Source organism: Musa acuminata, chromosome BXJ2-4, assembly GCF_036884655.1.
Source record: "Musa acuminata AAA Group cultivar baxijiao chromosome BXJ2-4, Cavendish_Baxijiao_AAA, whole genome shotgun sequence".
Lineage (NCBI taxonomy): Eukaryota > Viridiplantae > Streptophyta > Magnoliopsida > Zingiberales > Musaceae > Musa > Musa acuminata.
In genome coordinates, this window is record NC_088341.1 from 7,564,600 (window position 1) to 7,687,085 (window position 122,486).

A 122,486-nucleotide genomic window follows, 5' to 3' on the forward strand; every position below is an offset into this window, starting at 1 on the left:
ATGCAAGAGCAGCAACTTTGACGTTTGCACACCGCTCACTCGTCGCAGCACAGTGCCTGCATGGGAAGCATAGCATTGCATATTTCATGAATTTCACTATACACCACGGAAAAAGAATTCATGCAGTAAACAATAGCAAAGTAGCCAAATGTTATGGACAAAACATACGCAAAAATTCTTGCTGCATCAGTAAACATTCCCACGGCGTCCTTTATTTCCAAGACTTGACTGCTGCAGCTCTGCAGTGTGCATGCTGCACTAAAAAATTTCAGTGCTGCCTCCATGTGTATCTCAGTGATCTCAGCTGGATCACAATCCTGCAACATCGATTAGATTATCAGAGCTATCTTCGATAATAAGTACCAAGTAAATGTTTCAACCATCCACACTACAAACCTTTAATCTGGCAGCTGCTTTCAGCAGATTGCATGCCTCCTTAGTGCTACTGTCCGATGATGAGTTGTACTTTTCAAACTCTTTTGCAAAACGTTCAGCAACAAAAATATGTGCATTGAAAGGCTTTGCTGCTTTTCCACAAGATTTATGCGCCACTTTTTCGATTGATCTTGGCGTTGGATCGTTTGCAGCCACTTCTTTTATTGATCCTGACGTTGGATTTTTTGCACAAGTCGAGGGAACTTTGAGTGATCCAGGCATTGGATATTTTGCACAACATGAAGGATCCCTGAATGATTCTGGCATTGCTTCTCGTGCACAACTTGGCCGAGGAGCCATTGGTTTCCTTTCAAGAGTACTCGAGGGAGCTTTGAATGATCCCGACGCTGGGTGGTTTCTTGCACCACCGGAGGGAGGAGGCTTTGGATTTCTTTCGAGAGTTGTCGAGGGAAATGGTTTCGGTATGGAGTTCTTTGCACAGCTCGAGGGAGCAGGCATTGCATTTCCTTCAGAACTCGAGGGAGTTGGGTTCTTTGCACAACCGGAGGGAACATCCGAGATAGGTTGCCTCTTGTACACGGGCAAGAAGGACCCGTATTCGCCCAACAACGGCACTGCATGTGAAACGAACAATCATGTTCAGATTCAATAATGCAAACGGAGAAAAAGAAAAAAGTCAACCTTGTGAGTAAAACTCCATTGACTTGTTTGATGAGTCATGTTCGTACGAATCGGATGGGGACAGAACAGCGACGAGAAAGTATTCGCATGATTGGGCGGTTGAAATTACAGAGATCGAACACACAGATCGGTTTTCAAGGATGAAACTAAAGACAAAAAGAAGGTTTTAGGTCTAGAAGGCTTGTTCTTGAACCCTCGTTCTCCGATAACGAGTCTAGAAGGCTTGCATGGAGCTTATTGTTCATATACACACATGAAGTTCTGCACCAAGAGCTCTCCTTTTTTTTCTGGGTTTGAGAACGATCGCGAAATAGATGAAGCCGAAGAGAAGGAGGCGAGCAAGGAAACAAAGCAAGTAAATGTTCTTAATTCGCAAGAACGCGGGCGATAAAGATGACCCGACTCCGAGTTTCGCGTGGTTCAATCGAGCAGATAGATTGTTTGTTAATTAGGGTTCCTATAATCGAGCATGCATGTTTGAGGAGAAACAACATCTAAATTTAAAGCGATGGTTTCGACTCACCAGCATCGTCGTTCCAGAAAGCTTTGTTCAAGAAGAGCACCAATGTGTCCAACTTCTTTCGCTGCCAAGAAGAAGAAACAAAAACAGGACGAGGATGAGAAGACAATAGGAGAAAGCAGCCCTGGTTTCCGTCCGACCCATAAATCTCAAATGCACTCAAGACCGACCGACCGACCGACCGACGCCTTTCGGCGATCAAACCCTCGCATCAAGAAACGAAGGAAAAGATGGAGGTGGGAGACTCACAAATTCAGGCGGGTCTTCTTGATGATCGAACCCATTCTCCATAGCAAGCCAACTCCAATCTTCCGCTGCTGGCTTCGGGATCTCCATCTGAGAGGAGGGCAGACCTTTCGCCATTTCGAACGGGAAGAGAGAAGAGAGCGAGAGAGAGGGAGGGAGAGGAGAGAGAAAGAGGGAGAGAGAGTGTGTGTATGCCTTGAGAATTCACTGAAGCCTATAAATATGTAATCCCATTCGAAATGGGAAACCTTGGTATTGATGTCTTTATCTTACCGCATCTCCATCAGCACTGTCTTTAAAATCCAAGAAACAAAAATATTAAGCAAATATAAAAAAACGTGGTTTTTTTTTTTACCATGTATTGATTTTGGGTCGTTTTCAGGTTCGACGTGACTCGTTGCACCGAACCGGCCGGTCCATATATCGTACATTTACAACAACGACGCTTGATGGGAGTTTCTTGATTTACGCGCCGTTCTCACGCGGCAAAATCCCCTCCCCTGTTCCGCGCGCCAGCCGGCGGCGGTGGTCGCTGGGAGTCTGGCACTACCCGTTGTCGAGGTTTGGAAGGTTTCAAGCCCACCATCAGCTTCCCTTCAAGTTCCTAGCGGAGGAGCTCGTCGGCCTGAGCGCCTGCGTCGTCGGCGACGTGGACACTGCGCCCCTACTCGCTCTTCCCCCGGCTCGGCGCACTTGTTTATAAAGGCGCCGCCTTCGCCGCCGTGGCCTGCGAACATCCTTGGGAGGACGGCGATCTCAGAAGGCTCGATCGCTTTGAGGGCGTGCATGGATCCGGCGGTTGAGATTGCCAACAAACCCCCGCCGTCTGGCCTTATTGCGTCGGTCTTCGAGGCTGACTGGGTTGCAGAAGGTGGTGGTCGAGCGGAAGGGAGAAGAGAAGAAGAGGTCGATCGAGAACAACGGGGTTGCAGCAGTTGCAGAGGTTGGCGACGCAGAGTTGCAGAGTGGTCGAGTAAGTCGCTGCTTGGTGCTTAGGAAGGAAGGGAGATCATAGGAAGCGTTTGAGGTATTTACTGTAGGAATGCTCAAATTAGGTTATCTTGATTTCCTATTATCTCGTTTCTCGTTGGCAATATGCAGCTCTTAGTATCTACGTGTTCTTAACGAGATCATCAAGAGTTGCTTTTTTTTTTTGGTGTACTGTTTTCTCGATCTTCATCCTTTTATATTATTTTTTAAGTGGTCATTAATTCCTCCTTTATTGAGTAGAGAATAGCTCACAGTCCAAATAATTCTATTTCTAAATTTATGTGCGTATATTTCTAAAAGATTTTAATTCCATCTTTTACGGATTTAAAATAAAACTCTTTAACTATTAACATTTTTCTGTTAAATGATAATATGGGCAAAATGGTTCGAGTTTGAACCGTTCGTGAGAACCGCCGACTGGAATTGAAACTCTATCGACCTGTGTGCTTACAATTTTCCTACCTGCTTGGTAATTGGTGGCCATCTGGGGTCCCACATCCTTCGCATGGCAGCAATGGTCCGCGGGTTAACGTAGCGTCGCGTATCTCATCGTCAGAACTTGGTCGAACCGGGTTGGATGTGACGGTCCCCGGTTTAATTAGAACGAGATCGGACGGACCACATTAATTTCACGGAGTGGGGACGGACCCTGTCACTAATTTCGACTTTTAGTGGGTCCCCCGTGGGGCCGATCGAGCCGACAGGCCACGGTGGCGCCGTCGGTGTGCGTGGGTTAGACGCGGCCGCTGTCATTCCCTTCCCCCACTATAAAATGGTAACTGCTGAGGGAGCCCGCGGCTTCCGCTCTCGTCCTTCTCATCGAGAGGCGAGAAGCGTCGCCTGAGAAATCGTTCGGTGGTTCTTCTCTCCTTTCCAATTCGACTGGTCCTCTTCCTTCTCGTGGATTTGATCGTTTCCAATTTGTATTCTCATCGATAATTTTGTGAGTGGTTTTGTCGCTGAACCCAACGATCACTCCTTTTGTTGCTTGATTTCATTTGCGGATTGGTTGTTTCGATTTAGGGTTTCATTGTCGATCCTTCGGATTGATTTAGATATGTATGTTTGTGTGTCTTTTGATCTGTGTGGGTTGTATCTTCATCAGCGGTGAACAAGATGGGGCTCACCTTTACGAGGTTATTTAGCCGGCTTTTCTCGAAGAAGGAGATGAGGATCTTGATGGTCGGGCTTGATGCGGCTGGTAAAACGACGATCTTGTACAAGCTCAAGCTCGGAGAAATAGTCACTACCATCCCCACTATAGGTCAGCACATATTTTCTTCCTTTCCAAATCCGATCTTGTGTTCTCTGTATTAGTTGAAAGCACTTGTTTTTGGGGAATCGTTTTAAGGAAAACGCACTCGTTCTACGATGAAGCATGCATTTCTTCCCTCCCTTAAATCCATATATTGCGAATTGTGGAATGTTATTATTATGCCGGTTGCGTGCTGGTCCCTTTATGTGACAGCAAGCTTAAGGCTTTCTGTTGGCTACTGATAAGCTGAGGTGAAACAAATGTTTTTCAGAATTACGCTGCAGATCAATTTGATATTGTCCTTGCTATGTTCTGAAAGAAATATTGGTATCAATTGTTAAAACTGGTTTGTACTTCTTATATGATCCTTTAAATAATGAATTTTGTCATCTTCTCCATCTTCTTTTTTCCTTTCTAATTTTCTTGCTTTTAGTTCAAGTTCATCTGTTATATGAAAGGCAATAATCGTGCTGCTAAATTAAAAACATCCAGTGAACATAAAAAAATATAGTTTGAGGTATCTATTGAGACAACTTCAAATTTTCCAAGTGTCTTATTATTTTCTTTTTGACTAGTAAGGCTCAATTCGCACTTTAATGGCATCTTATGTATTCCAAACTTTACATGGCCCTTCCACATAAGAGTGGGGATGCAAATTAACATTACTCAAAATTTCCCTCCAATATTTTTAGGATGTATGACATGATTTTAGTAGAAGGATTTTTACATATTTTTGAAGCTATTAGTCTATATCTGTTAGAAATGGTTTAGGTTATTATTTATAGTTTGCATGAACCTTTCATTTGGTGGGTTTGACTTATTTATCTTCTTAAGTTTTCAAGACAACAATTCAGTCGTGCAGGCAGATTCTTACTTTTTGGGGCTTTTTTTTTCCAAATCGCACATTTTTTCTTAATTTTAAATGGTCTTCCTTGTGTTGTTATGTTATATGCTTCTTTAATTCAGGATTTAATGTGGAGACTGTAGAGTACAAGAACATTAGTTTCACCGTTTGGGATGTTGGTGGTCAAGATAAGGTAGGTAGATCTTATTTGTGCTAACGGCATGTGAAGATGTTGAAGGTTGTTTGTCACTTGCCATTGTTGATTTTACCAATTTGATGTTTTATTGCAACAGATCAGACCTCTATGGAGGCACTACTTCCAGAACACTCAGGGCCTTATTTTTGTTGTCGACAGCAATGACAGAGATCGTATTATTGAGGCAAGGGATGAACTGCATAGGATGCTAAATGAGGTGAGTTGATTTGGTTTGTTGATAACCATTATGATTCCTCTAATTCGGCATAGCTGAGCTGAATGACAATCAGGTACAGTCTGATAATTGAACATAATTGTGTTTTCATGCACATTTTTATGCTAGTGTATGTTCAACGCTTAACTTTGACCAAAAATCCTCTATTTTATGTTTTTGTCCATTTGATTATGACCATAGTTAGTCAATAAAAGACCAAAAGGCAGAAGCAACTTAGGGTGATTGTCGGGTAACATTAAGGGTACAAAGGAAAGATGTTAGTTGGAATTGTTGAAGCATCAAGATCCGGAAAAATAATAATTGCATAGTGGCAGGTGAGGATTGGAGAAGAATAGTGATCCTCTTCCATTTTGATGTTCAAATCTGTTGGGTTCAGGCCTTCAGCTGAAGTGTCCAGTTCCGACTGAATGGCTTTTTAGGATTGTTTTGCCAAGTGATGTTTGCTACAAGAAAAGAAAAAAAAAAAAGAGAGAAACTTGCTTTCTCAATGTTTGCTGTTCCTTTGAGGTTTGGTTTCTTTTCATCAATTTCGTTGAAGATTAGGATCAATAGTTGTTTAGTGGAAACTAAAACATCAAATTGATGATGGTTGCTTTTTAAAATGTTTTTTCTAAGTTAATTTTATGCTTAATTTGAATCTATTTACTGAATTTCTTTCGTTTTTATGCAGGACGAGTTACGTGATGCTGTGTTGCTTGTGTTTGCAAATAAACAAGATCTTCCAAATGCAATGAATGCAGCTGAAATTACAGATAAGCTTGGCCTCCATTCCCTGCGTCAACGACACTGGTATATCTCTTTCTCCCTAAGCAAAGATTTGTAGTCAAGACTGAGAAATTCCATGTTTTTCTTATAATAATTTTAAAATGTGTTTCATACCATTTACGGCCAAACATTTCGTGCAGCCATGTCATCTTTCTACTCTATTATCTTATTTTTCAAATCCCTTAAACCTCATTATTTTTATTATTATCTCCAACTGACGTATTACTTCCTCTGCTAATAGCCAATAGTAACCAATCATCTAACCTTTTATTTGGAAACAACTAACCATAACCAAATGCTCCATCTTCTTTTACTGTCTTCTTAAAATTATCGGATTTTTTGAAATTATAGGTGGACAGCAGGGCACCTAGAAAATTTTTCTCTTGTTTTATCGCCAATTGTCCAACCGACATAAATCTGACTTAATTGCCATTGCTGTCTTCTCATCCCTGCAATTGCGACATGAATTTTATTTTATTTGTTCTTCCTTATTGTTTTTGTTCTGTTTTTAATTCAACAGCAAAGCATGTTTATACAATTATACTTCATCTCTTCTTTTATAGGAGAAAGAGATTTTGGCTTGTGTTTAGCTCATTGACCAAGAAATGTGTGATATGTCTACAGGTACATACAGAGCACATGTGCTACATCGGGTGAAGGTTTGTACGAGGGACTGGATTGGCTCTCCAACAATATCGTCAGCAAGGTATGAATCTTTACTTATTTTTCTGTTTTTTCTTTTTTGAGAGTAGCAAGTCAATTTGGACCTGTTCCCATTCGTTTTATGATGGTTCATGCCATGGGAAGCGATAATGCTGCTTGAGCAGCAGTTACAGCCTAATAATGGAAGGCTTTCACTGGGTGAAACGCACCCGCATTAAGTGCTTCTGTATAGCAATTTCAAATTTTGTGGCCATCATGAAGCTTTACATATTTATGATTGTGGATCAGCTAACTATTGTTTACTTTTCCATCCTGAGGCTTGAAACTTTTGACATGGTGGACTAAGCTTATTGGCACGGTGCTTTGTTTCTCCGATCCGCAACCAGCTGCTCATGGATCAATTATCTTGACATTAGTTGTCGTCTCTTCTTGCTGTGGTTATCGGACTCGTGATAGTGGTCCTGGCATAATATGTTCGTGTGATCAATTATCAACTTCTAGTTGTATTATGTGATGTTTTCAAGCATTATATTAATAGCATCTCCAGGTTGTTATTGGTAAATATGATGTAGTCATACCCAAACCTAATATATTTGAGACTGAGTTGTGTGGTTCAATCGGATTATAGCTCTGCCTTGTGATCTTTTGTCTCTGTTCGACTATATCACTGTTCCTCATTGCCTTAACAGCACTACTTTGCTCTGCTTTACTGGGTTTTGTACTGAATCCTCTGCAACTGCATGCCTCACTTGCGATCAACAATATTGCAGGCATTGCAAAGCTGCTTGTCACAAGCATTTAGTTAAGAATTGGAACACCTGCTTCTTATTGCTTCACATATTCGTTACACCAAATGCACAAATAAATATATTGAGAATAACTCGTCCTCATCAAACAATTTTACAGATAAGGTTAAAGATGCTGGACAATCGTATAGAATTCTGCCACAGATTTCACAAATGTTAATAATGATGTAATTTTTTTATACAAGGGATTAGAATTGCTCCAATTGAACTCAGATGGCACACTGCAGTATAATGATGTAGTTCTCAACCAAAAGCTTTTGCTCTTCATCAATTACCTTCAGACAGGCTAACCATTTATTGGCAAAGCTTTTTAATCTATCAAATGTGTCCTGAAATTTATCCATCAATGTTCAAGACCCTCACAGCAACATTGAGGACTAGGTTTTGCAGATTCTAGCAATCTGTTGATCCACTCCACTATAATAGCTTTACAGCACCCAGCTGCAACTTCGTAGCAGGCTTCCAGAATCTAGGCGGACAGTAATCAAGCTGCGACTTCATAGCAGATCTTGCGGGCAGGTTAGTACAACTCAAACTTCAAGAGGCCAACTGTGCGGTTCAATAGTTGTCCAAGCCAAGCTAAATGCTTTTGTTAGGGAGGCTCTCTACCCTTTCCTGCTCAACTGGACCATCACCATATTTCACTGCAGCAATAAACATTTTTCTAATCAATAATGCACATGCTTCTTCAAGATAAAGGTGAAAACAACAAAGAAATGGGAGTAGACAATATTCATTTAGAATGGCTATTACAATCACAAGGAACATTTTATATTATCTTCACGTTCAATTAGGATTCTATAAATATTATCTATAAATAAATAAAGCTATCTGAAAATTTAATTTGTTAAACTAGTCTAACATTGGAATGCTACCTCTGTGTTCTTAGTGACTGATTCAGGGAATCCAACTCCATGTATATGATAAGATTCACATATATTCTAAAAAAGTAAAAAATTAAAAAGAAAAAAATTTCTGTCATTGGAGACTTGAAATCCTCCACGATCAGCAATAAAGATCAATTGACACAAAACTTAAAAAAATCTCACCTCCCCATCCTAAAAAGCCAAATTGACAACATAAAAGAATCTAATATGAATAAAGGGATTGCATTGAAAAATGCTTGGACTTTTTATTTTTGGCAAGCAGTAAGTGGAGAAGGCTGCATTTTTTTTTAATGAGCAAAGGATAAATGGTGAATGCGAGATTCAAGCACTGGATCTTACGATAATATATTAGTCTTTAGTTGTCTAGCCAACCTAGCCAGCACCTTAGAAAATACATCGGATTCGATCCCTGAACATTATTGTCATGTTCTCGTATCCATCTAGTTAAAAAAATTACTTAATATTACTAGAAAACAAGACCACTTAATGTTACTAAAAGTTGTTCCCAGTTTATGGTTATCAGAAATATGTTACTCCCACTGATAAACCTTTTCTTGGGAAAGCCTCACCTCCATGATGTAATCCTTTCTCTTTTAACTTATTTTTTTCTCTGTACTTGTTTTACAGTGTCAATAAAATAAGCTTGCTGTGCTGCAGTTTTACTTTCGAAAAAAATAAGCACATTCAAGAAAGAATGGTCTTACAGTCACTACTTTGCTTGAGCCTTTTTCGCTTGTTAGAATGTCTGATGGTCGAATCAAAATTACTTCTTAGGGGGTGATACTTCAGTGAAGTCAGTGCTTCGTTGTACTCACTCAGCTTTTTCTTCTCCTCATTCTGTTAAATATATCAATAAAAACAGAATAAGGCTAAAGAGTTACAATGCTGTAACTGAAAAATGGTGACATGAAAAATAGAGTCATACATAGGCCTTGTTAAAAATAGCAATCTGTTGCTTACAAACTTTAATTTCCATCTTTAAAGCACCAAGGCGAGATTCAACTGGCACAGTGCATTGCTCAACTATCTGCTTTTGTCTCCCACGAACTACTTGTGGCTGCCATACATTTAGAGCAACAGATGCCGTCCTGAAAAAACCAACTCATCAAAGGTTTCCATAAACATATGCAATATTTGTAAGTTACAAACTTTCCAAATAACAATTCATCTTCAAAAGTTAGTGATGCCTAATCTCCAGCCGTTTAGGTACCTTGAGATTTTAGGATGACTTTCAATTTCATATATCAGTCTTATTTTAAGAAAAAAAGATGATCCAGAAAATCAAATTTACAATAAAATACTTGCAATATCTAAAACAATCCTGATTTTGAGCAGAAACTTCATATGAACCATAAAAATGATGGGAAAAGAAGAGTACAATAACTTAACAATCAGAATTACAAGAAACGTTTGAAAAAGTCATCTATGATCCAAATAGATGACTTTGTTCTATGCTCTTGGACTACACTATTAGCAGCAAACAAGATTGTCAAAGGCACAAAGCACATCACCAAGGTCTTCCGGAGTCTATAGAAAATGCAAGGGCACATCCTGACAAAGCAATTTGAACACTTTTAGGATGATAAAGACTTAAAGATGAGATGCAACTACATCCACTGCCATTTTAACAATCCAAACAATAATTTGACTCACCTAAGGGAGCAATAACACAAATGTGATGAAGGGAAAAAAATAAACAGCAGCAAAGAGTGAAGAACATACAATCCTTTTTTTCATCCCATTCACCACAATTACTCCTATGAGACACTCACAAGATCAAAGATATCACAAATAAAAGCCACTTCTCTTGGTCAATGAAGGATATAAACAAGAGAATTAACGGGCCACTCACACATACTATTTGATTTTCGTGCTCTAGGTGTAAGCGGTCATTCATGAAGAATCATAAAAGGGCATTCATATGCCAAAGCAATGTCCATATTCTTTCTCAGAGTAACTTTTAATATATCTTTTCATAGCATCAATTCCTTTAACATACCACATACACATCACAACTTAAGTTCTAGTAACTATTCCCTACTATCAGCCAATTAATGCATAGATAATTGACTTGTAAGACCAAAATACCATATCCAATGTAGCAAATAACCTATGCTTTACTAAGGAAAATTTCCCAAGCACCACAAACATAGCCAAGCAATGTATTCATGCCCATGTCTGAACCATGGCCCATAACATTCCATGTTTCAGGTGATTATGAACTAAACTTATTGTGAACCACAAGGACCTAATTCACCTTAAAGGCTAAGAATCAAAGAAAGGAAAAGGGAACAAGAAAATAAAAAGACAAGATTCTGTAACCTCTGGTCACATGCAATTTCTGGCTTCATTGTTCTAAAGATGTTAAAATACAGTACATCCACTAAATTTTTACAAGATCTCATGCTACCCTCCACCTCAAGCAAATTGCTATTTTTAGCTAGAAGCAGTGGTTGAAGTAATCAAATTAATTACCATGAAATAACATGAAAAATAAAGCAAAAAAAAAAAAATAGTGATCACTGAACCAGAGATAATGAGCAATTCAAAGAATAGCATGTTGATCGAGAAACCAGTTTGAGCACCTTGCTCTCTCCAAATCAGTTAACTCAGATACAGCGGCCTTCAGCCTCTTGCCCTCGCGTGCCAACGACGATTCCAACTCCTCCAGCCTCTTCCGTGAAGCAGCCACACGACTCTCCGCATAGAGCACCGCGCGCCTCGCGGCGGCGAGCTGCCTCGCCTTGTCCCTCTCGAACCTGCCGCGGATGCAATCCCACGTCAAGGCCCAGACCTAAGTAGCTCGTCCACGAGAAGAGGAAGGGGGGCGCACCTGATCCGGTAGAGGGATTTGACCGAAGTGGCCTTGTCGTGGGGCTCATGTCGGCCAGCGGGAAAGTCGAGGGCGAGAAGAGTGGCCCAGAGGGCGGGGTCCCGGGCGAGGCGGTTGAGGCGGCGGGAGGCGATGGCGAGGGCGCAGAGGTCGCGGTAGGTGAGGCGGCCGAAGGCAGTACCCATCTCCAGGATTAGGGCCCATATCTCGTCCGGAAGCACCGACATGATGCTCCTCCTCCTCCTCCTCTCCCCCTCACCACCTCCAAGAAGAAGAAGAAGAAGAAGACGAAGGAAGAGGCGAAGGATCGAGATGGGGCGGAGGAGGCCGTGTCGAAGTCCCGTTTCGATGGACCCGGCCAGTGGGCCGGGTCGGGACAGATCGCGGTTGGGTTTGATAAACCGGCTTGTTGCGAACGCGATCCTAATGAGCCGGGTGGGGTCCGATCGGAGCCGCGTCTGATGACGGCGTTGTAGCGCACCCGATCCTAACGGACCGGACTGCCCGTGTGGTAAGCAATGTTCTTGGACTCGATTGCACCTCAAGATGCGTGCTCGTTTGTAAAAATCATGATCCACACGAAATTTGATGGTTAGAAAGCTCATCCTCTGAAATATCGAGTTATTGTTTATATTATGTAATAATAAAACAATAAAAAAGGTTAACCTTTTCCCTTTGAGATTAAACAAACAAAAGACTATAAAATCTACTTATTATTATTAGCTAAAATGTGGTTGTAATAATATTAGCAACTACTAATCCACATATAAAAATCCCTCTCTCTTCGTCCGAAATTAATATGTAAACTATGAAATGGTCAATATAAATAATATCGTTTATAGTCTCCTCGGTTTATTACAGTCTCTGATGGCCGTCGGGCATTGACAGAAGATCCAGAGAGAGAGAGAGAGAGAGATCCCGCGGTGCGAAGACAAGCTTCAGAGCTCGACCCCGATGGTTCTTTCTCCCTTGCCTCACTCGGTTCAGTGGATCTAAGATAAATATTTCAGCTCCCTTTGCCTAAGATTTGGTTCTACTGTACTGGACTTGATCTTTTTAGGTTTCTTTGGCTCGAGTTCGATCATCAAAATGTGGCCTTTGTGCTCATTTATGATTGAGAAGTGGTTCTGGGTCGGGCGCGTACGGTGACCTTTTAGTTTGGACCGAGGTTCTCGGAGAGCATTTGGATAATTGTTCATGTTCTCTAGATTATTCTCCCCCAATACTTGGTTCTTTTTGTTTGAATAGTTGTCCGGGTACATTTAGTCGTCGGCCTGTTTCCTTGTTGAGGAATGTCTACATTTGGGAATCAAATCCCGGAACCTTTTTGTTTGACCGGCTGATCTTTATCCTTAGCTTCATGTTCTTTGAGTTCGTCGAGGAATTGCGGTTGTTACCATAAAGAAGGAATTCCATTCGGTATATTTTTGTATTTTTATTAGTCTTGGCCGCTGTTCTTTGTTCCTGAGTTGATAAAGCTGGATGCTTTGCTGATAAATTAGGCATCTTTTCGGAGGTTCGTGCTGAATGGCCAACAGAAACATACAACAATATGGGCATGTGTGCCGGAAACCCTTCCTTTTTAGTCTCTCCTTTGCAATAATCCTGGTCCTGCCCTACCTCTTCTTCTGGGATTATGCTGGAAAACCAGTAGTCAACCATGTATTGCCAAAAGAAAAGATCTTTTCCGTGATTGAGAACCGAGGTATCCCTGCAAGGGACCATGATGCTGAACCTTCGTCGTTCAGGGAGCCGTCTTTCTTGGATCAATTTGGAGCAACAGATGAAGAGCCCGAGCGATGTCATCCAAGCAAAGCGCTTTTGAAGGTTTTCATGTATGATTTGCCTCCTGAGTTCCACTTTGGTCTTTTGGGTTGGGATGGTGATGGCAAGAGTGTGTGGCCTGATATACAGACCAAAATCCCAAAGTATCCTGGTGGATTGAATCTTCAACATAGTCTTGAGTACTGGCTGACTTTGGATCTCTTGTCTTCAAGATTTCCCAACCGGAGTGGCCCATGCAGTGCGGTGAGGGTTGAGGATTCCCGAGAAGCTGATGTTGTGTTTGTGCCTTTCTTTTCATCGTTGAGCTACAATCGGCATTCAAAGGTCAAACCACCTCAAACAGTTAGTATAAACAAGTTGTTGCAGCAGAAGCTGGTGCAGTTTTTAACAGCTCAACAGGAATGGAAAAGATCAGGGGGGAGAGACCATATCATACTGGCACACCATCCAAACAGCATGTTAGATGCTCGGTCGAAATTGTGGCCTTGCATGTTTGTTCTTGCAGATTTTGGCCGGTATGCTCCCCATGTAGCTAATGTGGAGAAAGATGTAATTGCTCCCTACAGGCATCTGATCAAGACATTCGTTAATGACTCATCTGGCTTTGATGAACGCCCTACATTATTGTACTTTCAAGGAGCTATCTACAGGAAAGATGTAAGTGCTTTGCCATAGACATCACTTGATGGTATCTTTTTTTTTTTTTTACCTAGCATATTGAACTTCATCAGAAGTATTTGATTTTGCACATCAAGTGGTGGCATATCTTTTGATTTGCCAAGTGACTTATTCGAGACAGAAATCTTTTATGATCTTTATTCTCTCAAATGGCCTCTTTTGATTGCGATTGAGTATGAGTAGTGGTTTGCCATTCAGCACACCCAAGTTTTTGTGAATTAGCAGACAATTTCTTGAAGAGCCAATTCACTATCCAAAGTCCAGATGATAGGTGAAATAATGTATATTTACATGAATCTACATGCACCAAGGAACAGAGAAGAAGAGAAATAACTTTCAACAGCTAGATCACTTTCCTAAGTTTGTTAGATAGGGGTGCCCCTGGTTTTTTCTTGTAATTGCATGCTTGTTTCCAAAGAAATTCCTTCATTTGATGCACTATTATTATCAAAAGAACACACTGGCTGCATCTTTTTGTGCCTATGGTGAGGTCAAGCATTATGAGCTCAATTGAGCAATTTTAGGTTACCATTAAGGAGGGTTAACCTTTTTGTAGATGGATATCCTTGCAAGGTACCTTATCAAGGCCTAATACAGCCTGTTTCTGCCACCCAACAGCACTCGCTATATGTAATATCCATGGAGCATCCACTTGAAACCTAGGTAGGAAATATTACCTGACAAAATTGGTTTTTTACTTGAACATGTAAGAACATGCTTTTAAATATTATTTGTGGTATATAAGCAATTTACCTGAGGATACTACTCTTAGTCTCATACACAACCACTATAACACATTGTAATGTGTGGTTTTCATTTAAAAACAGGAGGAACAGATCAGTAAAGTCTATCATATTGCTTTAATATTTTTAAGCACCTATTGACTTTTCATGTTATGCATGAAATACATTTTCTACTGCAGTGATCTATATTCTAGTTTTCATTTAAAAACCATATAAAGTGCTTTTTTTTTTATTTCATGTTTAAGGGCACATTAAGTTCCTTGTAACACTCATGGAAAAATTAACTGCATCCTCAAAAATGTATTTTGTCTTATATCAACAAGCAGCAAACCAACTTGGTAGAAATCCACATTTATATCCTTGAAATATGTCATCATGGTTATGGGTAGCACAGTTCAGCGAGCCCAAAATATTGCTGAAGATGTTGGTAGTTGTTTGGTGTTTGGAGATCTAAATATTCTATAAAATTGCCATAGTGGCATGACTAATTCATAGAATTGGAGTAGAGGTCACTCCAGTGAGGAAAATTTTATAGAGAGTATGGAAGAAGAGTTGCAAAACAAATGAAGGATTTCTGTTGGTTGGACATTGTTATTCACAGGGGAACACCTTAATGGTTGATTACTTATATCAGAACAAAAAAAGAAGTTTGTGATATATCTTATAGGTTTTATTTAGGTCAATGTGAACCAAGTGCATGACTGTGAATTTACATGCAGCAGTGGCTTTACTGAGGAATACAATCCAGCTAACTGGACAAGCTTCAAGATTGAAAATTATTGCTATAATTTTCTCGCTTTGCATCGTTATTCGTGATAATGAAGGTATATATACCAATGATGATTAAGATCCATAAATAGGCAGTATAACTAGGAGGAGGATCCAAATTCCAAAGTGTGATAAATTTTCATGTGTTTGTCTGTCACTTATACCTACAGATGTGGTCAACTTCTGCTTGAATTTACTTGAGTTGTTTTTCAATCATTAGGTTTTGCATTGCCCAATAACACAGAATATGAATATTGAAACAATACCTGTTATCATGATAAGTTTCAGCTGATCTAATTTCTGAATGGTGAATTTACCATTCAATAAGCTATTGTATTGTATATTGTGTATTCCTAACAATTATAGTCACAGATTTTCTTGCTTATTTAGAAAAAGAAAATCCTCTCTTTGGAATGAAAATTAATGCATGATTGGCAGTTTAGCATAAGACAAATCCTGTCAGTACATTATTAAAATTTCCAATTCAAGTCCTCTCAGAATATGTAAAGTATATTCCTGAAATCTAGTCTGTGGGTGATAGCTTTCTATAAAAGCATGCTTAAATTCATTTTTCTTATGTTTCCCGTTCTCTGCCAGAGCTGGCTACACTAACTTTTTTCATGGTTGTTCAACAAAGATGATGCTAAATTATTGATTTGTTTGTCATTATGGTTCTCCACTTCTTGTTCTAGTTGCCATTAGAACATTTTAAACATTAAATTTGCAGGCATCTTGAATATACCTTGAGAAATAGAACCCTATTATATGATATTCTAGATATAGTGCTTCATATGAAACTGATTGCTTTTGTCTGCTTTAGTTCACAAAAAAAAGGCTCATTATCCGTTTTCGTGGCTTGGTGTGCAGGGAGGATCGATCCGACAAGAGTTATTTTATCTTCTAAGGGATGAAAAAGATGTACATTTTTCATTTGGAAGTGTCGTTGCTAATGGGATAAACGAGGCCAGTCGAGGGATGCATTCTGCAAAATTCTGTCTAAATATTGCTGGGGACACGCCATCTTCCAACCGACTATTTGATGCCATAGCTAGCCACTGTGTCCCAGTCATCATCAGTGACGATATCGAGCTCCCATATGAAGATGTACTCGACTATTCCAAGTTTTGCATCTTTGTGCGCACATCTGATGCTATCAGAGAGGGTTTTCTAATAAAATTAATCAGAGGAGTAAGTCGAGAGGACTGGACCCGGATGTGGCAAAGGTTGAAGGAGGTCGAAGGCTTCTTCGAATTTCAGTACCCATCTAAGAAAAATGATGCCGTTCAGATGATATGGCAGGCAGTGGCAAGAAAAGTTCCAGCAATTCGGCTCAAAGTACACAGATCAAGGCGATTCTCTCAGTTCAATACACAAAGATAGGATGAGAAGCATGTTGTTTAGGACATGATCACCGAGTAGAGTAATAGTCTTCACATTATTTTTCATCCCACTCAACAGAGATGGCAACATTATATTTTTCAGATCTTGGAACTTTTGTGTAGTGAGAGGATAAACTGTTGTATTCTAAGAACAGATGTCTGAGAACAGTAGGACATTAACAGGTGGGATCATTATAGTCGCTCACTTATTAGGAGAGGAACACTGTTAATATCTCTCAAATTTCATCCTGTTATGATCTTGTTGTAACCGCTACAATATGGCCACATTGGTCGGAAACCAAATAATGTGGATTTTATCATCTCCATGATGTTAAATGGCTGCTATATGTGAAATATATGTGGCACCATGTAGCTGATGACTCTTTCTACTACTTCACATTTAGCAGAATGTTTATTTTTTGTGATATAAATGAATATAGTATACTGCTGAGTTCTCTCCAAAAATCTTTATTCATCAAAGATCAATGAAGCAGAGACTTTTGTGCACCACTTTTTTCCAACTGTTCTACTCAATTAAATCAGTACAATGTATTAATTCCCCCTTTTTTGCATAACATAGGAAAGTTTACTATATTTCATCAACCATATATTGATCACTTTATATTACTAACATATGAAAATCTATTATTAGGTTTAGAATCATTGTAGTAGTTACATTGACTTGGAAATGCATGTGATGCATATAGCAAAACAGCTTTGTGATCATTGCAAGTGATTCATACAATGGAGAACTCATCTTACTAGTTTGAGGAAAAAATGTCTATATAAAATTGGTTTGAGGAAAAAAAATAAAAGCGATGAGGCCTTGGAGACTTTATTACAATTTGTAGCTATGTTGCTGGAATTATCTTATTGTTGCACAATGGAATATATCTTGCTTCACCATGTTGCCAAAATGCAATTTACCTACCAAATGTCTCATCAATGTTTGACCAAAAACAAAACAAACCAACAGTCAGATTGTTAAAAGGGAGCAAGGCAAGGAAACAATTGAACTTTCAGAACATAAATTAGACCTCTTACATTGGAACAAACATCCAAATGTCTTATCATCACATACCAAGATAACATTCTCTTTTGAGGCTAAAGGACAATAAAAAAAATCATTTATAGTACATATTTGTTTCTAAAAGTTTGATCCAACTACAAGAGAAAACACATGCAGCAACACTGTTGAGTCCCAGAATCTTCCTCTGTGCTGAAAAGGAACTTGTGCTTCATGTTGAGTCTAATTTCCATTGGGTGACCTTCTATATCTGTCAATTTTAGCCCATCTGTGCATAAAATGTAGCATTAACATTAGCTATTAATGTAGTTCTCCAAAAGGAAATACACACTTTCACAACATTTCATATTTTATTCAATTAATTGACTAGAGGTTAGAGTAAAATTATCACTCATATATAGATATGTTCTTGTGACCCAAAAGCGCAGGCAATGATATAAAGTACTTCTTGGCGATATGACTAATAGTTCAATAGCTAAGGGAAAATGGTTGCCCTTTATCTTTCAGGAAGCAAAGATCGGTAGCAACAAGAGAAATTATACAAGCCCAGGCCTGTTGCAAGATATGAAAATTGCAAAATGTATACCAATTATCCATGCTTTTGCACCTCTGGGCCAATGATCTCCATTTTCCTTAAAGGAAGGGGAAAAAGCACCTATATCTTTCTCAAAAATCTTTGTAGAACAAAATTTATTGAAATATGCCCAGGAACACAATGATCAACCTCATAATGGTACAAAGCCTTCCACATGAGTGTACAAGGAAACCTCTTCTTGAACTATCTTTTGAAATTCCTCCTAAACCCACAAGCATCACCCTTAAGTCTCTTTAGTAATTTCTCATTGTTTATGGTAGGGGTGTTCAAATCAATTCAAATCGGACAATTAAGGGCCAAACCAAATCGAACCATTTTTTTGGTTCGAGTCAGTTAAAGATAGTTCAAACAGGAACCGATTTGGATCTACCTAGCCGAATTGATTCAAAACCAGTTAATCCAATTCGGTGAACCATTTAACCAATTTATAACTTCAAGTAATTTAAAAAGTATATCTTTCAATTGAACCGAAATCAAAATCTTGGTCTAATTGAGCGATACGATAATATTTATGAAATTGAGCCCACATTATTTGTAAAATTAGGCATTTGAGCCGGTTTAATTAATCGATTTGAACCAATTAATGGCTTAGGGCAGTGAACTCAGCCAGATTGATATATTTTAAATTAAAATCAATTCAGTTCGGTTTGAACCAGTTAACCAAACCAAAGAAGGGTATCACGAACCAAAACCTTTTAAGCCTTCAACACCGAATCATTGGTGAACCGATTCGAACCGAACCAATTTTAAATTGATTCGATTCCGGTTTGATTCGATTTTTCGATTTGATTTGAACACCCTTAGTTCATGGTGCCTATCAGACCAACTGCTTTCTCACTCTTATATTTTTCTCACCATGCTTTTGCTGACTAGTTAGAAGACAAATATCCTAATAATTGCTCCATCAATGTCATGCTATGGCGTTACAATAGAAGTAATACTTCATTTTTTTTTAATTTAAGAAATATAGTTGAAAAGAAAGTGCTGAGCTATTTTTTAAAAAAGCTCAACAGCTTATCACAATATAATCCCCTAAATATTAAGATGCATTCAGCAAAACTCCTATTTAACGAGAAACACTTTTCAGTCCACCTGTTCAATCAAAAGTCAAACAAGTTGCCTGGTCATATACAAGACCCTCCCTGAGTATCTCAGCTATCAGAAACCAAGATAATGAAGAATTCCTTCACTTAAACCATCTCTTTGAATGAGTCTCCAACTTCTCATTATTCAAAATCATGAAAGGTCTGTTTCCACTCAAGCAATCCCATCTTGCTAGTAACCATAAAATACAGTCATTCCAACAACATTCCGCACATCATATATAGACTCTTGGTGTAATATATTTTGTTGAACAGAACCACAGTAATCTTTACAATAAAATGGACCAAGTGCATCAAGAAAAAAATAAAAAATGAAACACAATACAGTAGGAAGTTGAAAAACACACCTGAAAAACACCTTACTCGAGTATATTGCACCTTCTCTTCCAAAACAGCCTGCTTTGATCAACTAGAGCAAAATAATAATATAAACCAAAAAAAAAAAGAGCAATCTTTAACTCATAAGCTCGACCTCTAAAACAACCTCCTATCTCTGGAGACCGAACAATCAAATCTTACTTGGTGCTCGAAACTTACAATATGAAATTCCATTCTGAAATAAAACAATGTTCTTCTGTTGTTACTATAACCAAGTTAAATTATTCAAATTATAATCTTAATAAACAGAAAGGAATCCCAAGAAATTTAATAGCATTACAAATCCAAAATAGCATGCCAAAGAAAACATCTCACAAAATATAAGCACAAATCAAGAGCAACATAAAAGAAAATTTTACCGCAATCAACAGTGTCACTGTCTGGCAGTCAAAAAGTCTACATCAATAAAAAAACACAAAGTAAAATCTTGAAAAATCGGGTTTTGAATCAATCCATGAAACAACAAGAGAGAGGCAGGAAAAGAGGAGCAGAAAACCGGAGGTGACTTGGGTTGGGGGAAACCCACGAGGACGTCATCGCACGACCTTCTTCTTCCTCCCGAGGGAGAAGAGAGGAAAAAATGTGCTCCGACCGCAGGCAGTCGCCATCGCGGTGGCGCCGTCACCTCTCCCCACACGCGAGCGGCACACAGACGAAAGAGGAGAGGACGCAAGACCGCCGCGGACGAGCCCGCATGGGAGGCAACGGCCTCGATGGTCGAGCTCGCCCCGCGGCCGCCGCGGCGGAGGGAGGACAAGACGGCCGCCACCAGCTCGGTTAAGATCGAGTCCTTGCTTGGGGGTTCCCCGAATCACTTTGCAGCGGCTCTGTAAAGGGCAAGTTTGGAGAAGATGGACGGTGGTGATTTGTTTTGACAAAATTACATATATAACCCCTCATAGTTAATGTTCGTATGTTTCGATTAATTTAAACTCTATCATTGACTTATTTCATACTATAATTGATATTAATAATTCTATTAAACTTACTTAATATTCTATTAAGCTTAGATTTCGATGGAGCGGTCGATTACGTGACAAGTGAGCTCGAATCTAATTTGAAGTCAAATTGGAGAATGATCGACTCGATCGATCCCGGCTCGGTTAACCGCGCTCGAATGAGAGAGGAGTGCGTACACACGCCCAGCTCGACCCCAACGCCGTTCGTCGCCCGTTCACGTAATGGATCGGAGACGATCGTTGTCTTCGACGCCCAAAATAGGAACACCAAATTGCCGATCTTTCTCGATTCCCATAGGAGAGAGAACCAGAAAGAATATAGAAGGAAGTGAATCCCCTTCTTGGCCGGCATTCAATTTGTTACCCCACTGGCTGCTTTTTTGGGATTTGATTTGGTTCTTCAGCGGACGGCCGGAAAGGGATCGGGCGATTGCTTGTTTGTTTGTGTTCCGTGAGATTTTTGTATCATGCCCTTGTGTTCGACGTCGCTCCGATTGCGGATTCAGTCGTGGCTTCGCGACTACGATCGTCTTCAGTCCGTCGCCGTCATCCTCATCTACATCCAAGTAAGCAACTCCGTCTCCTCCGGCAAATTCCAATTCATGTCGCTAGGGTTTCTTTCTTGCAAACTTTTTAGGATTTCGTTCGTTTTTCCAAATATTTTCTATTGTAGGTTTTAGGTTAAGGTAAGAGGTTATTTGTAGTTTTGATTTTGATTAGGTTTTGAATTAAGCAACCGTTTTGTCTTTGTAATGAAGCTGGAAGGGATGGAAGGCATTTTATATTCATGTGTTTGTTGTCGTGGTTTTAGATTGGGTGTGCTCTGATCGGATCGCTCGGGGCATTGTACAATGGGGTGTTGCTGATCAACCTGGTGGTGGCGCTTTTTGCACTAGTGGCGATCGAGAGCAGCAGTCAGAGCCTCGGGAGGACCTATGCAGTACTTCTATTCTTCGCTATTGTGCTCGACATCGCGTGGTTCATACTTTTCTCGCGCACGATATGGTGAGAGTCATAGACATCTATTAATAAAGCATGGGTGTAGATATTAATGGTAGGTCCAAGGTAGATGAGTTAAATTATATGTCACTTGTTGAGTGCAAGGAAGATATCTCAGCTTATCTCTCGGATGCTAGTTTCTGACACATATTCAAAAGTATCGAGAAGGATTTGGCTCCTTTAGAGGCTAATTGTTGCAGCAAAGTATTAATTTCCTGTTAAAAACAAAGTCACCAAAAACTCAAGATGAAGTAATTCTAAAAATTAGCTGTCAACATGATTTAATAATGCATAGAGCATATAAAAGCTACTAGAGATTCTGAAACGACAACAAGCTTATTTGTTATACCCACCAAGGAGATCAACTCTGGACATGGGAATGATCCAAATCATGTACTGAATATGGAGATCACAGAATTATATTGGTGATATGACTTGCCTAGCAATATATGGCATATGACTACCAACACGAACACCCTTTTCTATCCATCTACTTTTGATCTGTGATCAGACTTTACAATGTCTTTTTCCTTCCAAATTTGAATTTCAACGAGAGAGAGCAGGTTGAAATCTTATCCATATTTTGCTTCAAAATCCTCTCTTTCAAAGGATATACATTGCTTCTAATATCCCCACTTTTTGATGTCGGGAGTCTCCTACTATTGTTCTTCTGGCAAGCTCGTGTACACCATATGATTTGCTTGAATGAGATAACATTTCTTTATCAGTATCCCGTTGTACAGCTAGAAGCCTAACTTCCATCTTTTTTATATCTAAAAGATGGATTCTACAAATTGCTTGTCATATTAGTCTCCAGTACATGTCAGATACGATATTTCTAGGATTGTTTCTGTATACTTCAAGGAATTATCCAATTAGTTTATCAAAATATCAGATAATTTCATGATACTCAGGATGTACTTTTTGCGAGAACTTTATTTATTTAAATATTGATATATGATTATAGAAAAGGATGCATGGTTAAATAATCTTTACATGTTATTTGTAATAAGGATCAATGTGTAATAAAATTAAAAGACTGATATAACTTTATTTATTATAAGTACTTGCTTTATTTTTCTATATTCTCAACATACTATGTTTCTAATTATAATTCATGATGAATAAGGGATGCTGGTTCATTATTTATTATTTATCATGAATAGTGATATATAACTATCTATTCTAAGTATGAATACCTGTCAAACATTGTCACACATTACACCCATAATTTGTTCTTTTCCCCAAGTTTTCTCTTAACCATATATCAGTATCATATCATATCAGTATTTTGTATATGTATCCATGTTTCATTTCTCATATTTTTCTCCTTGGAGATAGGACTTTGCTTGCTAGTAATCCTTCTCATTAAATTTGTTTGATATATATGAATATACCATGTCGGTCTCATCGCAGGCTTGATACATCTCAAATGCATCATTTGGGATATGAAGTAACCTCAATCTCTATCAGTATATCAGAAATTTGAATGCCTTAAATGCTGCATGTTAAGACATTTTAATGTTACATGCAAAGTCACACCAAAACTTTTTTTGTTCATTTTCAGTATTTGTTTTATACAATATCCTTTCATGTTGATTCTTTTCTTGGTGTAATATATATCATTACAGGAACGTCACTCCTGATCAGAAGTATGGGCAACTTTTTGTCTTCTCACTCAGACTTGCTTTGTTGATGGAAATTGTTGGCTTTTCAGTGAGGTTTTTGTCCACATTCTTATGGATTCAGATATATCGATTGGGGGTTTCAACTGTGGACAATCCTATCAACCATGCAGATTACAGTGTCAGAAATAGTTTTGTGAACCCTTCAACACATGATGTAGCTAGGCAGAACTCCAATTCTGATGAGATTTTGGGAGGTGCCATCTATGATCCAACGTATTACTCCTCCCTTTTTGAGGATGCTCAAGATAAACGATGCATGCCTGAGGTATGCTCAACGATTATACTTAAGTTTGCTGCAAAAGTCAATGCTTCTGCATGTTCCAGTTTCATATATTCCTTGCAACTTTAAGCTGCTTGTTGATGGTGTTGCATGGACAGACACAATTAATCCTGACATGTATATGGTAATCTGATTCAGTAAGGGGTCAAGAGGGAAATACAAGGGACTTGTAGGAGAATAATAACTAAAAAAATAATATGCTAAAATTACCAGCTTAAATTGCTGGTGTAGGCCTGTGTTTTTGCCAAAGAAGTGTTCTATTAGTTTTTTTTTTCCATGTTACAGAAAGGAACTATTCTGAGTATATGTTGATATCAACATGAGCTCCCTTTGTGCTTTTTCTATTGGAAGTTATCCATAAGTCCATAAATTCAAGTTATATTGTAAAAATTCTTACTCCATGCCTGCCATGTCTTTATAAGATAGATTACATTTAATATCTAATTTCTGCTGGCAGGGTGACAAACAGATTGTTCATGATGGTCTCTCTTCTCCAGTAATTGAAGCTCCAAAACTTAAATCATGCATTGGTAGATCTTTTCATGGTATAGATGTAAGTCCTTTTTTTAGCAGTTTTTATTTGTACAGTTCTTGAGCAATTTATTTTTCCATGTTTCTAAATTGCAATCAGTGCATGAGAATGTTATCAAATTGTTTGATACCTGAGTTGGGGTTTTCATGTAGACCATCCAGACCTCGAACATTTTATAGACAACATTGTTTTGTTCAGGCCCGGGGCTAGATCATAAACTGAAGCCAAAAGTGAAGTTGTATATTAAGTTAGCAGAATTGATGTTCGTCTTCATTCTCTTCTTTTAGAGGGTTAAATAATTTCGTCAGCTAGCGTTCTTGTGGACCAGCTACTGTGCTACTAGGGTCTGGAATTTGATTATGTATCTTAGTGTGTCATTTCTTTGGTTCACTGAAGACTTCTCATACGAATATTTGATTTAGTGAATTTGGGGTAAAGTTAGTGGTGCTTTGTTAGGCTCTAAGTTTGAATTGGAATCGAGTGGCAAGCTGAAGTGATCGACTGTTAGTTGATGTCACCAAAATATGTTGGATTTGACACTTAATTATTTGTTTTTGGATGATTCTGTTCTGAGCCCCTTAAAAAATAGTAGTTTGGTGAACTGGAATTTGTAATTCTTTGATTACTAAATTCTGGATTACATTTTGGTAAACATGCTAAGGTCCATCCACCGGAGAAGGAAAAGAAATCCGATACTAACAGTAACTTATCATTTTCTCTGATATAAAAATTGTTGCTCTCTCCTTTTCTTATGTTGTGTTAATCTAATTTCGGCTAAATTATTCTTCTGCAGATCGATAGTGCTCTTAGAAAGCCCCTAGTGCAGTGATTTGTATTCTATTCTTAGTGGATCACATTTTGGCATCTGTGCCTTGTTTAACTGATCGGTTCATAGTTGCCCGGATTTTGGCATGATGATTATTCCGCAGAAGATGCTGGTCTAATATCCCCTTGGGCCCTTCAATGGAGTTGCCGCTGGTCCTTTCACCTTGGAATCCTTATGTGGACATTGGTGAAGCTCAGTTGACATCATCAGCACTAAACTCGACAAGAACACTGTACCCAGATACACGTACCGATCTATCACATCTGGCAGCAATAGATCACTGGAAACATGGAGGTGCCATCGGTCCAACTTTGATGTTGAGTATGATTGTGTAAGCAGTTGTTGGACCAACTTTTTTGTGTTTTTCGCCAATCAATGCTGAGCATCTAAATGCTGGTGTTGCATGTAATTCGAGGTTTTGAATCATCTTGGAGCATGATATAAGAGCTCTCGACATCTCTTTGTTGCTATACATCATTATTTCTTTCTTTTGACTGCTTTCTTGCAGCCATATGTGAAACAGAATACTTGATCTTCATGCATGTCAGCAATTCAAAAATATTTTTCTTGATTTTATTATTGTTGTATGCATAGGTGACCTTAGTAGGGGTGCATAGGGTTCGATTCGAACCGAAAGGAATTATATAGTTTGGTTTCGATTCCTAGAAATTAGAATTGAAATTGAGACCGACGTTTTCAAACTTATTGAATATGAAAATAAAAGAGTAAAACATAAACAAGTTCCATGGTTAGTACTTCAAATTTACAGATTAATGATTTGAGTTTAAATCATGAGAGAATAATTTTTTTTTATCAATCAAAATTGATGGATCAAATGGCAATTAGAATTAGAATTGGTGTGTGATTATGGAACCGTGATAACCTTCAGACCCAAGACAGTACACCTTGGTATAATTAGTTTTACTAAAGATAAAAAAAATAATAGTAAAATATAAATAAGTTGCATGGTGTTTAAATCTTGATGGAATAATTTATAAATATATTTTTTTATCAATCAATAGATTTTGATTTACATGTTAAAAACTAGAACTTCCTCCTCTTTCTTAGATCCCATAATTGCTAGTCTCGTAACTGTTAAAACTCTATGAGGTGGTGCGAGAAGAAACATAACTCATCATCATTTCTCGGTTGCTATCTGTTGTGTGTTGTGGATGAGATCACAAGTTGATGAAAAGATGCAGAAAACTCTGATTGTGATGCCTTGGTGGAACAAGTGGCCCAAAGTTGTTTGTATCCTTTAGAGCACTAAGAATGAGTGATCTTGTCAGAGAAGAAATCAAATTCAGCTCAATATTTAAGGTTTATACTTCAGATATTGACTAAAATGAAAATGTTTTATCAAATCACAAATCTAGATAGTAAAAGGAGACCATTTATTCTCTATTTGTGCACATAAATATCATTTGTTTTATTGATGCCTTCACAGATCAAACTACAGAGCTTAATTCTGAAATGTAGGATCCTCCTCACTGCTTTTATGGTATGTGGAAAGCAGCATCAGCATCCTTGTCTCTGATGCCATGGAGGTCTTGCCCCACTTTTCTCTGTCACCTTGGTGATTGCCATAGACTTGAGATGATATCCTCCTCTGGTTTAATACAACAGGATCAAGTTGAGTTGCCTGGGATTGCTTTTTGATGTCTTAGCTGGTACCATCTTAATTAACCCATCTACAGAAAGAAAGAATGATGTTTTCTTTTCTCAGTTATTATTTTTCTTAAAAACTACCATAACACAAAGATATCAAGCATTTGCCGAAAAACTCAGCCAATATTCTATATCTCATAATTTTTATTGTAAGACCTACACTGCACATCAGATAGGATGCATCATGAATCTGTGTTTATGAAACCTGAAGGCCATGCAAAACCATCAAGAACTGTTATACTTGCAAATACAGAGACTATTTTGTTAAAGAAGTCTCGGACATACATATATTCATGTCCTGATGAATAAGCACAAGAATCTATTTAATGAAGCAAAGCAGCAGGCATGGCATGACTAAATTTCCCCAAAATTAAGCTTATCAGTTTTGTAGTTGAGTTAGTCTCAACCACTAATCTCAGGCACAAAAAATGTTTCATGCAATTTTCTGATGAGTCCTAGGCTTTATTATATCCGACATGCGATTGTATACTGGCATCTGATGCATGGAAACCGATTCAACCAACCAACCAGAACCAGAGGCAGGGTTAATTGCACTATGATTTTTACTTGGTCCAGTTAATATATTATTCTCCACAGCCATTAATCAACTTAACTAATGGTGTAGTAATAACAAATGGATACTAAAACTTCTTAGCATTGTGTAACTCTTGGATGGAATCAAGAGAAGCCAAAGGAATGCTGCAGGGAAAAAACTCTATATGAAACAATTGAAGTGCTGAATATGTTTCAAATGGATATCTAGAGTGCTTCATACCTATAAGAATGCTGAGCTGCCAAGTACCAATGATCAATGTTCTGAAGCATCTGCGAGAGTAACACTGGTTTTATTATTGAAAACAGTTGCAAGAACACAAAAAGGCATTAGAGTATATACTCGTGAAACATACCGAAAAGTGGTGGCTGCTTCAGGCAAGGTATACTTAAGCAAAAGTTACTTGGACATGTTCTGCCATAAGCAAACAGATTTATGAACAATGGTTTCCTGTGGGTTCTCGAAGCTAACATGTTCACATTATATGGTCGCAGCTCACACCTTGCATAGTGCTACAACATCACACTGTACAAAGAAGCCATAGCAGATAGCGTATGATAACAACTATAGTATAAAGCTCCAAACTACCATAATTTGATTAATTAAAAGCCCATGTATCGAAGGATCCAAGAATTGCAACTCAAAAGTACCGGTAAGCTTGTGAGAAACAAAAAACTCTAGGATTCCTCACATGTTCCTCCACAACATACAGATTCTTATCAGTTCGGTATATGTAAACCTGGGCAATCAAATACGTTCTTGGAGAAAACTAAAATAGCAAATTTTTCTTTCTTGATAAAGAAATTGTATCTCATCATACAGTTGTTTGATAAAGAAACTGTATCTCATCATTCGGTAGAAACATTATAATATAAATTGTCATACTATTAAGGCCCTTTAAGCTTCTGTCCATGAATTTGTCAAACTTTGATGATAAATTTGGAAGATATTAAGTTTACCAGAAAATAATTGGATAGAATTTTGTCCTCCATCTGCAAGATACTTTTGGCAAATTACACAAAGATAACGAAGGAAGTTGAGATTCTAGAAAGGCTTTGATGAAGAAATCATGACAAGCAAGCTCAAAATATACAAGTGTATCTCTTTACAGAACTCCCATTATGCTTGCCAACTGCCAAATATGCTCTTTCCAAGCACCATGTTGAATGTTAATCATATGCTCAGTCCAGTTAAGGAACTTTCAGAGTAATAAGTTTTCAAGATTTACAGGAACAAAGCCAATTCCAAGATTCCATCTCCAACTCTGTAAATTAATAATATAGAGTCCTGTGATGATACATCTTATTCAGGCAATTCTTTTAAAATTACAAGACTTGCAACATGGCTTATGCATCGATGACTATTACTGAATCATGTGATAGATCAAATAATGCGCTTGAAAGAAATTAAAGATAAAGTTAAAACTATTCGATGAGTTCATGTCATACGTAATTAAGTGAAAACAAAATAATATAGCCCAAAGCAAGAATAGAAGAAGCATGACAAGCAGTAGAAATTTTTTAACAGCTTAATTCATCACAAACATGTCAACAAAAAAAAAAAAGTTACCACAAAGTATGTTCCAGATGTTGAATAAAACTGAGATTGGAAATAATTAGAAAATCAGGAACCTATTGCAAAAATTAAAACCTATTGCCGACAAATAAAACTAGAAAGGTTAGGGTCATATGTTATTAAAGCAAAGAGCAAAGATCAGGCCATCCTCCAGAGATTCTGTTAGACAACCAAAGAAGGTTTAATACTGTATCAATGAAAAATAAAGATGAAAAGAGAAATGAATATAACAATAACATATAAGAGATTAGCTAGTAAAATTAATGTTTTACCGACTGATGAGTGGCAAAAGGGGGCAGAATAGTCCCCAGAACATGTGCAAGAATACACATACCACAATCTTATTTGATAGAAGGAACAGTGATTAGGGCTATATCATAGTAGATTGTTTCTGGTTATTGCTATAGAAGTAAAGAAAATTATCTAGTACTAGAGGATGTATCATGTATTCCTGCCTACTTCTTGATCCTACGCACTTTCTTTGGCCCCCAAACTTCCATTCTCCCTAGCGGGCATCCGCAAGGAGAGCGAAAGATTAGAACCGTGCGTCCATTCAGCGGTGCCATCTTCTTCAGCTCAGCCTCGAGTTCCTTGTGATCCTGCCCCAAGTCCAAGGGGCGCGTCCCAAAAGCATCTTTCGGCAGTGGCGGCAAGCACTTGACGCACTCCTCTGACTCAAGCTGGATGTCGAATTCGACGGCTTTACGCAGACCTTTGCAGTAGGGATTGCCGCACTTCCTCGCCTGGTAATTGAAGAATTCCCAGGCAGCGATCGCGGTGACGAACACGAAGATCAAGCCAGCGGCGTAAGCGACGGGGGCCTGGTAGAGGACGTCACCGATGACGTCGATCGCGGCCGGCAGGAGCTCGTACGCTTCCCGGAAGATGAACTGGAAGTAGGGGACTGTGAGAACGGTGAGCGCTCCGAGGACCAGGAATAGCATCACGATGTCGATGGCGGCGAAAGGGGAGTGCTCGCAGAAGGGGTGGGAAAGGGGGTTCAATGACTTGCTCTTTCTCCTCGACTGGCCGATCCGGTGGTCGGAAGAGGCCTGGGAGTTAGCCAGGTGCCGGTGCTGCTCGAAGGCCCTGCAGAACTCGATCAAGCTCCGGCAATCCACCATCTTTAACCCAAATTACCCACCACCAGTGACCAAATCCTTCAAAGATGGAAACTCTACACAGACGTAGCAGCCGCGATCGATCGGTCAAGGAAATTATAATGGTCAGAAACCAGCCCACAGACGACGCGCCAGCACCAACCGAACACAGATCCACCGAATCGAACCAGAACGCCCACGGGAAGCCGGATCGAGGGGCGAGGATCCCTGGATCAAGATCCAAGTCGATCAGGGGAGAGAGGGCGAACCGATCGGAGCCGATGGAGATCTATGGAGACCGAATCGAATTGGAGGGGAAGGGGAAGGGGGAGACGATGAGACGGATAGAGAGGGAATCGTGAGGCGTCTCCGCTGGTGGAGGGAGTGCCGTGCCGACGGAGGATGAAAGGTTAGACGGCGAGAAGGAACGGATCAAATCACATCGTAATGACGTGCGAAGAAGAGAAGCGTGGATTTCAGAGTCAACAATAATGGCATTGAAGGATACATAAATATATATATATATATATATATATATATATATATATATATATATATATATTTATATATATATTTATTTATTTATTTATATAGAATAAAAAGGGAAGACAGAAGTACGAGGGAATATGGAGTGAGGGGTCAGATGGTAGGGAGCAAATGTGTACTTCATTTTGAGAGGATAATATCATATTTTATTTATTTATATATATGATATTTTTTTATATTAAAAATATTTTAAGTGTATACATTTTAAAATTAAAATAATAATTTTTTTACAAAGGATAAAAAAATAAAGATGGGATTATCTCTTGATGTATTTTTTACTAGTAAGCATGTTCTAAATTGATTATTTGTATTATCAAGTACTCATCTTTTTTATAGGGATATATGCATATTTAAATAATTATAGTGGTAAATATGAAAATTTTAAATGACAAATTGTAATGAACCCTTTTTTACTCTCTTCAACATTAAAATTTTTGGATGATTTATTAGGAAAAATTTATTTAGTTGTTCTCTTGTTTTCATTTGATCTTGTTTATAGAATTTAATCTATCATTTTCCAATGGAAAAAAAAATTTATAAAAAAAAGGTTATTTTGTGTTGAATAAAAGCAAAAAATAAAAACTTTTTTTTGGATAAATCATCCAATTCCTTTCATACAAAAATGAGTTTTATGGTGTAAAAAGTTGAGCTTTCTGAAGGCTGAGAAATATGTCCCCTAATCATGAATTCAACAGTTGACTGAGTTAATGGCTTAAAGGACACATAAATCTGACTTGTTGACTTTCCTAATTATAGTAATTGATCACCAATTCCAGATGACACACAAAAGTAATGAGCTTGGCATTTTTTTTTTGGAACAACAGCACCAAATCAATTCTTGATTTTCCACCCTTTCCAATTTCATTTCTTAAAATTGCTTTTGCAACATAGCAATTTTACCATATTAATCCATTAAGAAAAATATTTTAAAAATATTGTAATACAATAAATTAAGTTTTAGCAATATGTAGGATAAATAAATAAATTACAACAAGGCTGTTATTAAAATAGATCTATGACAAATCTTAGTACATTCACATGATTACTTCTTTATGAATTTTGTTACTAAGTTAACATATTTTATAATATGCTATTTTTTTCATGATTAGCATTAACTTTTTCAGTAATTAAGTGTGAATAATTATCAAAGATGTTCAATAATACCAAGTGTTTTGTTGATAATCATGAAATATATATCTATGAATTCCTAAAAATATATATTGATAATAAAATAAATTTTTTATTTTAAATATTTTACCTTCTCTTAAATCTTTAAATGTTACATAAATTACTTGGTAGCATCCATAGTTACATTAGTTTAGTTCATTAATCAAACTGTCTAAGCCTTAACGAAGATTAAAATATGCTCATTTTTATTTATTATAAAAGATATTTAGTCTAGGAAATAAATATAAGAATGAAAGAAAAGAAAACTCTACATATCTATTATTATAGGAGATGCTTCATCTCCTATAAAAAAAAAATTATATGCATTAAATGTGTGGCCCAACCAATGGATCCACAAGTTCAACTAAAGATCCAAAACTCAATTAACTATATTGTATTATTCCATTTACTAGTGGAGAAGGACTTGAGAGGCCTTATGCAATCCTATCTTCGTTTTGCGTCATCCATCTTCTCCGCCATTGGAGGCAGCTCTACCTTCTCACGCAGCAAGAGATTAGGTTGGGGGCAGTCGGCAAGGGAGCTGACGTTGTTTTGGCCGGTGCTGCTCTCAAGTCAATCCCTTCGCCAGACTGCCATCTTCTTTGTTGTTGCGACTCTGACCGTCCGCTTCCGCACCAATTCAAACACCTCAAGTGCAACGGAACCAGAAACACACTGGGATGTGTGTAAAGTAATGAAGGATTTATCGAAATATTAAATTAAATTTTATGATTTCAAGCTCATAGATCTAACACTATTCCGCAAATATTAAATTAATCATCAACTATATATTTTATTAATTTTTTAATATTTAATTATAATAAAAATTATATTTTTATAAATATAAATATAAATATTTATATTTATATTTATAAATATAAATAGATAGGCTAAGCGAAGGACTTTAATTGGATCGTTGACTCAGGCAGGCTTTAGTTTGACATTCAAATCAAATTGGATGGAATCTCGATTGAGTCAATTATAAATCATTTGATTCAAATCAGATTGGATGGAACCTCGATCGAGTCGATTATAAGTCATTTGGGTTCGTTCGAAACCGGAGGGAACGGTTTCCAACCCCCGTCCACCCGAGCCCTGATCGCAGCGGGTCTTCCCCTCGGCGCTGCGGCATTTTCCTCGCGAACAGCGGCTATAGGCGAACGGCGGCGGGGTCTCCCTCCGGAGATCATTTCCTCGGTACCGCTCTCTCTTTCTCCTTCGCCGTCGCACGCTCCCTTCTCCTCCTCCTCTTCCTGGACCACAGCACCTCCCTCCTCTATCGCGGCCCCCCGATTTCCCCACTCCTCCGTCCTCGCTCCTCCCTACTGTTTTTGTGACGGCTAGAATTTTGATTTGTTAATTTTAATATTAATTTTAAACGGTTAATTTTTACTATAATATTGAATAGTGTTAATTTTGATGTTAATCTCTTTTCGTTGTCGCACAAACTGCGAGTTATCTGTCTGCTCTTTCGACTCGGTTTTCCTTCTATGGATTCTCCGTGCTTAGTTCTCCTCTTTCTAGTTGTTTTTTCTTTCTTGCTTGATGTTAATTCTTTGTATTGCGTCTCGTCCGGATGACGAACAGTTGCACGTCACCTGTTCGACCTAATGCTCGAGATAAGGGATGTCATTTTGCGCTTCTTATACTCAAATTGATGACATTGGTTTTTTACAAAGAACTCCATCTGACTTTTGGCTGCTTTTTCTCGTGGCGCTTCCGTTTTGAAAACCATCTTGATTGACTTGACATTCTGTTGGCTTTTAGGACTACTACTGCTCGCTGCCTTGGCATTCACGTATAATATTTTGTTTCTGTTGTAGCAGAATCTTCGACGTGAAACATAATCTGTGTTGGGGTGAGGGATTCGTGGTCGTCAGCAGAGGGAGGGCACATTCCAGTAGTGCAATCATGGATGGTAGAAATCCTTCCATCTCATGTATTTTTCTAGTTCCTTTGTTATGCATAATAGGGAGGCAAAATTGTTATATTTAGGTTCACATCGACCGGGACTATCCACAAAAAGAACAGTTCATGCGTTTTCGATTAGTTGTTTGCCTGAAGCTTAGACCGATTACACTTTCCTTTTGCAGGTTTGATTGGCAAGTTAAAATGGATGCATCTTAGTGCTTTTTTATTTTATACAATGTGTATGCTTATTATTCCATCATTGGCACGGAGCTCCAAATGAACAAATCACATCTTGTGACTGTATTGTTCTCTTTAATAACTTGTTTCAACAAACAACTCTCAAAAAAGAAAAAAAAAGAAAGAGAAATCTTGTTTCAAAAGAATTGGTCTTTTTCTTTAAAATAAATGAACTCCTTGTTTACTGGGAAGGAAATTTAGCAATCTAATTCTTGTGTTGAACTACATGTTGAAGCAATCATTTACTGAGCATTTAATTAGAAGGTTGATTAATAAATATTGATATTATCATCTTTTCTTTAGTATCTGCAAAATTAAGATTTCATTGGGAAACCATAGAAAATGAAGTGAACCTCCAAGTTCGAACTTGATTTTTTTGTTCTTGGCTTTAAAATCAAAACAATTTTAATCTTTGGTTCATCTTTTTTTTTTTTATATCCAAGCTTTGTCTTCTCAAATTTTGTCATGCTTTTGTATAACAACATTAACAATAAAGCTATAAGTCTTAGCTATTTGGGGTCAACTATATGAATCTTTTGTTGTTATTGAAATCTATGAATGGCCATAACTTTGTGTTAGTAACTAAATAGTGTGTTATGATATTATTTTAGTAACTAATTCAAATTACAACATTCAGCTCTAGTTATTGAATCCATAATCTAGAATTAGGTGTGACTGTGTTTGTGTTTGTCACTTATTATTTTGCAAGCTAGTGTTCATACAATAGTACTTGTTGAAATTGTATGGATCTGTGGAACAGTTAGGTGGTTCTGCCTGGAAGAATTTTTTTTTATGGTTGTATTGCTTTAATGTTTTTTGTTTATCTTGCTTCAGTTGATTCACAGCCAAACATAGAAGAAACAATTCTAGTAGGTGATGACCTTATGCTGGGGCTCCCTTCACCTATTATTCCACCGGAGATTGCATCTCATGTTCTTGAAGGTGTTGATTTATGTGATGGAGTGCTAAGGAATCTTTTTTTATGTAAGTGATAGTGAATAATGTCATATAACCCTATAGTGGTGTGAGTGCTAGTACCCATCTCATCACCAAAAAAAGAAATTGATGATATTGAACATAACCATGGAACTTACTTAGTAAATGCTTTAGGCTTGCAAATCAATGATATTGAACCATTTTGCCAAGATGAGATTGTTTTGTATCGAGAGTGTGCTGAGAAAAGGGTTAGTAACATTTATGTATTCTTTCATTGTCTTATACAGAATTCTATTTGGTCCTTTCAACTTGATATTTGACTTGTCTGTTGGATAAATTGCTAACAGGATAAAGAGTTAAGACAGAGACTTTCAGATAGTGAACATAAATTGGGGCTGTCCATGCCCATTGAAGAAGCAAAGGAAAGAGCTGCTCAACTTCAATCAGAAGTTACATCTCTAGAAAGGTTCAATCTTTTGGTTTTTTTTATTGTCTTCTGATAAATGGTCTAGAGAATGGAAGAATGACAAGTCCGTCCATTGTATCTTTCCCTTTTAAATCTTTTTTTTATATAATCACCATGTATCATTTCCTGGAACTTATATGTCATCACACCCGATTAAATAGCCAGAATTGCATCCGATCTATTTGCAAATGATTGTGGATTGACATTTTATTTACCCCTTTGTTTAATTCTAACATTGTGGTTCATCTGATAGAGGTGAAAGATAGAAAAACTGTGTTATTTATTTTCTTAACTGACCTTTTATATGTTCAACAAAAGTGCACATACTTGCTGATAACTATTTACATTTAGAAAAAAGCTACCCTAAGAACAGCTAACTTATCACTAAATATTTATTAAAATGCAATGTATCTTAGAGTTGGAAGAAAAAAAACCCAGTATATGTGATGCAAAGCAATCATTGTTTCTACATTATAGAATTCATCATTAGTGATTTTGACTGCAAAATCTTCTTTTCTTAGCTAATTATAAAGTTCCATCTATATTATGAACTCGTCTAGGCACATGATTCTTGCAAGTGGAATTCAAGGCATGGAAGGATTTCGTCAGCGCTGGAGCTTGCATGGACGTCTTGAGGATACCAAGTACTTGTCTAATTTTGCCGTGTATTTTATGAATTATCTTTATTGTGATATGTTTCGTATGATTTTACATCGCAACTGTGTGAAGTCCAGTTTTTCTTTTGTCATGTATAATAATGTCATGTCAGCACAACTTACATGTTGTTATTGGATATAAAATTGTAGAAAATTTGAAAACATCTAAGAACCAGGTTTTGCAGCTTAATATCATCATTTTATTGAGTCAATTATCTAATACTTCATGAGTTCCCAAGTTGTTGACTCAAGGAGAGATATGAATACAATTCTAGGAGATGGATGCAAAGAGTGTAGGAAACAACCTTGCAAACAATGCAACCTTGTGCTACTGTGTGTTTGGAGCTTTTGACTAATGTTAGACTAATATTTTCTATACATGAAAGTTTCTTGTATCAGAAATTAAGGTTTATCAGTCTTTATCTAAGTACCAATTGAAGTTAATATTTGTTCATGTGCAGAAGAAGAATGGAAGCTTTAAACCAGGGAATAGAAAAGAGGAAACCTGACAAGATCCACGGAGAGCCAGTTAGAAAAAAATGGTTTTTTTGGTAGATTTTTTTGCTCTCTTGAGATTTCTGGTAAGTATATATCGAATTACAAGTTAGTCTGCTTTTTAACATTCAGGAAATTAATTTATGTTTTGCCTTGGACCTGTTTCTGAGGCAAATATCTGTTCATGAGACCTCCATATTAGTTTAATTCATGGTCTTCTGCCTCATCTAAGAACAGTTCTTTTTTACATGCACCTTATTAAAAAAAATGCTTGCTAAAAATGCTTAGTATCCTTATAATAAAAATCACACAACATCAATCGCCAATGATAAGAAGTATAAAATTCTTGACTATTATTTTTATTTCGGAAGTAGGAATGGTTTATCTGAATTCCCCTTGGTTAAGCTGTTGCATGTTAATGCTTTAAATTTTGTTTATATTGTTTTGGATAAGTAATTTGCAAGTAACCAAGCATGTCATGACTTGTAACTAGTTGCAAAGTAGTGTGAGATTCCATCATATGTCCTCTTGAGAAAAAAGAAAGAAAGGGAACAAAGAAAAATCTTCATATATTTCATTTAGCTAGATTACAATGACATTGGGTTTTAGGGAGTCATTGTTGCTCAAAGATATAGGGTGAGCCTTGGTATTAAAGAATATTATGACAGTGTATTTCTATTTTGATACTTAAAGAACATTGCAGAACTTGCTTTTTAACATATTTGCTAATAGTTTCATTTGTGTACCGACCATTTCCTGTGATGTTAACGAGAAAATCATAACTGGTGACAGGATCATGATTCAGATATCATCAAACCTTGTAGTGTTTGTCATCTTGTGGAACTTGCACAGCCCCATCTGGAACTTAGGAAACTGGATGTCAGTGCACTTAAAAATTCTTGCATTACAAAGAGGACGAAGCATATGGAGCCTATACAAACTACTCACGGAAGAAACACATTAGTGTAAAAGTTGATCCCTCAGCATATTCTAGTAATAATCATGTATAAATGCCATTCTATCAGGAAAGAAGATTAGCGGTTGGCTGGAGCATTTGAACTTGCAAGCATTCATAGTTATGTCATGTTTAATCTTTGTAGTAGTGTATTTTGAGTTGGGGATGGTGATCAAATAAATTGGTCTGAGGATTTTGAACATCTTGTTGGTAGAAAAATGATGTTAGAAGAGGTTTGAAATTGAAGCTTTTCGGGTCTCTAAAACAATTTCTTATGGTTATATGCTTTTTGTTATGATGTTTGTTGAGAGGATCCGTTGTTCAATGACCGATGACAATATGCTGTTAACTTTCAATTTGTATAGCAACAACTTTTTCCTCCCTTTTCTTTGGTTCCTTTTTCTTTATTAGGAATGCATTCTCCTTGCAAACCAAAATGTACAAATATTGGATGATGCTTATTTCTACTTTGTTTTGTTGAGAATTATACATCATAGCTTAATGTTTTGATTATTTTTTGTCTGCTAGATAAATATAAGAACTAAGAAGACTTCATTAGAAACAATATTAAGATATGTAAATGCTCTTGATTTAATTAGAAACATTTCCCTGTACAGATTTATGTTTTTGATTTCAAAGGGTTCTACATCAGCATTCACTTATAATTTATTCTTGGCTACCATAATTCCTGTTCATTACCTGAATACATAAAATGCCTCTACCACCATTCGCTTATACCAAGATTCAATTTTTCTAACTTGTTTTACTTTGGTTCAAACATAAAATGCCAGATTCTCAAGAAGAAGGTGTAGAAACAGGACTTCCTGATAGACTCTGAAGGCCCACTTCACCTTCCACCGAAGAACCGAGTCAACTCTAAGCAAATCTTCACTGCTGGAAAGGGTGCCTCCACCACCAACCCTAACCAAACATCATAACAATGGCTCCTAATTCCTACAAATAATGCAATAGGTTGGTGGGCCAGTTTTATCTATTCCTCCTTAGCTTCCCATATCTGCGTGTACATATGTCTTCACCAAATCAATTGGATTACAAACCCTGCAATGATGGAGTTCTTTCCATAAGGAAAACAACTCCCTTGTCGTGGGAGAAGGCTCGTCCTGCAAGCATTGATGCAATTTTCCTGGTGATCTTGTGGGTGTAACAACTCCCACATAGATGCACTGCCACCTGTCTTTTGAGAGCTTGAATAAGGACCTGCGTCCATTGTCTCCACAGATACATGTATGTGTGCGTGTGTGTGTGCAGGTGGAGGCGACGCCGGTGAAGAGGCTGTGCAGGACCCACAACATCATCACAGTCAACGGCCAGTCAGTAACCCGGCATGACGCGGGCGACGCTCGTGGTCAACGGTTGACGTCAACGGGGCTAAGTACCACGTCACGCTTCACGTGCCGGTTCACGATCGAGGAGCACGAAGGCACGGTGTGGTGGTGGCACGCACACAGCTCCTGGCTGAGAGCCACCCTGCACGGCGCTTTCGTCATCCACCCTAAACACAGCTGCTCCTACCCTTTCCCCAAGCCCAACAAAGAGTTCCCCCCCTTATCCCCGGTAATATTCCTCTTCCTCTTCTGGTTCAAGGTGGTCGTAACTCTGCAAACACATGGTTGCATGGCCACACCAAGTCCTTGACTGTGACGTAAAGAAGAGGAGACTGACCTTGCATGATAACACAACTCTGAAACCTGATCTGTCTCATGCCTTCACCGTCAATGGCCTGCCGGCGATCTCTAAAGAGGAAGAGTACTTTGGTCTCTCTTCCTTATCTCAACTCTTGCAATGGAGACATCTCAAGCAACCAGTGAGCCCGTTCCTTCTTCCCAACTTGTCAACAAGCGAAGCCTGCTGAGCTCTCTTATGGAAGCCACAGCCACGGCTGCCTCCACCATCCCTGACCGACCCCCTTCGATCAAGGAGGACACCTACCCCCTATCCACCAAGTCCTCCGAGCATAAGGCACTTTGGGAACCCACGCTCATCTCCAAGATGAGGCGCAGGACATGCTGGTGCGGTGCGCGGAGTGGCAACGAGAGTTTGACGTCGATAGGGCGGCCGGGGAGGAGCTGGTGGGGTTCAAGAAGCTGGAGGGCATGGTGGCGTAGCTGGGACCGGCAGCCACCCATGTGCTACAAGCATCTTTAGGGGTAAGATCGTGTAAGAGCACGAGCAACGCCGAGAAGCTACAATGCTTTCTGATAGAAGCTCGTGATATAAAGAAATATGGGATGATAAATTTATATTTATTACATATTCTAATCCTCCATCAATCTATAATTTTAGAATCAATCATGTATTTAAAGGAAAATCTCTTCCTTACGATCTGTATAAATAAGTATTACCTCAATGAATAAAATCATCTCTTTCATAATAAATTCTTCATGGTATCATTAGAGCTTTCTTGCTTCGTGTAAGGCTCCCTCTTCCTCACCCTCCCTATTGTTGCTTTACAACTCTCGATTTCTGCTTCTCGCTTTTGGATTATAACATTATGTTGAAGGCAAAGATGCGCGACTCCTCCCTATCGACCTTCTAGCATGTCTTCTCTAGTGATTGACCAGCTTCTTCGGTGATCCTTCATCACTTGGTGACAAGTAGGACACGGTTCATTATTTGTATTTGATTGTCTTTTCGCATTTATTAAAGTCTTGTGCATCATATTACCCATTTTTCGACTGTCAAACAAATACAACAATACTCAAGAAGAAAAGAATAAAATGTTGTTTAGGTACCAATGTATAAACTAAGCCACTAATAGTGGTTAATAAAATGTAATCGACATCCAACTAAATAGCATATTGATCCTACCGAACATTTATTTGATGGCAGTCCCATGTTGCATTTCTATACTTGTATAACTAAAAAAAAGGCTAGGTTTTAATAAACCTTTGGACGAGCCAGCTTGGATATCAGGATTGTGGCCATTGACATCACGAACCATGGCTGTGAATTTTGTTCTTCTCAGTATATATATATATATATATATATATATATAATTGTGTCAAGTTATGGGTTTCTGAATAAAGAATAAAGACACATAAGATATTATTTACATCTTGGTTTTTAGAGATAAATTAATAACCAACAGTAGAGCTTATTATACTCAAAGCATCCCCTTATGTTAGTAATATGGCAAATCATGCTGATCACTAACTACATAGGCAGCAATTCTTGGCCATATGTCCTAATATTTTAAAAAAAAAATTATTACATTAAATGACGTATATGATGTTCACACATGAATTAATTCGAATTTCCGTTTACATATGGGACTCGAACACTTACACTTATATTATACAACAATGCACTAATCAACCCATGTCTCAACAAAAAACCAGACATCCTAATAATTAACACATGTAGCGTCTAATCTCAATATAATGCCGACATGGAATCTAAGAAGAAGAAAAAACATAGATGTGGAATGACTTACTGAAGAGTTGAATTACTAAGAGTAGTAGGATAAAAATGTGTTTCTTAAACACGAGGAATCGTGCGAAACATTCGGTGGTTCAAGTGTCACATCGGTATTAGTTGTTGGCTCATTCCATCTCCGTAATTGGTCAATTATGTTGAATGGCAGAAAGCTAGACAACTCTAATTTTCCACATAAATTGGAGAGCTTGAAAACTAATTGAGCCAACCTTGACGTGACACATCGCCACCGCTACATTAATCACCACATGATCCATCCACTTTGGTGATCACAAGGCAAGATTAATGAATATACCAAATAGATTAAAAATTAGTACCTAATAAAAGGAAAGAATATATATATATATATATATATATATATATATCAACACAAAAAGATCTGTGTCGGTGGCTACGACTTTTCTAAGCCGCCGTAGTTAATCCAATCATCACTTCTTCGTTCCATTTCTACTGTTCGAATAATTTGATCTAATTCCTTTTTTTTTTTGGTTGGGGAGGGTGGGGGTTAGGTTTAAACAGAGACCCGTCCCTCTTTATCCCAACTTTAAATTAATTACAATAAGAAAAAAATCATTATAATCAAAATATTACTCTTCCAAGGAGATCAATGGTCGTCAGCCGCCTCCGAACCGCACACGAAGTTTCCTGGGTCCCACATGCGGCCGATGGGGTCCACTCAAGAACCCACACAACTCCTCCCATGTCCCATAGGTCCACACACGTCCGTGTTTTACCAATCGTTGCCGGTGCAACTCTAATAAATACATATATTAATAACAGGGAGAGGGAGAGAGAGAGAGAGATCGGAAGGAGGAAGATAGAAAGCTTACTTTGGCTGCCATCTGAGAGAGAGTGGAGAGCTTTCTTGACTTGTGAGCCAGCGAAGGAAACGAGGATGGGGAGGAAAAGAGACGCGGAAGCGGAGCTCAACCTGCCACCGGGGTTCCGCTTCCACCCCACGGACGAAGAGCTCGTCGTGCACTACCTCTGCCGGAAGATGGCCTGCCTGTGCCTACCCGCACCCATCATCGTCGACATCGATCTCTACAAGCACAACCCCTGGGAGCTACCAGGTACTGCACATAAAATGATACCAAGCATCAGTTAACATGCTCTGTTAGCCGAAACAAACATGAGATGTTGGGAAGTATCTCGTATCAGATAAGGCATCGTTTGGGCAGAGAGAGTGGTACTTCTTCACTCCTCGTAACAGGAAGTACCTCAACGGCTCGAGACCGAACAGGGCCGCCGGGAAGGGATACTGGAAGGCAACTGGTGCCGATAAGCCGATCTCAGCAAAGGGCAGCGAAAGGACTTTGGGTATCAAAAAAGCTTTGGTCTTCTACACCGGCAAGGCACCAAGAGGCGTGAAGACCGATTGGATCATGCATGAGTACAGGTTGGCTGATGCAAGCCGCAGCTCCAACAAGGGAAGCCTAAGGGTATACAACACGAACGAGAACATAGTTTGCGTTCTGCTCAAGAAACATGCATGCTGTAATACCAATGCTTGTCTAAAGAATAATTTCGATTCATGCAGTTGGATGACTGGGTTCTTTGCCGGCTATACAACAAGAAGAATACCTGGGAGAAGATGCAGCAACAGCAGGAGACATCCTCAGGAGAGACCATGGGTTCGGTGGGCGAGACAGGCTCAGACAGCTTGAGGACACCAGAATTCGATGTCGAGCACAAGGTTGGGCTGCCTTATTTTGATGATCTTGGCTATCCATCCCAAGCTGCTGCCAGAATGCAAGCATCGAGCAACAGCAAAACAACAGCTGGGATTCAGATGGCAGAAGAGAGTCAAAAAGAAGATAACGAATGGTTCATGGACTTGAAACTGGATGACTTGCAGAGCTCTTACATGAACGTTCGATCGATGCAAATGATGGATGCAACAAATCAAGACTTTGTACCTCCAGTGCCAAGGCCAAATCATACGGACATGCTGCCATTCTGAACTAAATTAAAAGTCAAACTGTAAATAGCTTAGAACTACAGCTACAGGGTGATGGGAGATCAAAGAACTAGAAGAAACCATTATTTTTTTTCTTTATTTGAAACCATTGATTTGTTTTTCTTTATTTATTTTATGCATTATAAACAAGCATTGGTTATGATGCACTTGTAGTGAATTCCATCTAGATATGCTTGGAGAAACTACTTGCTCTTTCTGATAAAAGTGTCAAGTGATTCCAAGGTTTAGCAATGGAATCTATTCTTATATTAAGAAAGTATGAGCAATATCTTGTAGTGCTACTGCCTTTTGATTTAGCAAATAGAGATTTTGAGCATCAAAGAATACAAACACATCAAATATAAATAAGCTTTGTACAAAATTATCAAAGAACGAGTACTATGCTGGACTAAGTGTCATTAAGATTTTTCCTTCACGACTTGACTAATATGGAAATAATTTTTTCATATAGTACCATACATCTGATGGAGAAGTTGGACTTGTCACTCATCGACTATTCTGAATTGGTCCCAGTAAACATAAAACTCTCAGCAGAAGTCCTTTCTATGATGGTTAGAGTTAACTTTGTTTAAAAAAATATACGCATAAACTACTAGGCATAGGCTGAAATAAGATGTAAGAAGAAGAAGAAACAATTGAAGAATCTTTATCCCATGTTGGATTCACACTAAGTTCCATCTAGCAACAAATAAGATATAAGTTTCTTTTCTGATGAGTGAATGAAATAAAGTAACACTGTTGTCATGAAGCCAAGACTTGTTGCTTCAATGAGTCAGTGATGTACAGGTCTAGGTGACTGCCATTTTCCTTTTTATCCCCTTCAGAAAAGCTCATAATTCAACCTATGTTTTATAAAGCCCTCAGCATGAATGCTCCTAATACACAATATAATGAAAATGCAAAACAAATTTCATAAGTATCAGTATCAAGAGAAGCAAGGTATCCTATTTTTGGCAGCTGAAGGATACATATGTGCACAATAACAGCTAGAACAAGATTGGCATCGTGAATTTTCATGGTCTTGTAATTTGAAGAAGTTTTTCTTTACAAGAAGTATAAACAGAGAGAGAGGAAACGCACCAAACTATGGAGGTCCTGCAACAGTAGATAATTGTATCCTGAGTATTCTCATTGGAATGGTAATCAACATAGATAGCTCTTCAGCTATGAAAGAATTGCTCCATAAAGATGTATTGAAAGATAGGCCTCAAGACTCGTAGATAAAGGATCCCAAATCAACTTGCTTGTTCTCCAGTTCTACCTATTAGACAGATATCCATCCCAGTGACTTCTTTATCAGAAAAGAGAGCTTGCATTATCGTCTCCAGCTTCAGTTCTAGAAGTATACTTCTTAAAATCAATAGCTTCTTCATATTTCCATGTAATCAGGCACATACTCTGTGACTAAAACCAAGGCATCTTACTCCACTCCCATTATTCCATTCTGATCAAATGATAAGTAAAACTCTTATCTTGCGTTCATCGTCAAAGATCACGTAACATGTCACCCCTAACACATACCATCAAACACGTCATGTGCGTAATTCACCAATGAACCAAACCATTCAACCACATAGAAGGCAAGTACCTGTTCATAATCAGATGCTATGGACCCACTCAAACAGATCCTCTGATCTCCCTCTCAGGCACCCAAGAACTGAGTCAACATCGAACAGTACGCCGTGAACAGCATTGCCACTGCCATCATCTCTCTGATGATCACAAGAAATGTTACTCTTACAAATACCATCAAACACGTCATGTGCGTAATTCTTGATAATGTTACTCACAGATCTCCACTGACGAGCTGACCATTCGACCACATAGAAGGCATAAGTAGCTGTTCACAGTCAGATGCTATGGACCCACTCAAACAGTTCCTCTGATCTCCGTCTCAGGCACCCAAGAACTGAGTCAACATCGAAGAGTAGGCTGTGAACAGAGTTGCCACTGCCATCATCTCTCTGATGATCACAAGAAATGTTACTCTTACAAATACCATCAAACACGTCATGTGCGTAATTCTTGCTAATGTTACTCACAGATCTCCACTGACGAGCTGACCATTCGACCACATAGAAGGCATAAGTAGCTGTTCACAGTCAGATGCTATGGACCCACTCAAACAGTTCCTCTGATCTCCGTCTCAGGCACCCAAGAACTGAGTCAACATCGAAGAGTAGGCTGTGAACAGAGTTGCCACTGCCATCATCTCTCTGATGATCACAAGAAATGTTACTCTTACAAATACCATCAAACACGTCATGTGCGTAATTCTTGCTAATGTTACTCACAGATCTCCACTGACGAGCTGACCATTCGACCACATAGAAGGCATAAGTAGCTGTTCACAGTCAGATGCTATGGACCCACTCAAACAGTTCCTCTGATCTCCGTCTCAGGCACCCAAGAACTGAGTCAACATCGAAGAGTAGGCCGTGAACAGAGTTGTCACTGCCATCATCTCTCCGATGATCACAAGAAATGTTACTCCTACACATACCATCAAACATGTCATGTGCGCAATTCTTGCTTATGTTACTCACAGATCTCCACTGACGAACTGAACAATTCGACCACACAGAAGGCATAAGTAGCTGTTCATAGTCAGATGCTATGGACCCACTCAAACAGTTCCTCTGATCTCCGTCTCATGCACCCAAGAACCAGGTCGACATCGAAGAGTAGGTCGTCAAAAGAGTTGCCACTGCCATCATCTCTCTGATGATCACAAGAAATGTTACTCTTACACATACCATCAAACACGTCGTGCGCGTAATTCGAGTTAATGTTTCTCGCAGAGCTCCTCTGACGAACCGAACCACTCAGACCACATAGAAGGCATAAGTAGCTGTTCATAGTCAGATGCTATGGACCCACTCAAACAGTTCCTCTGATCTCCGTCTCAGGCACCCAAGAACAGAGTCGACATCGAAGAGTAAGTCTGTGAAAAGAGTTGTCACTGCCATCATCTCTTCTCCGCCAAAACTCGTAATGATCACAAGAAGCAACCGGAACGCTTCTAGGAAGGAGTATGAAGAGAAAGGGTTCCAAGGAAGGGTTGAATGGAATGTTCTGGGCAGTGGCGGCCGCACCCGATCGGACCTCAAACCGAGGCACAAATCAGGATGGGCCATTACAGAAAGCCTAAAGGGTGGTGGCTCGATGGTCTCTGTGTCATGGACTTGCCTCCTGTCTCCATCGCTTCTTCGAGTTACAAGGTCTCCAGGAATCCACAGGAAGAGACCCTGGCGTCGAACAGCTGCAAGCATAAGCCAGAGATGGAATCCCCGCCTCCTGCCTCCACTGTTTCAAGCTGCAAGCTGTTGAACGGCCAGCCAAAGTAATCACAGGAGATCTTTTCAATCCCTTCATCCTTTAAAATTAAATCATATTATTAAAGTTGAGTAAATTTTCGGAAAAAATCTTTAATTTTAAAGAAATTCTCACATAATAATTTTATTTTCGAATATTTTTATTAAAAATTATTTATTTTATAAAAATATTTTTATTTTTTTTTTTCATCCCTACCCTTGTTTGTCCTTGGCTGCTTTCATGTGAAGGTTCTATAACCCTCCATCAAAGAGTCACGAGCACGAAGAATGATGACGATAGAGACATGCAAGCATGACGATAATAATAATAGAGAAAAAGTGAATGATAGATGACGATGATAAACGAAAAGTATTATACCTCAAGGGTAGAAGAGAATATCGAAGATATCATTCAAATCAAAAACTAATTATAAAAGAGAGGAGGATACGATAAAGTAATACATGTATCTAATTGGTTCATATAATCAAATTCGAGAACCAAATCTTCTTTGGGGGATGAATATAATCACAAGTTAAAAACTAAATTTTATAATTAAAGGCTTCCTATGTTAGTTGTTTGGAAGTTAGAAGGAAGTTAATTTTGTGGGTGAGTTAGGAATAAGATACATAAATTATTTTATTATCAATTTCCTAATATTTGACTTTTTTATTAGTGGGGAAAATTCCTCCTCACATATAAAATAACAAACAGATCCTTATTCATAGTGAGCCTAAGGTTGATGGCTAACAAAGAGAGACAAGAGGAAGAAAAGTGGGTACTCTCAATCTTCTCGGTTTATTATCTTTTAATTTTATTTTATTTTTTCAGTATTGTTTGTTCATGATTTTAAATATTAAAAGTATGTTGCTGATATAAAATTATAATAATAAGATTTATTTAACGATGCATTATTCATATGATTAAACTTGTTCATGCATATTTACAATACTTGATCTATCTTGTTCTTGTGATGTTTTCTAAATAGATTTCATGATTTTTCAGATTTTAGATTCATAAATTATGATATTATAGGTTCAAGTTTTTTCATGTTTATGAATTTAGATATTGATTACATAATTTTTTTGTATTCTTTGTAAGGTTACCTGTCTCAAATCTTGAAATCAATTGGTTTTTATTTTTTGTATAAAAATATATATAAAAAAACTAATTCATAGTGGTTTGGACCCAATTTATATTTATTCCAAGGAAATTGATTTTATATCAATTAGAATTTAGTCAAAACATAGATTTGCCTCAAGTCAATTCAATTGGTCAATTGAACCAATTCAAATACTATTCAGGCAAAGTAATGATTGTTGTGGTGGGATTGACACCTCATAATTTTAATATTTAATGAATTTCAACATTTTGTTGATGCATTAGAATACTTATTTGATTCAAGATTCTAACACATGTTAGAGAATTCAATTTGTATCTTTTTAGGGGAATTTATGCTCATTTCACCCTATAAAAATCATGATGGTTTCCCTACTTAAAATTATACTACATTTTTTCTTGCCTCTTGCAGTTTTCACATGACAAAATTTTCTCTCACTTGAAAACAATTAGTTCTAATTTATTTGATCATAAAATAAAAATAAAAAACTCATACATCTTTTTCCTACAAACTCTATATCTCATCAGTGGATTCCTTAAAATAGTAAATTATTCAGTAATATAAAATTAATATATCTCACTTCTCTTTTCTTCAATGCGTCGTCAGTAGGTAACAAAGTTTGACACACTCTCTCTCTCTCTCTCTCCAAGGAAACATATGGCATCACAGTCACTACCATGTAAGTTGTGATTGGCACGTCAGTCCTTGTATTATATGAAAAGAATAACCAGCTTTTGCTCTTTTGAATCACCTCAAAACAGCTTCCATGTACTGATTGCCATGTTCTTCCTCTTTACCACTTGAAGCCCATTCCCTGCAACATCTTCTTCTTCTTCTGCATGACAAAAACAAGCAGACATGACATCACAAAGTCCAAATCCTACGTGACTTCCACTCACGATGTCAAGTAGATCCTAAACTAAGACTACGAGCCTATACATATACTACTGTTTACGTATGCTTGGTGTCCCCAGCAATAAAAGAAACAGCCTCACCTTCTGTCCATCGATTACAAGAGTGTCCATCCCCCCTTCTTTGTGTCCTGCGACCGCTGACAGAATGTCCAAGATTCATCCTACAGTGAGCAAGATCGATGATCAAGAAGAGCTTACGACGACGACGACGACGACGAACTCTCCATCGGTATGGACGGTGTGGAAGAAGTCGAGCATGGGTTTTCACGGATCGGATGGATTCTCGATATATGACGGCAAGGGAAGACTAGCATTCCGTGTCGACAATTATTCCAGGAAGCACAAGTGCTTCGCCGGCGAGATCCTGCTGATGGATGGAGATGGGAAGGCCGTCATGGCTCTGAGGCCTCAGGTAGGGCGCACAGGCTCCAGCTTCTCCTACCTCCTTCGTGAATCTTTACAGCTAATTGCGTCTGTCGCGTATCTACCAGATCTTGAGCATGCATGACAGATGGAGCGGATTCAAAGGCGAAGATGACGTCGAAACTAGTAGCAGCCCTCGAGTTTTCTCCATGAGGAGGCGATCAGTCCTTCAAGGTGGTGATGAGGCCGAGGTGTTCATGGACGCTCCAGACCGCCGATCGCCGGAGCCCGATTTCAGAACTGAAGGCTGCTTCAGGAGAAGAAACTGCAAGATCATGGACAGGGATGGTCAGGAAGTAGCTCGAATCTTTCGCAAGGAAGTGAACGAGTCGGTCACTCTGAGTGATGATGTTTTCAGCCTCATCATTCAGCCAAACATGGACGCTGAGCTGATCATGGCATTCCTGGTCGTCATGGACCGCATCTGTTAGAAGCCTTCTCTCTCTGACACAGCTCTTCGATCTCCTACCTGACACACCAAGCTGCTTGCTGTTTCTGGCAGATGATAGAGTGTGGGTGGGATTACATGGAACTAATTTGTTGATGTACATTAGCTGAACTCACAGCATTTGAGCTACAATTGCTCATTAGTCTATCTATATTTAAGCTAAAATCTTCCGATGCTTCTTTCCTTGCTAGATTTCATGGCCTGTTCATCTCAAGTAGTTTAAGCATCCTCTATCACTGCATATGTGCTGATTCCTATCACAAGAGCTGCTGCAATGTGATCGCAGTTGTTCGCGCAAAGTGTCACTCTTGGCCTTCGGTGGATCCATCACTAACATGGCACTCTGCTTCCACTGAGCTTGAGATGGTGATGGCTACGGTATTTGACATTCCAACTGTTCGATTGGCGTTGACCTTATCCGACCGCGATATGACTCAGCTGTCACTATACTCCGCCTGCTACTGGTGGAGTCTGTGTAGATCTTGAGTCAAGAAACAAGCTTTCTCGCATCCACTTCAAACCCTAACTGTGCAAAAGCTAGGTTCTTCATCGTCTGGCTTTAGCTCGAGGATCATCATTTTACTTCTTCGTCAACGATAAAAGGTTGACTGACTGTAGAAATCCTTCGGGGTGATATGATCTCCCGTTGACCCGACACATGGAGCTCACATGGGTAGATCCCACCACATTACCCGAAAAGATTTCTTGGATAGTTTAGTCAACCTAATATCTTGTCGAAGTCACTTCGTCTTCCAACAATTCAGAGTTCACCGAGAGAGAGAAGAGTTCGCTGTGGCATGCATTGGAAACGTACATGTCTTGATTTAGCAGCATGTTTGTGTTATACTGAAAACGTACCTTAAGTAATTCTATAATTTTCTTTTAACAAAATATTAATTTTTTTCTCTATAGGTTAATCTGATTATTTTTAGTATTTATTTTCTTTTAGGAATGACTGCAAAAAAGAAAAAGAAACTGTTAGAGGATAAGAAGATCCGAATCCGCGGCTACTCTCTTATGTCTCACTCGAGCACCCACCGAATCACCTTATTTGTGATACGATGGCCAACTGGACCCCACTATGATAGCAGAATTACCAACGCTAGTTGACAAACGGGTACTGCGACGTCAGTTGAAGGGAGAATGCTGTGAACTAAATCCCGTAGTTGTAAGCTTCCTGCGGGTGCATCGGGTATCGTCCGCCCACAAGCGGCGACAAACCCCCGTCGGCAATTTTGGCGGCCACGAACGCCGCACATCACGTAATCAACGGACGTACAGACTCAGGACAGCTTAGTTTGAACGAGCCGCGAGAACATAAAAAATCGGCGTCAGGTGATGCACCAATTCACGCCTTATCTATTGCTACCCATGTTTGTTTCTCATGTACGCCCGCCCCGGAGCTCCTCTCAGAGCCGGAGATCAATGATGGAAGTGAGTTGCAACAAAATATGGGTGTGAGTAACGAAGCATGGGAAGTGACGCTTCCCGTCTGCTCTCTATAAATATAGAGCATAAGCCCGTCTTTTCCTCCTCGAGAAATCTCACACAGGTATCTGTTCTTCCTTCGCCCCCCCCTCTACCCTTTTTGATGGCTCTTTGTGGTTGTCTGTGGATTCATTTCATTTAACAATGGACATTCGTTTTTTGTCCTTAGATCTGTTCTCTTCGGCTCTTTCTCTGATCGATTTTGTCCGCTGGCCACTGCATCTGTTTTCTATTGTTTTGTTTCCTTTCGAACTGGATCAATTGATTTTTTCTTGCTCGAAGACTGTAAAGATGATTGTTTTGCTCGTATTTGGTCCTATTTCTTATTGATTGCTGCGAAAATTTGTGCCTTTGTGCTTGAAGATATTGCGTATTAGAAGTATTTGGCGACATGGGCAACTCGGATTTCTCGTGGAAATTGGCAGATCATCCCAAGCTTCCCAAAGGGAAGACCGTGGCCGTTGTGGTCTTGGATGGATGGGGCGAAGCGAACCCTGACAAATACAACTGCATTCATGTTGCGGAGACTCCCACCATGGATTCGCTCAAGCAGGTGCACGTTCTTCCCGCACAAAGATCTCCTTTTTTTCTGTGGATCATAGTCCGATGTATATTCTCCATGTCGACTTATGGTTATCCCTGCAATGCAATAACTAGGATTTTAGTTTCCACGATGGACTTGTTTTGTTCTTGCTGTGCAAGTTTGTTTGCTCTGTTTAGATGTCAGCTTGTTTTGAATGCTTATGTTCTGTTGCACATCTTATTTATGACACACATTCCTTTTAAAGTTTTTCAAAGTTCACTAAATGGTCATCATGTTATCTTTGTTTCCTTACGAAGAACATTAAATATTTCTTAAAGTTTCATGATGTGATTTTGGTTTGCATAATGCATATAATTGGTTGGACATAAGGCTTCTGTGTCTCGATTGTAATCATGCTGATTATTCGACAGTATGAATAATGTAACTTCATTAGTTGATTTTTACTTATTATGGACATGAATTTGACAATGCTATGTTAGACATATGGCGTCTGACCTCACTGCTTAGAATTACTCTTACAGTTCACAGTATCAACAGATGTTGAGAAACCTAAATGACATCGAATTGGTGACCTTGTATACAGTCAAATTGTTTTTGAGTGTATAGATTATGGTATTAATCTTTTAGTTGTGTACATATCTGAATTTGCCACATTTTCACTTGTAAGGTTTTTTACTACGGCAAGTTCCACATTTGGTATGGATTAAAAGAACAATCGTTTGTTTTTAGTTTTCATTTGTGATTCGAACTAAATCGATGTTGTTCAGTACCTACAAACAATATCATTTACAGTCTCTTTCTGTCTTTTAAAAGGGTGCGCCAGACAAATGGAGGCTGGTTAGAGCTCATGGAACAGCTGTGGGGCTTCCTACTGAGGATGACATGGGTAACAGTGAAGTAGGCCACAATGCACTAGGGGCAGGAAGGATTTTTGCTCAAGGGTAGATTACCTAAAACTAGATTTCATATTGTCTAAACCTTGTGGTACTCCATAGGATTTCTTTCCAGAGCTTACATTGGCATTCTTTTTTATCCAAAGCTTGGCTTTGGTATTGGTATAGGCCATCCTGTCTATTATTATTATGGGATTCCAATATTCTGCAAAGGTTGCCTTCTTGGTCTTAGGCTTTTTCATAAATTCTCTTTTCTGATTCTAGTGCCAAGCTGGTGGATCTTGCACTTGCTTCTGGTAAAATTTATGAAGGTGAAGGCTTTAAGTATATCAAAGAGTGCTTTGATCAAGGAACTCTACATCTCATTGGACTATTGAGTGATGGGGGTGTACACTCACGACTAGATCAGTTGCAGGTATGCAAAAGTCTTCCCTCTTTTTTCTTTGATTGCTGCTATATGTAATTATATTGATGAATTGTTTTTTCCTTGCAGTTGCTTCTGAAAGGGTCTAGCGAGCACGGTGCTAAAAGAATACGAGTACATGTCCTCACCGATGGCCGTGATGTTTTGGATGGCTCCAGTGTTGGATTTGTGGAAACACTGGAGAATGATCTTGCTAAGCTGCGAGAGAAAGGTGTTGATGCACAAATAGCATCTGGTGGTGGTCGAATGTATGTTACTATGGATCGATACGAGGTATCTCTTTGCATATCCAATTCTTTTTTAATTATTTTCCCTATGTGAAATTCAGAAAAAACAGTTGTTAGAAAAGAAAATATCCACTTTCGGTGATTTCATGTTTCTAATTGCTGTTGCTTTTTCAAAACTATGCTCAAGCATTCCTCATGTATTTCACTTGTGCATTCTGCAGAATGACTGGGATGTCGTCAAGCGGGGGTGGGATGCACAGGTACTTGGTGAAGTACCGCATAAGTTTAGAAGTGCTGTTGAAGCTGTGAAAAAGCTGAGAGAAAATCCCAAAGCCAATGATCAGTATTTGCCTCCGTTTGTTATAGTTGATGAAAGTGGCAAGGCAGTTGGTCCAATAGTGGACGGTGATGCTGTTGTAACCTTCAACTTCCGAGCAGATCGTATGGCTATGGTTGCTAAAGCACTAGAATATATAGACTTTGACAAATTTGATCGTGTTCGATTCCCGAAAATTCGATATGCCGGAATGCTTCAATACGATGGTGAACTGAAACTACCTAGCCAGTACCTCGTTTCTCCTCCAGAGATAGAGAGGACATCAGGCGAATATTTAGTACACAATGGTATCCGTACCTTTGCTTGCAGGTAATTATGCTATAGCATTTCATGTATTTGTATATTCCATGTTGATTTGGTATTTGCCAATGAAAATGCACATCCTGTATTAAGCAAAAGTAGGGGTTACTTCTTTAATCCATCTTCTTATTAGATTATCAATTGCGCGATTGGTTTTTCTAAGCCAGCTTAAGAACTTTTTATTGATCACTATTTGTTAGGTCTTAAGTTATTTTGCATCTTCATTGTCAAGAGAAACAACATAAGAATGTTGAGGTGCCATGATGTTCTTTATTGAAAGTGCTGTGTCTTGCAAGATTCCTGGATACTACAGTATTCTTGCTGAAGTAAGACACTTAAAGTTAAGTGTCTTGCAATATTCCTCTCACTTTTCCTTTCATGTAAGACACTTGACATTTGGACTAACTGTTCTTTAAAACCATGCACTTGATGTGTACCAAATCATGCTTTGTACAAACATGCTGATCCTGAATGAATGCTTTTAGCTAATCTTACTATCAATTATATGGCATCTACCCTGGCATACTGATGAGAGCTATTTAATTTGTTCCAACAGTGAGACTGTCAAATTTGGTCATGTCACCTTTTTCTGGAATGGAAATCGATCAGGGTACTTTAACCCGACTATGGAAGAATATGTCGAAATTCCTAGTGACAGTGGAATTACATTCAATGTTCAACCCAAGATGAAGGCTGTGGAAATTGCTGAAAAGGCAAGAGATGCCATACTCAGTCACAAGTTCGACCAGGTAAAGAAATATGTTCTTAGGAACAAGCATATCAGTTTCCTGCATTACTTCGTTTGTGACATTCTCGCAGGTCCGTGTGAACCTACCTAATGGAGATATGGTAGGACATACTGGTGACATAGAGGCTACTATTGTGGGTTGCAAGGCTGCTGATGAAGCTGTTAAGGTAATTTTTAATAGTTGTAGTGACTTTTGTTCCGAGATTTATGCTTCTGTAGTTGATGCTTCCTTCATGATGGATATACAGAGAATATTTACAATTAAAACCTGCCCCTGATTCCCCCTGTTTAACCTGTTAAATTGCAGAAAGCTATTCATTTGGTTCTAGAGGTCAACTGAACTCTTTCCTAAGAAATGAACCACATAGACAACTCTTCAAACCGAGCATAAAGAAGTGTTTTAGTTCTGTAATCAATTCTCTTTGTAGCTGGTGTATCTTTTCTTTTGATCCTTGGTCTGTCAGTCAGACGATTACCTGTATTTTCATGCTAGTAAATAATAACTCATATTGTCAATTTGTTCTTATCTTTAAATTAATAATTCCTGAATTAAAGGGCATGGTGCCGTTCATTACAGATCATTTTGGATGCTATAGAACAAGTTGGTGGCATTTATGTTGTCACTGCAGATCATGGAAATGCTGAAGACATGGTAAAGAGGAACAAGTCTGGCCAGCCAGTATATGACAAAGCAGGGAACGTTCAGATTCTCACTTCCCATACTCTTCAACCTGTAAGCATTACTGAAAACAACTTTCTTCGGAACTTACGAGTAACATTAGTATTGTCATTTGTGTAATAGCATATCTAAGGATCATATTTATATTGCTGCACGAACCACCACTTTAATTCTTTTTTATTATTTTATTTTCTATTCCTTTTTAGGGGGATATGTAACTCAAAACAAAGAGATACAGTGGTCTAAATGTTTTGGTGTGCCAAATTCAGAACTTATAGATTAGAATGGGAGAAGCTATGAATACAAAGAAACAATGGCCATCAGAACTGAAGAAGTGTCAGTTATTTTTATAATGAAAACGATCGTATCTTCTTCATACCATAAACAAGTAATATAGAATCTGATGCAAGGCAAAATTGAAGTATTAAGCTTTCATCAGCAGCTTATAGCTTTTAGCATCTTAGAGTAATCATATTTCTGTCATTCGAGTCCTTTATATTGGAGATTCATGATGGTCATATCTCTGAAGGTTTTAGGATTAGTTGACTTTGCATTGGAATTATTATATTTTAGTCATCATTGTCATTATAAAAATAAAATTTTGACTCCGGGGTTGATGGAATATGTGATATTGATCATGAAAAATTTTTACAGGTTCCGATAGCTATAGGAGGCCCTGGACTTGCACCGGGTGTCAGATTCCGCAATGATGTGCCTAATGGTGGTCTCGCCAATGTTGCTGCCACCATCATGAATCTGCATGGATTCGAGGCACCAAGCAACTACGAGACGACCCTCATCGAAGTAATCGACGACTAATAATAGTAGTTATCTTAAGATGAGAATCATGTCTCACTATCATAATACGCGTAGCGGAGATGTCCAAATAATCTTCTTGCGATGCAATTACTTGCTGATACCAGTGGTTGTGAAACAATATCCCCCATTGAATTGTGCAAATAGTTTTGGTAGATTGCTTTTGTGGTTGCACTGCAGCTTATTTGATTACATGGTAAATTGCATGAAATTGATGCAGGTTGCAGTAGTAAATAAATGCATGATGCATCCGAGTAGTATGCGAGCCATAAAAATTGCATCATTTTTTTTCCCAAGAAAATAAAAAAACTATATATTACTTGAGATTAGATGTGGATTATCTGAAAAAGATATGAATCATAATTAAAAAATGATTTACCTAATTTAATTATTCAGATAAATCTGAAATCCAATAAAATTACAATCCACTGCCATCCCTTCCCGTAACGATCTCCCATAACTGCGTGTTCTAACAAGCCGTATTCCTTGTGACGTTGATCCCTTCTCGTACCAAATACAACCCCCCAAATCCCTCCTCATTCGCCATTTTATGACGCCGTACTTGGAAAGGCGGGCATTTCAAATTTGAATGCAATATTATATGCATACTCCCCCTCCCTCTTCCGCAACGTTCGCACAACGCCCACTTCTTCCTTCTCCCCCCCCCCCCCCCCCTCCTTTCGACATTTCGTCGAACAACTCGTGGGAGTCGTATCAGATGGCGTCGCTCACGCCGGGCGTCCTCCTCAAGCTGCTCCAGTCCATGAACACCGACGCCAGGGTCGCCGGCGAGCACCGGTCGGCGATTCTCCAGGTGGTTGGCATCGTGCCCGCCCTCTCGGCCTCCACTGGCGACGACCTCTGGCCCTCCCACGGATTTTACCTCCAGCTCTCTGACTCTGTTAACTCCACCTACGTCTCCCTCTCCGACGCCGATGCTGACGCCGTACTCTCCAGCCGCGCCCAGCTCGGCCAGCTAGTCCACGTCGACCGCCTCCGGTTTGCCCACCCTGTTCCCCGTGCCGTAGGCCTCCGCCCCGTCCCCGGCGCCCGTCCCCACCCCTTCGTCGGCTCGCCTGACCCCCTCGTTGCCCTCTCCGCCCCTGACCATCGTGGGTTTATCATCCAGGCCGCATCCCCCGCCGAGTCTGGCCCTCCCCTCCTCCCATCCGCCTCCCACAGGTCCAATCTCCCCCACCTGGAGGAAGAGAAAAGAACCGTTTTTGCTGCCAAGGAGAACGTGGTCGTCGGCTCCGGCAAGAACCAGAGTGATGCTGCTGGAAAGCCACGCCGGTTCTCGTCCACTGCCACATCGAAACTTACCGCCCGGAAGAATGGCCCCGGCAGCGGTAACGGCACGGGGGAGCAGCTGCGCGACCCATCTCCGGCCATGAAGACTAGCTCACGGCCTTCTTCACCTGCACTAGGAGGGAGGGCCAGCTCGAGGCCGTCGTCCCCCGTCCCGTCCAAATGCGAGGTGCCGAGTCTGGTGGGGGCCAAGGAGGATAATCGGAGGGTAGCGAGGGAGCCCGCCATCATAGTGCCGTCGAGGTACCGGCAGCCGTCGCCAGTGGGGCGTAAGGCCGCTGCATCGCCAATGGGGAGGAGGGGCTCCATGTCTCCAGCTAGAAGGCTCTCAGGCGGGTTGAAGGTAGCCTCACCGGCAACTGGAGACGGTGGAGGGAAGAAGAAGATAGGACTGGTGGTTGCAGGGATCTCAAGGGGGTCCGATTCGCTCGTGGCATCTGTGAAGTCCATCAGGAAGAGCTGGGACGATTCTTCGCCGAGCTCGGTTGTGGCTTCTGAGCCAAAAGAGAAGGAAGGATCAAAGAGCAAGTTGGACAAAGAATCATTTTTGAGAACTCAGGTACTCAATTCTATTCATTCTTCCTTGTACTGAGTGCAGTAATTTTGGGAATCACAATAGACAACTTAGATTTTCTAAAGAGTAGTCATCGATTTCATAACTGGTTTACTGGTATTATGCTGATTTAAACATGCAAATGGTGAAAGATATCACCTTTTTGATGAATCTCATTAGACATGCAACTGAGAGAGAAACATTGAGTGCAATAATCACCTTATCTTTTTGGTTTTCATTAGCTATTGCAAGTTCATGAAAATGCCATTGCAAAGAGATCCAGCAGAGTATGTTATCCATCTCAATCATAACCTGAGGGAACAATTAGGTATCCGCTTAGTTGCTTGCTAATTTTCTTAACCATTTGTGTAGTTGTTAATTTCTAGAAGAAGTTAAATCTACAATTCAGTCCTTTTGAGCATACAATTTGAGCATCATACATTAATGGTTTTTTTTTTGACAGATGCTGGATGATATTTCCAAGTTGTGACAAATAAAATGAATACATGTTTATGATCTGTGTCTTGTGGTACAATCATTGAGCATGTTGAATGTCTATATTATTCTTGAATTCATGCAGCTTAAACCATCTTTAGTGATACTTTTTCTTGTCTTTCTCCATGTATTTTCTCAATTTATTATCTAATAATCTTCATTTTTAGTTGTTGATGAATAAATCAGAAAGCCGTGTTTTTGTTCTTCAAAAACTATTTTAGGCTGCTATATCAAGGCGACTGAGCGATGCTGAAGGAGTACAAGCAAATAGCGCGGAAGCATCTTCCGATGAGAAGCGGAGAACAAGCAGGAAGACTGAATCCTTCTCTGAGTCAGACAAGAACTATATGGCCCCTAGAATTACTGTTCATGACAGGAAGTGGACTGACGGCAGCATCCCATTCAACTGCGTCTCTGATAACCTCGCAAGGCTTGGGAAGGTAGACATAGCTGCTCCAATTCGGTTTATGGTCTCTGTGTTCTTGAGTTCTTATGTGCTGCTCCATAGATTTCCACAATTCGGTTTATGGTCTCTGTGTTGTTGAGTTCTTATATGCTGCTGGAACATGCAGGAGGCTCTTCAAAGAAGAAGCATTGCTTCCGTAGCTGCTGCTGAGGCTTTGGAAGAGGCCTTGGTCACTGAATCCGTCGTCAGGAGTCTAAGGTGACCATTTCTGGGTATCTTAATGCTGAAAAGGAGACCAATTATGTTTTGTGATCGACTAAATCCACTGCTAATTATTTCTTCTTCAGCATGTTTTCTGAACTCTGTTCACTGTCCAAGACCAGCAACCCCGTGCCAACTATCGACCGATTTCTATCCATCTACGATGATGTTTTGAAGTGTAGCACCGTCGCCGAGTCTCTCTGTGCCAACCGCAATGGTGGTGATGGACTGAAGGACGCAACACTAACCGAGCGGAGCAGACTGGCTTCTCTCTGGGTTGAGGCAGCCTTAGCCACAGACCTTGAAGTCATCCACTTGCTAAACAACGCGCGCCTGCCGAAGCATAAGGCCTCAGAGAAACAAGTAGATCCTCCAAGAACAAGCCTGTCGAAGAGGCAATCCTTTGGAACTCCTGCAAAGAGCCACCAGTACAAGGTTCTTCCTTGTTCCACATCTAACACCTGGACAAGAGGCCATGGCGTGAGTGAAACAGCGGACCTCGGCAGAGCCCTCAGACATGAAATGCAGATTTGGTTTCTGAGGTTCGTGGAGGTAGCAATCGATGGTGGATTCCGTTTGTTTGGCGAGACCACGGACAATGCTCGGGAGGCTAATCGCAAGGACAGCGGCAAAGTAGCAGCAGTTCTGTCGCAGCTGAAGCGGATCAATGATTGGCTGGACGGGGTAGGAAGAACAGCTGACGGAGGGGAGACTCTGAGGGAGAAGATCGAGCGTCTGAAACGCAAGATCTATGGGTTTGTCATCGCTCACGTTGGATCTGCATTCGACACCTCCATCTCACTTACAAAGGTGTGACCTTGGGACTTGGATTATGATGTATAATCTTGAGACTCTTGATGTTAATGGTTAATTATTTCGGAGTTAATTCAATATTATTAATTTAGTGTGGTGGGTGCAATCCTTTTCTCATTTCGTGATGTCTCAGAGAAATGTGACATGGGCACATTGGTTTAGTATAATGGTCATAAAGTTGTGCAAGAAAGATGAGTGGCCAACCGATTGGGTTAATTTAACGTTTGGAACAGTTGGATGATATGATATTAATGCATATTATAAAGTCTAGACTTAGCAAAGTTAATGTGTAATGTCTTAATTATATTTAAATTAAATGCTTTTGAATTGTTCTTAAAATGTTAGGTGAATTTTTGAAAAAAGTTTATAAGTTTGAGGATTTTTCTAATAACTTAATTTTTAAAAAAATTTAATCATCGTTTTATCCTTATCATTATTGGACTCACTGTTACCTCCCATTGTGCATCATCTGTCGCTTTTGCTATTGTCTTCTTTTTCTATTACTTCCATCATCATTCTTACGCTCTCATTCGATCCAAAAATATTATAGACGCAAGAATGGATGCCCATACTAGCCCTAGCTACCATTGTCGAATCCCAGGGCATCATACATGGGAACAAAGGAGGCCAATGGGATTAGCTTATTTGTAGAGGCATCAACGTGGACAGCCCACACACAAAGGAGGTGGTCGACGGGGCTAACTTGTACATAAAAGATATAAGCAACTAAGGGAGGAGGGCAGTTGGCAAAACAAAGAGCCTTAGTCGATAGAGGTAGGATAGTCATAAAAAAATTATTTTTTGAAAAATTTTCAAAGTGAGGGTGTTGTATGAAAATTTTTTAAACTTTAAATTTTTTTAAAATTCAAACTAAAATATTTAAATATAATATTTTATTAAAAAGTAAAAAAATTATGAATATTATAAAATCTAATACAAGTGACTAATTTCTTTCTTCCTTCAATTGACATTTTTATGGAAATTAAACAAGAAATAACAGCAGAAAAAACTTAAAATTAGTATTATTTTATTATAAATGTATGTCTATTTGAGGTTGTTGGCAGCTCCAAGTCATTAATACCACAACCACATCCATCCCCCTTACTCACTCTCGCTCTCTCTCTCTCTCGTCTACGATGAAGGAATCCGGTGGCTTAGAGCAACGCAGGCGCCGCCGACGTTGGTTCTGCTGCGTTCTCTGCATCCTCATCCTCGTCCTCCTAGTGGTCACCGCCGTCGTCCTCGCACTCACCGTCTTCAAGATCCGCGAACCGACGGGTGAGCTCGTCTCCGTCACGGTCTCCGGTGTCTCTCCGCGCGTCGATCTCCCCGCCCTGCGCGTGGAGCTCAACGTGACCCTCGACCTGGCGGTGCGCGTCCACAACCGCAACTACGCAGCCTTCACCCACGCCCCCGGCGGCCGCACCAGCCTTCTGTACCGCGGAACCCAGGTCGGGGAGGCCGACGTGGCGCCCGGCCGGATCCCGTCTCGGGGGTCGGAGCTCCTCCGGCTCGCCTTGGCGGTGGAGGTGGACCGGATCGTGGCGGAGCTGGGCAGCCTGCTGTCGGACGTCGTCGCGGGGGCGGTGGCATTCGACACGGTGACGAGGCTGCCGGGTCGGGTCACCTTCCTGGGGTTCATAAAGCGCCACGCAGTGGCCACCTCCGATTGCCACGTGGTCATCGGCGTCTCCGACCTCAGCGTGCGCAGCCAGGATTGTACGTATAAGACAAACCTCTAACCTCACGGGGGGTGAGGGGAAGCCGGTGCTATCACCGTGCTGTCCATGTATTAGGTATGGATATAGATACGAGTCGTGTACGTATACAGTCGACATTTGTTCATGATATTTCTATTAAAAACTTTCGGATGAATTTTATTTGCTTGACGGATAATAATTCGACATGAAAATAATTCGTAGATTGTGTTTCTATTATCTATGTGATTAGAGGATACATATAAATAGCGAAGACGAATTTTGATCCATGCAACCTGGCCTTGACCTACAACAATCAACAGCAGCTACAGTTCCTTAGACAATGAGTCCATAACAAAGCCATACTATCTTGTTGGTGGCATCCTCCTCGATCAAAGTAAAACAATGGAGAGGGCTGACGCAGGCCGTAGTATTGTGCGGTATGGCCCGAGTGCATCGGCCATTACCAGGAGGCAGCCATGAGGGGGCTCGGTGAGCTGGTGAGGCGAGGGGATGGCTCCCTGAGGGAAGACAAGCGCAAGTCGTTCGACGCTTCTGAGGCGAAGCGACGGCCTCACCGGAGACGGGGGTTGAAGACGACGGAGGAGACGGATAGGTTCCCCTCCCTCGCGAGTGACCATGATGTGGCCGGGGGAGACTCGAATACACATCATACGATCTAAGAGTAATGAATGCATAGTTACGAACCGTGTAGAACGGCAAAAGGCAACAAGGAAAGCAGGAAACATGGCGAGGGACAGTTGTTGCAGCTTTTGCAACGTTCGATGTTACACCTGTGTGAATCATACAGAAGGCAGAGCTCAATACACAGTAAACAAAATAATGAAGTGGTGTGTACTTCCACACGCTGCAGTCACAAATGTCACTGCCATGTCTCGTGTGATCAACACCTTTACAGGCAATCTTTGAAGACATCAGCAATATTTAATTTGCAGAGCGGAAGAGAGAGCATCCAAAACAGTGACTACAATTCTAAAGAACCACATGCGGACAGCACTGATGACATCTCATTTTGAGTTTGTAGACCTGAGCAGAACTGTACTTTCACTGTTGATGCACGAGGAGCAGCATCCTGAATCTTTTCAAATCTTTGATGCAGTGGTGGAGACACACACAGTGCCGAGCCTTGAAACAAATCTACAAGTGCAGCTCTTAATTATGGTGCCTTGCTCAAGTTTCAAGATGGGCAGAGATGAGAAAGGGATTGCCAAAGATGAGGGAGGAGGCCACAATATCATCTCTCGAGTTCCAACTTGAGATTGGGTTCATAACTACTCGCTGAATTCCTGGGATGTTATCTTGCTTCGAAGAAGATGGTGAAGGAGGAAGAAGATAGAGGAAGAGGTGCAATGGCCAACGCATGTAAAAGAAGAGAGAGAGGGAGCTCCCTTCAGTCCAAGTATGGAATGGAAGAGAGAGAATAATCTCCCGCATCATTCACTCATTCACACAGTAGCAATCTCAGAACCCAAACCCTTTTCCTTCTTCTGCCATGTGGAGTAGAGAATTGTGTCCGCTTCCTTTCTACTGGGTGTTTGAGCGAATGAGTCGGCAGCTGATTCAAACCCTACAACCATCCATGAGTGGACTGAAGGAAGCTCTCTCAAACACAGTTTTCAGATTCTATTTTAGTAGGAAGACAGACATAAGAACAAATTACTTCGCAAATCACATGTAGAATTTTCTTTTGATATCGCGAAACATCGAATTTAATTACGAGATTGGTAGAGTTACGGAGGATAAGATGTCAAGAACTTCACATTCCTAACAACAAAGAACAGCCTTACCATATGCTTGTGCAGATTCTGTGTCTACAGATTGCAAGGAAGCAGAATCATCTTGCAGTTATATCATCTTATTTTTTGGATGTAAATCTTTCTGAAGGGATATTTTCTAGGACAAATCAACAACCATAATTCAACTATGCGTGCAGATGAGGGAAACATGCGAAGAACAACATTTCTAACGAAAACGAACAGTCAAAATTTGGTGAAAATCCGTAATAATGTGAAAAAAAAGAAGCAATAAACATAAGATAATACAGTTGATTGCAGGCTCAACTTTATGGGGATTCCAAATCTTTAGGGAGCATTCCCAACTATCTATTTGAGCTACAACAGCTAATGTTTTTTGTTCTAAGTTTACATGGAAAAAGCTGCAGCGAGTTAATAAAACTCATCCTCAGAAAGAGAGAGAGAGAAAAGAAGGAAAAAACATGGATTTTGGTCATCAATCCCTTCAGAAACACAGTGCTTGAAGAAACTACAGTGTAGATCTAGAGAAAGAGGAGAACGAGAGAAGGAGAGAGAGAAAAAGGGAGAAGTCTGACCTTCACAGTTCTTCCCAGCAATGGAAGGGGTCTTTAGTATGAGTAACCCCATCTACGAAACCCTAATTTCTATCTTCACCAGGCAGAGCTGCACACATGTCAACAGGCAAAGAAAAGGGCAGAAATATAGCCAGTACATGCATTTCTGAGAACATGATGATAATAAAGGAGAATCATCGCAGGATGATATGATCCTAAACATACAGATAATTTCCTTCCAACCCTATTTTGAGCTTCCAAGAAACAAAGAAAGACAACAAGAGTTGACCACCCAAGACACTACATATGTGCATGACCGAGGCACAAAAAAAGGCTGTATAAATCACCATAAAGCATGTCAAAGAAGGAAGAAGAGAAGAATGATAAGAAGATACCGATCAAAATAAAAGGTCAATCCGGAAGAGAGGCTGCACATGACATGAGTCGGAAACAAGAAAGAAAAGAGAGGAGAGATGAGCATAAACCAAGAGAAGGGGAATGAGAGATATATAGAAGAGGTCCGTCCTAGGCTGATACAGTGGAACCCCCTTTGGAGATGAGAACTGTGGATGGGTGATGAAGAGAGAGAGAGAGAGAGAGAGAGAGAGAGAGAGTTCATGGGAATTAGAACCAAGAGAGAGGGACGCAAAGGGCAGGCGGGGGTAGAAGCAACCAACACGTGAAGAGGATTCATCTGCGCGACCTCTTCGAGTTATCTGCCCGCTGCAGCAGAGATCTAATGGAGGTGTGTCCAAAAGCCTAAAAGGAGGCATTGACAACAGGTGCAGGCCTGAGCTCAGTGTGCGTCGTACTGCCCCTTTGACTGCCTTTCTCACTCCAGATTGGGCGGGGTAAACAGTGCAGGGAAATTGGTGGTGCTCCCCATGCGCCCTGGGCCACCGATGCCAGTGTACTACTGTAGCAACATGGAAAGGATTAGAGAGAGAGAGAGAGCGCCATTCGGATGACAAGGTGAGATGGGAAACTGACGGTGGAGGGCTCGCCGCAAGCTGCCGAGGGAGAGCATAGTATTTGGTGCTGGTGCAATAAGAGGTGTCGTCATGCATGGATTGGCGCCAATCAAAGCTTAGCGTTGCAGCGCATACAGCAGGAGCCACAGTACGTACTTTGTCCCCCGCATATGTCATGGTGTTTGGGGTGGTGGGATTTCTTGCCCTTATCCATTCAAGTCACCATTCCAAGTCCTGTTCAAAGGAATAAGGGTTTCCATGCCATATCCATGTTTTGTGTCTCCCATCGGATCCTACCAAATGTCCCATCATATTAATTTAGATAGCAATGGATCCATCCACCAATCAACACAACTTTGTCAGTGTTGATTTAGCTGAAAAAAATGCATTCATCAAATGATTATTATAAACCCAATTGATTGATTCAAAGTAAAGAGAGTTAAGAAGATTATTCTATTTTATAAGCATGTCAAGCCAAAGATGAGCTGGTACTTTCTCAATAATTTGCATCATATTAGCACGTAATCAATCATTATTGTAAATTCTTATTCCAATAAATGATCATCCTTGAACTAAAATCAGACATCATCTCTAATCATTATCATTGTATGGATGGCAAAAATAATAACATTATATTTTACCAAATAATTTCTTCTTATTATCGATGGCTAATATTTCATGTTGTATTTCATATTATGTATGTGTTTGTATGTGTGTCTTCGCTATAGATCGCAAGTCACGTGCATGTTTGTCCCAAAAATATCTTCAAGAGTGCATTTTGGAGAGGACAAAAGTGATTTGAGATTTCAAGGGCATCGTAATTTTGTTCATAGTAATGATGAATGATGCATTAAATCATTAACATATCAATGAAATCATTTATGAGATTATCATTATAATTAATAGGACTTAACCCACTTTTCATGGGTTGAATTTGTGAGTCATCATATTAACCAATTACTAATTCAATCAAATTCTAATTCAAACAATAAAATAAAATAGAATCTCAACACAATTTACTTCTAGGGTTTAATTCTAGGTCTAACCAACATACAAAATTTATAGTATTGGTATTGTTACTACTATTACAAATCATATTTTGGGGTTACAAGTACTTTTTAATATATTTTTAAATTTAATTATATTTCCATGGAAAGAAAACAACAAAGTTCTTGAGGTGTGTTTCTCTCTTCTTCAAAGAGAATATGTTTGATCAAATTAAAATATCAAGACCTATTTCAAAATCTTCCATTTCTAAACTTCAAGTTGAAATTGCAAGCCACCTTCGCCTTCTCCATGACAGTCCATCATCTTTTATCCTTTTTAGATAATTTGACTCAAAAGGATAATTTAGAATTTTATCTGTCCATTCTAAAGTCTTTAAATCCAAAACTCTATACAATAATTCCCAATATTACATGAAGAACATGCCTCAACATCAACACTAAATATGAATATCATTATCAAATAGCATATGACAATAAAATAATAAAAATCCTTTCACTTATCTCATACTCATCATTTCCTACAAAATCAGAAACTATAATAATAATAATAACAATAATAATAATAATAATAATAATAATAATAATAATAATAATAATAATAATAATGTTTTCTTCTTTTTTTCTTCCAACTGCCATAGCAACGACCTTGCGACGGTTGCGTTCCTTAAAAACCTAATGCACTGGTTCTCGTACCACTCACTCGTGTACCGGTATGATGATTGGGAAGAAGAGGTAGATTCTGCGGGACCCGTGGAGGGGTCCGATTCTGCCTCTCGGGTTGGAAGAGTTGGGTGAGTTGGGAATTACTATTTTTTATTGGTTTATGATGTATATATTTCGTGCCGCCACGCACTCTTCGGCTGTTTACACGGCGAGTCGTACAGTTTTCGAAGAGGAGGAAGAAGAAGAAGACGAAGACGAAGACGACGACGACGAAGAAGAAGAAGAGCAAAAGGAGAGACTTTTGGTTCGCTCAGCGGCGTCGCGGGCCAATGGCGTACCGGAGGAGGCACAGCGCGACGAAGTCGACCACCTTCGAGGACTGCCGGTCGTTCTTGGAGGAGCCGCCGTCGCCGCTCCCGGCCCAGCCCGCCCGGGCTTCCTCTGCCTATAGCCGCTCCGCTTCCTTCACATCGTCCTCCGTCTCCGCCTACCGGGATTCCGATCGACGGAGGCGTACCCAGGTGTGACCTCCGCTCCTCCGTCATTTTCCACTTTCTTCCCTTCGTTTCGTGCTCCTCGGATTCCGCCGATGGGATCTTCGTTTCGTTGATTTAGCGATTGATCGTCCCATGATCCCTGAATTTTGCCTGTGTCCTTCATCTTAGGGATGGAAATCGATATGCGAATTTGAGTCGATGTATCTTAGATTAGGTTTATTTGATTTGCGATTCGAAAAGGCCTCATCAGATAAGACGCAATTGGGCAAAGGACATATACTCTGAAACATAGATCAAGAGAAACATAGGCTCAATTTCTTGATCTTTAAGTGCATTTGAGGTCTGAGGAAATTACATGCTATTGTTTGATGTATATGCAAAGATCATCCATGGTACTCCTTGTTGCATTCTCCCAAACAATTCATTTGAGTCCATCAATACCACTTAACATATTCGATTCCTTATCTTTTTTTTGGGTGGGAGAGGGAAGCAATTGCATTATCACATCAAGAACACAACAGGTTTCTGTTAATTGGCTTTGCCAGACAAGATAAGTTTTTCTTTCATCAAATGGCTTTGGTGAAGAACACATTTTTTATCTGGTAGAAATACTTATATTTGTTTCTTTCAACTCAAAATAATCAGGCAATCTTGTTTGTGAGGTTATGGCACATTAAGATCGGTTCGATGCTTCTCGGAAAAAGTCTGGTCATAATTATTATTTAGGGTGATCACATATGCCTTACCGAAAAATTAGTGTCTATGTACTAGTAGCTTTTACTTGAACTATGATTTTGGATCTAATGACATAACATTTTGTTTCCTTTTTGCTTTGCTGTGGTGTTTTTCCCATTGGAGGAGTGAACCTTCTTTAGTATTCCAAGCTTTGGATTATGATCCATACTCTTCCCAGTTGTTGCACAACTGCAATTGCTTTGGATACTGAGACTCAAATCCTAAATGCAGTTCCAATCACCTTTAATATCTGAAAACCACCAGAGCACAAAAGTCTTAACCTCTTGGGGAGGATCGGATAAAATATCTTCTTCTCTGAGGGAGATTGGTGGCACAACCAAAAGTGAATTTGAGGTGAGTTCCTGTAAACCTCATTGATTCTAGTGATTTTAGTTCAGCTGTCAACTCAATTAACTATCTGCAGCATTTCATCCAAAGGTAGCAAACATCATCCTTTGCTCTGTTTGCCTGAATGATCCATGACATGTCATTATTTTCAGAGTTCTGCTTCCGGAGTCTTATGATGGTTCATTTTTTGATAGGAAGAACATATGACGGCTGACATGATCCAAGAAACAGGGAAGCTGCAAATTAGAAGAAAACCTGGAGTTTCTGATACCACATTTCAATTTGCAGAACCATCTACCCCAACCAATCTGAATCATAACCAAGTCGGCTCCGAGGTCCAAGCGAAGGTTTCTGGCGATGTAAGGTGGCAACTGTGTATTGCTCGATCGCATAAAAGACCACTTTCACCATTATTGTTGGCTAAATTAATTCTCTTGCATAGTATGGTCAACTAGTAAGACACCTCAAATTTCCGAAAATGGAATTTTGTGCTTGAAACCATAAACTTAGGTTGTGGACTGTTGCTTCTGGGCATAAATGGTCTAAGACAATATCGTAGACAAGACTAAGGTAGTGCAATTCATAGACATCTAAGCTTCTTTTTGTTGGTCACTAGTCACTACACATTTTCTGCAAATGTCTTGTTGTCCTTCCTTGTTCATTGTAGATTTTAGCTGCCTTCGAAGTATCATTTATTTGTAGTTGTGTCTTCCTTTCTCTCTTGTTGCAGGTTGCAAATGTAATGGCTGCTAAGGCAAAGCTTCTTCTGAGGGAACTAAAGATCGTTAAAGCTGACTTGGCTACTGCGAAGGAGAGATGTGCTAAGCTTGAAGAGGAGAACAAGATATTGCGGGAGAATCGCCAGAAAGGAGAAACGCCGGCAGATGATGACCTGGTTTGCATTCTGCTTTCTCATTTCTTAGCTGTTTGCTTACGATGTTTCCTAATTTAGCCTTCAATGGACTATCTCTCTCTCTCTCTCTCTCTCTGTCCATTTACATTTGCTGTTGTGGCTAACGCAGATACGCCTCCAGTTGGAGACATTACTGGCTGAAAAGGCCAGGCTGGCGCATGAAAACTCCATCTACGCAAGGGAGAACCGATTCCTCAGGGAGACAGTGGAGTACCATCAGTTCACCATGCAGGAGGACATCGTCTACTTGGATGACCAAGGCATTGAAGAGGAGGCCGAAGCGTACCCCATCCACCAAATGCAACCATTTTACGCACCATTGCAATCGGTACCCGAAGGGTCCTCCCCTGTCCTCCCTTCGAGTCCTTCACCCAGCATGCACTCATCATCATCCGAACTTAATACCACTGCAGAAACTATGCCTACCGCTGAAGGCTCGATGATGATGATGCAGCAGCAGCAGCATCCTTACCCATTTTGAGATGCGACTGGCACTGTTCCTTCCTTCAATTTTTGTTTTCGTTTTTCTTTTTGGGGGGTGTTTGTTTGTGGTCAGGGGTTTTATTTATTCTTTTTTGTCATTACACATTTACACACCCACAACTAAAATGTATACCTCTGTCTCTGCTCACCGCCGCTGCTGTGTGGTTCTGGACATTTTCTTTTTGGTTATAAGATATATCCTCAGATTTCAAACTGTGTGTGTGCATTCTATTCATTTCTTCGTTTGGTTATTTGTGTAGTAGTTAGCATATCTATTCATTTAGCTATTCTAAATGAATTAGAAATGCTGGAGGAGCAGTCCAACCACAATCCATAAAGCAATAATGTCGAGACCAAAGCTGGAAAGTGTGAAAAATAACCCATAAATCTGCGAGATAATTCTAACTATAAAATCTCAAGAAGAATTAGAAGGAAAATAGATAGGGAAAAAAAAAAGGAGACAGATGAAGGGAGTAGGAATAAGAAGGAAGAGAAGAAAAGACAACATAAGAAGTAGAAGAGGAAGGAAAAGAGATGAAGGAAAAAAGGAGGATGAGGAGGAAGAGAACCAGAAAAAGGAGGAAGGAAATGGGTGACAAAGAGCTAGACGGAGACGAACCAATGGCACACTATTTCAATCCATTGAAGTTTTTCTGTTTAATTGGATCGGAACCATCCAAAATGAGAAAATTTCAAACAAATCGGTATATTGGTTCATGCCTGATAAGATAAAATACTACACGATACGAGTGAAATTATAATCTTGGCATCAAATACTCATAAAATTGATCATATAATAGTCTAGATGGATCAAATTATAATCTTGGCATCAAATACCCAAGCGACCAGGATTGCCAGCATCCCCTCGGAGTGGCAAACCATATTGAAAACCATTCAAATCTCCAAATTATTTCCAATGTTTTCTCCACTTGAAATTTGACGAGGGTTCTTCTGAATATCCCCAAGTTATAAAACAGAGATATGGAACATGGAAGGTCATAAGTACAAAGATTTTTTTTATTCTTGAATAGATATCAGCAATGGGTAACCACCGCTTGTTTGATTGCTTCCTGCGGCATAGAGATTAAATTAGAAAACTCGCACTATAGTGCTTCGGAATAAAGAGATTAGTGCAACAATTCGATAAAAAGAACCTAACAGCTTCTAGTTTCTAGCGACTGACTGCGGACATGGAACACGGACAAAAATTGAACAAAACTCAGTAGCAAATGCACCTCGTTGAACATTGTAGAATCACCAGTAGCTACAAAATCACTTTTCATCAGGCATACATGATTTTCCATGTTGGCAATTCTAACACGGATACAAGCATCATGGATAATGAAACAATGATTATTTAGATATTCTCTTTATAGACACAAGAATGCATAACATGTGCAGGGTTTAAATCTCCCAACAAACAATTAGAAACAGCTTGAAACTTTTAGAATATGGAGAAACTAAAAGTCGACGTTTGGCATCATTAGGAATTGTGCCACATGGGATGGTGTTGTTATGTGTGTGCTACCCTGTTGCTGGTTCAAAGAAGGTTCAAAATACTCGACAAAAGAAATAGATTTAGATATATTAAGATCTTGTGAACGACTTCCAAAAACTGAATTACAATTCAATATAGTGAGAGGAGCACTGGCCTATGTATTCAGATGAGGCGAGATGAGACTAGAGCACCTCGAAGGGCACTAAAAGAGACACCCTCAACTGGGCACCAGCCAAGCAGGCACCTGCTTGAGGCCCACCCACCCATGCACAACCCTTTCTTTATGTAACGTGTCATCCACTACCGCGGTCAATTTTTTACCAGTCATAACACCACAATACATTGATACAAAACTTCTACGCAAGCGCACATTGAAAGAAATCATTTGAGCTGTAGATAACTAGCATTGTAATGAATGAAATAATAGCCCGCTCATGATGAAATAACACCCGCTACTACCATTCTCTCTTTCCTCCTCTCCCCTCCCCTCTCTTATATCCATGGCCAGTACCTGTTGCTGCAGGCATCCTCTATTCCCCTCTTCTCTCCCGACTCCCCTCTCTCTTCGACTCTCCTCTCTCCACGACCAACAAGCACTGTCACTATCATCATCCCCTCTCTTTCCGCTTTTTCTCCTCCCTTCACTTCTTCCCCATTCATTCTCTCTCCGCAGCTAGCACTCGTCGTCGTTGATTATATTTATTTTATTTTGTTATACAGATAAAAACTAATATAATTATCATTTTGTTGATTGAGTGCTAAAATTGATTTAAGTTCTCATTGTAATGACTATCTTTATTCTTAAATATGTTTTTATAATTGCAAGATAAGCATTTTGATTTTTCTCAAATAAATGCCTATGCAAGTACCTAGCAACTCAAGCAGTGAGGTGCCTTAATGCCTATTAGAAACTGGTGCCTTTGACAACTTTGGCCAGGTCAAATGAATGTCAAATTTGACGGTTCCAGTCAACAAGTAATAACAAAGCCATGTAACATTAAAACGATGATAACTAGACATAAAGGATCTTAGAAACTGAACTATATCATTTCATTACAAGTCATTTGTCAATATCCTAGGAGATCTCACTTCAAGGATCACCATACACAAAGAACTCAAGACAATGATGATATGATAACAATGATTTGCTGTACCAGAATCATCAAGAGAAGTCTTTTGAAGACAATGTCTTGCAGAGTCAAATAACAAGCCGAAAAATTTAGGGCAGCAACCAAATAAAATCATCGAGAGATGCCATAGGAAAACAAGAAGTTTCGGGCAGTCAATAGCATTAAAAGAATAGATTATGCAATTCTCTGAAGATTGTGAAAAGGATGATTTTATAGATACATCATCTTGCATCTATAATAAAGGACTAAAGTAAGAGCTGAGGATACTATAGAATGGTCAATAGTTAAGTATATAACATGGGATGTGATTCAGTATCTGCATGCAATTGACTTGATTATTGAAAGAAGGTACTGGATAATGTCAGCAATAGGCAATCAAGCCTAAACAAATAAGAGGCAACATGGAGTCGAAAACATTCTGATAAAAAATTTTCGGACAGGATCTAGAAAATCTCAAGGTGACAATTTAAGCTACCTTTAACGCGAAAAATATCTAAAATCAGTGCTTCCTAAATCATTATGGCAAATGGCAATAGCTGGCTAGAGACTTGATGGCTAACATAATTTAAGGAAACAAGTATTATATTATTAATTATCTAATCCAACATTTTAGAAAACTAATTTTCTCTTAGATTTGCCTTGATATAGTTACAAATTTCCTTCACTAAAGTGCCACAGTCAAACTTCTTGTAACTCGTCCCATTTGCCAAAAGTTTCTGCTAGATCTAATGGTCCGTTCATTGTTGGTCCATCCCTAGATTAATCGATCACATTTCTTATTTCATGCAATACACTTACACATACAGAGATGAAAGGGTTAATCTTATGACGGTGGACTTCCATCCAAATGTGGAAGATGCATGGGCAAAAAAATTCGAATTTCATTATATCAGCGAGGAGGTTCGCTGCCCCAAAAGAAGAGTTCCTTCTTGCTTTATGAGAAATTGAACACCACCAAACCTAACCCTAGAAGCATCAAAAGAATACCAATCGAAAAAGAAAAAGAAGGAAAATAAATGAACAAATAATTAAGAGAAACAGACCTAATTCGTAGAGTATTGCTCCACGATCTTCTTGTCCCTCCGCTCCATCGCCACATCCCAAACATCATTACCGATATGCTTCGGCTGCATTTTGTTCAGGAAAAAGCACAAAAAATGATCTTTACGTCATCATTGCAAAGATCATCAGCCCAGATTCAAGAATTAGAAGGAAGAAACCAAGGGAAAATTTTCGGATCTCACCCTCCCATGAGCGGCTCTGTGGATGTAGTATTGCGCGTTGCCCATCACGCAGAGCATCCCGGCGATGATTCCCAATGGAAGAACGGCTTCCAACCAAAACAATTTCGCCATCGGAGAGATGCCACCGGAGGATTCCACAGACCTCGGACCAAACCTTACGAAGAGCGACGGAGACAAAAGGGGTTGCTCGTTTCGCACCTCGATGTGGGTGGACTTACCACTGTGAGGATGTTGATGTAAATAAAAGAATTGTTGGGGGCAATCTGGTCACGTGGTTGGTTTATCGGTCTAAAGAGGCGGGAGTAATTTCCTTAAAAAAATATATATTACACCCATATATATATATATATATATATATATATATATATATATATATAATATTTATATTTATATATATTTATATGTTATAAAATAAATTCTCAGAAAAAGTTTCTAAACATGAAAAATTTATTATGGAGCGTCTTGACTTAAAAAATTCTTAGATAATATTTTTTTTAAATAACCATCATAACCTTATCGATCATCATCTTTCGTCTTATTGATCACCTTCCCCTGATCGTCTATGCCTTCACGTATAGATTGTCCTTATAAACCCCCTTCCACATGTATGATGCTCTTGGCCTCCAACAATGATGATTAGGATTGATGTGGGTACCTATACTAATGCTCGCAATGCTCTTGGATTCGACGAGGGCATGTGGAAGGGGGTGCAGGGAAGTAGAAGCAACGATGAGTTCAACGAAGACAAAGGTAAAATAGTCTTTTCACGTGATAAAAAGTGTTCTATAAAATTTTTTTAAAGTTGGGACACTATGAAATTTTTTTTCAAAAATTCATATATATATATATATATATATATATATATATATATATATATATATATATATTTGCTAAGGATGTAATATCGCTAATGCTAATGAAATGATTCTGAGAACTTTAATTGTTGATATCTTATTGCTCCTTTATAAAGCTGTACTCGAGGTTAGAAATCTAAAGGATACAGTGAGATAAATCTGCTCTGATTCGATGGAATAAAACTACAAACGAGTAATATATGCTTCATTCTGATGAATCTTATAACAAACAAATGAGGAAAAAGTTTAATTTTATCATTAGAGATCATAAAAAGATGCTGTATTTATATCATCCAACCCTTGTAGTGTCATCAGATTATCCTTCACTGATCACCATATCATCTAAACCTTTTTCTAATTTGTCACTCCAATCATAGTTATATGTAAGAAGAGCAATGATAGGTTTGGAAAAAGAATTCAGGAACAAGTCAATAGTTGGTGGTAAATTGTGGGTTATGAATGTTGTTTAACTTGACAACTTTAATTGGCATGCTCTTGACATGGTATGATGGCCAATGAGCCCCACATCATCTTTGAGAAGTAATTATCCATAATTCAAGCAACGCAAGAGAATTTTATGGTTCAAACACTAAAATATCCATGCAAACAATCAATTACAACCAAACTTGAAAAGCTTGATGAAGCTTGAAACTTTCTAGTCTTCAAGCAGGTTAAGTGACACGGGTAGGTTACTTCCAATTTTACAAACAGAACACAGCATGCCTCCACACATGATTAGCAAGTGCTGAGTCCATGGGAACCTTTCATGGTCTTTGGTGCTAACCCATTGCATACTTCTGAGTCCAGCTCCTTGCAGTGGCCTCATACTTGGCTCTGTCTGTCTTGTACATGTGGGCAATTTCTGGAACCAATGGATCGTCTGGGTTTGGATCCGTTAACAGCGAGCAGATTGATAGCAATACCTGTTGAATAAAACAGCAAACCTATCCTTAACTTGCTCAGATCAAAGAAGATTGGAAAAAGAACTCAAAGGGGAAAAAGAGATTTGATGTTGTACCTACTTTCAGTTTATGCAAACAAAAGATGGTGAATTCATGGACGAGTTGTTCATTTCAGACATGACTCAATAATTTCTACAATAAGGGTTCTGATTACATTTGGCATTCAAGAAACCAAATGGAGTTGCCTAACATGAAGCCAAATGGCAACCATGTTTTGGAGATGGGCTACAGTGGATATCTCCTGGTTTGAGTTAGGTGTGCCCGTGACTCGACCGATAGACCTTACAATGACTAAAGTGAAGTTGTATAATGGCATAGAGGCTTATTTAAAATGCTCCTTTAATATGAGCACTTCTTGGTCTGACTATTTACAGTCATTACTCTGATGAAAGGCACATGCTGAGTATACAACTTTGTAAATGATAAACACTATGACAGAAGGGAAAAAAGTAACCTTAGAAATAGTTAAAGCTGGACTCCATTGCTCCTTCAAGATATCAAGGCAAATGCTTCCATTGCTATTGATGTTTGGATGGAAAACCTTGGTCCTGAAAGCAACCTGCAGAACACAAACATGTAAGTTGGAAAAACGGTCCAAACAAGAACCATTTCATTTTATTATTACACTATTAGGCACCTCACCAGGTAGACTGGTAGTTGTGTGTGTCCTCTGTTCCAAAACAAATGAAAGGTGGAAAATTGTATTCATAATTCATATACAGTGAAACACTTGTCCCAAGAATTAAGGTTATATTTTCCTTGAGAAAAGATCTTCATACTATTATTTGCAACCAAACAAAACTGGCTCCTGTTAGGCCATCTAAAAATAAATCTATCGTCTTTGGAAAAATAAATGAACAGGTCTACATGAGGTATATTTCTCTAATCTTCCGCTAAACCTTGTTCTCCAGACCTTAAATGTCTTCAGCATCATCTAAGTCACAGAAAGTTATGTGGTAAAGCAAATTAAAATCTATATCAAGTCAAAGTTGCAAGAACTGGAATTCACTCATTTTCATATGAACACAAAGAACTTCAGTAATTGTTTGCTAAGGCTAACATTGACAATGCAGGAAACTTAAATGTGTAAAAAGCTACAATAACATGGTTTTGAAACCTTACTACAGAAAGTAGGCTTCTCTTCGTTGAACTTTCAATTTTTTTTTCTAAGCAAAATCACTGGAAATAGGAGGAGGAAAAGGAGAGGAAGTCGGATGTCCTTTTCCATCTCCGGTCTGATAGCTGGTCTTTAAGAAGAGGACAAAGGAAAATACCCTCGTAGCCAGTAAGTCCCCTCATTTCTTCTTTCCTTCATGTCTTCTTTATTTTTTATTTTTTATTTTCCCCACTGGTATAAAGCAGCAGTATATGGATGGTCGTAACACACTGGTCTGACAAATCCGGTACCCAACACAAAAAGCATCTTGAACTGTTAGCAAGCTAGAAACGACTTGCATGCACAACTATAATTACTAAGAATGTTTTTTTCTTGTGAATCAAAAGCAGCATTCACATAAGACAGATTATAACATACCCCATATAGCTGAAACCTTTAATAACTGATACACAGCTTTTAGAATAGGATTTAGGATATATGCTTAAAGCATTTAATTATATTGTATTTCATCTGAAAAAAATAGAACTGCTGTGTATGGCTTGAAGTCATTGGTTGAGCTTAATGTTCAAATCCATCTCAACTCTAAAATTATAGTTAAACCAAAGCTTCAGCTCCACAACAGAATTTCCAGCTTATTTTGAGCATGATTTAGCTTGTTTTGAGGTGAGCTTGATTACCTTCCTAGCAAGCACCACATGGTATATACATAGGAAATATGTTGAATAGAAGTACATGGTTGAATGTACAGATAACGTCACATTAGTCATGTAATAGCAAGCAATAGTGAATGTCAATATACAAATTGAATAGGTAATCAGAATTCATAATTACAATCATGTTCATGAGGTTGTTGGGTAAATAAAGAAATGCTTTACACAGTGAAACTATAGAACACATGCCAAAAGAAAAAAAAAATTCTATGGCAGACTTGACAAAGGAGAAAAAACAACTCTAGTCCTAGAAATTCCATATTACCAATACCTTTGGTGGTTTGAATGGATAATCTGGAGGGAAGTGTATAGTAACTAGAAAGACTCCCCCTGCATATGGACTGTCAGGTGGGCCCATTATCGTTGCTTGCCAATGGAACATATCTTCAGCCACTGGACCTGTACAATGCCAATACAAGCAAAATCTTGTTATCAGATAAGGGATCATCATTGTAAGTCTACAACTGTGGCATGATTTCAAAACTTAAATAAGTTCACTAAGCAACCATATCTTCAAGGCACGCTAGCACGCCGTATGATGTGGCATGTGTAACATTCTTTTATCAACTTAAAATCTAGAAATCACCAGCATTTAAGCATTGAAGAACAAAGATGATAGGAAAAGAAAACATATACCGGCAAATTAAATTCAAATGAAAAAAATGATTATTATGACTCTAACTCATTGAATAATTTACTGAATTGTACCATTCGACAGATATGAATTGACAAAGACATCCCTGAAGAAAATTGCAAAGTACATCGTTCTGTGTCCTTTCCACGATAATAAAGTTGATCGAGCTTATAAGGATTAGTATGGTATTGCAAATCCAAATCACATTCTAGAAACCTTTTAGTCCAATATTATTGATGTGAATATAAGCATAAACCCAGTATACTGAAGGAAAGATTAGGAAGCCTATGTCGGGCTATTATGGGCTGTCCTGACTTGCATTTCTGTCTCGTTTGAATTCTTTTCTGCCTTACTCAATTTTGCTTGAGATGCATGAACTTTTCAGCTGGGTCTTTTTTAAAGCAGCCTTTTCGAAAATTGTTGTCCTGAATTGTGATCGCTGCCTATAGCCATACAAAATAAAATATATATGGGTACACTTTCAGCCTGGTATAAACATAATACAGAAGCAGAAGGAAAGTAGGATTTGATGAATTCGACCCACGATTTACATGATGCTGAAATCTCAACACCAAAAAACCAGTAAGGATATAGCTTTTCGAACAAAAAACTAGCAACCAAGAGGACTAGCAGCAACAAGAAGGCCTAACGACAGAGCACAGCATCCTGATCGAGATGCATAATCAGAATCGACCTCCTAACAGAGGAAAAAATCGCAGGAAAAAGATGGAGCAACCTAGGCGTCGGAATCCGAGATACCTGCGCTGCACGACGTGGGGGGATCCTTCTGAAGATCCTTTAGCTCCTTGAGGATCCGCTTGGAAGCCATGGCCGAAGGACCTCGCACTGTTCCCACCAAACCCCCGACGAACAAAGATCGATCAGAAAGAACAGAACAACAAGCGGGAAGAAGAGATCGATCGAAAAGGGGAAGGAATAAACCAGAAAGAAAAAAAAAAAAGGAGAGATCGAGCAAGGGAGAGAAAAAAAGTAGGATATGTTCTTAAATTCGAGGGCACGTTACCGTCGGCGACGGATTCTTGGATTCCTCTCCTCCCCTCTCTCAGTTCCTTTCTCGACACGGCTGGCCAAATAGGAACGCGAGAGACTGAATTAATTATTTTTATTTATTATTTCTTATTCACGTGCGTTATCCCCACTGGATTCTCGGTTTGGTCCGATTCGGTCTGGTTTGAACAAATCTCGAACCTCATTGAACACATTCGACTGAGAAGATTCAAGCTGGACCGAAGGGATTGAACCAAGTCAAACCGAATCAATTAGCGTCAGTCATTCCCGGTTTACGTTCGGTTTGGAAAAGTTCTCGAACTTAATTGAACACATTTACTGTGAAGATCGAAACTGAACCGAAGAAACCAAACCAAACAGAATTAATTGCTTCGGTAGGAATTAAGAATTACTATTCTTTTTCAAATTACTAAATTCATTGTCGATAAAATAACAATTTTAAAATCATATTAGATAATTTAATACTTAATCATAATAACAAACTCATTTTCTTTGAAATGATTGCATGTTCATCAAGTAAACAAAACAAAATAAAACAGAAAACAAAAACACGTCATAGAGTTGGAACAGCTCACACGGAGATCTCCACTACGAACAAGCCACAACCGAAGCAGGAAATTACAATACCCAATCAAAGGCCAGGTCACGACTTACGACGCGCGTTCTAACGCACTCACGTCACCCCGAAGTAAAAGGATTCGACTCCATTATTTGCTACCCGCCGACAGGCATTGACCCGATCCCGATCACTTGGTGTAGTTCTTGACGGCGGCGTGGGGCTCGGCAGCCTTGGCGGCTGGCGTGGGCTCGACGACGGGTGAGGGCGGCACTGGCGTGCCGAGCAGCTCCTTGGGTAGGTCGGGGATCCCCTTGAGGTAGAAGGTGTAGAAGAGCTTGAAGGGGAAGACGATTTGCTGCAGCTTGACCTGGCCGTAGGCGCCTTCGAACACGCCGGAGCCGCCGGTCACGGCCAGGTAGGACTCCTCGTAGGTCAGGTACATCCCCTGCACCGAGATGTGGCCGTAGTCGCCGAAGTAGAAGCTGTAGATGGCCTCGTAGCGGTCGCCACCCCGCTCCGGCACGTGCTGGATCAGCACGCAGATCCCCGCCGTGATGCCCAACCGCTTCTCCAGGTTCCCGGAGTACAACTATTTCACACATCAGTCGTTGAGGCATTTACTCATATACATTGAGAGCATATACTGAATCGACGAGATCGAAAGGCTTGAGCTTGCCTTGTTGCTAAAAGGGACGAGATCGCCGAGGCAATTGACCTCCTTCTGGCTCAGGCGGAGGTAGACGGGGCTGCCGCGGTCCCGCTCGTTGATCTCGTACACGCTCAGCTCCTGCACCTTAGCTGAAGTCTTTGCCTCGTCAGCCACCGGCAACACAGAGGCCACGAAACAAATTCTACAAAAAGGAGAAGAGGAAAAAGAAGAAGAAGAATACTTGGCCTAGAATCGGTCGTGGGCTTCTTGGCGGGGAAGAGGGAAGCATCGATGCTTCTTCTTGGAAGACAAAATTGTCGTCCGCAGGGTGATGCAGCCAGTTTGGGGAGTTTAGTTTTAGGACGGAAGGGATTTGGGCTCAGTGGGATCAACGAGGATGCCAAAGCCTGCGGAGTTTTGGATGAGGTTTGGAGGTTGAAGGAGGAGACGGCTCCGAGGGATGAGGACGATGACGCCATGGCGAGTGGAACGGAGGAGGTGGCGGTGGTGGTGGCGGCGGCAGCTCGCGCTTTAGATCCTGGAAGAAGGGCGTCAAAGTGGTACAATTTTAGCACGGGTGACCATAGCCGACGAAGCCCGTGATCACGCACGTGGGAGTTGGTGATAAAAGCATGAGCTGACATGCATTTCTCCATGTTTGAGGAGACTCCGTTTTATTATTAGTGTTTTTTTTTGGGCGGGGGGGGGGTGGGGGGGGGGGTGAAAGGTGTGGGTTGAATATATGGAAAAGAAGCGAGGAAAAAAACAATTAATATACATATAAAAATTAATAAGATAATAAATGAGCTGCTCTTAAAATTTTGAAAGTTAGCTCAGGTAAACAATAACATATTTTTTAGTTTATTTTTATTTTACTTTTATACGTAAAGTAAAATTATAATATTTTTTATTATTCACATATAAAAATAAAATTTAAATTATTTACTTTTAAGGATCACATTATTTATTAAGAAATAAATTAATTAATAATTTAATTGTTTGACTAAATTTTTAACTTATTCAAAATATTTTAATATTTATCTTTAGGTTTTCCAACAAAGGTCCACAAACCATTGAATTGCTTCATCACATGGGCAGTCCACTACTCCTCAACCGACAGGTGCGGATGTCATCAATCGCTCGGCACCTTGAGGTGGTCCTCACTCGTCAATCCTGTGGTTCGAAGTGGTGACGTGCTTCCATTCCTCAAGGTCTTCACCACGTCCAGCCACGCCTGATGAGACGACCCGGCGTCCCTTATCGCCTCCGCCGCCCTCTGCTTCATCGCCACCGCCCGTTCCCTCAGGTCCCGCCCCCCCTCCGACTCCATCAGCCACCTGATCCGGGCCTCAACCTCCTCCGCCGCCACCAGCTCCTTGGCGCAGCCCTCCATCGCCACCGCCACCCGCATCTGCTCCACCAGGAGCACCTTGTTCATCCCCTGCTCCGCGTACAGTGGCCACCCGATCATCGGCACCCCGGCCGTGATCGCCTCCAGCACCGAGTTCCACCCGCAGTGCGTTACGAAACCCCCCACCGCCTCGTGGTTGAGCACCTCCACCTGCGGTGCCCACGACTTCGCCAGGAATCCTCTCTGCTTTGTCCGCTCCAAGAAGCCTTCCGGAAACAGGGCCTCCAAGTCCGGCTCTGACTGCAGCCCCCATCCCTGCGGCCCCTGGCTCTCGCTCCGCGGAGCCCGCACCACCCAAAGGAACCGCTGTCCGCTCCTCTCCAGGCCAGCCGCGATCTCCTTGAGCTGCTCCGCGGAGAACGTCCCCATGCTACCGAAGCAGAGGAACACTACGCTCCCGCGCGGTTGCTCGTCCAACCACGACGCGCACTCAGCCTTCTCCATCTTTTCTCCTCCGACGTCCCTGCTCCCGTCGGCGATCAACGGCCCGATACAGTAAACCGGTGGCATCCGACGACCGGGAATGCAGGCCCCGTCCCGAAGGACCCGGACGGCCTCCGCCTCCAGGGACTCGAACGAATTGACCAGGATGCCGTCGGCGTTCGGCAGGCTCTCTAAGACACGTATCAGCCTCTTGAAGTAGTCTTCATCGCGGTCGATCATGTTGCGAGGCATGTCGGAGGCGGGGACGGGGGGCAGCCCTGGGAAGTGGAGCGGTGAGTCCCCGAGGGCCTTTAAGTCGATGTCGGCGGTGGCGTAGAGGGTCGGAAGATAGAGGAAGGCGGCGAGAACGGCGGCGCAGGAGGCGAAGAAGAAGTAGGAAGGGAGGCGGAGGTTGGCGGTGACGGCCAGGGCACCGGTGCAGAAGAAGTCGAGGACGACGGCGCGGACGTCGGAGGTGTGGGAACGGGCTTCAAGGAAGTACAGGAGCTGGGGGTTGTTGGGGAGAACGAGGTCCAAGAAGCGGGGGACCGGGGTATCGGGGAGTGAGGCGGCCGGCGGGAGCTGGTGGAAGGAGATGGAGGGGTAGGCGGAGGAGACGCGGGCGACGAAGGGGTCCACGGAGGGATGTTTTACGGGCGTGTGCATGAGGACGACAGCGACGGAGAAGTCGTGGAGGACGAAGAGCTTGGCCAGCTCCACCATGGGCACCAAGTGGCCCATCGCCGGCACTGCGTACAAAACCACCGTTTGCTTCATCGCCTTTGCTCGCCGCAATCTGAGCTTATCTTGCCGCACCGCGGTATATGTAACGCCGCTTCACATACTCTCGTGAACGTAAGCAGTGACGTGGTCGTCGAAGGAGGGCAACGAATGATTGGAGTGTGGGTGCACAACTCGAAACGGACAGTTAAATGGATCTTCTAGAAACTTACCATGATCGATTTGATCGATAGCTCATTAAAATCAATGGAATAATCATAATATATATATAGATGAAATATTTGTATATATCCATTAATTCATGATTAAGGCGACTTATGAAAGGACACGTCGGCTAAGATGTGTCGCTCTTTTTCTCGGGGAGTAATATGTATGTATAACACAAAGAAGAAGAAGAAGACAAAGAGGGGCAGTTACATACTCTAAAACTACGAATACCAGATGATACCAATGTCTCCACGGGTCAATGTTGGGAGTCAAAGATCAGCTTGACGGGTCGTCGAAGTTGATCGACCACAGGTCATGGTGCTGATGTCGGGATGATGGTCACTGTCTGTCTCCTGGTAGGAATGGTAGCGGCTCAGGGTGTCCACTCTCCTAATCGGAAGTTCTTGGATGCCGATCGGGTTGTCGGAGTCGCTTGGGGAAAGACGCCTTCTTGATCAAAATGATCACGACTCAAGCGTGGTCGCTCTCCTGCACAAAAGGTCCGCATTGGGTGGTTCCCGACTTTAGCCCCTCGACGAATAAGTTAGTGATCTGATTTCTCTTCCCCCCCACGGCCAGACGCCGACCGAGGGTTTTTATATTGCCACACGAGGGTAGACCGCATGCAGATTCGACGTTTTGGCCAATCCTCGAGGGGCAAGATAGTACCTATGTGTGGTCGCCATCCTGGAACACTCGAAATGGCCAAATAGTACCTTTACGTGGTTGCCATTCCGGGACGCATGAAACGACGAGACTGTATCTCTGTGTAGCCGCCCGTGAGGATGGCGATAGATGCGATAGCGGGACCCACGAGAAGGATGATCGCGATGCATGAAGATGCATCAAGATGTCGACGGAACCGACGAGGACGAGATAGACGATCACAGGGCATGGAGATACACCGTTGCACACATAGATCTTGATGTGGGTGATTAGGCCTACTGGCTCGGGCCTAATCATATTAGGTTGTGGTCCATGATCATCTGGTATGATTGCTTATACACATACTAGATATGTATATATATTTACATGCGATGTAGATATATATTAAATATGTATATGTGTGACATGTCATATTAGGAGACCAAATCATAAAAACATCTCTCGATAATATTAAGTCGGTAAACGTGAGGCAATTAGATTGACCCACGTGGCCTTCCATTGTTATGAGTAGGAACCGATTCCCGGTGTAGGTTGAGTTGGTCGAGTCCCTCGAGACTCACCTATATCATGATTCGCTATCTTGCTTACGACATAGAGATATCACCGGTGACCTGAGGGCATGGTATACTTGGTCGAGTCCCTCGAGGGTATATCATCAAATCAAACTCATCTTGTAACGAAGGTGTTGACTTAACCGAGCATCATGGTTGGTCGAGTCCCTCGAGGCCATGGTGATTCGGAGGCCGAACAGGACGGGAATCACAAGGAGTTGTGATCGGCAATAGTTGCCTACCTTTTAGGCTTAGTGTGATTGGTCGAGTCCCTCGAGGTTACACTAAGACGCTGATTGGATCCTGATCCCTACTAGAAGTCTACCGGAGACTTCCGTTTCACATGCTGAGAATGTCGCGTGACTCGTTAGTAAAATAGTGGGAGCATATTAAGATAGAAGTCTATATCTTGATAGTTTATTTCTTGCAAAATCTGCATGTTATTCATTTGTGCTGCATCTTTATTTTAAGAAAATGTCGCTTTCAAATCCCTTACGTGGTATACTTGATGTCAACCGTTTCACTGGTCCAAATTATACGGATGGGCTCCGTAACTTGAGAATTGTTCTCACAGCGGAGAAAATCGTGTATGTCCTTGATATAATGATGCCTATGCCCGAAGAAGGGGCAAGCGAGGATGAGATCGCTCGCTACATGAAGTACATTGATGACTCCACTCTTGCTCAGTGCTATATGTTGGGCTCTATGACTCCTGAGTTACAGAGACAACATGAAAAGATATATGCCAGATCCATTCTCCTACATGTCCGCAAATTGTTTGAGGAACAGGGAAGGACTCAGCGATATGAGATATCCAAGAGCCTCTTCCGCGCTAGGATGACTGAGGGAACACTAGTTCAGAACCATGTCCTAAAGATGATTGAGTGGATAGAGAAACTCATAGGTCTAGGAATGGTCCTAGAGGATAACTTGTGTGTGGACATTGTGCTTCAGTCCCTACCAGATTCCTTTTCACAGTTCATAATGAATTTTAATATGAACAAGCTTGAGGTGACTCTCCTAAAGCTCCTCAATATATTGAGGGAGGTAGAGAGTACTATTAAGAAAGAGAAGCCAGTTCTCTACACTGGTGAGACCAAAAGGAAAAGGAAAGCGGAAAGGTCCCTTAAGAAGGGAAAGGGCAAGAGCAAACCAGGTAAAACAAAGGTTGCTAAGAAAGACTCAGCAAAGGACAAAGGCCAATGCTTCCACTGTGGTAAAGATGGCACTGGAAGAGAAACTGCAAAAAGTACCTTGCAGAAAGGGCAAAATAGAAGCTTGGAGAAGCTTCAGGTAAATTCATGATCAATCTCCAATTGGCAGATTTTTGTGATAGTGCAATGGTATTGGATACTAGTATTGCTTATCACATCAACAATTTATTGTAAATTCTAACAAAGCCTAGGGGAGATTGACGAGAGGAATATTGCATAAAGTTTTGTTTATGCAAGACACTACTCCACATATCATGAATGTAAGTGTCTAAGAGAAAACGAGATGAGATGAACAGTGCATACCTATGGCATTGTAGGCTAGGTCATATCCATGAAAGAAGGATTCAAAAGTTACTAAATAATGGATATCTAGATCCATTCGACTATGTGTCATATGTAACTTGTGAGCCTTGCATTCGTGGAAAACTGACCAACTCTCCATTTAGTGGAATTGGAGAGAGAGCCACTGAGTTGTTAGAACTCATACATAGTGATGTATGTGGACCCATGTCAACTCATGCCATTGGTGGTTACTCCTACTTCATTACATTTACTGATGATTTCTCAAGGTATGGATATGTGTACTTAATGAAGTACAAGTCCGAGGCATTTGAGAAATTCAGATAGTATAAGAATGAGGTGGAGAACCAGATTGGAAAGAGTAGCAAAACTCTTCGATAGGAGGTGAATACTTAAGTACAAAGTTTACTCAGTTCCTCAAGGACCATGGGATATTATCCCAATGGACACCTCCTTCTACACCTTAGCTCAATGGTGTCTCTGAAAGGAGAAAACGTACGTTATTAGATATGGTACGGTCCATGATGAGTTTCGCTGACCTACCCATCTTATTCTAGGGATATGCCCTAGAGACCGCAGCTTACCTTCTGAACAGAGTTTCAACTAAGTCGGTAGTGTCTACACCATATGAGATATGGAAAGGGAAGAAGCCTGATCTTAAGGTTGTTAAGATTTGGGGCTGTCTTGCCCACATTAAAAGACACAACCCCGATAAGTTAGAATCAAGGACAGAGCGATGCAAATTTGTGGGACACCCCAAGGAAACTTGTGGGTATTATTTCTATCATCTCGAGGACCAAAAGGTCTTTGTAGCTAAGAGAGTAGTGTTCCTTGAGAAGGAACACATTCTTGGTGGAGACAGTGGGAGAATAATAAAGTTGAGCGAGGTTGGAGAACCAAGCTTAAGCACCACTCTACAACCCGAGTCTGTTCAGGTACTTAATACACAAGTTTCAACTTTACGCAGGTCTGATAGAGTATCCCATCCTCCTGAGAGATATGTGGGACATATTAGAGGAGAGGATGTTGAGGATATTGATCCTCAGACCTACGAGGAGGCTATTATGAGTATAGACCGGGAAGTGGCAAGAAGCCATGAATTCTGAGATTGAATTCTATGTACTCCAATAAGGTTTGGAACCTAGTTGATGCGCCCGAAGGTATTGTACCCATCGGTTGCAAATGGATCTTTAAGAAAAAGATCGGAGTAGATGGAAAGGTAGAGACCTATAAAGCAAGGCTAGTGGCTAAGAGGTATCATCAAAGGCAAGGTGTTGACTACGATGAAACCTTCTCACCCGTAGCAATGCTAAAATCCATCAGAATTCTATTGGCTATTGCAGCACACTATGATTATGAGATCTGACAGATGGATGTGAAAACTGCATTCCTCAACGGGAACCTCGAGGAGGAGGTGTATATGATGCAACCTGAGGGATTCGTGTCCAAGAACTGCCCAGATTAGGTGTGTAGGTTGCTTATATCCATTTATGGACTAAAGCAAGCTTCCCGAAGTTGGAACATAAGATTTTATGAGGCAATCAGATCTTATAACTTCGTTAAGAACGAAGATGAGCCTTGTGTGTACAGAAAGGTAAGTGTGAGCGCTATCACCTTTTTGGTGTTATATGTGGATGACATCCTCATCATTGGGAATGACGTAGGAATGCTATCCACAGTAAATGCTTGGTTATCTAGACATTTCTCCATGAAGGACTTAGGGGAAGCATCCTATATCTTGAGGATTAGAATCTATAGAGATAGATCCAAGAGGATGCTTGGCTTGTCCCAGTCCAGGTACATAGAAACCATTGTCAAAAGTTTTGGCATGAAAAATTCCAAGAAAGGGCGAACATGGATATGATACCTTATGCTTCAGCAATAGGGTCTATCATGCATGCCATGCTATGTACTAGGCCTGATATAGCGCATGTTCTGAGTATCACGAGCAGGTATCAGGCGGATCCAGGCTTGGAGCACTAGAAAGCAGTAAAGTGTATCCTTAAGTACTTAAGAAGGACTAAGGATCTTTTACTATGGAGGTAATAGCCTTAAGGTTGAAGGCTACACAGACTCAAGTTTTCAGTCTGATGTCGATGATAGCAAGTCGAATTCAAGGTATGTGTACACCTTGAATGGAGAAGCAGTATGTTGGAAGAGTTCCAAGCAATATACTATTGCTGACTCGACCACAGAGGCAAAATATATTACTGCATCAGATGCAGCAAAGGAGGGAGTCTGGGTGAAGAAGTTCATCATAGATTTGTGAGTCGTGCCGGGTAGCGAGGAGCCAATCTCCTTATATTGCGACAACAATGGGGCGATTACTCAAATAAGGGAACCCGGGTCTCATCAGAAGTATTCTGAGGAGGTTCCAACTTATCAGAGAGATCGTAACCCGAGGAGATGTAGCAATGGAAAGAGTTCCATCCGAAGATAACATTGCAGATCCACTGACAAAGTCGTTGTCTCAGATTGTCTTTGAGCGTCACAGGGGTCTGATGGGGATCAGACACATAGGTGATTGGCTTTAGGTCAAGTGGGAGATTGCTAGTCATAGGTGCCCAGCAAGCCAATCACGTGAGTGATGGCACGTGTGACTTGATATAGAATCTTTTTGCTTATTATATTTTGGCGTATATCACTTTATAACTATTGCATAAATGCATACATATATTGTGATGTCCTTGGATGTGTGCAATGGGAATCGGATCGTGATGAGATCACGATAATGAGATCGATTCACCTTTAAACACATATCCTAAATAATCCCGGTCATAGGTTACTCGAGAGGGACATCGTGATAACCGGACAGACTGGTGTGCTGTATACCCGTCCATATGATGGATGCAGTTGGTCTCATAGCTGCTCGTGTAGGGACACTAGGGATACAATACAGGTGCTCATTGGAGAATGAGTTCACTGATTGATCCGCTTACGGAATGTTGGATGGTTGATGATGCCTTATTATCAGACAACGATTCCGTAGTCCTAGTGGTGTATCTGGTCCTTAGACTTGAGACACCAAGGATGTCCTGTATGAGTGCTCCACTCTTTGATACCAAACTTATAGGTTTGGCTATCTCAGATCTAGTACAGCTGGTCATTGGGAGTGGTAGTCAACCTTACGAGGGCTATTGAGTGTCGATAAAGGATCATCCACTCTCGGCATCATGAGAGGAATATCCCATGTGTTCTTGCTCAGACAAATCTCTAGCTAGGGTCATTCGGGTTGAGAGAGAAAGAGTTCTCCGGGAGAATCCGATTAGAGCGAGACTTGAGTAGAAACCGTATGGGTCTGACAACACCATACTCGATATACGGTCTCTGGGATATTAGATGGATGAGGGATTATAGGTACATGGTAACTGAGGACAGACATGTCCAATGGATTGAATTCCCCTGTATCGTCTGGGGACTACGGCGTAGTGGCATAGTACTTCCGTAGTCGATGAGTCAAGTGAATTATTACAGAGATAATAATTCACTGAGTTAGAAGGAGTTCTGATAGGTATGACTCACGGCCAGCTCGATATTGGGCCTAGAGGGTCACACACATATGGTAGGCATTGCGATGAGTAGAGGTTCGGATATGAGATATCCGACGGAGCCCTTGTCTTATTGGATGCAGAACCAATACCCACTAGGGGAGGACCCATTAGGGTTTGACAGGGGACCTCTATAAATAGGAGGGATTCAGAGCCTCATAGGCTAGAGCCTTTGCTTGCCTTTCCTATTCTCCTCTTCCTCTCCACCTCAGAGCAGGCCTGGAGTCTTGAGGAGCGTCGTCGCAACCCTGCCATGTGGATCACCGCTAGAGAGGAGGACGCTTGACCTCCTTCACCCTCTCCTAAGGATCTCCAAGGAAACAGGGATATACGATCTCCCTATGTAACACAACCTACTTTATACGCAGTTTTAAGTTTCGCGGATTTTGCGTACCAATCTTCGTACGACGACGAACATCTCTTTGGGAATCGAGGATTTTGTTTTCTTGTTCTTCCGCTGCGCATGTGATGTCGCCCCCATGATTTTCCCAACAGCCATGTCATATGTGTAGTAGTGCCAACAATGCCAAAGGCACGCCCAACTATAACATCGACGAGCAATCCCTCTCACCCCAATGGACGTAGCCTGGCCCTTCACCCAATGGGGACTAAATCTCCTTGGACCCTTCCCTCCAGCATCAGGACAACGATGCTTTCTTATAGTCGAGGTGGACTACTTCACGAAGTGGGTTAAAGCTGAACCCTTGGCCTCCATTACCGAGATGCAAATCCAAAGCTTCACATGGAAGAACATCATCATCGGTTCGGGATCCCAAGGGTTATCATCACCGACAATGGAGCTCAGTTCAACAATGCTAAGTTCAAGGCCTATTGCCAGTTATACGGGATCCAATTGAGGTTCAGCTCGGTCGCGCACCCCCAAACTAACGGCCAGCCCTTTCCTAACACTCAAGGCTCGACCGGTGAGGTAAAGACCAAGGAAGTTTGCTCCCGACCGACAGAAGGCAATCAACGATGAGGTCGATCGCCTTAAAGAGGCAGGATTCATTATCGAGGTAAAATACCCTCGGTGGCTGTCGAATGTAGTTCTCGTTAAGAAATCCAATGGAAGCTGGAGGATGTGTGTTGATTACACCAATCTTAACCGAGCATGCCTCAAAGACTACTATCCACTTCCTAGGATAGACCAACTAGTCGGCGCCACCGCGGGCCATGAACTCCTCACGTTCATAGACGCGTTCTTGGGCTACAACCAAATTCGGATGGCGACTCAGAATCAAGAGAGCATCGCCTTCATCATCAACAGAGAGGTGTATTGTTCGGCGTGACGGTCGATCCTCGAGGGGCGAGATGATACCTATGTGCAGTCGTTATCTTGGAACGCTCGAAACAGCGAAATAGTACCTTCACACGGTTGTCGTCTCGGGACATGTGAAATGGCGAGACTGTATCTCTGTGCAGTCGCCCGCACGGGACGACGATGTATGGGAGCGCACCTTTTGCTGACCTATCATTGGAACGGCGCGACATTGATTGTGACGTAGCCAGGGTCCAAATTTTATGAGGTAATCCATTTTCGGTGTAGTGAGACAAATACTTGTTTGACTGTCAGGTAGCTGCGTAAAGTGTGCCTTCTATGAGGTAATCCATTTTCGGTGTCCGAATTGATGCGGATACCTTTTGTTGCTAAGCAACTTAGGCATCTATTCTTAAGCTTCCTTTTATGACCTTAGGTACCGATTATGTCAAACGCATCTAATTAAGATAATGGCAATACTTAGCTGAAGTCTTTGCCTCGTCAGCCACCGGCAACACAGAGACCACAAAACAAATTCTACAAAAAGGAGAAGAGGAAAGAGAAGAAGAAGAATACTTGGCCTAGAATCGGTCGTGGGCTTCTTGGCGGGGAAGAGGGAAGCATCGATGCTTCTTCTTGGAAGACAAAATTGTCGTCTGCAGGGTGATGCAGCCAGTTTGGGGAGTTTAGTTTTAGGACGGAAGGGATTTGGGCTCAGTGGGATCAACGAGAATGCCAAAGCCTGTGGAGTTTTGGATGAGGTTTGGAGATTGAAGGAGGAGACGGCTCCGAGGGATGAGGACGATGACGCCATGGCGAGTGGAACGGAGGAGGTGGTGGCAGCTCGCGCTTTAGATCTGGAAGAAGGGCGTCAAAGTGGTGCAATTTTAGTACGGGTGACCATAGCCGACGAAGCCCCTGATCACGCACGTGGGAGTTGGTGATAAAAGCATGAGTTGACATGCATTTCTCCAAGTTTGAGGAGACTCCGTTTTTTTTTGTGGGGGGGGTGAAAGGTGTGGGTTGAATATATGGAAAAGAAGCAAGGAAAAAAATAATTAATATACATATAAAAAATAATAAGCTAATAAATGAGCTGCTCTTAAATTTTTGAAAGTTAGCTCAGGTAAACAATAATATATTTTTTAGTTTATTTTTATTTTACTTTTATACGTAAAGTAAAATTATAATATTTTTTATTATTCACATATAAAAATAAAATTTAAATTATTTACTTTTAAGGATCACATTATTTATTAAGAAATAAATAAATTAATAATTTAATTGTTTGACTAAAATTTTAAATTATCCAAAATATTTTAATATTTATTTTTAGGTTTTCCAACAAGATCCACAAACCATTGAATTGCTTGTCACATGGGGAGTCCACTACTCCTCAACCGACGGGTGCCGGATGTCATCAATCGCACGGCATCTTGACGTGGTCCTCACTCGTCAATCCTGTGGTTCGAAGTGGTGACGTGCTTGCATTCCTCAAGGTCTTCACCACGTCCAGCCACGACTGATGAGACGTCCCCGCTTCCCGTCTCGCCTCCGCCGCCCTCTGCTTCGTCGCCACCGTCCGTTCCCTCAGCTCCCGCCCCCCCTCCGACTCCATCAGCCACCTGATCCGGGCCTCAACCTCCTCCGCCGCCACCAGCTCCTTGGCGCAGCCCTCCATCGCCACCGCCACCCGCATCTGCTCCACCAGGAGCACCTTGTTCATCCCCTGCTCCGCGTACAGTGGCCACCCGATCATCGGCACCCCGGCCGTGATCGCCTCCAGCACCGAGTTCCACCCGCAGTGCGTTACGAACCCCCCCACCGCCTCGTGGTTGAGCACCTCCACCTGCGGCGCCCACGACTTCGCCAGGAACCCCCTCTGCTTTGTCCGCTCCAAGAAGCCTTCCGGAAACAGGGCCTCCAAGTCCAGCTCTGACTGCGGCCCCTGGCTCTCGCTCCGCGGAGCCCGCACCACCCAAAGGAACCGCTGTCCGCTCCTCTCCAGGCCAGCGGCGATCTCCTTGAGCTGCTCCGCGGAGAACATTCCCATGCTACCGAAGCATAGGAACACTACGCTCCCGCGCGGTTGCTCGTCCAACCACGCCACGCACTCGGCTTTTTCCACCTTATCTTCTCCGACGTCCCTGCTCCCGTCGGCGATCAACGGCCCGATACAAAAAACCGGCGACATCCTACGACCGGGAATGCAGGTCCCGTCCCGAAGGACCCGGACGGCCTCCGCCTCCAGGGACTCGAACGAATTGACCAGGATGCCGTCGGCGTTCGGCAGGCTCTCGAAGACACGTATCATCCTCTTGAAGTAGTCTTCATCGCGGTCGATCATTTCGCGGGGCATGTCGGAGGCGGGGACGGGGGGCAGCCCCGGGAAGTGGAGCGGTGAGTCGCCGAGGGCCTTTAAGTCGATGTCGGCGGTGGCGTAGAGGGTCGGAATATAGAGGAAGGCGGCGAGAACGGCGGCGCAGGAGGCGAAGAAGAAGTAGGAAGGGAGGCGGAGCTTGGCGGTGACGGCCAGGGCATCGGTGCAGAAGAAGTCGAGGACGACGACGCGGATGTCGGAGGTGCGGGAACGGGCCGCGAGGAAGTGCAGGAGCTGGGGGTTGTTGGGAAGGACGAGGTCCAAGAAGCGGGTAACGGGGGTGTCGGGGAGGGAGGCGGTCGGCGGGAGCTGGTGGAAGGAGATGGAGGGGTAGGCGGAGGAGACGCGGGCGACGAAGGGATCCACGGAGGGATGTTTTACGGGCGTGTGCATGAGGACGACAACGACGGAGAAGTCGTGGAGGACGAAGAGCTTGGCCAGCTCCACCATGGGCACCAAGTGGCCCATCGCCGGCACTGGGTACAAAACCACAGTTTCCTTCATCGCCTTTGCTCGCCGATATCTGAGCTTTTCTTGCCGCACCGCGGTATTTGTAACGCCGCTTCACATGCTCTGGTCAACGTAAGCAGTGACGTGGTCGTCGGAGTGCAACGAATGATTCAAGTGTGCGCCAACAACTTAGTTCTGGACAATTAAATGGATCTTCCAGAAACTTCCCCTGAATTATTTGATCGAAAGCTCATTAAAATCAATGGAATAATCATAAACTTAACTATATATATAGATGAAATATTTTGTATATATCCATTAATACATGATTAAGGCGACGTCTCACGTCGCTCTTTTTCTCAGGGAGCAATCTGTATGTATATATCGCAAAGAAGAATACAAAGAGTGGCAGTTTTGTACTGTAGAACTACGAATACCAGCTAATACCAATTTGTATTTTCTACTTTGGCAGTTTTGCACTTCGAATGTGAACTACTAATCTAGTCACATCTACTACTAATCTAGTCACATCTACTACAAGATACTTATCATATCAATATCATAAACATAGAAAACAATAATCATTTTCAAATGATATTTTCAGATAAAACCTTTAAATTCATCGTATCATAAAAGTATTAAATATCAATATCTCAAAAGTCATCAATCAAAACCCTAATTAGAATAGCTCAATTGACTTAAACCAAACTCAATTCGATTATGATCTAACGGAATCAATACCAAATCCTTATGGAACCAGTCTGGAATCACCCTAAACCGGTCTAATTTAGATTTGATTGATCTCAATTAGGTCAAATAGGTTTGAACCAATCAAGTTAGTTTGGAATCACCCTAAATCAGCTTTAACTGATCAAACCTGTTTGATTTCGTTAATTAATGAGCTCAAACCAATAGAGAAAGAGATTGGACTATGTCGTATAGTATTAACACAAACCGAACCAAACCACCTGAGTCTTGGGCGGGTCATATACATTGCATATACCTGTTCCAAATACTAGGTTGAGTTGAGGTACGACGGGCTATATAAAAGGAGAGATGATATGTCTAATATCAATCGCATCGCTGGGCAGTCTTAACTTAATGGACTAGGTTAAGCCTCACTTATAAGTTGGGCTGGGCCTTACCATTGAACTAAGCCATGCTTGGCTCACGAATTGATCATAGACACATGAGTTGGGGTCGTATCTAACCACCTAGACTGAGTTGTACCTAGCCACATAAGCTGGCCCATGCTTAGCCACATGGTTGAGTCGTACCTTACCATATGAGTTGGGTTATACATGGCCACATAGACTGGATTGTATCTAGCCACATGAGCTGGTCCATGCCTAACCACATAGTTGGGTCGTACCTTACCGCATGGGCTGGGTTATACATGACCATATATATTAGATCGTACCTAGCCACATGGGTTGGGTCATGCTTGACCACATGGGCTAGGTTATACTTAGTCACATAAGCTAGGTTGTACATGATCACATGGTCTGAGTCGATTCGATCTGATCGATCAACTTGACTCAAGTCAGACCCCAATTAGACTCCTCTCATCAAATTAGATTTTAATATTTAAAATTATTAAAGAATTATTCAAATACATTAATTAATCTTTAAATTTATGATCTAAAATTTAAAACTAATTACATTACAGAAATTCACACATAATTCTTGAAATATAGATATAACTAATTAAATAAATTATAACTATTATACTAAATAAGAATTTTAATAATTAAATCAATATTAAAATCCACTTAAGCTTAAAAGATCAATACAAATCAAATAATCAATCTAACATCACAAATCAATTATTATTATTTAAAAATCATAAAATTTTGAAATTAAAACATCATTATTCATTATAAAATTGTAACAATCTCAATGTCAAGATTTCAAAACACAAATCAAAACTAATTAAAAAGAAAGGATCCTACCTCTTTTCGATTATCCCTTCCTTGATATCATCTCCTTAGAAAGTTATCTCCTCAATCCTTCTATTGTTAGGCCTAGTAGAGAATGAGGGATGAACAGTCCCTTTATATAGGAGAAGATGAGATCTCCCTGAAAGGTAAGTAATAATTTAATTTTTATTTTTAATTTATTTTACATTTGCTTTCACACATAAAAAAGTAATATAATATTTATTTCTTATAGTTCACACACAAAAATGGAATGTAAACTATTTCCTTAACTATAATACACAAATATAGAAGTTAATAATAAAGTAATATATCATTTATAGTAATTAATTTATGTTAAGGAAAAAAAATATCTATAATTACATTTCTCCCCCACTTAATAGAAATTTGGCCCCCAAATTTGATTAAAAATAACATTAATCAATATAGTTAACTTTTGAAATACTAAGTTGGATAAAACTAAATTAGCTTGAAAAATATTTTAATTAAATGTACCACTCGAAAACTTTTTAGTCAAAAATATATATATTTTTAACATAAAATATATGACAGATTAATGAAACTTATTGAATAAATTTGGTTTTAGATTACCCAAATATATCAAATTCTATATCTAATAAATCAATAAAATTTTTAAGTTTTAAAAATTAATTAATTGTTGACATAAGATATAAGTTGAGGTACAACTCAACAAAAGCAATTGAAATGATGAAAGTTTATCCAACTATTCAACATATATTCTTTTATAATTTCGAATGATTTACATTTTATATGTGTCAAAGAAATAGCATTATATCTAATTCTCATTAGACTCATCACTTCATTAAACAAATAATATCTGATAATTTTATATTAAATCAAACTATATTTAAATTAATTACTCATACAATTAAGTTTAAATATCAATGCACAATCAAATATATTCTAACTTTAAAGTCATATATTTTATTAGTGCCAACAATAACTTCTACAAACCATCCTACATGTCAAATTTAATCTCAATTTTAAGAATAATATATGGTAACAAAATTTATAAAGGTAAATATTTTATATTTATATTTATAAAGTTTCTATAAAATTTTTACACTTAAAATTATCAAAACTTTTAAATTAAGAGAATAACTGAAACTTACTATAATCTTAATGAATAACTAAGTCATATATATCTCAAAAATAAAATATTCTATAATTAAATTAACATCCCTAATCTACTTTTCAAAAAGGGATAAGAGGATCATGGAAAAATCACATTCAAAATATAAAATCTTATGAGAGTTTATAAGATAAACTAATATGACACTTATTTTAATTTAGAGAAAAATTAAAATTTTGACTTCTATAATCCTATTTCAAGTTATTTAACGAAATTCAAGTAACATCTTTAATCAACTATTTTTATAAAAAAAATATATTTCACTAAAAATGGTCATAATATCTTAAATATATGTTGTATTTAATCTAATTTTCAAAATCTAAATCTCAAACACTAATTGGGTCATCTAATATTCTAGTCCTAGGATCCCATATTCCAACAGGTCCTCAAAATTATTGCTCTGATACCATTAAATTTGTCACATCCCGAATTTATAAAAAGAATAATAAATCAGTAATTTATTATCCATAATTTACATAATAAACTCCCTCCTTTTCTTTTCATTCGTCTTTGAATTCAAATTATTGTCTTTACAGTAGTAGATATTCTATTAGCTAGAAAAATGACATCTTCTTCACAGGGTCACAAGTCTCTTCCACCCAAGCTTCAGATCTATTACACAATAGTCGATTACTCTGAAAATAAATATAAAATAAAAACACATCAGTAACCACACATGCTGGTAGGAACCTCAGAAAAGTCATAAAAATAATCTTCAATATTCATGAAATATAAACAAATATCAATAATTCAATATGAAAATATATCTATTCATCATAAAACTTATGCATCAGAAAAATAATGATAATTTCTTGCATAATAAACAAAATCATGCATCAGCCACAAACAACACATACATAATAACAAAGGCGTACATCACCCAATGGTGCGCTCTCCCAACAGCGGATGGAGAGGCATATTCCACGGGATGGATTCCTTCCAACAGCGGATGAAGATAATCCATATCGCACTCCCAACACTGGATGGAGTGGTATCCCTCACCCGCCCAAGTGGGGACACGTTCCTCCCAACAGCGGATGGAGGAACCGTCTAACCATCACGTCTGATGGCCCGCTAATCCCCGAAGGGAATCGCCATACCTGCCCTCGGCAGGGATACATAAACATCCATGATCATTCATTTACACTCATTCAATCACTCATGCATACATCAAGAAATCAATATTATGAGAGACTATACTTGATATAAATCTACTAGACTATGTTCATTGGTGGCTCCGCACTATGATGGGCCCATAGCTCCTTTCACAGGTTGCACTCCCAATGTGAACTGCTAGTCTAGTCACATCTACTACATGATACTTATCATATCAATATCATAAACATAGAAAACCAATAATCATTTTCAAATGACATTTTCAGATAAAACTTTTAAATTCATCATATCATAAAAGCATTAAATATCAATATCTCAATAGTCCTCAATCAAAACCCTAATTGGAATAGCTCAATTGACTTAAACCAAATTCAATTCGATTATGATCTAACGGAATCAATACTAAATCCTTATGGAACCAGTCTGGAATCACCCTAAACCGATCTAATTTAGATTTGATTGATCTCGATTAGGTCAAATAGGTTTGAACCAATCAAGTTAGTTTGGAATCACCCTAAATCAGCTTTAACTGATCAAACATGTTTGATTTCGTTAATTAATGAGCTCAAACCAATAAAGAAGGAGATTGGACTATGTCGTATAGTACCAACCCAAACCGAACCAACCCTGATGAGTCTTGAGAGGGTCATATACATTGCATATACCTGTTCCAAATACTAGGTTGAGTTGAGGTACGACGGGCTATATAAAAGGAGCGATGATATGTCTAATATCAATCGCGTCGCTGGGCATGCTTAACTTCATGGACTAGACTAAGCCTCACTTATAAGTTGGGCTGGGCCTTACCATTGAACTAAGCCATGCTTGGCTCACGAATTTATCATAGACACATGAGTTGGGGTCGTATCTAACCACCTAGACTGAGTTGTACCTAGCCACATAAGCTGGCCCATGCTTAGCCACATGGTTGAGTCGTACCTTACCATATGAGTTGGGTTATACATGGCCACATAGACTGGATTGTATCTAGCCACATGAGCTGGTCCATGTCTAACCACATGGTTGGGTCGTACCTTACCGCATGGGCTGGGTCATACATGGCCATATGGATTAGATCATACCTAGCCACATGGGTTGGGTCATGCTTGACCACATGGGCTAGGTTGTACTTAGTCACATAAGCTAGGTTGTACATAATCACATGGTCTGAGTCGATTCGATCTGATCGATCCACTTGACTCAAGTCAAACCCCAATTAGACTCCTCTCATCAAATTAGATTTTAATATTTAAAATTATTAAAGAATTATTCAAATACATTAATTAAATCTTTAAATTTATGATCTAAAATTTAAAACTAATTACATTACATAAATTCACACATAATTCTTGAAATATAGATATAACTAATTAAATAAATTAGAACTATTATACTAAATAAGAATTTTAATAATTAAATCAATATTAAAATCCACTTAAGCTTAAAAGATCAATACAAATCAAATAATCAGTCTAACATCACAAATCAATTATTATTATTCAAAAATCATGAAATTTCGAAATTAAAACATCATTATTCATTATAAAATTGTAACAATCTCAATGTCAAGATTTCAAAACACAAATCAAAACTAATTAAAAAGAAAGGATCCTACCTCTTTTTGATTATCCCTTCCTTGATATCATCTCCCTAGAAAGTTATCTCCTCAATCCTTCTATTGTTAGGCCTAGTAGAGAATGAGGGATGAATAGTCCCTTTATATAAGAGAAGATGAGATCTCCCCGAAAGGTAAGTAATAATTTAATTTTTATTTTTAATTTATTTTACATTTGCTTTCACACACAAAAAAGTAATATAATATTTATTTCTTATAGTTCACACACAAAAATGGAATATAAGGATGGCTTCTCCTCCTTCTTTGCATTCGTCTTCCACCTCTAGTAATGTTGGAGAGAAGACGTTGCTGGCGAGCCCCCACTCATCGTCCGACGAGAAGGCTGCTCGAGCCCTCGAGTCATTAATGTGGCCGCATGATCTCGACTCCACCATGAGCGAGTCGTCGCTCGGCTACCTCCGGGGTCGCTATGGTATCCCGGAGGAATTTTCGCTCATTGCCCCTTAGCCGGGGCAATGAGCGTACGACCCTATCCCAAGGGGTTTTGCCCTAACCTTAGATGCCTTTGAGGCTGGGTTGCGTCTCCCTCTTCACCCAGTCATAAGTTCTTGTGTCTTGTGGTGGCGCATTTCTCCCTCTCAGATGGTGCCGAACTCCTAGCGCTACCTGGTGGCATTCTTAGGGGAATATCATTACACCAATGTCACCCCGAGCCGGTCCCTTTTCCTTTTCTGCTTCCGTCTATCAAAGGGGTCGGAGGGTTACTATCTATCCGCCCAACCAGGCTTCCAGGTTAGCGAGGCTCCTTCTAGCAACAAAGGGTGGAAGGAGCGTTTCTTCTACGTATGCCATCCGGAGGGCTGGAGCTTCGGGCTCCGGTGGGCGACGCGTGCGATCGACAATACCGCCCCGACCCTAAACGACGAGGAGCGCAAGGCCCTTCAAAGACTTAAGGAGATTCTTCCGGCCTCCCGAGTCATCCGGAAGATGACCGAGGAATGGCTGGTCGAGGCAGGTCTGAGCCCGATGCCTCGAGGTATGCCTTTAGCGGATAGTGGTAGGGTTTTCTGTTCTCGACATTCTAACCGATGTCGACGTCTACATGCAGAGATAGTGAACCTCATTGCTGTGTGCGGGGGGTGCTCTTCGTCGACCCCGTTGCTGCGTCATCAGGCCGACCCGGGTATCGATACAAAAGAGGTGCCGTTGGAGCTTGAAGTTGGCCGTCCTCGGAAAAAGGCCAAGACCGTCATCTCGAAGAAACCAAATCCATCGGCAACTCGGCCAAGGGAGGTCGTTTTTGAACCGGGCACACGCGACCGGCGACGGGGCCTTGGTCGGGGGGAGGCCGGGCCAAGTAACGCGGGGGCAAGGAAGGCGCCCCGAGAGCCTTCCATCCGCGATTTGTGTCGCCTCCCAGTGGGGGTGCAGAACGAGCCTTACCAGGCTCGTGTGATGGGCGATCTTTCAGAGGGCCGACCCTCCGATCCGTTGGAGGCCCGGTGGGCGGGACTGACCCGCGGGACCCGGGTATGGGCTGACGGGGAGGCTGCGGCCGTGTTTGTCCGAGGCGGGCTTCACCCCGACATGGCTCAGGAGCTATACACCATGCCCTCGGATGTACTGCTTGGTAAATCTGACAAGTCGTTGCTGTGGGTAAGTGTCTCACCCTCGGACCCCCACTTATACCCGGGCGGAATTTGTCCTGACATTTTTTTTTTTTTTGCAGGGCCAACATTATACTATGGCATTGGCAGACTGCGTGCGTGATGCAGGTCGGGCCCTCGGCATTCTGTGCGATCGCAATGCTGAGCTGCGCAGGGAGATCAAGGAGGTCCGCGCTGGAGCGGCTCCGTAAGCGATCGCAGCGGCTAAGCAGCGCTCCTCGGAGCTAGAAGCGGAGGTGACGCGCCTTAAGTCTGAGGCGACGACGGCTGATCAACGTATCTCGGCGCTAGAGGCGGAGGTCCTACGCCTCGAGTCTGAGGCGAAGGTGGCCGAAGAGCAACACGAAGGGCTCCAGGGGGTCCTAAGGGTGACTCGGACCGAGGCACGTCTAGCCCGGAACGAGGCGGTCACCCTTACAAAGAAACTGGAGGGGGCCCTAGCCGAGGCGAAGGCGGCTTCTGAGGCCTTGGCCGTCGAACGAGATCTGCGGCCAGAGAAGGACAAGAAGCTAATCGAGGACTACAAATAGTCCTCGGGCTTCCAGCTCAGGCTGGTCCGATCGGGGCAGGTAACCTACGAATACAGGTACCGGATTGCCCTGGGCCGATTCAGGACGCGCCACCCCGGACTGGAGGTCGAAGAGAATCCCTTCGCCTCACTCCCCGAGGACCGAGACATAGACATGCCGGACGAGGTCCCATTCGACGATAGCGTTGGGGGCTCCGATGGCTAGGGTAGATACTTGTAATAGAAAGTTTTGGTCGGTCCAGTGTAGGTCTGGTCTTATAACCTGACTTCAATTTAAATAGAAAGTTTTGTTCAGACTTTTACTTCGCGTTTGACTATACAAAAAACTTCTTAAGATTTTGCACGTTCCACATCCTTGGCAAAGGGTGACCTTCCATGGTTGCAAGCCGATACGTGTCGAGCCGGATGACGTCAATAACCCGATAAGGTCCTTCCCAGTTAGAGGCAAATTTGCCGTGCATTCGGGTCGGGTCACTGACTTCGGTCCCGCGTAGGACCAGGTCGCCCAATTTAATCGGTCGAGGGTTTACCTTACGGTTATAGATTCTCGCGACAGCCCTCTTATAAGAGATGTCTTTCATGTGCGCGTCAGCGCGTCGCTCTTCGATCAGGTCGAGGCCGGCTCGTAGTCCTTGGGTTGATGTCTCTTCGTCGTATTTCTCCGTCCGAGGGGTAGGGAAAACCACTTTGGGGGGCAGGACGACCTCGGTCCCATATAAGAGGCTGTAGGGGATTCTCCAGTTACGGTTTTTGGGGTGGTCCGCAGGGACCATAGGATACTGGGGAGCTCTTCCACCCAAGTCGATCGGGCCGCAGTCACTCTCTACCTGAGTCCGTCCAAAATAGATCGGTTGGTCACCTCGGCCAACCCGTTCGTCTGGGGGTGGGCCACCGGACTGAATCTCAGCTGAATCACATAGTTCACGCAGAACTCTCGAAACCTTGTGCTGGCGAACTTGGATTCATTGTCCGTGACGATGGTTCTGGGCAAGCCGAACTGAGTCACGATGTTTCTCCAGACAAACTTCTCCACTTGTCGTTCTGCGATCGTTGCTAGCGGCTTGGCCTCGAGCCATCTGGTGAAGTAGTCTACTCCCACGACAATATATTTTCGTTGCCCCGAGGCCGGATGGAAAGGGCCGAGGAGGTCCAGTCCCCATTGCGCGAATGGCCATGCGTAGTGAATGGGGGCGAGCGGGACTGCAGGTTGCCGGGGCGTCTGCGGGTGCCTCTAGCACGGGCCGCACCTCTGTACGTAAGATTTTACGTCTCGGACCATGGTGGGCCAATAGTACCCTTGGCGGAGGATTTTGTAGGCTAAGGTCCGGCCAACGATATGCTCTCCGCAAATCCCTTCATGAACCTCGGCCAGGACCATCTGAGCCTCTTCAGGTCCAAGGCACCGGAGTAGTGGGTGCGAGAAGGACCGCTTGTAGAGTCGTTCGTTCACCTCGGAGTGCCATGCCTGCGTTCGGCGGATGCGTCGAGCCGAAGCCTCGTCGGCGGAAAGGATCTCGTCGCGTTTGAAGCGCAGCATCTCCTGCACCCATGTGGTACGAGCATCGGCTGTAGACACAGCCGAGACCGAGATGGCGCGAGAGGGGAGCCTTTCGATCTCGGGGTGGGCTCTGGATTCCGACTTTGAGGCTAACCTAGCCAGCTCGTCGGCTCGCTCGTTCTGACACCTTGGCACCCTGGATACCGTAAAGTGAGAGAAATTGAAGGCTAGGCTTTTTACCTCCGCTAGGTACTTTGCCATGGTTGGTTCCCTGGCCGCGTATCCGCCGCTGAGTTGCTCAGCTAACAACTGCGAGTTGGTGAGGACGTGGATGGCATCCACCTGCATCTCACGGGACAGTCTGAGCCCTATTAGGAGTGCCTCGTATTCGGCTTCGTTATTGGTTGCATGGAACCCGAAGCGGAGGGAGCGCTCGAACGAACGCCCGTCGGGGGCCGAGAGCACTAGTCCCGCGCCGGCCCCACTCGAGGTGGACGAGCCATCCACATGCAGGATCCACGCTTCCCCGGGTTGGCCGGGAACCTGGTCTTCAGTCTGGACGAGTTCCGAGATGAAGTCGGCCACCGACTGTGCTTTGATGGCCGTCCTTAGTGCGTAATGTATGTCGAACTCTCTAAGCTCTACCGACCACTTGAGGAGCCGACCTGCAACGTCGAATTTAGATAAAACCTATCTGAGTGGTTGGTAGGTGATTACCTCGACCGGGTGGGCTTGGAAGTAGGGACGCAGTTTCTGGGCCGCAAGTACGAGCGCCAAAGCAAGCTTCTCAATTGGTGGATATCGCTCCTCGGGCCCATTCAGGACATGGCTGATGTAGTAGACTGGTAATTGTTCACCGGAGGTTTTCTTTGATCAGGACGGTGCTGACCGCGTGCCGGGAGGCAGCCAAGTAGAAGCTGAGTTTTTCCCCCAAAGAGACTGAGGCAAGGCGGGGGAGGTTGGCCAAGTGTTGTTTGACTTGTCCGAAAGCTTCCTCACACTGCGCCGTCCATTGGAAGTCCTTCGGATTCTTTAGCGCCCGGAAGAAGGGGAGGCAGCGATCGCCCGATCGGGATAGAAACCGAGACAAGGCAGCAAGCCTTCCGTTCAGTCGCTCTAGGTCCTTGATTGTCCGAGGGGCTTGCATATCGATAATCGCTTAGACCTTTTCTGGATTGACGTCGATTCCTCTTTCGTGTACGATAAACCCGAGGAACTTTCCCGAGTTGACACCGAAAACACACTTCGCCGGGTTGAGTCGCAGACCATAACTTCGTAGTGTGACAAATGTTTCGGTCAAGTCGGTCAGGTGGTCTGCCGCCGCATGGCTTTTCACGATCATGTCATCAACGTAGACCTCGACGTTCCACCCTATCTGTTGGGCAAACATCTTGTTTACAGCTCTCTGATAGGTTGCGCCCGCGTTCTTTAACCCGAACGACATTACTTTGTAGAAATATACTCCTAGATCAGTGAGGAAAGCCATGTGTTCCTGGTCCTAGGGCGCCATTCGGATCTGGTTATAGCTGGAGAAGGCATCCATGAACGAAAGGCGGGCATGCCCGACAGTTGCGTCGACCAGCTGGTCGATCCTCGGGAGTGAATAGCAATCCTTTGGGCATGCACGATTGAGACTGGTGTAGTCAACACACATCCTCCAGCTCCCATTATGTTTCTTCACCAGAACTACATTAGACAGCTATCGTGGGTACTTGACTTCCTCTATGAAGCCAACTGCCAAGAGTCGCTCCACCTCTTCGTGGACGGCCTGTTGTCTGTCTGGGGCCTGGCGTTGTGGTTTCTGCTTCACCGGCCGAGCATCGGGTGATATGTTGAGGTGATGTTGGGCGATCTTTGGATCAACACCCGTCATATCAGATGGCGACCAAGCGAAGACGTCGGCGTTCTCTTGTAGGAAGCCGACGAGCTGTTCCCGCTCCTGCTCGGGTAGTTCCGACCCGACCTTGATCGTCCGGTCCGGGTGATCCTTCATCAACGGCATATCACAGGTGGGGGCCGTCGGCTCAGGATGCGGGTTCGGCTGCTTCTTTTCCCTTGGATCCTCCAGGGGTCGGTCGGTCTTCGCCCTTTTGCGTAGTGAAACTACCGTCAGGTAGCACTGTCTGGACTCCTGAGGGCTCCCCCAAACCTCCCCAGTTCCCGCGTGGGTTGGGAACTTCACCGTCTGGTGGTAGGTGGAGACTACGACCCTGATTTTGTTGAGGGTGGGGTGACCGAGGATGGCATTGTATGCTGTAGGGAGATCCACTACTAGGAAGGTGAACATCACCGTCTTTGTTCTGGGCGATGCTCCTAGAGTTAGGGGCAAAGTGATGGTTCCCAACGGTGAGATCGAGTCGCCAGTGAACCCAGTGAGCGCCAAGCAGATAGGTTCCAAGGCCTCTTTGGCTAGCCCCAGTTTCTGGAAAGCATCAAGATATAGCACGTCAGCCGAGCTTCCCATGTCGATCATGATTCTCCTCACCTGGGCGTTGGCGATTCGAGTCATTATCACGAGCGCGTCATCGTGCTCCGGTCGCTCAGCGCCCTCGGGGGGGAACGCAACCTGAGGGTCGGGGCCGCGTCGGGGAGCGTCGTCCCTAGCTGAGCGAGCATATGCCTTCCTTCCGGACATGCTGATCCCACCGGACGTTGGGCCGCCCATGATGACATCGATGTGGCACTCAACGGGACCCTCCGTATGGGGTGATGATTCCCTACTCTGTTGGACGTACCGACTGAGGTGTCCTCTGCGGACGAGCTCCTCAATCTGCCGCTTCAGCTCACGGCATTCTTCAGTATCGTGTCCGCTTTGCCGATGGAAGCGACAATACTTGGACAGGTCAGCTAATTCCCGCGGGCTCTTCATCGGGACGGGGGCCTTGAGCAGCCATTTTTCCCTTATTTAGAGAAATATCTCCGTTCGAGACGCACCCAATGAGGGTACGGGAGACCTTAGCGCGGGAGGGTCAGGTCGGTCTAGCCTGCGCCTTAGCATGGGAGGCTGTTGTCCCCGAGTCGGCTCCGGCCTTCCCCTCTTGTGCTCTTCCCGCTTCCCGGCCATCCAGGTCTCGGCCGCGACGAACTGGTTCGCGCGTTGGAGCATCTCGGGCACCATGGTGGGGGGTCGCTCCATGAGGGACCATAAGAACCTGGAAGGACGCAAGCCTATCATAAACGCCTGCATCAATAGAGAAGGGTGAGCGTCCGGCAGTCCCCGGATCTGCGCTGCAAAACGATTTACAAAATGGGAGAGGGGCTCGTCCTCCCTCTGGTTGAGTCCGAGGAGAAGCGCCACGGAAGGCTTCAGTCGTGCATAGGCCACGAAGTGGAGCTCGAAGTCCTTGACGAGTTGGTCGAAGGAAGCAATCGCTCCGATTTTCAAGCCGCTGTACCACGCGCAAGTCGAGCCTCTCAGAGTGGTGGGAAACGCTCTGCACATCAGAGCGTCAAAGGTCCCGTATAACGCCATCTGGGCATGAAAAGTGGCTACATGGTCCGCTGGGTTAGTGGAACCGTTGTAAGCATCCAGGGAGGGGAGTCGGAAGTTCTGGGGGATTGTATGGTCCTGTATCTCAGGCGTAAACGAGGATCCCTAGTGTGTGTCCTCCCCAAACTCTCCCCTTGACCTGCGGACCTCCTTGTACACATCGTTGAGTCGCTGATTGACGAAGCGTAACTGGGCTCGCAGGGAATCCATAGAATCCGAAGATAATGCCTCGGGTTCCGGGTGGCCTCTTGGGTTGGCCGTCACCCGACCCCCGGGTGGGGGTGACGGGACCTGAGGCGAAGCGGGGAGCTCCCGAGGCGATGTGGGAGCCTGAATGGGTGGCTCTTGTTGCCGCAGTGGTTGGACAACCGGGGAGCGCAGTGGACGAGAAACAAGGGGAATAATGGATTGCACCATACCGGTCAGAGTTCGGACTTAATGGGTGAGGTCATGGAAGGCCTCAGATGACACGAGCGATGGGTCGGCGGGGGCGCCGTCGGGCGGCGACAGGCCCGGATCGTTGAATATTCGCCAATAGCGCTCTGAGGTCGTGGCGGGGTGCTCGTCACGAGGTTCTCCCCGCGGGGGGTGTTCCCCCGGAGCTCCGATCGGGTGTGAGCCCCCAGCTGCGGGTTCGTCTGAGCCGATCCGATGATCCCTCGACATTCGACCCTCATTCTAGCGCAAAAAATGTTAGTGTAAACAACTTTAAGCCGTGGCCTCGGGCCCGACGCGGCTTGGTTCGGGTCTGGATGATGGGGGATCTCCCTGAGACGTTTCTCGAGACTACTGAGGTGGCCGATTGCGTTGGTCCGATCGGGACGTGGTCGTTGTTTCCTCCGGGAAGGGACTCCTTACCTGGGTGTTTAGTGGGTCGTACCTACACAAAGGTCGGGTCGAGGAGCTCGGCCCGAGCCCTCCGACGATCAAGTTTGTGGATGGTCAAAGGGGGTTTCTTTAGCTCTCCTCCTCCTCTGCTCATTCAGAGCATGAGGGTTTTTATATTAAGAATTACCGTTGCATGATGTGCCTGCCCGCAGGGAGCAGGATCGTACTTCTGGTAGCGTCTGACGTTGCCGATGACATGGCGTGAGGGATCGAGCCTAAGCAGGGTATTATTGTGCATTGGTAGGCGTTCCAGTTTGCTTTGATCGGGTGTCTCATCGGGTCAATAGAGGCGTGAGGCATCATCTGCGACAGGTGATGTCACGCGAGTCTTGTCGCAATTATTACCCTCATCAACTCCCACGTAAGAAACATGTCATGATCCTTTTAGTGGGTCTACCCAATGAATTTCCAAACCATATAATATAATTCCTTTGGAAGATACAAGAAATATTTTACCTAATCCTGTTTTGACACATGCTAATATCACAAAGGATGGCCTCAGTTCATAATTGAGCCGGGTAGATATCGATCTGATATAATACATTAAAAAAATATTTTATCCATATCGTATAATCATTAAAATTTATCAGGTCATAATAATTAAAATCAATAATTATTTTTTAAGATTTTTTTTTGTTTTGGGATTGACTAAGCATTAAAGGGTTTATGAACTAGAATTAATTTTTTTTTGAACTTTGAGGATAACTTTAGCGTCACAATAAGACTGCTCGTTTATAATTTAAATGCACACCAAAGGAAGCTTTGTGTTAAAATTATTTTTAATTATATAAAAACTTATATTCAATAAAAAATAATTTTTTCGAATTTAATTTTTGGGAAAAAATAAATTTTAAATATAATATTATCGTCTCTATTTGATATGCGTAGAAAATTTCTTATTTCTTCCAGAACATTCGCCACCACTCTACCACGTCATCCTTCCTGCCCCGTCACTCTTCTACGCGAAACGTTCGTGATGCGCTTTACCCCAAGAGAAAGGGGCCGAACGTTTCTTCTCCGGATTCCCCAAACCCTAACGATCGACCGCAGAGAGCAATTCCACAGTACCCGTTCCCGACTCCTCCTCCGCCGCCGCCGCCATGAACGCCTTCCGATTAGCTGGCGACATGTCGCACCTCGTCAGCGTCCTCGTCCTCCTCCTGAAGATCTACGCCACCAAATCTTGCTCAGGTTCTCCCCTCCCCGGAACCCCGCCCCTCCCCCGAATCACCGCCGGTCCCTTGTGGAATCTCAATTTCTGGGCGTTTCGTGGTGCCAGGGATCTCGCTCAAGACGCAGGAGCTGTACGCCCTGGTGTTCCTGACCCGCTACCTAGATCTCTTCATCTACGTCGTCTCAGTGTACAACACCTTGATGAAGATCGTGTTCATCGCCAGCTCTCTCGCCATTGTTTGGTACATGAGGTCTCACCCCTTGGTGCGGCGGACGTACGATAAGGATCAGGATACGTTTCGGCATTATACCCTCATCGGTGGAAGCCTTCTTCTCGCGCTCTTTTTCCATGACAAGTTTACGATCCGCGAGGTATTGTTAGGCGATCATTAATTCGATTTAACTCGCCTCATACTATTGTTTCCATTCGGTCGAATGGCTACATCTTTTTCTGAAATCGTCGCATTTTTATATTAATTAAATAGGAATAATTGGAACTGCCTTTGACAGTTTGCGAATGCCAATTTCTTTATTGTTACTTGTCAACATACTTTTCCCGTTTAGTTTTCTGTAGCTGTATCTTGATGCAATACAATATGAGTGTCAACAATATCCACTAATGTTCTGTGTAAACTGCTGAACCTGTTTGATTGTGGAAATTCGTGGATGCCTACCAAGTGGGGAATATTATGATTTTGTTATTTTAAAAGGGCCTTTTGAGTATTTGGAAATGCAATTTTTATTCCAGCAAAGGAATGATAAGTCAACTTAGTTGCATGTTAAGCTTTAGACATTCCGCTCCGGCACAAGAGCAATATTTTCAATTATGCACATATTTGGATGCTCTACTCGCAGGTCAGTAATCTGCACTTAAGATATAGACAAGAAACATCAGCGAGAGTACATCAAATCTCTACTAAATGATAGGATAAGTTATTGATCATGATCTGATGGTGAATTTTAAAGTTGCTGATTCATCTCCTGTTATTCAGTTCCTTTGGTCTTGGCATTTCATTCATTTTCTTGCTATGTTTAACACATTTAAAGCTCGTTTATTATTCTCATTGGCTGTTTTATCCGAATTAATTACAATGTTTTTAGGGAAAGAAAATGCTCAAAGCTTTCATGTTTTTATACTTCTAATTTATATATTACTTTTAGAGTGTTTTTTTTCTCATATTTTCTACTTTAGAACCATGACTATTCTCCAATGTGTTCACTTGAATGTTCTTTTATAACAGAATCATGACACAGCAGTCATGACCAAAAGATAATAATGTTTGGTCCACAATCTTTATAATGGAAATCTTGAAATGGTATTCTTGGATATGGTAATTATATGACCTCAGAGTTGCAGATGGACTCAACAGTTTCATCTGCAACAGACATTGCATTCTCTATCTTGCCTTCTCTACTTCATTGTCAAATTTCGATGACACAAATTACTCTTGCATTGTGCTGTAGTTTATGGGATATGGTAGTGCATGGATCTGGTTGTTTTTGAGCATCTGGATCTGCCCACCCTCCTTAAACCAGGTTCAAGTAACTTTTAATTGATTTTGTGATGGATACGCAAAGGGAGGTGCATCCAAATTGGATCCAGATAACTATATATATATAGTAGGATATGGGTTCAGGTCCCCTACCAAATGACTTTCCTTATATAGGTAGTAATGACATCAGGATAGATATGTATTGAGGTCTACCTTACTTATTGGATTCAGGTATCCTTTAATGGGTTTTTTTGGGAAAAACAGGTGTCAGAGGGGTAGATATAGAACCCATTTTTTCATATGGTAACATATTCTCACATATAGCATCACAGTGAGAGGCTGGAAGCTACAATTTTGTCAACTATTTAGTCATAATATGCAAAAAAGAAATCTTTCTGGGGCCTGATACATATAAAGGATTTGCCAGAAATGAATCCACTGAAAAATGTTTAAAGCATCCCTAAAAATGAAATTAGAAAATTTGGATCATATTTTAGTTCTATTTCATTTTGTGCAAATTTTTTTTCTGAACTTGAGGAACTCAAGCATGTAATTCATGCTTATCAAGCCATACATTTTGAGTATCAGGTTAGTTTGTGTTATGCTTAATTATGTACTAAATGAGATTTGCTTATATGAGGTGACGGTAAGTGTGAAAATAAGTCACATTGGTGTATTTGAAATTCTGCATTTGATATGATGCTGGTTTTGTAGAGAATAATATACGGGCATACTTTTTTTAGCAAAGGGTAAATGGCAAAAGTGGGATTTGAACCCAAGACCTTGCATTAAACTGTCAAAGTCTTCACCAACTAGGTTAGCCGACATCTTCTATATGGGCATACTTGCTTATTAATGTAATGAGCTAGGTCTTTAATACTGTAACCCATTTGGATAATTCCATCCAGGACATCTAGGTTCCTTGTACCTCATTTTATCTACCAGTTCATCATCTTTGGATAATTTACATATAAGGTGAAATATTGTTGAATCATGATGGACAATCAATTGCCATAATCATAAAATCTCAATTTGAATCTTGGTGGTCAGTTTTATTGATCTTAACTAATATTTAAACAATTGCAGTTTTAGCCCATACAATTTGCAGTTTGCGCTTATAATAAGAAGAAAGGAATTGATATACTATACTGACCTCTCATTAATGAATTGATAGATTATACTGAATTCTCATTATAGAACTTACTATTATTGGTGGCCTCATTGTTACAAAAGCTAACTATGATGATAGATCTATCTTGATATTCAGTTGTGGTTGTTGGGTTGATTATGACTGGAAACACTAGTCAAGTTGTTGTAGAAGCACATGGAATGGTGGAAGAGAAGGAAAAGGCTGGGAAGATTAGAAACTAGGTAGAAAAATAGAAAAAAATCTCAATAAGAGGGAATTTAGAGGCTTGAAGCGTTCTCAATTTCAAACCTAAATTGTATTATGATGCAATTCATGCAACCAATAGTCTAATTTTTATAATCCTGTGACCTGCCAATAGTTGACTTGTGCTAGCTTGCCCCAGTCCCTTGAAGAATAGTCAACATTGATGACCACTTCTCCACGTATTCTAGCTGCCTTCTCTCCTAGGACAGTGAGTATGTTCAGGAGTTAGGATTCTTGATGGTCCAAAACAGCTGTATAGGAATTAAAAGACCAACTTACCACTTACTCTTTCACAGCTTTCAAATTTTATCCAACCATTTGAAAAGGATCCAAATTTTTGTTCTTACACTTCACGCACAGAAATTGGAAAAGGGAAAATGTTCTCCTTTTCATTACTTATAATCCAAACAGTTTCTGTTTTAAATTAACTTTGTGCTATGTTTCTTAGTTGGACATATTTTTCTTTAACTTACATCATCGGTGGTCCATTTGCAGGTATTATGGGCATTTTCGATATTTTTAGAAGCAGTTGCAATTCTTCCTCAATTGATTTTGCTTCAGAGAAGCAGAAATGTGGACAACCTGACCAGCCAATATGTCCTCTTCCTTGGGTATTAGAGCTAATATGCTTACCTTGATTTATGCTTGAATAAGTTCTTGTCTTTTCCGTCTTTCTTCATAGCAGAAAATAGGTTATGTATAACTTGACAGCTTTGAACTCTCATGAACAAGAGAATATGCATAAGTTTCTATTGACTTTTTGGTGTATGAAGTGCTTCCTCTGAGATTTGTGGAGAGTTTTAGTGCATTCTTTTGTTTTGAAAATTCATATTAGATCCGAGTCTTTAGCTTTTGGTGATCAAAGAAAGCATCAGTCAGAAGCGGCCGGAATGATATTCATTTTTAACATTCTTTAGGTCTACATTTTTATGGCCTAATTTATTTTATCATTTTGTGATATGCTTGAAATAAGTTCTAGACTTGGATGACTTTGAAATCTTGACTTTGTTCTTCTTTGTTCAGTAGTTTGTGAAGAACTTACCTATGATTGATATCATGTACAACTTGTTAGGTGTGTGCATATGTGGCAGATGCTTTTGCACTTTGTCTTTTATAAATTCAAGAAATTTACTATTGACTGTGAAGTGCAAATGTCTGATTGTGCTTCTAAATTATTTACACTGATCCAAACGTCAACAATGTGGGACCTAAGTCATATAACATATGCATGTCTGTGTGTGTCTGCCCCGTATTAATCTCATTGTTAATGTTCCCTTCTTCCAAATTTTTTGCAAAATGATTCTCAATCTTTTATTCCTTATCTTCCGCTAGTCAAGTGTCTCCAAAAAATTACATTATAAGAAGTTGAATTATATAATTACAGCTTACTTCTATTGAGGTACATATGAAGGTATAGACATATTATAATATTGATCTGTTTACTAATGATTTTTCACGGAAAGTACTCTCTGCATGCACACCTGGTCTTGGATTGTTAGTTATAAGATTTGATCGGGGATCAACCAAGTTAGTGAGACAAATACTTGTTTGACTGTCAGGTACCCGCGTAAAGTGTGCCTTCTATGAGGTAATTCATTTTCGGTGTCCGAATTGATGCGGATACCTTTTATTGCTAAGCAACTTAGGCATCTATTCTTAAGCTTCCTTTTATGACCTTAGGTACCGATTATGTCAAACGCATCTTATTAAGATAATGGCAACAACTGCAGTCTACAGAGAAGTGGCACATATTATAGCTCACATCATCAAAATGTCTCCATTGTACGATTTGAATTTACTTGATCAGGAGTTCTTGTTATTTTTAATGAACCATCTTGATGGCTGTAACTTGTATTCTGCTAATTCATTTCTTCTCTATTTTTTAGCGTTAATAAGACATTCTAGGGCATGGACTCCATACATTAGCCTTAGTGTCATTTTTGACGTGTGTTCTCAAGTAATTCCAACCCATACATGATTTAATCTCTTTTCTTCAAGTGACCTTCGGAAACTGGCAGAGAAGGATTATATGTATGCAAAATATTTGGGTCAATGCTGGTTAGTTGTGGTTATTTTGTATACAAACTCAATTTCTCAATATAATTTATGTATTTTTTCTAATACATGATCCTCTAGGGCCTTCTGGCCATTGATTTTGTTGGACCATCTTAATAACCAATTTGCATGAAGTTAATTCCAGGCCTTGGCAATCTTGAAGATATGTTTTTCTGTCTTCGTGTACCACTGGAAAATAAGCAACTTCAACACATCATGTTAGCAATTTTTATCTGTATCTATCCTCCATTGTTTGCTATGCCCTAGTTCAACCTATTTGGTATTCCTGACAAGATTTAGAATGAAGTAATGTTCTTGTTCCTCAGGGCTTATCGTGCATTTTACATTCTCAACTGGATTTATCGCTTTGTCACAGAAGACCATTACAGCGCATGGATATGTAAGATAGTTTTGTATATCCTCTGCATAAGCAGAATTTTCATTTTCTCTAAACCATTCTTTCTTGCAGCCTGGATCGCCGGTGTTGTTCAAACAGCCCTTTATGCTGATTTCTTTTACTACTACTTCATCAGGTAGGAAGCCAACTGAATGCCAATAACTAAGTACCATATACACCACAAAATTGATGCAAACAGTTACTTATTTTGATGGTGTTGGATTTGCAGCTGGAAAAACAATGCAAAGCTTCAACTCCCGGCTTGAATTAAATGTGAAAGCCAAGCGGCTGCAAGACGGTAAATATCTGAGATGGGAGGACTAGTAGGTACTTTGAGCTGGAATATCTGTTGTCATCAGATGGCAACAAATTTTGGGCCATGATCCATTACCATACTCTATGCTGATGGTGTTAGAGATTTCAGGAGTCTGGGTTGTCACATTGTTCGTTCGTTTGTTGTTTGCAGCATGTCATTCCAAAATCTAACATATCACATTGTGACTGGAAACTTGAGCAATCTCTGTGCCTCATTCAATCACATTTATGTTGAGAACATGGGGTGTAATCACGAGTGTTATCACAGCATCTGATAACAAATTGACATTTCCTGAACATTTATAGTTCCTTCTAATGACACCGAGGAAAATCCATACAGTGAGTATATTTTCGTTATCGTCCCCGTGGTTTCTGAATGTGTCCCGGAAAATCCATACAGTGAGTATATTCACTCACTGATCAGAGAATAAATTATTCGACTCCGATGCACAGGCATGCTGGTCGCCAAGATCTGAATGTTTCACCGAGCCATTCAAGTCTTATGGACTAAATCAAAGTGGCAATATTGCTACGTTTATTTCTAGTCTTGCACTCTGCTCATTTCTTGTTCAAATTGGCTGACAAGAAGCGTCTTCTAAACTTGTCCTTAAAAGAAGCAACGAAAAGCACATTAACAACCATTGCAACCGTCCTCCGAGAGCAGCTGAACTCGATCCTTCTCATGCATTCTCATATATTTCTCTTTGTTTAAACAAGTCTGTATAAATACTGTATAAACCGTCCTCTTCAAGAAATACTGCGGCCTTCCCTTCAAAGATAATAACAGGAACCACCTTCTTCATCTGTCTCTAATTCTAGAACAATCATCTTTGAGCCCTCCGCTTCGCAGTTATTCTCCCCTTTTGCTCTATCACTACTTGGCAAATGACCGTAAACTGACTTAGTTTCATAATGAATTTGTGCACAGTCAAGCGGACCACACACTGCATAAACATTAATCATGATTTCCGTGGCATTACCGGATAACAAAACAATACACGACCAATAGAATATAGAGTGTAAAACAATAAATGGATCGCATTGATAGAATGTTAATGAGTACATGCCACACAAAATTGGACAAGAAACCAATTTGAGAAGACAAATAATGTTGGTCTCTTGTAAAGACCCTAAACAAGAAAAGCAAAAGAAACTACCTAATCAAATTGAAACAAGCAGTTTCCTCCCTTGTAGAAAAAGAGTCTTCTAGACGCCACCACCTAGCAGATCTGATGATAGTCTTGCTGCCATAATACTGGCCAACATCAGTAATTAAGTGGAAAATTTGGGGCTCTACTGCTTTAATACAGAAGTCTAGACCGAATGCGATCACCGATAAGCTTCTCAGTTAGAAAGGACCTTTTTGTTTGGCTCAAAGACATACTTGATGATAGAATCTTTTATCGAGAGCAACTCTGGAAACTCTCTCTTCAACTTTGAAGCATCCATCTCATTGTTGCTTCGAGGTGCAACTATGACTTTGGCCTGTTCCTCCAATGTAAAGTTAGTCCATTTAAAGCTGGGGTCAATGTAGCTCTTGTACATCTCTAGGATCTCGTTGTGGCTCACCACGCCAGGATTGGTGAAGTTCCATATGCCCCTGCAGCTTCTTTTTGCCATCTCAATTGATATGGGCAGAAGTTCATCTAAAACTGTCATGCTATTTGGTATGTTCACGACTTTGTTGTAGCGACTGATTTTTGTGATGAAGTTGCGAGGATTGCTCAGATCAGAAGATATTGGCATTCTAACTCTAAGAGTGCAGACATTGTCAAATTCTTTGAGCAGCTCTTCAACCTGCATTATGGACCAAAGAAAAACTCATTCATTAGATTTTACACAACAGAAGATATGGTCTAAGCAAAATTTAGCAAGCCAGAAGTCACCATTGCTTTAGTCTTCGAATAGAAGGAACCGGTAAAGTTTGGTTTGTCTTCCTCCTTGTATCCGATGCCTGATCCTTCAGGGTGTCGAGCATCATACTCAAAAATACAACCAGTAGCATAATTCATCAGCAACAGGCCGTTCTCCCTACAAACATCTGCAAGAGTCAAAGTTCCCACGACATTTGTGCGAATCGTCTCCTGCTTGTGAGATTCACACCAGTCAACATTAGGCCTACCGGTGACACCAGCGGCATTAAAAACATGAGATGGCTTCACATTCTGAATATCCCGTATGAGTTGGGAACGTTCTTCCAAACGCCCTCTTCCATACTCATACGGTATATCCTGCTTCTCGCATAACTTGCCGAGAAGGCCCCCAATCCATCCAGTTCTACCATATATCAAGAACTTCAAATGTGGTTTCTTCAGGGAGGTCCTTATTGAAGGAACCACCATCCCGTTCTGATTACTAGTGCTCATTTCCTGATAAACCATGTCCTTGGTTTCTTCAGATCCATCGATATGCCTTTCGATACCGGGCATCATCAACATCCGTGGATGAGGTAACAGCGCACCTGAAACATCCCCCCACCAGTCGGGGTTGTTCATGTACCATTCCATCGTCTTCTTCAGTCCCTCCTCCCATATGGTCTTCTCTGACCATCCAAGGTTCTTAAGCTTCTGATCATCCAAGAAGTACCTCTGGTCATTGAAGGGCCTGTTCTCCACAAACTTGATGACGGTGTCCGTATCTAATGAGAAAAGCTTACAGATATCCACTGCCACATCAATCACCCTCCTTTCTTTCTTTGTCCCAATGTTATAAACATGCCCAACTTCTCCTTTGTGAAGGACAACCTCGTAAGCCTCTGCAACATCCTCGCAGTACAGATAGCTTCGAACATTAGAGCCATCACCATGAATCGGCAGAGGCTGCCCTCTCATAGCCAAAAGGATAAACTTTGGAATCAGCTTTTCCGGGAACTGGTTGGGGCCATACACGTTGTTTCCACGGGTTGTAATCACAGGCAAGCCATATGACCTTCCATAGGCCATAACAAGCATCTCAGCCCCAGCTTTGGTTGCAGAGTACGGGTTGGTCGGCAGCAGCTGAGACGCCTCATGGTTGCCCACCACGGCATCCTCATCGGTCTCCCCGTAGACCTCATCGGTGCTAACATGGATGAACCTTCTGACTTGACCAGTGACCTTGCAGGCCTCGAGGAGGACGTGAGTGCCATAGATGTTGTTCGTGGTGAACTCGAAGGAGTTGCCGAAAGAGTTGTCGACATGGGTCTGGGCGGCGAAATGCATGATGGTGTCGATGGACTCGGTGATCAGGAGGTAGTTGACGAGGTCGGCGCTGCCGATGTCGCCCTTCACGAACCTGAAGTTGGGGCAGGAACGCGAGGGGTTGAGGTTCTTCAGGTTGGAGCAGTAGTCAAGCTTGTCGAGGACCACGATCTTGTACTTGGGGTAGTTCCGGACGAGGCGGTTCGCGACATGGGAGGCGATGAAACCTGCCGCCCCGGTAATGAGGATGTTCTTGGGCTCGTATGTCGCCATCCACACAACAAACTCTGCTCAAAGAAGATCGCATTTTGCAGATACAAGTCAGATCCAAGATCTCACAGAAGAGAAAGATTACACGTACAGTGAGATCACAAAAGCAGTCATTTTTATCCAATTCGGCGTTTCAGTTCAATCGCTCCTCTTCAAGATTGCGAAGAACAAGACACCGCCAACAACAAAGAACGAAAGGCACTCAATAGATCTCCAACGAAACTAACCGAGACGAGATTTTTAAGCTACAGCTCGACGGAACACGAAGGAAACCATCGGGAAAGTGCATGTCATTGATCGATCAGGCAATTCATCAAACAAAAAGCACTATAACCGAATCCGATCCGGATTCCTCGTTCTTCACGAAACCCACGAAACCAAACCGAGATCTGAGCAGAAAACAAAGCCTTATCCAGAAGAAGGGGGAAAAAACGCACCTTTGCAGAAGAACAGAGCGGAGAATTGGAAGCTTCCTTGCACGGACAAGAATATGAAGCTGAGAGAGAGAGAGAGGAGGGAGAGAGAGAGAGAGAGAGAAAGAGAGGAAAGAGTGAGTTCTAATTAAGATAAAGAAAGATTATTTTCATCGTTAAAAAGGGGAAGGGAGACTAATTAATGAGGGGTTAAGAAGTAACGGAGAGATTGGAGGAGGTGACGGAGGGACGGGAGAATCCAGCGATTTCGTGCGAGACACGCGTGACGTTGACCGCATGGTCCACGGAGTCTACGGCTCTCTTGTTGGGCCGCGGCCCGCTTTCCATGTTCCACAGGCACATTTAACCACTCATATATAACTATCCTTCACCCAAATAAAAGGCATATATATATATATATATATATATATATATATATATAACATAAAATTTCGAAAAAAGACTTATTTTTTAAAAAAATTCCCTCTACTTTTAAAATTTTCAAAAGAATACTGATATTTTGAAAAGATCATTTTATTTATTCTTTCATCGAACCCGTTACAAACCATAACCCTCGCTCATGTGTCTACCATCAGTCCTAGCCCCTATTTATTTGTAACTCTCACATGAGGGCTTATCATCGATCATAACCCCTCTTAATTACACAGGTCCACTCTTTTTGCTTGCAACCCTCATGTGAGGACTGATGACCTCGCTTTGTCGTAAGCTGTTGGGTTCTGATAAAGGCAACAACAAAGACGATGGCTAATAGGCTGGGCTAGACGAATGTGAGACCAATGGGTCAATCGACAAAAAGGGTAAAATGATTATTTAATTTTTTTTAAATTTTTTTAAGTAAGGATCAGAAATTTTAAAAAATATTTTTTTAAAAAAATTCATATATATATATATATATATATATATATATATATATATATATATATATATATATATATATATATATATATATATACACATACATGTATATTATATATATTTTGTTGATATGTTGCACGATGCATATTAACTCTACTTTTTTCCTGTGATTAAAAGAGGACACACGATCGATTACAGCCCTCCACTATAGAAGCTTAAATCTGTACTATACTGTGATCGCAAAGTTAAAAAGGAGAAAAAGGAAAGGACAAAAAGGAAGATGATAGCCCTAGCCAACTTCTCTTCGATCACCATGAAAACTTCAGTTCCAAGAAGGGGAGAAGAATGAGAAGACGACATCGCAACTAAACGAAACAGAGGAAAGGCTCAGAAAGAACGTAGCGATTGCGTTGTAAAATCATAGGCCATATTGGCTCATTATCAGTCGAAGATCTTTTATCATGGCTTTTCTCATTCAAAGTCTTAAAGCAAACAATTACAAGTCAGGCAAGAGAGGATGAGGGGTAGAACACAGAGAGTGCATCGCTCTTGGGGGTGCAGTCTCCTGAGACAACCCCTCTATATAAACTAAGAGCAGAGAAACCCTAAATGTATCGTAATTGGGTTCTAAATGAACTTTATTAGACCTGACAACTAAAAATACCATGCAAACGCCCCCGTCACCCCTCCCCCCCAAAAAAAAGCTATTGAAGAAGTAGATAAAAGAGCAACAAATCATGTGGAAAGGGATAGATGTATAATCCTTTATCAAATAATAATAATAAAGGATTATTAATGTAAGATCAAATCAAATAAAAAATAATTAAACTTTTTAATAAAAAATTATATTAAACTTAAGAAAAAAACTTACAGAGATTTTGAACTACCTTAGCCCTATAGGCTTGAATACTTTTGGACTTGAATGAATTTACAATATGCAGATGTCATTTATTTATAGGTGTGAAGTATAATTTAAATAAAAAATTTCTTGTTCCAATTAATTTATTTAATTAACTTATTTAAAAAAAATAAGATAATAATTTAAGATCTTCCAAAAGATATACTTTAACTTTTAACACTCCCCCTTATAGTATATTTTTAGAGATAAGTCTCATTTTATTTGAAAATCTTTAAATAATATTTTGAAAAAAGATTTGATAAAGATATATGCGATATCATCTTTACTTTTGATCTTAATGATTCTTTGAAGCATTTTTTGAGATAAAATGATGTTCAATTTCAATATATTTGGTTCTTGCATAACAAATTAGATTCGTAGCCAATTTTAAGGTACTTTGATTATCATACTATAAAATAATTAGTTTATTAATTTAATAATAAATATCCTAGATTAAACAACTTAACCATATATATATTCCTGAGTTACAAATGAATAAAAATTTCTTATTTTTGTTAATTCTAAATCTTTTAATAATTTTTTTCATAGCTTGTTTGAGAGATAAATATTTTTTTTTTATATTCATCACTTCCATTTTGTCATTATCGATGATGGTCATATCATCCACATATAGAAGAACAATAATATGCATGCTTCCTTATTTTTTAATAAATAAGCTAGGATCTAAATAAGAAGAAAAATAATTTAAAAATATAAATTGAGTATTTTTTTCATACATGGGAGCTTGCTTTATAACCCATAGAGGATTTTCTTAAGTTTGCAAACATAATTTGATTTGAAAATAAAAGTATATCTTGGTGGTTGTTCAATATAAATATTCTTATCAATTTCACCATATAGAAATACATTCTTCACATCAAGTTGTCAAAGCTTCCATCTAAAATTAAGTACTAGAGCAATCACCATCCTAGTAGAGTTCATCGCTCCAAGACTAAAGGTTTCCTCATAATATTTTTCATATTTTTGAGAAAATCCCTTAATAAGTCTTACCTTATATTGATATATATTTCTATCTGACTTACATTTCATCTTATAAACCCATTTGCAAATAATTAAATCTATGTTTATTGGCTTTGACATAAGATCCTAAGTTTCATTTTTACAAAGAGTTATCATTTCTTTTTTCATGGCATCCTCCCACTTCTTAATACCTTTGACTTCATCAAAATAAGTAGGCATAAGATTATCAATTAGTTCATAAAAGAATAGTGACATATACCTACATTGTCTCTATCTTTAACGTGTTAGTTTAAGAATTATTATTTTTTATATTCTCAATATTGAAATTTTCTTTTCATGAATATCATTACTCCATATATCACTTTGCTCTATCATCATTGGTGATGAAGAAGATAAGCTAAAATCCATAGGAGCATTAGATCATAAAGGAAACTCAACTATAGATTTTGAACATATACTACTTTCATTATTGTGATTGATATTTAAAAAAAAACTACTTATGGAAGATAATAAAAAAAATTCATCAAATATAACATCTCAAGATGTGTTTGTAGATCCATATATTTCTAACTTTTTTTCATTTTATCATAATCTTACTTCTCTTTTAAGTCTAGTATGTGAACATAGCACATAGAAATAAATACTTTGAAATATTTAACATTTGATTTTTTATTAAACATGACTCATATGGAGACTTCAAATTGATTGGACCAAGGGGAGTCTATCAATAACATAAGTTGCACATGTTATACCTTCTGTCTATAGGTCTTTAGGTAAAATTTTTGTATGAAACCAATATTTACAAGTCTCCACGAGATGTCAAATCTTCGGTTCTGTCACACCATTTTGTTGTAGTTTATTTACACATGTAATTTTCTTTTTGATATCATATTCTTAGCAAAATGAGAATAATCTATCAGAACTCATCATCATTATTGGTGTGTAACTTTTTAATTTCCTTTTAAGAACACTTTCAATTATTAACTTGAACTTTTAAAATTAAAAAAATTAAATTTTCTTTTATAAAGTAGATTAAAGTGAATCTTATAAAATCATCAAGAAAGAGAATCATATAATGCGAACCTAAATAAGATAAAGTTTGAGTATGGTCCATTAGATCATTATAAATAAGCTCTAAAAAAATTTACACTTTAAAAGTGATCTATCAAAAGGTTACCCGTGTACTTTACCGTATTGACAACCTGAACAAACTTCATTACTATGAAAAATAGTAAGATTATGAAGACCACTAATTAGACTTTTTTATATTATAATTTTTAATTTAAGAAAATTTATATGACCAAGTCTAGTATGTCAGATTGATTCATTACTCATCCTATCAATATAAGAGGTTGATGTTGACAGAATATATAAATCTTAAACCATTCTACTTATATGTACTATATATGCATTTAATTTTTTTATGTTGTGAATAAACTTGACTTTATTAGGACTCAAAAAAAAAAAATCTAGCATCAACAGCATTTGCAATAAAGAAGAGAATTTGTTCCATACTTGGAATATGATACACATTCTTCAATATAATAGGATTATTATCTTTATATGAGATTATGATGGTACCTTCCTTCTCTACTTGATGAATAATGTTGTCTACTATGACAATTACATCATTATCTTCATATTAATGAAGGTTGATGAAATGATGATCACATCTTGAATCAACTATCCAGTCATACTTTAAGTTGATAAATATCATAGCTTTAGTAGTTTTAGCCATAAAACATTTGCTCCAATCTTCATTGGTAGCATTGGAACAATCTTCTTTATTTATAATATTTTCTCTTTTAATCTTAATATAATAAATTTTTTTATATGACCTAACTTATAACACCTATAATATTTGATCTTCTTTCGATTTGTATTATTGTTTAAAGAAGACCCTAGCTTATTATTAGCATTATCCTTATTATCTTTATTTTTATTATTATCCTTTTCTTATTCGTAAAAAAGGCATCTCCATCTCCCATTAAAGTAAAAACTCTGGTCATTTACGGAGCTAAGGATTCTTGAGAAACAAGAAGATTTTTTAACTCTACTAAAGATAGTTATTGAACTTATCCTTGAATTAATATAATATGAGAAATATTTTTTAATCATAAATAATATAATATTTCATTTGTGCATTAGAAATAGGCTTATTTGAATCTAGGAGTAATATCTCAAAATATAAATTTTTAATCTTCAAAAAATATTAAGAAATTAAGAGATTATCCTAGATAGTATTTGTGAAATCATTCTCCAAATACTGAAGCTAAGCTATATTGTTTTTGTTGAGCAATGTATTAAAATTGATCCAATTTTTTTAGGTTTATTTGCAACCAATAATGTGTTTAAAAAGATAATGAGAAATAGATCTCTTTAATGCACATTCAACTTTTGCATTTAATGTCCTCCATCTGTTTATGTCATTTTCATTTATAGCATTTAGTATCGTTGTTATATTATCACCAACCATATCCCATATATCTTCTCTCTATGAGATAAACTTCAAACAAATCTTACAGATATTATAATTTGATTAGTTGAGAAGTTTAACTATAATAATTCATAATTGAAAAAACTTATCTTTTTTACTAAGGAGATCTTAAATACAAATTATCGCCCTCGTAACTATGATACCACATGAAAAAAAGAAAAGATCATATGCAAATGCAATCATTTCTTAAATAGTAATAATAAGATAATGCTAACCTAAGATCAAACTAAATAAAAGAAAAAATTT

General features: G+C 40.6%; 20 protein-coding genes and 3 long non-coding RNA genes across 29 annotated transcripts; 11 read left to right on the forward strand and 12 right to left on the reverse strand.

Annotated features, from left to right (window-relative positions):
- Positions 1 to 3,625: 3,625 nt before the first annotated feature.
- Positions 3,626 to 7,408, forward strand: LOC103981086 (ADP-ribosylation factor 1). Of its 2 annotated transcripts, none has more exons than XM_009397684.3 (7): positions 3,626 to 3,776; positions 3,939 to 4,097; positions 5,055 to 5,125; positions 5,226 to 5,345; positions 6,034 to 6,152; positions 6,753 to 6,834; positions 7,109 to 7,408. In XM_009397684.3, the coding sequence occupies exons 2-7, from the start codon at positions 3,950 to 3,952 to the stop codon at positions 7,112 to 7,114; spliced, it is 546 nt and encodes a 181-aa protein (XP_009395959.1). In that variant the 5' UTR covers positions 3,626 to 3,776; positions 3,939 to 3,949; the 3' UTR covers positions 7,115 to 7,408. The 2 variants fall into 2 exon arrangements, with proteins under 2 accessions (XP_009395959.1, XP_009395960.1); XM_009397685.3 differs by having other exon boundaries at positions 3,626 to 3,718.
- Positions 7,409 to 7,635: 227 nt separating this feature from the next.
- LOC135609796 (F-box protein SKIP24-like) lies at positions 7,636 to 11,680 on the reverse strand. The gene is made up of 5 exons (XM_065103460.1): positions 11,318 to 11,680; positions 11,070 to 11,243; positions 9,410 to 9,572; positions 9,189 to 9,321; positions 7,636 to 8,241 (listed from the first exon to the last, which is right to left on the reverse strand). Exons 1-5 carry the CDS (start codon positions 11,542 to 11,544, stop codon positions 8,177 to 8,179), a joined length of 762 nt encoding a protein of 253 aa, XP_064959532.1. The 5' UTR covers positions 11,545 to 11,680; the 3' UTR covers positions 7,636 to 8,176.
- A 512-nt stretch (positions 11,681 to 12,192) lies between these two features.
- Positions 12,193 to 16,990, forward strand: LOC135609795 (probable arabinosyltransferase ARAD1). The gene is made up of 3 exons (XM_065103459.1): positions 12,193 to 12,736; positions 12,820 to 13,759; positions 16,159 to 16,990. Exons 2-3 carry the CDS (start codon positions 12,845 to 12,847, stop codon positions 16,669 to 16,671), a joined length of 1,428 nt encoding a protein of 475 aa, XP_064959531.1. The 5' UTR covers positions 12,193 to 12,736; positions 12,820 to 12,844; the 3' UTR covers positions 16,672 to 16,990.
- A 684-nt stretch (positions 16,991 to 17,674) lies between these two features.
- LOC108952532 (uncharacterized) lies at positions 17,675 to 20,567 on the reverse strand. The gene is made up of 2 exons (XR_001977573.2): positions 19,743 to 20,567; positions 17,675 to 17,965 (listed from the first exon to the last, which is right to left on the reverse strand). It is a non-coding gene; the product is annotated as an uncharacterized LOC108952532 (long non-coding RNA).
- Positions 20,568 to 20,899: 332 nt separating this feature from the next.
- On the forward strand, positions 20,900 to 25,633 carry LOC135609797 (uncharacterized). The gene is made up of 5 exons (XM_065103461.1): positions 20,900 to 21,298; positions 21,544 to 21,737; positions 23,363 to 23,684; positions 24,157 to 24,252; positions 25,025 to 25,633. Exons 1-5 carry the CDS (start codon positions 21,200 to 21,202, stop codon positions 25,058 to 25,060), a joined length of 747 nt encoding a protein of 248 aa, XP_064959533.1. The 5' UTR covers positions 20,900 to 21,199; the 3' UTR covers positions 25,061 to 25,633.
- Positions 25,634 to 29,105: 3,472 nt separating this feature from the next.
- Positions 29,106 to 30,434, reverse strand: LOC135609798 (uncharacterized protein At5g19025-like). Its single transcript, XM_065103462.1, has one exon. The coding sequence runs from the start codon at positions 29,975 to 29,977 to the stop codon at positions 29,309 to 29,311; it is 669 nt and encodes a 222-aa protein (XP_064959534.1). The 5' UTR covers positions 29,978 to 30,434; the 3' UTR covers positions 29,106 to 29,308.
- Positions 30,435 to 32,704: 2,270 nt separating this feature from the next.
- On the forward strand, positions 32,705 to 39,628 carry LOC135609799 (uncharacterized). 4 transcript variants are annotated; one of them, XR_010485906.1, is made up of 9 exons: positions 32,705 to 32,863; positions 33,493 to 33,584; positions 34,649 to 34,798; positions 34,925 to 34,998; positions 35,098 to 35,216; positions 35,777 to 35,860; positions 36,334 to 36,453; positions 38,114 to 38,294; positions 38,592 to 39,628. XR_010485906.1 is itself a non-coding variant. In XM_065103466.1 (9 exons), the coding sequence occupies exons 4-8, from the start codon at positions 34,699 to 34,701 to the stop codon at positions 36,425 to 36,427; spliced, it is 471 nt and encodes a 156-aa protein (XP_064959538.1). In that variant the 5' UTR covers positions 32,705 to 32,863; positions 33,493 to 33,584; positions 33,662 to 33,759; positions 34,649 to 34,698; the 3' UTR covers positions 36,428 to 36,453; positions 37,160 to 37,718. The 4 variants fall into 4 exon arrangements, 3 of the variants coding, with proteins under 3 accessions (XP_064959538.1, XP_064959537.1, XP_064959535.1); XM_065103466.1 differs by lacking the exons at positions 38,114 to 38,294; positions 38,592 to 39,628 and adding exons at positions 33,662 to 33,759; positions 37,160 to 37,718; XM_065103465.1 differs by lacking the exon at positions 38,592 to 39,628 and having other exon boundaries at positions 38,114 to 38,316.
- Positions 39,629 to 40,624: 996 nt separating this feature from the next.
- Positions 40,625 to 46,101, reverse strand: LOC103981093 (uncharacterized). 2 transcript variants are annotated; one of them, XR_010485908.1, is made up of 7 exons: positions 44,550 to 46,101; positions 43,840 to 44,471; positions 42,646 to 42,737; positions 42,363 to 42,559; positions 41,999 to 42,214; positions 41,609 to 41,854; positions 40,625 to 41,532 (listed from the first exon to the last, which is right to left on the reverse strand). It is a non-coding gene; the product is annotated as an uncharacterized LOC103981093 (long non-coding RNA). The 2 variants fall into 2 exon arrangements; XR_010485907.1 differs by having other exon boundaries at positions 41,139 to 41,532; positions 43,840 to 46,101.
- LOC103981094 (NAC domain-containing protein 68) lies at positions 41,674 to 43,034 on the forward strand. The gene is made up of 3 exons (XM_009397695.3): positions 41,674 to 41,851; positions 41,940 to 42,220; positions 42,319 to 43,034. The coding sequence occupies exons 1-3, from the start codon at positions 41,674 to 41,676 to the stop codon at positions 42,739 to 42,741; spliced, it is 882 nt and encodes a 293-aa protein (XP_009395970.1). The 3' UTR covers positions 42,742 to 43,034.
- A 2,107-nt stretch (positions 46,102 to 48,208) lies between the features above and the next one.
- Positions 48,209 to 49,087, forward strand: LOC135608970 (protein LURP-one-related 8-like). Its single transcript, XM_065102056.1, has 2 exons — positions 48,209 to 48,517; positions 48,597 to 49,087. Exons 1-2 carry the CDS (start codon positions 48,251 to 48,253, stop codon positions 48,957 to 48,959), a joined length of 630 nt encoding a protein of 209 aa, XP_064958128.1. The 5' UTR covers positions 48,209 to 48,250; the 3' UTR covers positions 48,960 to 49,087.
- Positions 49,088 to 50,807: 1,720 nt separating this feature from the next.
- Positions 50,808 to 55,626, forward strand: LOC135609800 (2,3-bisphosphoglycerate-independent phosphoglycerate mutase-like). The gene is made up of 9 exons (XM_065103467.1): positions 50,808 to 51,017; positions 51,822 to 51,949; positions 52,166 to 52,316; positions 52,395 to 52,598; positions 52,774 to 53,198; positions 53,746 to 53,938; positions 54,009 to 54,104; positions 54,515 to 54,670; positions 55,271 to 55,626. Exons 1-9 carry the CDS (start codon positions 50,856 to 50,858, stop codon positions 55,433 to 55,435), a joined length of 1,680 nt encoding a protein of 559 aa, XP_064959539.1. The 5' UTR covers positions 50,808 to 50,855; the 3' UTR covers positions 55,436 to 55,626.
- Positions 55,627 to 56,084: 458 nt separating this feature from the next.
- LOC135609801 (uncharacterized) lies at positions 56,085 to 59,366 on the forward strand. The gene is made up of 4 exons (XM_065103468.1): positions 56,085 to 57,299; positions 58,010 to 58,228; positions 58,361 to 58,452; positions 58,542 to 59,366. Exons 1-4 carry the CDS (start codon positions 56,151 to 56,153, stop codon positions 59,269 to 59,271), a joined length of 2,190 nt encoding a protein of 729 aa, XP_064959540.1. The 5' UTR covers positions 56,085 to 56,150; the 3' UTR covers positions 59,272 to 59,366.
- Positions 59,367 to 60,350: 984 nt separating this feature from the next.
- LOC135609802 (uncharacterized) lies at positions 60,351 to 61,157 on the forward strand. Its single transcript, XM_065103469.1, has one exon. The coding sequence runs from the start codon at positions 60,405 to 60,407 to the stop codon at positions 61,008 to 61,010; it is 606 nt and encodes a 201-aa protein (XP_064959541.1). The 5' UTR covers positions 60,351 to 60,404; the 3' UTR covers positions 61,011 to 61,157.
- Positions 61,158 to 61,806: 649 nt separating this feature from the next.
- LOC108952536 (uncharacterized) lies at positions 61,807 to 64,099 on the reverse strand. Its single transcript, XR_010485909.1, has 2 exons — positions 63,316 to 64,099; positions 61,807 to 62,553 (listed from the first exon to the last, which is right to left on the reverse strand). It is a non-coding gene; the product is annotated as an uncharacterized LOC108952536 (long non-coding RNA).
- A 2,054-nt stretch (positions 64,100 to 66,153) lies between these two features.
- LOC135608972 (uncharacterized) lies at positions 66,154 to 69,052 on the forward strand. Its single transcript, XM_065102057.1, has 5 exons — positions 66,154 to 66,456; positions 67,399 to 67,521; positions 67,710 to 67,874; positions 68,246 to 68,410; positions 68,538 to 69,052. Exons 1-5 carry the CDS (start codon positions 66,265 to 66,267, stop codon positions 68,907 to 68,909), a joined length of 1,017 nt encoding a protein of 338 aa, XP_064958129.1. The 5' UTR covers positions 66,154 to 66,264; the 3' UTR covers positions 68,910 to 69,052.
- Positions 69,053 to 69,674: 622 nt separating this feature from the next.
- LOC103981099 (NADH dehydrogenase [ubiquinone] 1 alpha subcomplex subunit 1-like) lies at positions 69,675 to 72,996 on the reverse strand. The gene is made up of 3 exons (XM_065102058.1): positions 72,784 to 72,996; positions 72,583 to 72,666; positions 69,675 to 69,981 (listed from the first exon to the last, which is right to left on the reverse strand). The coding sequence occupies exons 1-2, from the start codon at positions 72,892 to 72,894 to the stop codon at positions 72,583 to 72,585; spliced, it is 195 nt and encodes a 64-aa protein (XP_064958130.1). The 5' UTR covers positions 72,895 to 72,996; the 3' UTR covers positions 69,675 to 69,981.
- A 1,195-nt stretch (positions 72,997 to 74,191) lies between these two features.
- LOC103981101 (ubiquitin-conjugating enzyme E2 28) lies at positions 74,192 to 78,163 on the reverse strand. Its single transcript, XM_009397701.3, has 5 exons — positions 78,085 to 78,163; positions 77,820 to 77,906; positions 76,698 to 76,825; positions 75,054 to 75,158; positions 74,192 to 74,560 (listed from the first exon to the last, which is right to left on the reverse strand). The coding sequence occupies exons 2-5, from the start codon at positions 77,887 to 77,889 to the stop codon at positions 74,417 to 74,419; spliced, it is 447 nt and encodes a 148-aa protein (XP_009395976.1). The 5' UTR covers positions 77,890 to 77,906; positions 78,085 to 78,163; the 3' UTR covers positions 74,192 to 74,416.
- Positions 78,164 to 78,554: 391 nt separating this feature from the next.
- Positions 78,555 to 79,970, reverse strand: LOC103981102 (allene oxide cyclase, chloroplastic). Its single transcript, XM_009397702.3, has 3 exons — positions 79,539 to 79,970; positions 79,325 to 79,446; positions 78,555 to 79,237 (listed from the first exon to the last, which is right to left on the reverse strand). The coding sequence occupies exons 1-3, from the start codon at positions 79,951 to 79,953 to the stop codon at positions 78,836 to 78,838; spliced, it is 939 nt and encodes a 312-aa protein (XP_009395977.2). The 5' UTR covers positions 79,954 to 79,970; the 3' UTR covers positions 78,555 to 78,835.
- Positions 79,971 to 80,313: 343 nt separating this feature from the next.
- Positions 80,314 to 81,967, reverse strand: LOC103981105 (UDP-glycosyltransferase 88B1-like). Its single transcript, XM_009397704.3, has one exon. The coding sequence runs from the start codon at positions 81,906 to 81,908 to the stop codon at positions 80,430 to 80,432; it is 1,479 nt and encodes a 492-aa protein (XP_009395979.3). The 5' UTR covers positions 81,909 to 81,967; the 3' UTR covers positions 80,314 to 80,429.
- An 8,947-nt stretch (positions 81,968 to 90,914) lies between these two features.
- On the reverse strand, positions 90,915 to 92,570 carry LOC135609803 (UDP-glycosyltransferase 88A1-like). Its single transcript, XM_065103470.1, has one exon. It carries the CDS (start codon positions 92,498 to 92,500, stop codon positions 91,037 to 91,039), a length of 1,464 nt encoding a protein of 487 aa, XP_064959542.1. The 5' UTR covers positions 92,501 to 92,570; the 3' UTR covers positions 90,915 to 91,036.
- An 8,677-nt stretch (positions 92,571 to 101,247) lies between these two features.
- Positions 101,248 to 103,408, reverse strand: LOC135611400 (uncharacterized). The gene is made up of 3 exons (XM_065107147.1): positions 103,189 to 103,408; positions 101,701 to 102,587; positions 101,248 to 101,655 (listed from the first exon to the last, which is right to left on the reverse strand). The coding sequence occupies exons 1-3, from the start codon at positions 103,406 to 103,408 to the stop codon at positions 101,248 to 101,250; spliced, it is 1,515 nt and encodes a 504-aa protein (XP_064963219.1).
- A 3,825-nt stretch (positions 103,409 to 107,233) lies between these two features.
- LOC103981106 (ER lumen protein-retaining receptor A) lies at positions 107,234 to 113,474 on the forward strand. The gene is made up of 6 exons (XM_009397705.3): positions 107,234 to 107,491; positions 107,580 to 107,845; positions 110,855 to 110,970; positions 112,741 to 112,814; positions 112,884 to 112,947; positions 113,041 to 113,474. The coding sequence occupies exons 1-6, from the start codon at positions 107,401 to 107,403 to the stop codon at positions 113,075 to 113,077; spliced, it is 648 nt and encodes a 215-aa protein (XP_009395980.1). The 5' UTR covers positions 107,234 to 107,400; the 3' UTR covers positions 113,078 to 113,474.
- A 672-nt stretch (positions 113,475 to 114,146) lies between these two features.
- Positions 114,147 to 117,155, reverse strand: LOC135609804 (trifunctional UDP-glucose 4,6-dehydratase/UDP-4-keto-6-deoxy-D-glucose 3,5-epimerase/UDP-4-keto-L-rhamnose-reductase RHM3-like). 2 transcript variants are annotated; one of them, XM_065103471.1, is made up of 3 exons: positions 117,013 to 117,155; positions 115,013 to 116,592; positions 114,147 to 114,923 (listed from the first exon to the last, which is right to left on the reverse strand). In XM_065103471.1, exons 2-3 carry the CDS (start codon positions 116,576 to 116,578, stop codon positions 114,471 to 114,473), a joined length of 2,019 nt encoding a protein of 672 aa, XP_064959543.1. In that variant the 5' UTR covers positions 116,579 to 116,592; positions 117,013 to 117,155; the 3' UTR covers positions 114,147 to 114,470. The 2 variants fall into 2 exon arrangements, with proteins under 2 accessions (XP_064959543.1, XP_064959544.1); XM_065103472.1 differs by lacking the exon at positions 117,013 to 117,155 and adding an exon at positions 116,803 to 116,960.
- Positions 117,156 to 122,486: the final 5,331 nt, after the last annotated feature.

What these genes read in the sequence shown, in the direction of transcription:
- LOC103981086 (XM_009397684.3), top strand. Translation starts at nt 3,950, where the DNA reads ATGGGGCTCACCTTTACGAGGTTATTTAGCCGGCTTTTCTCGAAGAAG. An exon ending in ATGTTGGTGGTCAAGATAAG is followed by an intron (nt 5,126 to 5,225) that starts GTAGGTAGATCT and finishes TTATTGCAACAG; the next exon opens with ATCAGACCTCTATGGAGGCA. An exon ending in TGCATAGGATGCTAAATGAG is followed by an intron (nt 5,346 to 6,033) that starts GTGAGTTGATTT and finishes GTTTTTATGCAG; the next exon opens with GACGAGTTACGTGATGCTGT.
- LOC135609796 (XM_065103460.1), bottom strand. Translation starts at nt 11,544, where the DNA reads ATGTCGGTGCTTCCGGACGAGATATGGGCCCTAATCCTGGAGATGGGT. An exon ending in ACTGATTTGGAGAGAGCAAG is followed by an intron (nt 9,573 to 11,069) that starts GTGCTCAAACTG and finishes TGGTTTTTTCAG; the next exon opens with GACGGCATCTGTTGCTCTAA. An exon ending in GCTCAAGCAAAGTAGTGACT is followed by an intron (nt 8,242 to 9,188) that starts GTAAGACCATTC and finishes TTATTGCTGCAG; the next exon opens with TGAAATATGGTGATGGTCCA.
- LOC135609795 (XM_065103459.1), top strand. Translation starts at nt 12,845, where the DNA reads ATGGCCAACAGAAACATACAACAATATGGGCATGTGTGCCGGAAACCC. An exon ending in GAGCTATCTACAGGAAAGAT is followed by an intron (nt 13,760 to 16,158) that starts GTAAGTGCTTTG and finishes CTTGGTGTGCAG; the next exon opens with GGAGGATCGATCCGACAAGA.
- LOC135609797 (XM_065103461.1), top strand. Translation starts at nt 21,200, where the DNA reads ATGCCCTTGTGTTCGACGTCGCTCCGATTGCGGATTCAGTCGTGGCTT. An exon ending in CTTTTCTCGCGCACGATATG is followed by an intron (nt 21,738 to 23,362) that starts GTGAGAGTCATA and finishes ATATCATTACAG; the next exon opens with GAACGTCACTCCTGATCAGA. An exon ending in ATAAACGATGCATGCCTGAG is followed by an intron (nt 23,685 to 24,156) that starts GTATGCTCAACG and finishes TTCTGCTGGCAG; the next exon opens with GGTGACAAACAGATTGTTCA.
- LOC135609798 (XM_065103462.1), bottom strand. Translation starts at nt 29,977, where the DNA reads ATGGTGGATTGCCGGAGCTTGATCGAGTTCTGCAGGGCCTTCGAGCAG.
- LOC135609799 (XM_065103465.1), top strand. An exon ending in GCTAAGGAATCTTTTTTTAT is followed by an intron (nt 34,799 to 34,924) that starts GTAAGTGATAGT and finishes TAAATGCTTTAG; the next exon opens with GCTTGCAAATCAATGATATT. An exon ending in GGACGTCTTGAGGATACCAA is followed by an intron (nt 35,861 to 36,333) that starts GTACTTGTCTAA and finishes GTTCATGTGCAG; the next exon opens with AAGAAGAATGGAAGCTTTAA.
- LOC103981094 (XM_009397695.3), top strand. Translation starts at nt 41,674, where the DNA reads ATGGGGAGGAAAAGAGACGCGGAAGCGGAGCTCAACCTGCCACCGGGG. An exon ending in CAACCCCTGGGAGCTACCAG is followed by an intron (nt 41,852 to 41,939) that starts GTACTGCACATA and finishes ATCTCGTATCAG; the next exon opens with ATAAGGCATCGTTTGGGCAG. An exon ending in CCAACAAGGGAAGCCTAAGG is followed by an intron (nt 42,221 to 42,318) that starts GTATACAACACG and finishes CGATTCATGCAG; the next exon opens with TTGGATGACTGGGTTCTTTG.
- LOC135608970 (XM_065102056.1), top strand. Translation starts at nt 48,251, where the DNA reads ATGTCCAAGATTCATCCTACAGTGAGCAAGATCGATGATCAAGAAGAG. An exon ending in TCATGGCTCTGAGGCCTCAG is followed by an intron (nt 48,518 to 48,596) that starts GTAGGGCGCACA and finishes CGTATCTACCAG; the next exon opens with ATCTTGAGCATGCATGACAG.
- LOC135609800 (XM_065103467.1), top strand. Translation starts at nt 50,856, where the DNA reads ATGGGCAACTCGGATTTCTCGTGGAAATTGGCAGATCATCCCAAGCTT. An exon ending in GGAAGGATTTTTGCTCAAGG is followed by an intron (nt 51,950 to 52,165) that starts GTAGATTACCTA and finishes TTCTGATTCTAG; the next exon opens with TGCCAAGCTGGTGGATCTTG. An exon ending in CACGACTAGATCAGTTGCAG is followed by an intron (nt 52,317 to 52,394) that starts GTATGCAAAAGT and finishes TTTTCCTTGCAG; the next exon opens with TTGCTTCTGAAAGGGTCTAG.
- LOC135609801 (XM_065103468.1), top strand. Translation starts at nt 56,151, where the DNA reads ATGGCGTCGCTCACGCCGGGCGTCCTCCTCAAGCTGCTCCAGTCCATG. An exon ending in AATCATTTTTGAGAACTCAG is followed by an intron (nt 57,300 to 58,009) that starts GTACTCAATTCT and finishes AAACTATTTTAG; the next exon opens with GCTGCTATATCAAGGCGACT. An exon ending in TCCGTCGTCAGGAGTCTAAG is followed by an intron (nt 58,453 to 58,541) that starts GTGACCATTTCT and finishes TTTCTTCTTCAG; the next exon opens with CATGTTTTCTGAACTCTGTT.
- LOC135609802 (XM_065103469.1), top strand. Translation starts at nt 60,405, where the DNA reads ATGAAGGAATCCGGTGGCTTAGAGCAACGCAGGCGCCGCCGACGTTGG.
- LOC135608972 (XM_065102057.1), top strand. Translation starts at nt 66,265, where the DNA reads ATGGCGTACCGGAGGAGGCACAGCGCGACGAAGTCGACCACCTTCGAG. An exon ending in CAACCAAAAGTGAATTTGAG is followed by an intron (nt 67,522 to 67,709) that starts GTGAGTTCCTGT and finishes ATTTTTTGATAG; the next exon opens with GAAGAACATATGACGGCTGA. An exon ending in AAGCGAAGGTTTCTGGCGAT is followed by an intron (nt 67,875 to 68,245) that starts GTAAGGTGGCAA and finishes CTCTTGTTGCAG; the next exon opens with GTTGCAAATGTAATGGCTGC.
- LOC103981099 (XM_065102058.1), bottom strand. Translation starts at nt 72,894, where the DNA reads ATGGCGAAATTGTTTTGGTTGGAAGCCGTTCTTCCATTGGGAATCATC. An exon ending in ACAGAGCCGCTCATGGGAGG is followed by an intron (nt 72,667 to 72,783) that starts GTGAGATCCGAA and finishes AACAAAATGCAG; the next exon opens with CCGAAGCATATCGGTAATGA.
- LOC103981101 (XM_009397701.3), bottom strand. Translation starts at nt 77,889, where the DNA reads ATGGCTTCCAAGCGGATCCTCAAGGAGCTAAAGGATCTTCAGAAGGAT. An exon ending in CCCCACGTCGTGCAGCGCAG is followed by an intron (nt 76,826 to 77,819) that starts GTATCTCGGATT and finishes GGCATTGTACAG; the next exon opens with GTCCAGTGGCTGAAGATATG. An exon ending in ATCCATTCAAACCACCAAAG is followed by an intron (nt 75,159 to 76,697) that starts GTATTGGTAATA and finishes TGTGTTCTGCAG; the next exon opens with GTTGCTTTCAGGACCAAGGT.
- LOC103981102 (XM_009397702.3), bottom strand. Translation starts at nt 79,953, where the DNA reads ATGGAGAAATGCATGTCAGCTCATGCTTTTATCACCAACTCCCACGTG. An exon ending in CACGACCGATTCTAGGCCAA is followed by an intron (nt 79,447 to 79,538) that starts GTATTCTTCTTC and finishes CAAAGACTTCAG; the next exon opens with CTAAGGTGCAGGAGCTGAGC. An exon ending in TCGTCCCTTTTAGCAACAAG is followed by an intron (nt 79,238 to 79,324) that starts GCAAGCTCAAGC and finishes TGTGTGAAATAG; the next exon opens with TTGTACTCCGGGAACCTGGA.
- LOC103981105 (XM_009397704.3), bottom strand. Translation starts at nt 81,908, where the DNA reads ATGAAGCAAACGGTGGTTTTGTACGCAGTGCCGGCGATGGGCCACTTG.
- LOC135609803 (XM_065103470.1), bottom strand. Translation starts at nt 92,500, where the DNA reads ATGAAGGAAACTGTGGTTTTGTACCCAGTGCCGGCGATGGGCCACTTG.
- LOC135611400 (XM_065107147.1), bottom strand. Translation starts at nt 103,408, where the DNA reads ATGGCTTTCCTCACTGATCTAGGAGTATATTTCTACAAAGTAATGTCG. An exon ending in TGTCACACTACGAAGTTATG is followed by an intron (nt 102,588 to 103,188) that starts GTCTGCGACTCA and finishes TCGACGTTGCAG; the next exon opens with GTCGGCTCCTCAAGTGGTCG. An exon ending in GGTACTATTGGCCCACCATG is followed by an intron (nt 101,656 to 101,700) that starts GTCCGAGACGTA and finishes GGCCCGTGCTAG; the next exon opens with AGGCACCCGCAGACGCCCCG.
- LOC103981106 (XM_009397705.3), top strand. Translation starts at nt 107,401, where the DNA reads ATGAACGCCTTCCGATTAGCTGGCGACATGTCGCACCTCGTCAGCGTC. An exon ending in CGCCACCAAATCTTGCTCAG is followed by an intron (nt 107,492 to 107,579) that starts GTTCTCCCCTCC and finishes TCGTGGTGCCAG; the next exon opens with GGATCTCGCTCAAGACGCAG. An exon ending in CCATTACAGCGCATGGATAT is followed by an intron (nt 112,815 to 112,883) that starts GTAAGATAGTTT and finishes TCTTTCTTGCAG; the next exon opens with CCTGGATCGCCGGTGTTGTT.
- LOC135609804 (XM_065103471.1), bottom strand. Translation starts at nt 116,578, where the DNA reads ATGGCGACATACGAGCCCAAGAACATCCTCATTACCGGGGCGGCAGGT. An exon ending in ATTCGAAGACTAAAGCAATG is followed by an intron (nt 114,924 to 115,012) that starts GTGACTTCTGGC and finishes TCCATAATGCAG; the next exon opens with GTTGAAGAGCTGCTCAAAGA.